The sequence below is a fragment of the Megascapheus bottae genome, chromosome 2 (assembly GCF_031878675.1).
Source record: "Megascapheus bottae isolate mThoBot1 chromosome 2, mThoBot2.hap1, whole genome shotgun sequence".
NCBI lineage: Eukaryota > Metazoa > Chordata > Mammalia > Rodentia > Geomyidae > Megascapheus > Megascapheus bottae.
Genome location: NC_143510.1, coordinates 46,963,597 through 47,104,925, shown reverse-complemented (window position 1 = coordinate 47,104,925; position 141,329 = coordinate 46,963,597). Strand labels below are relative to the sequence as shown.

Here is a 141,329-nt window from a genome sequence, read left to right as displayed (position 1 = left end):
AAAGAAAAGATCAGTTAAGGTCAGGCACCAGTGGCTCACGCCTATAATCCTCGCTGCTCAGGAGGCTGAAAACTGAGGATTGTGGTTCAAAGCCAGCCCAGGTACAAAAGTCCATGAGATTCTTATCTCCACCAGAAACTGGAAGTGGTACTGTGGCTCAAGTGTGAGAGCCTTTTGGATCAAGAGATAACCTTGAGCGAAGAGCTCAGGGACAGTGCCCAGGCCCAGAGTTCAAGCCCCACGACCAACACACACACAGAAGAAAAGAAAAGAAAAGATTACTTGATTCTCGTTGGGTTGGAACATTTCATAGCTCACTTTACAACACGTGTTTGCAGAATCAAGTGACCTCATTATTTTCTCTGAGAACAATGGGTGAATATTTGCCTTAGTATTGTGCAGGACCTTTGCTGTTGCATTTCCCAAACAAAGGAATCTCAAGCTGCCAGACACAGCCCATCCACCCAAAAGGCATCAAGAAATCTGAAAAACAGCCAGGAGTTTGGCCTAGTGGTACAGTGCTTGCCTAGCATGCACGAAGACCCAGGTTCAATTCCTCGATACCACATACATAGGAAAAAAAAATAGAAGTGGTGCTGAGGCTCAAGTGGTAGAGCTCTAGCCTTGAGAAAATCCAAGGACAGTGCTCAAGCCATGAGCTCAAACCCACGACTGGCAAAAAAAAAAAAAAAAGAAAGAAATCTGAAACCATGCAGCTTTATTTGATTGGACACTTTGCCCAATCAGGTTGCAGAAAATGCCCCAAAAATTTTAGCTCCGATTTTCTGGGTTGCCAGTAGTTTAATCTTTTTATGTACTGAATTTATTTTGTGTATTCTGGTACTAGTGCTTGAATTCAGGGCCTGGGCATTGTCCATTAGCTTCTGTGCTCAAGTCTAGCGCTCTACCATAGTACCACTTCCAGTTTTCTGGAGGTTAATTGAAAATAAAAAGCTCACAGACTTTCCTGCCCCAGCTGTTTCCAGCCATGATCATCAGATCTCAGCCTCCAGAGTAGGATTACAAGAGTGAGCCACTGGCGCCTGGCAGTTTAATTTTATTTATCTATTTATTTTTGTCTGTAGTGGTGCTTTCACTCAGGACTTAGGTGCTGCCCCTAAATTCTTTTTGCTCAAGGCTAGCACTCAAGGGGGTAGGGGAACACTGTGGGGGAGGGAGGGCAGGAGGAGGCTGAGAATATGGCTTAGTGGTAGAGTGCTTACCTAGCATGCATGAAGCCCTGGGTTTGATTCCTCAGTACCACAAAAACAGACAAAGCTGGAAGTGATGCTGTGGCTCAAGTGGTAGAGTGCTAGCCTTGAACCAAAAAGAAGCTCAGGGACAATGCCCAGGCCCTGAGTTTAAGTTCCAGGACCAGCACCAAAATACTACTACTACTAGTAATAATAATAATAATAATAGTAATAATAATAATAATTTATACTCTTACCAATAATTTATGAGTGGAACTATCTAGTACATAAGTGAGAATGACCAACCTTTTCTTCTCAGCCTATTTGGTGAGGAATAAGAGATCACACGGGGTATTGTAGCTCAATGTAGGAACCCACGGTTTTACTGGGAACTGAATGGAGATGGCTGCTGCAGAGTGTTGAGAATGTGGAGGGCGAGGGTGGCAAGGTGCCTCTTAACCCCAGAGAGAGGTGGAGAGAATCTGGACCAGCAGACACAATAGGACTCGCTCATATGACTGATGTGAGAGAAAGAGGCAGGAAGACTAACTTCCAGGGTGGTGGAGCAACTAGAAAACAGATACAGCAAAGACTAACCAGAGTGGCCTCAGGCCCAAGAAAATCAGCAGTTAAATGTTGGATGCGTTAAGCTGAAGCTGCCACTTGGATAACATCCAAGGGAAATGAGGAGTCAGCAGTTATAGTAGTCTAGAGTTTAGAAAAGAGGCCTGGGCTGAAGATATAAATTAGTAAGCCATCAGCATATGGCTGGTATTTAAAGCCAGGGACTAGATGAGATCACCAAAGGAGTAAGAAAAGGAAATATGTGAGTCATGAACCCTCCATTCTTTAGAGGTCAGAGGAAATGAGGAGGAAATGGCAGCAAAGACTAGAAAGATGGCACTCGGAGAATGTGGGATTCCAAGCATAAGGCAAAGAAAAGTTTTCAGAGAGGATAAACAACCAGTAGTTACATTCAGCTGAGGTATCTGGCAAAATGAGGATTAAAAGGCTCATACTATGTACCTAGCTACTAAGGAGGCTGAGCTCACAGGTCTAAGTCAACATGGACAGGAAAGGCCATGAGATTTTTTTTTTTCATTTTTCCCCCAGGTCATGGGGCTTGAACTGGGCACTGTCCCTGAGCTCTTCAGTTTGAGCCACAGCCCCACTTCCCATTTTCTAGTGAATAATTGGAGATGAGAGTCTCTCCTTCTTTAGTGCCTGGGCTGGATTAGAACCATGATCCTCAGATCTCAACCTCCTGAGTAGCTAGGATTACAGACATGAACCACCCACCGTGCTCAATTCCTCTTCTTCTTTCTTTGGTGTCTCTTTCTTGGGAACTGTGGAGAGAAATGTAAATACAGATATCTATGTTTTCTTCCTCCTCCTTCTCCTCCTCATTTTCTTTTTTTTCTTTCTTTCTCTTTTTGTTTTTTGTTTTGTTTTGTTTTGTTTTTGCTGGTTGTGGGGCTTGGTCTCTGGGTCTGGGTGCTGTCCCTGAGCTCTTCAGCTCAAGGCTACCACCCTACCGCTTGAGGCACAGCCCCACTTCTGGTTTTCTGGTGGTTAATTGGAGATTAGAGTCTCACAGTCTTTAGTGCCTGGGCTGACTTTGAACCATGATCCTCAAATCTCAGCCTCCTGAGAGCCACCACACCAACCTGTCCAAGAGATTCTTATCTCCAATGAACCACCAAAAAAACAAAGGTAGAACTGTATCTCAAGTGATATAGCAGTAGTATTGAGCAAAAAAGCTCAAGGACATTGCCCAGACCTTGAGTTCAAGCCCCAAGACTGGCGCGCGTGCGCGCGCGCGCACACACACACACACACACACACACACACACTCATGTGTGTACTTAGATTCTGTCATGATAATGTATACCTGTAATCCAGGGACAGCAAGGCTGAAGCAGGAGGATGATAAATTTGAAGCCAGCCTAGGCTACATTTTGTTTAAACAAAACAAAAATTTGGCTTTAGCATGGAAGTTACTGGTTACTTGAACAACAACAGTAGAACGAAAGCTTTTTGTAGGGGGCTGGGAGTTTGGTTTGGCCCAGTGGTAGAGTGCTTGCCTAGCATGCATGAAGACCCGGGTTCAATCCCTCGGTACCATATACATAGAAAAAACAAGTAGTGTTGTGGCTCAAGTGGTAGAGCTCTAACATTGAGAAAGCCCAAGGACAGTGCTCAGGCCTTGAGTTGAAGTCCCAAGACTGGCAAAAAAGAAAGGAGAGAGAGACAGAGAGACAGAGAGACAGAGACAGAGACAGAGAGAAAGAGGCAGACAGGGGGGGAGAAGGAGAGAAAGAAAGAAAGAAAGAAAGAAAGAAAGAAAGAAAGAAAGAAAGAAAGAAAGAAAGAAAAAGAAAGAAAGAAAGAAAGGAAGGAAGGAAGGAAGGAAGGAAGGAAGGAAGGGAGAAGGAAAAAAAGAAAGAAAGAAAGGAAGAAAGAAAAGAAAAGGAAGGAAGAAAGAAAAGAAAAGAAAGAAAGCTTTTTTAGAGGGGTTAAAAAACATCGGGCCGGGAGTTTGGCCTAGTGGTAGAGTGCTTGCCTAGCTAGCATGCACAAAGACTCAGGTTCGATTTCTCGGTACCACATACATAGAAAAAAGCCAGAAGTGGTGCTGAGGCTCAAGTGGTAGAGCTCTAGCCTTGAGGAAAAAAAAAAATAAAAAACAAAAAACAAGGACAGTGCACAGGCCCTGAGCTCAAGCCCAGGACTGGCAAAAACAAAAACAAAAAACATGAGAGCCTGGCACCAGTGGCTAATGCCTATAATCCTAGCTACTCAGGAGGCTGAGATCTGAGGATCACCATTCAAAGCCAGCCCAGCCACAAAAATCCACGAGACTCTTTTTTTTTTTTTTTTTGCCAGTCCTGGGCTTGAGCTCAGGGCCTGAGCACTGTCCTTGGACTTTCTCAAGGCTAGAGCTCTACCACTTGAGCCTCAGCACCACTTCCAGCTTTTTCTATATATGTGGTACCAAGGAATCGAACCCGGGTCTTCGTGCTTGCTAGGCAAGCACTTTAACCACTAGGCCAAGTTCCTGGCCTCCCTGAGACTCTTATCTCCAATTAACCACCAGAAAACCAAAAGTGGTTTTGGGGCTCAAGTGGTAGAGTGGATAGCCTTGAGCTGAAGAGCTCAAGGACAGTGCCCAGGGCCAGAGTTCAAGCCCCACAATCGAAAAGAAAAAAAAAAAAAAAAGACATAAGAAGCCAGGTGCCAGTGGCTCACACCTGTAATCCTAACTACTCTGGAGGCTGAGATTTGAGGATCACACTTTAAAGCTAGTTCAGGTAGGAAAATCTCTTAAGACTCATCTCCACCAAAAAGGCAGAAGTATGGCCACAGTGTTAGAGGACCAGCCTTGAGTGGAAAAAGCTAAGCACCTAGGCCCAGAGTTCAAGCCCAAGTACTGAAGAAAAAAAAGAGTAGGGGCCCGGGAGTTTGGCCTAGCGGTTAAAGTGCTTGACTAGCATGCACAAAGACCCGGGTTCGATTCCTCGGTATCCCACATACACAACCAAGCCGGAAGTGGCAGAGACGAGACTGCGACGGCGACAGAGAGCGAAAGAAGCGAGCTGAGCTGAAGTGAACAGAGCCCAACCGAGTGGTGGCCGGAGCGAGCGGGGCCGGAGCGAACAGGACCGGAGCGTGCGGGAGCGAGCCGAGCCAGAGCCAGCGAGGCCAGAGCGAGCGAGGCCAGAGCGAGCGGGGCCAGAGCGAGCGGGGCCAGAGCGAGAAGGGGCGCAAGCGAGAGCTGGCCGGGCCGGAGCGAGCGGGGCCAGAGCAAGCCAGGAGCAGGGCCGGAGCGAGCGGGGCCAAGAGCAAGCTGGAGCGAGCGGGGCCAGAAAGAGAAAGGGGCCAAAAAAAAAAAAAAAGAAAAAAGAAAAAAAAGAGTAGGACAGGAAAAACAGGAGTATAGATAGCTCTTTCAAGATGGAAAAAGAGTGACATATGTGAAAACTAGACCTAAAAGATATACATATTCATAGACATGTACATACCTATATATATCCATTTACATAATTTTATATATGAATATAGACAGAACATGAATCTAACTAAGGGACTAGTTAGGAGGAAACAGGAAAGGGGGAAAGGTAGAAAAAGAAGGTGAATAATTTGGTTTTTTGTTGTGTTTTTTACTTACATTAGTTATGTAAAGCAGAATGTCACTGTTACATTTCCCCACACATTTACATTGCATCTTGGTCCATCTCACCCTGCCCTCCTTTCTCCAAAAACAATTTCAACAGAGTTTATTGTTCTTTTTTTTATTGAGTTGCAAGTATTCTATTTCACCAGTATTCAACCACATCAGTCTGGTTAGCCTTGCCCCTCCCCCACTGCAGGTCTCCTCACCCCCAGGCAGAATCTGTTTCTCTTTCCCACCTCTCCTCTTCCCACTGATCAACAGCTTTCATTGAGGTTCTTATATATCTTTGTGAAGATGAATAATTTTGATATGCATTTCTAGAAAATGAAGATGGTCAAAATATATCGTGTGCAACTATAAAAATAGAACGATGAGAGCCGGGTGGTGGTGGCTCACACCTGTAATCCTAGCTATCCTAGCTACTCAGGAGGCTGAGATCTAAAGATCACAGTTCAAAGCAAGCCTGAGCACAAAAGTCTTTGAGACTCTTATCTCCAACAAATCACCAGAAAACTGAAGTGCTGCTGTTGCTCAAAGTGGTAGAGCACTAGCCTTGAGCTGAAGAGCTCAGGGACAGTGTCCAGGCCCAGAGTTCAAGCCCCATGAATGAAAAAAAGGCCGGGTGTTTGGAGTTTGGTGTAGTGGTAGAGATGTCTAGCATGTGTGAAGCCCTGGATTTGATTCCTTGGTACCACATACATAGAAATAAGCTGGCAGTGGTGCTGTAGCTCAAGTGGTAAAGCTCTAGCCTTGAGAAAGTCCAAGGGACAGTGCATAGGCCTTCAATTCAAGACCCAGGACTGGCACAAAAAAAGTAGTGGGGGGGGGGACTAGGAATGTGGTCTAATGGTAGAGTGCTTGCCTAGCATGCATGAGTCTCTAGGTTTGATTCCTCAATAGCACATACACAGAAAAAACTGGAAATGGCACTGTGGCTCAAGTGGCAGAGCACTAGCTTTTAGCAAAAGTGTCCAAGGACAGTGCCCAGGCCCTGAGTTCAAGCCCCAGGACTGACACAGGCACAAAAAATAGAGCAATGAAAACTGTTGGAACTATTTTAGGAAGAGGGGAAAGGCAGAAGGAAGAATGATAGAGGGAATGAGATGGAGTGGAATATTAAAACTGCAGAAATGTAACAATGAAATGTCCCTTTGTAATAATCATAATAATTTATAATTTTTTATTGTTTTTATTTGTATCCCTGAGCTTTTGTGCTCAAAGACTTGTACACTTTGAGCCACAGCTCCACTTCCTAAATGGTTCAGAACTACCCGGGCAGATAATTCTGTGAAACTCTTAAGTCCAATTAGGCACCAAAAATGCTGGAAGTGGAGCTATGGCTCAAGTGGCAGATCACTAGCTTTGAGTAAAAAAGGCTAGTGCCCAAGCCCTGAGTTCAAATCCCAGGACTGGTGTGCACACACATGCACGCATACACCCCCCCACACACACAGGAAGTGAATGCCTTCATTATGTATAGAGTCTAAAATGCATAAAGAGAGAACAATGCAGGAGAGGGTAGGAAAGAGGCAGGCCCTGCTGGAACAAGTGGTAGTAGATTTGAACTGGAAAGATGTTGGGGTAAAAAATCAGGTGGTGCTCAGAGGGTGGGAAGCATGAAACTGAGAGTTTAGGAATATTGTAAGTTAGAATTTTGTTCACCTCCCCAAAAGATGTTGCAATTTTAACCCCAACAATCTGAAAAAATCTTATCAGGAAATAGGGAATTTAAGAGGACAATCAGGTTAAAAATGCAATTATTACAGTCATTAGTTCCCTACCTCAATTTGACAGGCATCTGTGTGCGTGTGTGTGTGCGTGTGTGTGTGCGTGTGTGTGTGTGTTGATACTAGAGCTTGAACTCAGGGCCTTAGGTTTTTCACTCAAGGCTACTGTGCTGCCACTTGTGCCACTGCTCCATTCTTGACTTTTTGTGGCTAATTGAAGATCAGAGTCTCACAGACTTTTCTACCTCAGCTCAGCTGGCTTCAAACCACAATACTCAGATCTCAGCCTCCTGAGTAGCTAGGATTATAGTCATAAGCCACTGGCCTGGATCACAGCAACATTTTAGGTAGGATTATTGTTAATCGACATTTAATTTAGCAGAGGAAGCAGCATAGCGCTTCAGTGACTTATCCCAGGTCAAAGCCTGTCTATGCATTGCAATTCAAGCCCTGGCAGTTTGGCTCAGAGCATATTCAAAATCCCTGGACAGAGAGAGGCAGGGCTGGGCTCTCAAAGCAAAACACAGATTAACTACCCATTTAACAAAGCCAAGTACAGACTAAAAAAAAAAAAAAAAAAAGCAAACACAGAACAGGTATAGAGCCAGGAGAATGTAAGAGTTAGAAGGGCATGGTTGTGGTCCAAGAGTAGAGAGGAGCCAATCACAGGGGCTCACTGCTCAAGAGGCTGAGATCTGAGGATAACAGTTCAAAGTCAACCTGGGCAGAAAAGTTCATGAGACTCTTAGTTCCAATTTACCACCAACAAAACCAGAAGTAGAGCTTGCCTCAAATGGTAAAGCACTAGCTTTGAGCAAAAAGTAACTCTGGGACAGTGCTCAAATCCTGAATTCAAGCTGCAGGAACAGTACAAAATAAAGCAGAGAGACTTTCATGCAGCTGGCTGAAGAGCTGAGGGGAAAAAGCTAAGAGAGACAACATCCAGGCCCTGAATTCAAGCCTCAGAAGAAAGGAAGGAAGGAAGGAAGGAAGGAAGGAAAGAAGGAAGGAAGGGAGGGAGGGAGGGAGGGAGGGAGGGAGGGAGGGAGGGAAGAAGGCAGCCTGCAGGCAGTCAGGCCAGGTTTGAGGTTTCTCTTTCCTTCTTTTTTTTGATTGGTTGTGGGGCTTGGACTCTGGACCTGGGTGCTGTCCCTGAGGTCTTCAGCTCAAGGCTCTACTACTTGAGCCATTTCCTGTTTTCTAGTAGTTAATTGGAGACAAGAGTCTCATGGTCTTTAGTACCCCAGCTGGCTTTGAACCTTGAGTCTCAGATCTCAGCCTTCTGAGTAGCTAGGATTACAAGCATGAGCCACCGTGACCACCTGGCTTGCTTGCTTTTCTTTCTTTCTTTCTTTCTTTCTTTCTTTCTTTCTTTCTTTCTTTCTTTCTTTCTCTTTCTTTCTCTTTCTTTCTTTCTTTCTTTCTTTCATTCTTTCTTTTCTTTCCTCAGTCCCGGGTCTTGAACTCGGGGCCTGGGCTCTGTCCTTGAGCCTCTCAGTGCTCAAGGCTAGAGCTCTAACACATGAGCCACCACTTCTGGTCTTTTCTGTGTATATAGTACTGGGGACTCGAACCTGGTTCTTTGTGCATGCTAGGCAAGCACTCTACCACTAAACCACATTCCCAGCCCCCAGGTTTCTGTTTTTGACTTCTGGGAGCCAATCAGGAAGCAGCAGGAACCTCCTAGAGGACAGGAGAACTCCTAGAAATTATTATTATTATTATTATTTTGCCAGTCCTGGGCTTGAACTCAGGGCCTGAGTGCTGTCCTTGGCTTTCTCAAGGCTAGAACTCTACCACTTGAGCCACAGCACCACTTCCGGCTTTTTTCTATTATGTGGTACCAAGGAATCGAACCCAGGTCTTTGTGCATGCTAGGCAAGCACACCACTACTAGGCCAAATTCCCGGCCTCCCTAGAAATTATTATTATTATTATTATTATTATTATTTTTGGTGCCAGTCCTGGGCTTGAGCTCAGGGCCTGAGCACTGTCCTTGGACTTTCTCAAGGCTAGAGCTCTACCACTTGAGCCTCAGCACCGCTTACAGCTTTTTTCTATGTATGTGGGGTACCAAGGAATCGAACCCAGGTCTTCGTGCATGCTAGGCAAACACTCTACCACTAGGTCAAACTCCCAGCCCATAGAAATTATTTTTAAACAGCAAATACAAGTAATTAGTTAGGTCCCATTTTACATTGTTTAAGTAACAAAAATTTTGTTATCAAGCAATTGGGAAACCATTGCCACTGGGTGCTGCAATGGAGATCACGCCCATCTGCAAGGTTTGCAGGGATACACTGCCACCCTGTGATGGGTAGAAGAAATACAGGTGACCAAGCACTAAACACAGGGCCCAAACTTCTCAGGCTTTGGAGACCTTGGGAACATGCTTCCAACACCCAACCTCAATGGTATTTTCCAGGTAGGACCAGCTCTGGACTTTGTTTACCTTTCACTCCTTTTTTGCTACCACTGGTGTTTGAATTAGGGCCTCATGCTCTTGCTTGGCTTCTTTGCCCAAAGCTAGCGCTCTCCCACAGACTTGCCAGGTGCAGTGGCTCACTCCTGTAATCATAGCTACGCAGGAGGCTGATATCTAAGGATCGTGGTTCAAAGCCAGCCCAGGAACTAAAGGCTGTGAGACTCTTATCTCCAATTAACCACTAGAAAACCAGAAGTGGCACAGTGGCTCAAGGGGTAGGGCAAAGCTCAGGAACAGTACACAGGCCCAGAGTTTAATCCCATGACCAAATAAAATAAAATAGAGTCACAGACTTTCCTTCCCTGGGTGGGTTTCACCTCAGTCCTCAGACTTCAGCCTATTGGGTAGCTAAGAATCGTCAATGCCACCCGGCTTCTCTTTTCTTTTTGAGATGGGGCTTACTGTGTAGTGTAGCCTAGGCTGGTGTGAAACTCAGTCTACCTCTCCTTCCTGAGTGCTGAGATTACAGGTATGTGCCACTATGACCAGGGTTAAAAGATACCTTTTGAAGACATAATCCTAAGAACATTATTAGTGTTATGCAATAACAATTTCTAAATATTATCAAGTATCTAGTGAGTATGTCTATTATATGTTGCTGCCTTAAACAATGTCCGTCGTCTTTAAAACAATAACCAGCATCTGTTCATTTTTGTAGTGTTAGGGATGGAATCTAGGGCCTAGTACATGCTGGCTAAATGTGCTACTACTCTCTTGGCTTCAACTCCTCCTCCTCCTTATGTTTTTCTTCTTTCATTATTAATAGCTGTTACTTAACAATATTGTGGATCAGGAATTCAGGAGCAGATTAGCTGCATAGTTCTGGCTCAGTGTCTCATAAAACTTGGTGTCCTCCGGGAAGTTAGGCTGTGGAAAATCTGTTTCCCAGCTGGTTCTTTCTTCTTGAGTAACCATTGGCAGAGTGCTTTAATCCTCCCATACTTGCTTGATTTGCTTGCTCTACCACTTGAGCCACACCTCCAGCCTAGATTTTTGCTAGATATTGTGGAGATGAAATCTCGATTTTTCTGCCGGGACTGGCCTTGAATCATAACCCTCCTAATGGCCTCAACCTCCTAAGTAGCATGATCAACCACAAGTATTTTTGTTGTTGTTTTGTTTTTTTTTGCCAGTCCTGGGGCTTGAACTTAGGGCCTGGATATTGTCCTTGGACACTTTTGCTCAAGGCTAGTGCTCTACCCCTTGAGCCACAGCACCACTTCCAGCTTTTTTCTAGGTACGTGGTACTGAGGAATCAAATCAGGGTCTTCCTGCATGCCAGGCAAGCACTCTACCACTAAACCTAACTCCTGGCCTCTTACCACAAGATTCTTATCCTCTCTTGAAGTCTCTCCACAGAGTGCCTTAAAACCCCCAGAACATGAGCTTGTTTCTCCACAGCCACGGATCCTGGGAGCCCAGAAGAAAGCTATACGGTTTCTGCAGGAGTCCAGCATGCTTCAGTAAACAGGAACCTACAAGCTCATGTATATGAGATGCTTGGGATTTGGGTGTTCCACCTGCCACAACTGTCTATCTTGGCTCCCTGGTTATAGATAAATTTCTCTTGTTCTCAGTTGATTTATTTGGGTCAAGACCCAAAGTTCAAATCATTGCATTTTGTTTATTTGGCTCCTAAGTGTCTTTTAATCTCTGATTCTTGTTCTTTGATTTTGCAATCCTCCTAGCTGAGGCTCCTAAGTCTAGGGTTCCAGACATATACTACCATACCTGATGTTCTCTCGTCTTTTAGTGTATGTATACCTTCATTACTTCTTGTTTCATTTGGTGCCAGTCCTGGAGTTTGAACACAGGGACTAGGCCACCGTCCCTGAGCTATTTTGCTCAGGCTAATGCTCTACCACTTGAGCCACAGCTCCGATTTGGCTTTTTGGTGTCTGCCCAAGCTGACTTCCAACTGTGGTCCTCAGATCTGAGCCTCCCCAGGAGTGCCACCTGGCTCCACTGCTCCCCCCGCTCCCCAGCTAGTCCTGGGCTTGAGCTCAAGGTCTGAGCACTGTCCTTGGACTTTCTCAAGGCTAGAGCTCTACTACTTGAGCCTCAGTACCACTTCCAGCTTTTTTCTATGTATGTGGTACTGAGGAATCAAACCCAGGTCTTCATGTATGCTAGGCAAGCACTCTACCAACTAGGCCAAACTCCAGGCCCTCCACTTCCTTTCTTAATGTCTTCTTCCTTTTTGGTGATATCACCTTTGAGATTGTTCAGGTGTCAACGTCTTTTTCCTGACCCACTAGGCCAGGCTGCATCTATGGCTGAGTCTGCCACCCATCCACTTACTCCATTCAAACGTTTATGGACTACAAGCAGCTTTTCCACTTTGCTAGCAGAGAATGACTCATGAGCAAGCAAGTATGGCTCAGCCACTTTGTCCATGAGCCCATGGACACCCCATGTGTGATCACTCCATGTGACCACCGCTGGGGAGCATGCGCCTTTCTTCCATTGTGCCCATGTCCCAGCTGTGCAGTCCAGCACTTTTCCTCCCCATGGTGCAGGCTTGCAGATCCATCAGCTCTGGATGTAGCAGTTGTTCATGGTCTGCAGTTTCATTGATAATTGGTAAGAAACCAGATCACAACTGTGTTCACTCTTATGTACTGGTTAAGGATTTGGGTCAAGGTATTTGCTAAAACCGCTTCATTTTTTCCTTCCCACCTCCTAGCCAGCATGCAGGTCAGGAATGGAAATGATAATAGCTACCCCGGAGGCCTTTCAGCAATCCCCACATAGTTAACAGTGAACACAGGCCCAGAGACATAGACCTGGCTTCTTGCATACACAATAACCATGTTTTCTTAGGCTATTGAGGATGTTAGAACTGTCTAGATAAAACAAGTGCTTGTCATATACACACTTGAAAGTGTGCGCCCTGTGGTCAACTCAAGAAGATTGAAATCTTTAGCCTTTTCTGAAAGTCCGTGACAGGAAAGGGGGAAACATACTTTGTAAGTTGGGGAAAGTAGCTATGTTTATCAGGGATGAACAGGGCTATGTATGGAGCCCTGACAGGTTGCCCAACAGCAACCTGAAACAGGTCTGTGTCCAATGATACAGGCATTTGAAGGGCAATGTGCCAAAGCTGAATGAGCCCTGTGTAGTGCAGGCTGGTTTATCCTATGTAAACTTACAAGGACAAAGGGTTTTTCACCAGGCACGTGGTACAGTGCCTGGTCATAGCTGAACACAAGTATTTGCAAGTGACTAAAACTGCCTCTCCCATCCCTGCCCTCATCATTCATATTACCCAATTCCAAAGCTGACCACAACGAAGCTATCACAGGCTACCTTCAGTAAAGCAGGGGCAGGGAAAGGACAGAGCATATTGGGCTCCAGAGATGGATGCCTAACTGGGATCTTGTTTCTGTCCACATCAAGAGCAAGCAATTCCACCTCACACCTAGCCTCCCACCAGCAAACCAGTCCCCAGGCTCTAAGTCCTGCATTTCATGCCCTTGATTTCACACACACACACCGAGAGAGGTTAAGTAATTTTCTTTATTTTTTACAAATTAAGACTATGTAGATATATATATTTGAATCAAAAACACCTTTGTCTTCACAGTATGAGTTAAAGAGAATGCAGCCTGAGCTGAAAAACCAAGAACTAGAAAAGAAAGTGGAAATTACAGATAACTGTATTAAAAACCGGTTAGGCATTTTCTTTAAAAGTATATATATATTTTAATATTCTCATCATTCTTGGCACTGTTTCTAAAGAAAAACTCCTTTATCCCAAGCAAAAAAGCACAAGAGGTGGAGTTTGGCTTCAACAGGTGAGGTCTAGCAGAGAATTGCCGTTTTTAACGAGAGTTGCTGATGAGACCTTTTAACAAGGAACAAAGTCCCGTTAGTAAGTTCTCAAGCCAGAGGCTGGAGGCAGTAGCTAAATCAGAGGGCATCATCCTCAGCAGGGAAAGCCATTTTGGGTGGCATGTCACTCTGGAAGGTTCATGAGATGGCATAGTGACACAGAGCACTGCAAACCAGCACAGCCCACAGTAATATCCTGATGATGAGTTTCCCATAGCACTCGGCCTTGTGCCAGAACCACGTAGCCAGGCCTTGAGTGTGCCCGGTGCCACCCCTCTGTGCCACCTGACTGTGGCAGCCCACAGGGAGGATCTGGTAATGGCTATGTTTTCAACAGAGTTGCATCTTGCAGGACTGGTCGCCTGACTTCTGCCTAGAAGACCACAGACTCAACACTAAAGTGCATCTGTAAAATGAACATTTATCTACTGCCCCGAGTCTCTGGCCTGACAACGCCCTCACAGTACCCAGGTGGTTAGACAGAAGTACACCGAATGGCTACGAAGGCTGTCTTCCAAATCCCCAGGGCCCCAGTTCACCATCCTACAAGGAACCCCTTGGGTTGGTGGAGATTTGTCCCCCATGACACCAAGGGTCCTTACGTAGGCTCATCTGGCAGGATTTATAACAATTAACCTGATAGAGGCTCAACTGCTCCCCTTCCCTAGCATTTCTCTTTGGGGCCTTTAATCAGAGTCACCTGAGGGAGGCCACTCAATAACTAAGGTGATAACCAATTTTAAAAAGCAATACAAACACTAGGGAAACTCTAGGCTACATCTACCTTGCCATCCATGCTTAGTCTTTTCCTAAATACCTAACAAGAATTCCCCTTGATGCTCCACTCCTCCCACCCCGCGGATGGAAAGCTGGCAGAGTCCCTGAGGGCCAGGCAGGGGTGAGAAAGGGAATACACACAAGTCCACATTCCCTTCACAATGACAAGGCAGAAATGCTTGCCAGACCAGCTTGGACAACGCAGAGGACGCAAAGCACCCAACCAGACTTTCTACTTTCTCTGCAGGTTCACAGATCAGATATGATGAATCTGGGTTAGCCATGGGAGCAGTGACCTTCTTCCCAATGGGAAACACACTGGCCAGTCCCAGAGCAAGCAATGCGGAGGAAGGGTGGGTGGAGGCATCGCTATCAACCAGTCTACTCCACTCGCCGAGGCTCGGTGGGATGGCGGACTTCTGCAGTTTGTTTCCTTGGCTGGCCCCTCTCCTCATCTTGGTGGCCTGGCTGCCTGGGCAGAGCAAAGAGGCTACAGATGGGCTGACAAAGGGAATAAGGAAGAACCCCAGGAATAGGAAGCCAAACTCCAAACTAGATTCTGCTAATCAGTTTTTTGATAAAAAAAAAAAAAACAAAAAAAACCCTTAAAATAGAGAAACCACAAAGTACAAAAGCTTTTCTGATGCTTTTCATTATCATAGAACACGCCACCTGTGATGTGTGCAAAGAGGAAATGAGGGGGAAAGGGAGAGGAGATCAAACTGGGAAAGGCTGGATGGTCATCTCACTTCTTCTCTTTCTTCTTGTCCTACAAGGGCAAAAATCACGCTATTAATTTTTGGCATCCAACATCCAATCTCAAATTCAAGTGGCCTTTGGTCAGGGGCTAGAAGAGATCTGGGCAACAATAAGGAGCGAGAAATGTTCCTGCAGCTCTGCAAAACCAGAATCTCAAACCACCTGCGCCTGGCCCTGCCTGATCACAGGGCTTCTCCTCCTGCTCACCACAGCCCGGATACCAGCCAGGAGGGCTGCTGGGACTGGTGGTTTGTCCCAAACAAGGCAAACTGAGGCCACCAACAAAGTGAAGACTAGGAGTGGTCCACCTTGGAGGGTATCAATTCTCTGTTAAACACAGAAGAGATAATCTAGTCCCCGTTCTCCAAAAAAATTAAAATGAAAACTAAAACCAAGCTGTTTGCCAAGCTGTGGCTTAAGTGGTAGAACACTAGCCTTCAGCAAAAGGGGAGAGGGGGGAAGCAGCTCAGTAACCGGGCCCAGGCCCTGAGTTCAAGCCCCTAGTTTACTTCTGACATTATAAAAAATACCATTTTACATTATCTTTTCCAAGTCATAGCTACCTTATTACCACTGAAGCTCTTTTCCTTTTAATACTGATTTCTGAGATGGTGGGGGGAGGGAGAGGAAGATAGAGGAGCTTTTACTTGTTCCTTTTTCTCCATCAGCTGAAGCTCCCCGTTTACCTCTTGCTCATTGGCCTGCATTACACTATAGTGAGTATGTGCAGTGTACACAGATTCGGACCAGAGAAGCCATCCTTCCCTGTTAGATGTGGGCTGACTGACCTTCTCATTCATAGCCAAGATCATCATGAGTTTTCGGAAGAGAGTAACAAAATCTAAGAAGAGATCAACGCAGTGCCTGAAAGAGAAGAACCAGGTTACCAGTGACACTCTCTGCTTTCCTTATCTACAAGCCCAAGTCAGCTTCTTCAATACTACTGCAACTCAGGAAGTAAACTGAGGGGAAAGGGGTGACCGGGGATCCTATTCCAACCCAATAAACCACAGGGCACAAAAGAGATTAGGGTTTGGATTGTGCAGAGACCCAAGTTTGAATCTTGAACTACCATTATTATTTATGGAGACAAAAACCATGCCCACTTCTCACTATTAAAGGTTTAGAGAATACAAAATAAAAAGTATACATTTAGGTGCCATTAGCTGATGCCTGTGGTTTGAAGCTAGCCAGGACAGGAAAATCCATGTGATTCTTTTTTTTTTTTTTTTTTGGTGGGTCGGGGCTTGAACTCGGCCTAGATGTCATCCCTGAGCTCTTCTCAGGGACCTACTTCTTGTTTTCTAGAGGTTAACTAGAGGTAAGAGTCTCAGATCCTTTTGTGCCCGGGCTGGCTTTGAACCTCGATCCTCAGATCTCAGCCTCCTGAGTAGCTAGGATTATAGTTGTGAACCACCACACCCAGCAAATCCAAGAGATTCTTATCTCCAATTAACCACCAGAGATTTAAAAAGCTGGAAGTGGAGCTGTTGTAGCTCAAGTGATAGGAGAGTGCTAACCTTGAGAAAAAAAAGCTCAAAGTCTTAGGACTGGTGCTTGCATACATGCAAACACACATATATAGAGTAAAAGGAGAAAGACTTGTTTCCCTTGCTCCTGCCTAGAGTGGCTACTATTAAAACTACAAAGGGTGACCCAGGAGAATGGCCTAGTGGTAGAGTGCTTGCCTAGGTACATAAAACCCTGGGTTGGATTCCTCAGAATGACATACACAGCAAAAGCCAGAAGTGGTGCTGTGGCTCAAGTGGTACAGCGCTAGCCTTGAGAAAGCCCAATGACAGTGCGTAGGCCCCGAGTCCAGACTCCAGGACTGGCAAAACAAGAACAAGAACAAAAGCAAAAACTACTCTAGTCTTGCTACTCAAGAAGCTGAAAGCTGAGGGTCATGGTTCAAAACAATAGGTAAGACAGAGCTCAAGTCCTTGAGATCAAATCCTAGTAGTGGTGCGCACACACATTTAACCACTACAAAGGGCTGGGGATGAAGTTCAGTGGTATGGTACTTGCCTAGCATACATGAGGTCTGGACTTGATCCCAAGCACCATCAAAAATAAAAATAAAAATAAAGAAAATGTATATAAAGGTAGTTTTTTTAAAAAAATTAAGAGGGCCAGGAGTTTGGCCTAGTGGTAGAGTGCTTGCCTAGCATACATGAAGACCCAGGTTCAATTCCTCATTACCACATACACAGAAAAAGTCAGAAGTAGTGCTGTGGCTCAAGTAGTAGAGCTAGCCTTGAGAAAACCGAAGGACAGCGCTCATGCCCTGGGCTCAAGCCCAAGACTGGCAAAAAAAAAAAAAAAAAATTAAGACTATGCTATTAGATAAAAAGCTCCAAAACCATACAGCTGCATGCATTCTTGAAGCTTGGCTGCCTAAATTCAGCTGTGGATTGGAATAGGGTGTTGCACTCTTTATTCTCAGTGCAGACCAGTCTCCACACTCACCAGATGTAATCCTTATCTCCATTTTCAGCCTTTTCAATAATGAGCTGAGTATCAAAAAGGACAAAGCCACACATGACCACCAGTCCCATATACAGGTTTGCCTAATGAAAGAAGAATGAGATAAAGTTATCATGGAGTAATTAAAGTAGAGGAAACAAGCAGCCCTATTTTCTGGCTCCTGGTCATCAAAAATGCTAACCTAAGGCACAATTCTGCTGTCATTCATTTAGGTACTGGAAAAGCTTAGCTATTATACCAAGCCTCTGCTGGGAGGCCTTAGATAAATGGTCTCTAAGTAAAACCCTTCTTAGCAAAGTCCAATCACCACATATGTAAGGGTTTGGAGGGATGGCCTATCTTGGAAGAGGCTTTCATTAGCCTGTTGCTTGAGGGTTCAGTGAGAAAAGAAGTATGAATCATGTTTAAAGAATAAAAAAAGCAAAACCATACCTGGAAAAGCCAAACAGATCCAAAGAAAAGATTCCCCAGGGAAGACAAAAGCATCAGGCTCATGGCTGACATCAAAATACCTAGATTAAGACAGGGCAAAAAGTTATCTCCAGAGAAGACCAACCTACTAATCAGTCCCATTGAGGTCATTTCTTCACTTCCTCCAAGATGAAGGCTTTTAACAGTCCACCAGGGAGCTGAGGTGGAGGAGTCCTGGTGAGAATTCTGGGCAGAGCAGGGCCCTATGCCGCCTATGACCCTCTCCATACTTACCTCCTAGAAAGAGGTAGCTCCGGCGCCTCGCGTAGAGCGCGCTCAGGGAGAAGCAGGTGAAGATCATCGCGGTGCCCACAAAGGCAGTAGGAAGGATGCTGTTCAGAAAACACTCAGTGAGCTCCAGGGCTCCAAGGGCCTGGCCCACACTTAGAGGTAAAATTCATCAAAAATCAAAAGGCCATAAAGCCTAACTAAAACAGTTACCTGGGATTAATAGCAATGCACAACTCCAGAGCAGGGCCCAGGCCGACTCCTAGAAAAAGAAAAACCCAGAACACAGTATTATCCATGGTATGACACTTCCGGAAGAGGGCCTCACACCCAAAAGCTGACCATGCCTCGCACTGGCATTCACGCTCCCAAAACGGGTAAGGAAACTAAGTCTCACTCCTCCCTTCCTTATTGTCAAAAGCAGATATACTCTCGTTACCTACAGACACATCCATAAAATTGTCCTTTTGGTTAAAATCGTGACCAAAAACAAACAAAAAAAAGCAAGGCAGGCAGGTGGAATGAGTAATGGAGACTGGAGCAGATCAGGAATGGGAGCACCAGGCAGAACAGGGCCTGGCCACCGGCGGCCTTGGAGTCCTGTGGACTGATTTTCTTGGGAGCAAAGAAAGGTCAGACTGGTTCTACAGGTGGAACAGGAGAGCAACTTGCTATACAGCCCAGCGTTTCTTCAGTCCTGGTTCTTTACTCTCCTGCTAATTCACCTCTTAACGCCTTGGAAAACTTAACTCGTATTCTATAAATCCCTTCCTTTCTAAAAGTCCCTCAATACGTTATAGATTACAGCTTGTCACTCAGAACAAGTTGTACATCAGTAGGTTCCTTTGCAATTCTTTTTATTATGTGGCTTCAGTCCTGTTGCCTGTAATGATGATTCCAGAAAAGCTACACTTTGAATTCTTTCCTGAGAATCAGCGAACTGTCCTGGGTGGCAGATGTCATTGTGTGTTTAACCACTGGCCAGGCTCAGAACAGATGCCTGTGGGAGCAGAGGGACCAACGTGGGTCCACCTCAGCCAGGCAGACCCTAGGCCTGACCCTCATATCTACCATTCAGCAAGTCATAAACCTCAGTCATTTGAGCACATGATGACTATTTTTAGATCTAAAAGTAGGAGTCACAGCTCCAGTACAATGCAAAGATGCTCAAATACAAGTATGACTGGATCCTGCGGCCCTAGAGGAGCCCAGAAGGAAGAAATCACAACCGAGTAAGAATATACTTCAGAGAAGACTCTACAAAGAAGTCTTCTAAATAACAGGCAGACAAGGAAGTACACAAACTACAGTAACTAGAAAACAAATCACAAGTTTTAGTTTCAGAAACACTGATAGCCCTATCCACCCCTCTACTCACAATTAAACCAGTTCTTTAGCATACCTGTGAGGAAAGCAAATCCAGCAAGAAGTCCCAGTCTTTTCTGCTCAGTTTCACGGCTCTGAGGTGTTGCCATCAGCCAAATCATCAAGCCCAGAGAGCCCAAGGCAGAGAGCAGCCCAGCCTGTTGGTGCCAGTCAACAAATCAGTATTCAGGGTTTTACATGATGGTAGAAGACTTCACAAGGCTAAATCCTTATCTAAAATTTCTAATATTTGTGTCCAATCTGGAGGCAAGGAAAAAGGTACTGAGGGAGGAGAAACAAAGGTTTAAAGATGAGGCAAAGGAGCACCACACTGGATGCTAAAAGTTCTACTGCATAACTGCTCAAGTCAAATTTTGACTGTCTTGCCCAAGAAACAGAAATGAGCCAAAATGACATGTGCTTAAAAAGCACATTCATCTGTAGTATAAGAAAGAAAAAGAAAAATGTGTGCGCACACATAACAAGAGGTTAGTAAGTACCAAATGTTAACAGTATAGCAATTATTTTTGAATGATGGATATGGAGGGTTTAGGGAGGGTTTTTGTTTTGTTTTTATCAGTCATGGGGCTTGAACTCTAGGCCTAGGCGCTGTCCCTGAGCTCTTCAACTCAAGGCCATTTGAGCCACAATGCCACTTCCGATTTTCTAGTGGTGAAGTAGAGATAATTGTGCCCGGGATGGCTTTGAACCATGATGCTCAGATCTCAGCCTCCTGAGTAGCGGATTACAGGTGTGAGAGCCACCGGTGCCCAGCTTTTTGAGGAGTTTTTTTTGTTGTTGTTGGTTTTTCCTTCTTCAGACAGGGTCTTGCTTATGTAGCCCAGGCTGGTCTAGAACTTCAGATCCTCCTGCCTCTGTCTCCCAAATACTAGTGCACCACCCCACCCAGCTTCTGGGTCATGTATTTGATTTTTTTTTTTTAACAACAGACATGTATTAATTTTGTCTCTTTCTCTTCTTTTTTTAAAGGGAGAAGCTACAGGCATTAGAAAAAGAGGGAAATAATCAAGAATGGATATACACACTAGAGTTCCTGTCTTCCTTTAAAGATACAGTTAATTTCCAGGTGGCACTGGTAGCTAATGCCTGTAATACTAGCTACTCAGCTGAGATCTGAGGATTGTAGTTTGAAGCCAGTTTGGAATAGAAAGTCCATGAGACTCTTACCTCCAATTAACCATCAAAAAATGGCTCAAATGGCAGAGCACTAACCTTGAACACAAAAGCTCAGGAACAGCAGCACCCAAGCTGAGTTCAACCCCAGGACAAGCAAAAATAAACAAACAAACAAAGATACAGTCATTCAAAGTAATCATGTGAAAATGTCACAATGGAACTACTAAATATGAGGGAAATACAGGGTTAGTTTCCTACAAGCTTCTGGTAACATTTTCATGAAACAATACAAAAATCTTATTTCATGTGGTTCTGTTTAAGGATACCTTAACATCGTTGACTTATATTAATATTAAACTCACAGCCAACAGCACTACAGCTGATATCTGAACAAACATTATCTATTTTCTAAGACAGTGCAATTAGTAGTTTAATGGACAAGCACTTCCCCCTATGCTCTTTGAATTTCAAACAGCAAAATCAATAACAAATGCACCAAAAAAGGCTAAGGAGTTGGACACTGGTGGCTCATGTCTGTAATCCTAACCAGTCAGGAGGCTGAGATTTGAGGGTCTCAGCTCAAAGCCAGCCAAGGAAGGAAAGTCTATGAGACTCATCCCCAAAGAACCACTAGAAAACCAGGGAAGTGGCACTCTGACTCAAAGTGGTAGAGTGCTGAAGCTCAAGGCCCTGTGTTAAAGCTCCATGATTGATCAAAAATTGAAAACAAAAAAAAATGGCTGAGAGTATAGTTCAGTGGAAGAAAATAGGTAACAAAGCCTTTAATTGTTCAATCTCTGGAAACCTACCAAAGAGACATTTGAGTAAAGTATTAAGACAGAAGTTGTTCGTATCTGCAAAAAGTGATTTCTGATTTTGCAATTGCAATTCTACTACATTACTTTCAAAACTAGAACATAACAAAACAACACAACCAGGGAAAACCATGCCTTTAACTCAAGGATCAAAGCCCTGTTTTAAATATGCAATTATTATTTTTTTTTTTGTGCCAGTCCTAGGCTTTGGCTCAGAGCCTGAGCTTTGTCCTTGGGTTTTCTCAAGGCCAGAGCTCTACCTCTCGAGCCACAATATCACTTCTGGCATTTTTTCTACGTATGTGGTACCAAGAAATCGAACCCGAGTCTTTGTGCATGCTAGGCAAGCACTCTACCACTAGGCCAAACCCCTAGCCCTAAATATGCAATTTTTAATACAACCCTTAGCAGGAGATGCCTAAAGGATAGTTCTCTGCCATAGCAAATGCCAGGTACAAATACAGTCTCATATTTATGATTTTTTTTATGAGAAAATGACACTTTAAGAAGGGACAGAGCTTGGTTAGTGAAACCATCAAACTTTTTTTTTTTTTTTTTTTTTTTTTTTTTTTATCAAACTCTGCCTTCTACTGATGGCCTGCACTAATAATAAGTCTCCCTCGGGACAGAACAATAAGTCATTGAAGGTTTCTCTCAACCATTCAGAGAACAATAGATCAGGGAGTAAAACAGGTCAAATTTGTAAAGGTCTCAATCTTGCCTCTCACAGTAATTAACTGTACAATTGGCGTTTTGTTCCCATTTGTCACTGTGTTCCATTTAGGCAACAAAGAAGAACAAGAAAAAGACAGGAAGGTCACCAATGCAGAGAATGGCAGCACAAAATGGTGTCTTTCCTAGGCTGTGTGTGTCTTGTAAGTGAGCAGCACATCCGCCAATGCCAAGGTTAACATAATATGTTTTCAGCATGCATGGAAGCAGTTGCCAGAAAACTTAACCAGTTTCATATATCTTGACTTAATGGCTGGCTGAGCTCCGCTTTCAGATTACTGGAAAGGATTAAGAAGGGGCTCAGGAATGGACCATCCTGTTGAGCTGGTTTCCTTCTATGCAGTCAAGTGTTATAGCAACCAGATGGAAACCTGTTCTTACCTGGATGAAATGAGTGACCACATGGACATAGGCCCCTGCAGCCGCCACAAACATACAGAGGGCAAAACTGGCATAGACCTTCTTCAGGTGCTGCTGTGTCGAGGGAGTTCTAGGAAAGAAGTTCATAACAGCCATCATTCTGGATCAATCTCTTCTCCTCAGTAAGTCATTTCTTTCCCCTTCTCAGGGGGATGTGTGATAGCTATATTATGGGTAGTCTGAGATATGTTGGGGAAAGCATTATTTTTTTATTTTTATTTTTGCCAGTCCTGGGCTTGAGCTCAGGGCCTGAGCACTGTCCTTGGATTTTCTCAAGGCTAGAGCTCTACCACTTCAGCCTCAGCACTGCTTTCAGCTTTTTTCTATATATATGGTACCAAGGAATCGAACCTGGGTCTTCGTGCATGCTAGGCAAGCACTCTACCACTAGGCCAAACTCCTGGCCCCCAGGGAAAGCATTATTATAGTAAGAATGCTTTAGAAATAGATTAATAGAAGGCCAGAAGCGTAGCCTAGTGGTAAAGTGCTTGCCTAGCAAGCATGAAGACCCAGGTTTAATTTCTCATTACCACATACACACAAAAAGCCCAAACTGGTACTGTGGCTCAACGGATAGAGCACTAGCCTTGAGAAAGCCCAAGAACAGTGCCCAGGCCCTGAGTTCAAGGCCCAGGACTGAAAAAAAAAATGTTAGGTGTCAGTAGCTCAAGCCTGTAATCCTAGCTACTTAGGAGGCTGAGATCTGAGGATCACGGTTCAAAGCCAGCCCAAGCACTAAAGTCTGTGAGACTCCTGTCTCCAAAAACGAAATGGTGCTGTGGCTCAAGGGTATAGTGGTAGCCTTGAGCCAAAGAGCTCAGGGACAGCACCCAGACCCAGAGTTCAAGCCCCATGACGGAAGGAAGGAAGGAAGGAAGGACAGACAGACAGTTAAGACTCTCTAATACTTAGAAAACATAAGAGCCCAATGTCTTGTACTCACATTAGTACCTACATTAGGATAAAAGACTTTCCAGTGACCATACAGGTTTATCTGGAGTCCAGCCAATTTGTTAACTTATATAAAAATTAATGATGTGGGGGGGGGAGAAGCCAAGAGAGGAAATGAAGGAACCACAGTCAAGGTTAATACACTTACATGTGGGAGAATTTTAAGAGTGCATCAAAGTTGATCTTCCGATCAAATACGTTCATGGTTCCAGAGTCCGTGTGACGCAGTCTCCTCTCTATCCAATCAAGAATAAAAAAAGTGTCAAGATACATAAAAAGTGAAAATGACAACATTCTTACAATACTGGAATTGCTCATGGGGAAAAATGAAGCTACCACCAGCTGGTGGATGTGAGCTAGTGGTTCACATCTATAATCCTAGCTATTTAGGAGGCTAAGATCTGAAGATTGAGGTTCAAAGTCAACCTGGGAAGAAAAATTCATGAGACTTTTATTTCCATTAAAGTAGCCAGAAGTGGTGCTATAATTCAAGTGGTAAAGCATTAGCCCTAATCAAAAAGCAGCTCAGACACATTGCCCAGGCCCAGAGTTCAAGCCCCAAACTGGTGCGGATGCACACACACATACATATACATATACATACACACACACCCCCCTATAATTTATTTCACTACCCCTCTCCAAATATTTTCATATATGTACTTTTAGAATGTTTGTGATAACTGTAATAACTGTCAACTGTTTTAAAAAGAACTAGAAAATAAACCAATCTTCCCCCCCCCAAACAATTGTTACTAGCATTTGACATCTATTCTTTTTTATTTTTGCCAGTCCTGGGGCTTGAACTCAGGAGCTGAGCACTGTCCTTGGGGCTTTCTCAAGGCTAGAACTCTACCACTTGAGCCACAGAATCACTTCCAGTTTTTTTTTCTATGTATGTGGTACCAAGGAATTGAATCTGGGTTGTCACACATGCTAGGCAAGCACTCTACCATTAGGCCCAACTCCCGGCCCTTTGACATCTATTCTTTTGGAAAATAATTTGTCCTTTAAAAGACAAGTTTGTAAGAGAAATTCTCAATTAGCAGTCTGGTTAAAGGGATCCAGTCGGGAACTGGTGGCTCACACCTATAATCCTAGATACTCAAGAGGCAAGATCTGAGGACTGCAGTTTGAAGTCAGTCCAGGCAGGAAAGACCAATTAACTACCAAAAATTTGGAAGTGGAGCTGTGGCTCAAGTGGCAGAGAGCCAGCCATGAGCAAAAAAGCTAAGGATCAGAGTTCTGACCCAGAGTTCAAGCCCTAGCATATAGACAAAAACAAAAAATGATGTGATACCATTTCCTTTCTTTCTTTGTAGTGATTTTAGGAAGCTTGCACTTGCTCAGTTGGTAACCTACCACCCAAGCCATGCTTCTAGCTCTGTTTTTTGTTATTTTAGAGATGGAGTCTAGCAAACTTTTCTGTCCTGGCTGGCCCTGAACTGCAATCCACCAGGACTCAGCCTTCTGGGTAGCTAGAATTATAGGTATTTTCTTTTCTTTTTTTCCGGTTGTGGGGCTTGACCTCAGGGCCTGAGCACTGTCCTTGGACTTTTCTCAAGGCTAGAGCTCTACCCTTGAGCCACAGCACCACTTCCAGCTTTTTTCTATGTATGTGGTGCCGAGAAATCGAACCCAGGTCTTTGTGCATGCTAGGCAAGCACTCTACCACTTGGCCAAACTCCCAGCCTAGGCATTTTCTTTTTTCAGACTTTTCCCAACAATTTTAATATGTCAGAAAGGACTTTTAAACCTTATCTATAATAAGGTTACATTACACCAACACCATAAAGTCACCTTTAGTTTTACTTCCACTCCTATCATACATGCTGTCCTACACACATTCAATCCGCAGAACTAAAGATCTGATCAAGAGCATCCTCCTTTCCTAAATAAAAATCCTCCAAATTCTTATTTGATAGACGTTCATCTCTTTCAAGGCTACCAAAAAGGAAAGGGGAGATGGAGGGAGGATGGGCTTCAAACACAGAAGATAGTCCAACTACTCATGCCCATTTGAATCAGTAACCACCCCCAATGCTCAACACAATTAAACTAGACAATGGAAATTACTGTCCTCAAGTCAACTTCCTGAAGAACCCTGTGTGGCTGGAAAGAGGAAACGCTTAAGCGTCACTGCCAGTAGTTTCTTGAGGCTCTCCTCCCTCAAATGAAATAGTCACAACAGCTAGCTGGCTGACTTTCTGAGTTCCTCCTTCCCCTCACCAACAATCATACTCACCTTACTTCTTTTAGTTGTGTTTAAGATCGGATACAGTGAGAAGCTGCAGAACCTACTGAGGTTGCACTGCCCCGTTCTGAGTCACAGGGCTCTGGGCCCTCTTGATCTAGATGGTGCAATTATTGCAGGCTGTTGCAAGGCTTAGCACAGCCTTCCATAACCATGATGAATGATCCTCTAGGGAGCACACTTACAGGATGGCAGAATTCAGCACCTGGAAAGTGTCTTTGTTTAAGGCTTCCATTAACAGCCTTAATGACATCCCTAGACAGAACTTGCAACAATACTGAAGCAACCTGCAGAGCCAAGTTTCTCAGTGTTCACAAAAGCAATGCTAAAGTGCCTCTTGCTTCCAATTTCAAGCATAAAAAGGAAGAGGGGCCTCAAATGCCCAGGGGATTGTTAGTCAGAAAGGGGTAATATGCATGTAACCAACCATTCTGAATGGAAACTATAGGGCAGGACAAAGGCAGAAACTCCTCTTTCGCAGTGGTTTTACTAACTGCCTCTTTCTGGGGCTGCTCTCTTGGATGGGGGAAAAAAAGAACTATCAAAGGCTGTGTCTGTGTGGATGAGGGGATATCAAAGTAGCTTGAGATTTGAACTACTTTAAAACAACTTTTTTTTTTCTCGACACAGGGTCCTACTGTGTACACCAGGCAGGCCTTAAACTCATGATCCTCCTGCCACAGCCTCCTGAGTGTGTAATTTTACAGGCATATGCCACTATGCCAGACTAAAAGCTTTTCCATTTTTTGCTATCTCTACCTATTTCAAAGTTTAAGTAAACTGTGAACTAAGTTTAAGCGAATTACTAAATTTTAGAGATGCAAAAGTGTACAATTTTAATAGTATAGTAAAATATAATAAATCATTCATTCAATATTCATGATATAATGATTCAATTTTAGAAATGATAAAATGGGAAGGGGTTGGGGGCAGGTCTTGGAATCAGGAAATATTTGCCTACTGTTCCAAAGAAACAAGAACTAATGTAGAGGGCTTACCTAACTCAAATGAAGCCCTTCAGTATCACATAAAAAAGAGAAGGCCAAAAGTGTACTATGGCTCAAGTGGTAGAATACTAGCCTTAAGCACAGAGAAGCTCAGGGACAGAGCCCAGGCCATGAGTTCAAGCACCAGGACTGGCAAAACAACACAGAAGTACTGAGTGTTCCTCAAGTTTGCCAGATAGAATAAATTTACCCAGTTTCTGCCTTAGCCTCATCAAGCTGTACTCAGAAGCTGAACAAAAGCGATACCTTCACCTCCAATTTTCAAACGTCAGTATGCAAAACTCAGTAGGAACAAGCTTCAATTACACTTATAACTCAAAAATAAAAGTTCTCTCCCATACCAAAAGCTTTTCAATCCCAGGAACAGCTGGCTCTTACCATGGCTTGAAGTATTCAAAATGATTAACCAAGTTAACTCAGCTTACATATCAGAAAACCCCACAACTAAATGACAAACTTTGCTTTAAAAAAAAAAAAATTGCTGTGTGCCAGAGATTCACACCTGTAATCCTAGCCTCTTAGGAAGTTGAAGTCTGAGGATTATGGTTCAAAGCCAGGCCAGACAGGAGAGTCTGTGAGACTCTTAACCACCAGCAAACCACAAGTGGTGCTATAGCTAGCCTTGAGCTTGCTCAGGGACAGCATCCAGGCCCTGAGGCGAAGCCCTATCACCAACAAAAACAGAACAAAACATTTAGTCAAAAAAAAATATTTATATAATAAATTACAGGAAAAAAGAATTGGGTCCAGTGGCCCAAGATTGTAATTCCAAATACTTGGGAGGTAGAAGATCAGAGAACTGTGGTTCTAGACCAGCCTGGCAGAAAAGTTTGAAAGACTTAATCAATAGCTGGTAGCTACCAGTCATCCTAAGCTATAGAGAAAGAATGATGACTGGGCACAGTGGCACACACCTGTCATCTAAGCAAAAAAGGAAAAAGCATAAATAGGAAGATCATAGTCCAGGTCACCTAGGCATAAATCAAGACCCTATATGACAAAAATCAGCACAAAAAGGGATTATTAAAATGGGGCAAGTGGTAGAGCTCCTGCCTGGCAAATACAAAGGCTTGAGTTCAAACCCCAGTACTGCCCACCTTCAAAAGACAAGTTGTAAATTTATCACACATCTAAGTCTATTATAAAATGACTAACAGCACTAGTCTAGCTAATCTCAAATTTATATAGAAATATAGAAATGGATCCCCTTCCAGTTCTATAAATAACTCAGAAACAAGACGACCTCAATGTAGACAGTAGCTGTAGGAGTCATGCCAAGCAGAATCTGTCAAAATTTGTCACACATTCTGCTAAGGTTTTGTTGAAATAACACACATACTTTAACAGTCTTCTCTTATAATAGCCATCCCAAATTACAAAACAAATAGCTAGACAACCACACGTTAATAGTGGGAGGGGAGAGGGAAGAGAAACAAACCTATAATCTTAGCACTCAGGATGTTGAAACAGGAGAATTTTTAGTTCAAGTCCAACCTAGCCTACAAAGCAAAACAAAGGAATGAACAAACAAAAACCAGTTTGTGGGTGTGTAGCTCAGTGGTAGAGTGCTTGCCTAGCATTCACAAGACCCTGGATTCAATCCTGAATATAGGGAAAAAAACAAAGCATCTACACAAAACAGAAAGTTAACAGCTTATTGCACAACTTTGCCAAGTAAAATAAAAACCAGGTAAACATGTTTTATTGGGGCTTACTATGTAGCTCAGGCTGGCCTGAAACTGGGTATGAAGTCCAGGCTTTGAACTCAAAATTCTCTTTCCTCAGCCTTCAAAAAGCTGAGATTACAAGTACAAGCAACCACAGTAGGCTGGTTTATCCACTTTGAGTTAAACATTTCTATAGTGATTTTTACTTAGGAACACACCAGGGTCTAGAAGTAAGAAACTTATTATTAATGGGTATATCTATCATGTTAAATCTCTCGATGTTTTTGTTCTAGGTATTTGCTTGCTTTTGTCCTAAAATGAAATATTATCAAGAGTGGAGGACTAGAGGCTCAAATGGTAGAATGCCAACTAATTCAACTCAACCCCTAAGTTCAAATTCCAGTACTGCTTAAAAAAAGGAAGGACGGGGGCAAGTGCGGTGGCTCATGCCAAAGCAGATCTCAGGAGGCTGAGATCTGAGGATCAAGGTTCAAAGCCAGCCAGGGCATAAAAGGACCCAGACTCTTATCTCCAATTAACCTCCAGAAAACAGGAAGTGGGGCTTGGCTTGAGGGTAGGGCAGTAGCCTTGAGCTAAAGAGCTCAGGGACAAAGCCCAGGCTGAGTTCAAGTCCTATGATCCACAAAAAAGTAAAAAAGGAAGGAAGGAGAGACAAGGGAAGGGAGAAAAGGGGAGAAAGAGATAAGAGAGGGGGAGAGGGAAAGGAGAAAGGACAAGGGAGAAAGAGGGCAAGGGGGGCGGGGAAGAGAACTGGGAATGTGGCTTAGTGGTAGAGGGCTTATCTAGCATGCACATAAACAGAAAAAGCCACATGTGGTGTTATGGCTCAGTTGATAGAGTGCTAGCTAGCCCTGAACAAAAGAAGCTCTGAGAGCGTGGCCAGCCCCCAGGTTCAAGCTCCAGGACTAACAAGGGAAAAAAAAAAAAAGGCTGAGCACTGGTAGTTCATACCATAATCCTAGCTACTCACAGGCTGAGATCTGAGAAAAAGCCAGCCCAGGCAGAAAAGTCTGTGCAACTCATCTCCAATTAACTACCCCAAAACCAGAAATGAAGCTGTGGCTCAAAGTGGTAGAGCTAGGCCAGGGTGTGGCCTAGTGGAAGAGTGCTCGCCTAACACGCATGAAGACCGGGGTTCAATTCCTTGGTACCACATACACAGAAAAAGTTAGAAGTGGGGCCAGGAGCCTGGCCTAATGGTAGAGTGCATGGCTAGCATGCAAAGCCCTGGGTTAGGTTCCTCAAGTACCACATACACAGAAAAGGCCAGAAATGGCACTATGACTCAAGTGGTGAAGCACTAGCCTTGAGAAAACCCAACAGCAGTGCTCAGGACCTGAGTTCAAGCCTCAGGACTGACAAAAAAAAAAAAATTCCTCCAAAAAAAAAGTTGGGTGTAGTGCTCAAGTGGTAGAGCTCTTGTCCTGAGAAAGCCCAAGGGCAGTGCTCAGTACCCAATACCAGGCTGAGTTCCACCCAAACAATGGTGGAGGGGGCATTGGAGAGTTGATCCTTTAAAACAAAAACTCTATGATTCAATTTCAACACAATCCAGTAAATTCAGTACAAATAAAATATCGTGGTATTCAAATCCATGTCAAACACTGTCACATAGGTAGTGAGCATTTTGAATAAATGGTGGCCTTTGAAAGATAGCCTATTAAATACTAAAGCCAGAACAGAAGTTGCCTCTGAGTAAACTAACAAAAACCCCACAAATCAAAGAAACACTGCTCATATTGAAATATTAGATTGAGATAGGGCACTGATAACACATGCCTATATTCTTAGCCACGCAGCAGGCAGAGATCTGAGGATCTCGGGTCATAGCCAGCCCAAGCAAACAAATCCAAAAGACTCCTCTCTAATTAACCAGCAAAAAGCTAATCAATAGTAAAAAGGCACGGCTCAAGTGGTAGAACACTATCTGTGAGTGAAAAAGCCAAGTGAGTGCATGAGGCTCTGAGCGCAAGACCCAGTTATAAGTGCAAAAATAGTAAATTTTAGATTAAGGGAGAAAAAACGGTTAGATTGTGGATTGCTTATATTAACCCTCTTATTGTAGTTAATTCATCCTGAACCCTGTCCCCGCACATCAGAAGGAACCAAACTGATATTTAAAAAAAAAAATCTGGGCCTCGAGTGTGGGCAAGTGGTAGAGTGGTCTAGCATGCATGAAGCCCTGGGTTCAGCTCTATATGGGTTCCACATATATAGAAAAAGCTGGAAGTGGTGCTATGGCTCAAGTGGTAAAGTGTTAGCCTGGAGAAAGCTCAAGGACAGTGCCCAGGCCCTGAGTTCAAAACTCCAGAAGTGGCAAAAAAAAGAAAAAAAATCTCGGGTGGGTGCTGGTGGCCCACACCAAAAGCCAGAACTGGAGCTGTGATTCCAAGTGGTAGAGCACTGGCCTTGCGCACAGAGGCAGTGTCCAGACCCTGTGTTCAAGCCCCAGGACCAGCACAAAAATAAAATAAAATCCATATGGTTTTAAAAGAGAAAATATTGTGATTTTTCCCTTTTTTGCTTTGTTGGTTTTGTTTTTTGGGCGGTCCTAGGCACCACCCCTGAGCTTCTTTTGTTCAAGGCTAGCATTCTACCACTTGAGCTACAGCGTCACTTCTGGCCTTTTCTGTTTATGTGGTAGTGAGGAATCAAACTGAGGGCTTCATGCATGGTAGGCAAGCACTCTACCACTAAGCCACATTCCCAGCCCAGATTTCTCAGTTATTTATTATTAAATAGTTTCAGCCACTGTTAATGTTCACACTGGTCAAGAGTATGACTTAGCATTCACTAGACATTATGGAAAATGAACCATGCAACTTGTGGGCGGGGACAAGAGGGAAATGACTTATGAAGTGGTAATCCCTCTGTACACCACCTTTATAGTAACACTAGAAAACATTTAATACAAAAAGCCTATGTCGGGGCCGGGAGTTTGGCCTAGTGGTTAAAGTGCTTGCCTAGCATGCATGAAGACCAGGGTTCGATTCCTCGGTACCACATACATAGAAAAAAGCCGGAAGTGGTGCTGAGGCTCAAGTAGTAGAGCTCTAGCCTTGAGAAAGTCCAAGGACAGTGCTCAGGCCCTGAGCTCAAACCCAGGACTGGCAAAAAAAAAAAAAAAAAAAAAGACTATGACTTAGGGCTAGGTGTTGCTCTATTCTATCCCCAGTAGTGGAGGGAGGGAAGGAGGGAACTGACTGCATGCTTTGAGTCTTGGGTGTCGTTTTCTTAGTAGTGTGACATGACAAAGTAAACTTCTGTCAGTGTTCAGTTTCATCACTGTAAAACAGTACTACAGAATATTCCAAATGTCATAGGGTTGAATATTAAGGCAATACCAATACAGGGCTTAAAATACTGCGTTACACATAGAATAATGTGAATGTGAACCAGAAAGTCTGGTTTTAGAAAACATTTTTCATAGGCCTTACTTACATATACCATGTAAATTATCATTAAAAACAAAAACAAGGGGCTGGGAGTTTGGCCTAGCGGTTGAGTGCTTGTCTAGCATGCACAAAGATCTGGGTTCGATTCCTTGGTACCACATACATAGAAAAAAGCCGGAAGTGGTGCTGAGGCTCAAGTGGTAGAGCTCTAGCCTTGAGAAAATCCAAGGACAGTGCTCAGGCCCTGAGCTCAAGCCCAGAACTGGCAAAAACAAAACAAAACAAAACAAATACCATATAACTCATAGCCAGCTCTGGGATCTGAACTCAGAACCTTCAGCTTGCTTGGTGGGCCCTCAAGCTACATAGTCACATTATATATATATATATATATATATATATATATATATATATATATAATTTTTTTTTTTTGCCAGTCCTGGGCTTGAGCTCAGGGCCTGAGCACTGTCCTTTGTCCTTGAACTTTCTCAAGGCCAGAGCTCTACCACTTGTGCCTCAGCACCACTTCTGGCTTTTTTTCTATGTATGTGGTACTGAGGAATGAAACCCGGGTCTTTGTGCATGCTAGGCAAGCACTCTACCACTAGGCCAAATCTCCCGGCCCTACATAGCTATATTTTGAAGGCTTAATATTTCCCTAGATGAAAGAATAAAATCAACAGAGAGGAGACTAAGAAAACAATATACAGTGGAGGTAGAGTGCCAACTTTAAGCAGAAGAAGCCAAACAAGAGCACGAGGCCCCAAGTTCTAGCCTGAGTACTGGGACAAACATCATAACAATCAACAAAAAGATACAGAAATTTTAAAAACTTTAATAAATTTTTCTTTTTTTTTCTTTTTTGTCTATTCTGGTCCTTGAACTCAGGGCCCGTAGACTATCCCTAAGCCTCTTTGTGCTCAAACCTAGCATTCTACCACTTGGAGATACAGTACTTTTTATTTGATTTATTGCCAGTCCCAGAGCTTGAACTCAGAGCCTGAGCACTGTTCATGGGCTTTCTCAAAGCTAGAGCTCTACCACTTGAGCTACAGCACCACTTCTGGCTTATTATATGTATATGGTACCAAGGACTCAATCCAGGTCTTCGTGCATGCTAGGCAAGCACTCTACCACCAGGCCACACTCTGGGCTGCTTCTAGTTTTTGAGAGCTTAACTGGAGATAAGAGTCTCACAGGGACTTTTCTTACCAGGCTGGACTATGATCCTCAGATCTCAGCCTCTTGAACTAAGATTACAGCCATGAATCACCACTGATGCCTGGTATCTTATTGACTAAAACTTTCATTTCGGTGGCACACCTCTCGTCTGACATTTATTCTGTACTTCTTATCCCACAGGCATACAAGGTGTTTGAGAAAATCTCATAATTATGTGATCATCTGATAAGATAGAGTTTGAAGTTAAATGGTCAGTAGCTTCATGTTTTTCTTGCCATCTAAGATGTAGGTCAGCTCAGCTTCAGGACAATCCAGGCCAAACTAAGGCTGGGGTTTAATATTTCTAGATCAACATGCCAAGTTATTTCAGTCTCTTCTCAACCAAAATCCTTGAGTTAGCTAACACTGCATGCATCTCTGGAGGATGGAATGTCCACTACTTCTAAAAACATTTACTTTTTGCACCAAACTCATACTACTGCACCCCCCCATAACCACAACTGTTTGAAAAAACTGAATATCCCCAGTATCCTAAATACATAATCTGCCAGTAATCCTTCCCATTATCACCATTTAGCCCACTGAGAGCAAGCATAAATTAGGAAAACAGCACACCCAATTCACATTTCACCCTTGGAGCTTTTTTTTTTTTTTTTAAGTGTTTTGAATTCTAATTCTGTAGGAACATCTTGAGAACAGGGCTTGCATCCAGTTCAGCCAGGATATACCCCAGATTTAAGCATAACAGAAAATCTCAGGAGCAAGCCGGATATCGGTAGGTCTGAAGATCACAGTTCAAAGCCAGCCAGGCTCAGAAAAGTCCATGAAACTCTTATCCCCAATTAACCACCAGAAAATCAGGAGTGGAGCTGTAGCTCAAAGAGGTAAGAGTGCTATACCTCAAGCAGAAAAGCTCCCAGCACCCAGTCCTTGTTTCAGCTCCACAATAGACACAGACACAAAACAATCTCTGAAGCAAATCTAGACCCCATTAATCAGAACAAGAGTGCTGAAACCTGAAGCCAACATTTTGTGTGTGTTGTGTGTGTGTGTGTGTTTATACGCATGCACATGCATGAATACTGGTCCTGGAGCTTTTGTGTTCAAAGTGCTCTACTACTTTGAGCTTCACTTCTGGCTTTTTTTTTTTTTTTTTTTTTTTGCCAGTCCTGGGCTTGAGCTCAGGGCCTGAGCACTGTCCTTGGACTTTCTCAAGGCTAGAGCTCTACCACTTGAGCCTCAACACCACTTAAGGCTTTTTTCATGTATATAGTATCAAGGAATCGAACCCGGGTCTTCATGGCTAGGCAAGCACTTTAACCACTAGGCCAAACCCCCGGCCCCACTTCTGGCTTTTTGATAGTGAATTATAGGTTTAAAACTCTTACAGACTTTCCCGCCTCAGCTAGCTTTAAATAGTGATCTTCAGATCTCAGCCTCCTGAGCAGCGAGGATTATGGACATAAGCCACCCAGTGCTTGGCTAAAGCCAATGTTCTTTACCTGACTCAGAATGAAATCTTTTTTTTTTGTTGTTTTGCCAGTCCTGGGCTTTGAGCTCAGGGCCTGAGCACTGTCCTTGGGCTTTCTAAAGGCAAGAACTATCACTTGAGCCACATCACCACTTCTGGCTTTTTTCTATGTAGGTGGTACTGAGGAATCGAACCCAGGTTTTCATGTATGCTAGGTAAGCACTCTACCAACTAGGCTAAACTCCTGGCCTCAGAATGAAATCTTGCGAGCCAGCTCAGGCACAAAAGGACCCGAGACTCTTATCTCCAATGAACCTCTAGAACGTGGGAAGTGGGGCCTGGCTCAAGGGTAGGTCCGGTAGCCTTGACTTGAAGAGCTCAGGGACAGCGCCCAGACTGAGTTCAAGCCCCATGACCCACAAAAAAAAAAAAAAAAAAAAAAAAAATCTTGAAATCTACCTTATCTACTTTTTTGTGGGTGGATGGGTGGGGGAGGGGAAGGAGTGTTACTGGTCATGGGGCTTGAACTCTGGACATTGTCCCTAAGCTTTCCTGTTCCAGACTAACACTCATTTAAGCCACAAATCCACTTCTGGCTTTTTGGTAGTTAACTGGCAGTCTCCTGCCTAGGCTGGCTTCAAATCTCAATTCTTAGATCTCAGCCTGAGTAGCTAAGATTTTAACCGTGAGCCACTGGTGTCTGGCTGAACCAAATTCTTTACCTACCTAGACAGGCCAAAGATCAAACTAAAGATAGATGAGTAAGTAGAAAGGTCCCCTTGCCAAGTGATTTGCACCAGATTCTACAGCCACATCAAAGTAGTAAAGGAAAATCTATATGATAGGACATGAAACTATTCAGTGGTTTCCCCAGAGGAAAGTAATACCCTGGGGTAGTTTATGAAATAAAATGAAACTCTTAAGGCCAACAGTAATACCTTCTATAATACCACTGTACATTTATATAAAATTTTACAACTCTCAAAAAGTTGTTTTTACAAATGTTACCCCTTTTTTATCTACAAGAGATGGCACAAAGAATGATTATGTACACACACGCACAAAATATAGATGGGCACCCCTGGCTCATGCCTATAATCCTACCCCATTCAATAGGCTGAGATCTGAGGATCTTGGTTTGCCCGATAGGCAAAACTAAAAGACTCTTTATCTTCAATTAACCAGCAAGGGGCTGGGAACATAGCCTACTGGTAGAGTGCTTGCCTAGCATGCACGAAGCTCTGGGTTCAATTCCTCGGTACCATATACTAAGAAAAAAAAAAGTCAGAAGTGGCACTGTGACTCAAGTGGCAGAGTGCTAGCCTTAAGCAAAAACTGTCCAAGGACAGTGCTCAGGCCCTGAGTTCAGACCCCAGGACTGGCAAAAATAATAATAATAACCAACAAAATGCTGCAAAAGTGGAGGTATGGCTTAAGCAGCAGAGCACCAACCAAAAGCAGAAGAGGCCAAGTAAGTATGTGAGGCTCTGTGTTCAAGCCCCAACACAAAATAAACAATCATATGGACAGTGTAAAGTAATAAGTGAACTGGATTTAGAGAACGGTAGTCTAGTTTTTAACTTCAGGAAAAACTATTATGCCCTATCATCCTGGTAAAGATAATCATACAGGTTCTACTGAGTCTAGGAAAAAAAATGTATGAGACCCTATTTTAAAGTGCTAAACAAAATAGACGTTAGTACTAACTTGACCAACATTAGAAAGTCAAATAGAGCCAGAACCACACTCAAGGTTTTTTGTTGTTGTTGTTTGGGCTTGAGCTCCAGGCCTGAGCACTGGCCTTGGGTTTTCTCAAGACTAGAGCTCTACCACTTGAGCCTCAGCACCACTTCCAGCTTTTTTGTTTGTATGTGGTATCGAGGAATCGAACCCGGGTCTTGGTGCATGCTACGCAAAGCACTCTACCACTAGGCCAAACTCCTGGCCCCACTTTTCTATTCTTCAGGAGAATAAAACTACACATTATCAGCTGCCAGAGGCTCATGCTTATTCAGGAGGCTAAAATCCAATTAACCACCAAAAAGCCAGAAGAGGATGACATGTGTCTCAAGTAGCTCCACCACTGGTGGTCCACATCAGCCTCGAGTTAAAAGGCTAAGGGGATCAATGCCCAGTACTGGCCATAAAAACAAACAAACCCATTCAGATCAACAAGGGAAAAGGGAGAGAAAGGAGACAGCATATTTCTAAAAGATGAATATTGGAAGAAGGAAAATCTGGATCCAAATTAAAGATTACATTTCTCAAGGATTCAACTTTTCTACTGGAGGAAAATAGAAAATCCAAATGTCCATGTTTTAGGCAAATAAAGCACAAAAAAAGTAAATCTAATAGTCACAGCAATGTGGTTATGGAACTTGGGTAATCTTTCTTGAATTAAATTCTTACACTCCCTATATAGCCCAAAAATAAACTATAAATAAATATCAGTAAGTAACTACAAAAGATTCTTTGCTGTTAACCTTTAGCCTTTGAGTCCTTGTCAGTGTTTTGGGCATAGTCAGCTTTTCTACTGGGTTACACATTCACAAGTTAACTATTAGTTCAAGGGAGTGTCAAGTTCAAGGTAGTTTTTGTTCACTCAATACAAGCCTGATTGGATGAATGTGCAATGCAACTTGAGCTGGCACAGGCTAGCATTTTATTATTATTTTTTTTTTTTGGTTAAAAACACCAAAGTCTGTTTGCTCCAGCAGGTAGGTCCAAGTTTGTTTGTTTTTTTTTTTTTAAGGGTAGGGGGTGGGGAGGAAAGTGAAGGCGCACCCACCCAATGACGCCCTTTCAGACCAGTCTTAGGACGCCCAGAGTTGAGGACCAAGCAATCAAGGCCACCTCACCTGTCCAAAGGTAACCAATCAGACCAGAGCGGGCTGCCCTGTGGGGCTGGGAAGCCAGGCCAAGCCCGTCTCTTCTCACCTTCAGCCTCTGCCGTTGGCTTCCAAGTAACTAAAGAACCTCGCGTGTCACAGAGGAGTGTGACATCAGCCGGCCCGCCGTGACAGGGCAGTCTGCCGGACCAGGCCCCAGCTCAAGTCCAGACCCCGGCCGCTCGGCCGAGCGCAAGCGCTGGAGCAGAGAAGCGCGAGCAGGCCAGCCCTCGGCTGGGTGTGGCCTGTCGTCCCCCCACCACAATCCCCCTGGCTCTTCCGCTTTCCTTCACCTCGGAAGGAAGAGGCAGGGGACGTGTCCAGATTTCAAGTGATCGAGACTGAGCCAACTGGGCCTAGCGTCGGCACTTATCGGAGTATGGGGGGGGGCAGGAAAGCAAGCGAGGGAGGGGAGGAAAAGAGGGAGGGAGGGGGAGGGAGGAGGAGGGAGAAGGGGAGAAGGGAAGAAAGGGAGGGGGGAAGGGGAGGGGGAGGGAGGAGGAGGGAGGAGGAGGGAGGGGGAGAGGGAGAGGACTTTGCTAGCAATCCGGGATAGAATTCGGGTAACGACGTCCCCAAAGACCCCGCAGACTTCCCCCGCACCCCCCTCCACGACTCGGCTGCGGCCCGATAAAGTGCGCATGCGCAACACTAGTTTCCTCCTCCCCCCCACCGCCCCCCCCGCCAGCCTCCCCACCCAGCTTTCTCCAGTCTCAACGACAAAGCGCGGCCCGGTTCCCTCTGACAACGGAAGCTACCGACAACGGGAGCTGCCCCCACTCTTATTCTTGCTCCTTTTCCATCTCTCACTCTTGGTTTGCCTAGTTCTGGTTCCAGACGTACCTTCTTAATACACCTTAGGAGCCTACCCAGCTCTTCCAACACCGGATGTGCTCTGACCAGCTAGGGGTTGGCTCTAGATCTTAACCCAGCGTCCCATACCACGCCTGCTAAAGACACGTTTTCATTGGTCGTCGGGTTGTACTCTCATAAACAGCGCCAGCTTACTTCAGGGTCATTAGCTAGTGACCTTGTCGATCAAGACTCTTCCCACCAACCGGCGTCGTAGAAATAGGTTTCCGCCTTCCCCCCCGGCCCCGCCCCCCGTACACTGTACGGAATGATAGCTAGCCACCGCGCCCTCTAGTGGAGAAAGCGAAGAGAAGCCGGCTCCGCCCAAGAGATAGCTGGAGACCCTCACCAAGCTTAACAGGACAGCGTCTGCAAAGTCTAGGAATTCTGGAAGTGTTAAACGGGGAAAAGAATAATGAGAACACATAAGAAAGATCCCTCAGAAGAATCTTGAATCTCGTGGAGCATAAGCTTCAGAGTTACCCTTAGTTAATTCTACAGGAATTCAAGGAGAAAATACAAGGCCCAGCTCTAGTGCAACTCACTCGCTAAAACCACATGGTGGTCCTGAGGCCACAGGCTGGACTAAAAACCAAAACAGTCTGCAAGGGTCATCTTTTCATGCACCTGCCTGAGGGAGATGGTGTCTTTTTTTCTTTTCTTTTTTTTTTTTTTGGCCAGTCCTGGGTCTTTTAACTCAGGGCCCTGAGCACTGTCCTTGGACTTTCTCAAGGCTAGAGCTCTACCACTTGAGCCACAGCACCACTTCTGGCTTTTTTTCTATGTATGTGGTACCGAGGAATCAAACCTGGGCCTTCATAGATACTAGGCGAGCACTCTACCACCAACCAAACTCCCATTCTGAGACGGTGTCTTTTTTTGTGTGTATGCAGGACTGGAGCTTGAACTCAGAGCCTGGGTACTGTCCCTAAGCTGCTTTTTGCTCAGGGCTAGCACCCTACTGCTTGAGCCATAGTTCCACTCCTGGCTTTAAATATATAGATATACATATATATAATTTTTTGTTTTACAATTAGGTGTTGCACAGAGGGGCTGCCATTTCATAAGTCAGGTAATGAGTACGTTTCTTTTTTTGCAAGAGGTCACCCCTTCCTTTATTTTCCCCCAGTTTTCCTCTCCCACCCCTTCCCACAAGTTATGTAGCTCATTTTCCATATAGTATATACTGAATGGCATAATTGCATTTGTTCATTCTTCCTTTTTTCCTTTCTATGCCTCACTTCTGACTTTTTGTTGGTTAATTAAAGATAAGAGTCTCACAGGTTTTTCTTCCTGGGTTGGCTTTAAACTGTGATTCTCAGATATCAGCCTCCTGAGTAGCTAGGATTCCAGGTGTGAGCCACAGCTTCAGAAATTGAGCCTTCTCCTTTCAAGAAGGGGAGCCTAATTCTCCTTCCCTGAAACACAGAGTGGATGTAGTGAGTTTCTTCTAATAACTAGAGTAAATGGGAGTGATGGTGTGTGATTTTGGAACTTGGATGATCTGAGGCACTGCAGCTTTCTCTGCATCCTCTCTCGGATTACTCATTGCCAGTTGCCATATCAGGTGGACACTCTAGTCATCCTGTAGAAAGGACCATGTTGTAAGATCTGTGTTGTTGTTGGCCAACAACACGTAATAATAACAATAACAGACAAAGAACTGAGGCATTCTGCCAATAGCCATATGAATGAGGCTTTTGTGTGTGTGTGTGTGTGTGTGTGTGTGTGTGTGTGTGTGTGCTGGTCCTCCACTTTCAGCTTTATGCTAGTTAATTGGATATAAGAGTCTGGAGAATTTGTCTGCCTGAACTGGCTTTGAACTGTGATCTCAGCTTCTTGAGAATTTAAGATTACAGACATGAGCCACAAGTACCTGGCTAAATGAGACATCTTTTGGGGGGAAGGGGGGCTTAAATTTAGGGCCTTGTGCTCTTGCTTGGCTTTTTTATTTATTTATTTATTTTGCCAGTCCTGGGCTTAGGCTCAGAGCCTGAGCACTGTCCCTGGATTTTCTCAAGGCTAGTGCTCTACCACTTGAGCCTCAGCATCACTTCCGGCTTTTTTCTATGTATGTGGTACCGAGGAATTGAACCCAGGTCTTCATGCATGCTAGGCAAGCACTCTACCACTAGGCCAAACTCCTGGCCCTCGCTTGGCTTTTTTATTCAAAACTGACCCTCTACCAGTTGAACCAACTGTATCTCTCCTTTTGACTTTTCACCGGTTAATTAGAGATAAGAGTCGAATGACTTTCCTGCCTAGGCTGGCTTAGGACCATGATCCTCAGATCTCAGCTGCCTGAGTGGCTAGGATTACAGATGTAAGTCACTGGCACCTGGTGCCAGGTGTAAACAAGGCATCTTAAAGGCAGTCATTGCTTCAGATGAATGGACCCCAGTAATACCTCTGTTATAGCCAAAGACTCTGAGCCAGAAGCTCCAAGCTAGGCTTCTCCCAGTTCCCAGCTCTCAGAAACTATGTAAGAGAAGAAATATTTCATGTTCTCCAAGGTTTGGAATAATTTGCTAGGTGGAAATAGGTAAGTTATACCTTTACTCCATTTCCTTTCCTAATCCCAGCTGGTAATGTGACAAAGCTTGAGGGTTTCACAGTTTGAGCACATTACAAGTGACAGCATTGGTACAAAGATAAAGACAAGAAGCTGATGTGGAATATGTAGGTGTGTGACCTGATTGGTGTTCTGAAACAACTCAAGCTTCCACTGTGACAAATGAGAACAAGAAAAAGAAGTCAAGCTATTGGGGATGCATAATGAGGACTTGGACTTCTCGTACTTATGGAGTCAGTGAATGGATGCCATGTATGGGGCAGGGTAAAGACAGGAAAACAAACTGGCTTCAGTCTAAATCAGGTTTTTGCTTAAATCCAATGGCCTTTTTTTATACCAGTCCTGTGACTTAAACTCATGGCTTATATGCAGTCTCTGAGCTTTTTTCTTTCTTTCCTTCCTTCTTTCTTTTTCTTTTTTTTTTTTTTTTTTTTTTTGCTACTACTTGAGCCACAGCTCCAGTTCCAGTTTTTTTTTTTTATTTGCTAGTTAATTAGGGATAAGAGTTTCACAGATTTTCCTGCTTGGCTGGCTTCAAATCTCAGTCTTCAGAGCTCAACCTTCTGAGAAGCTGGGATTACAGACATGAGCCACTGGTGCTTGGGTCCAATAGCTTCCCTCTCCTTCTCCCCCCTCCTTCCTTTCTTTGAAACTATTTCTTTTGCAGGCTTCTCCAGCACAACACTATCTGGCTCTCCTTCCGTCTTTGTCTTGATTGCTTAATAGCTACCGAGAGCCACACATTCTCCCTTTCATCCAGGGTTAAAGCTGAGTTGTAGTTGGCATTGGTGACTCATGCCTATAATCCTAGAGGGCTTGAGCAGAAAAGTCCAAGAGACTCCATCTTCAAAATAACCAGAAAACTTTTAGATGAAGGGGCCAGGAGTTTGGCCTAGTCGTAGAGTGCTTGCCTAGCATGCACAAAGACCTGGGTTTGATTCCTCGGTACCACATACGTAGAACAAAAGCTGGAAATGGTGCTGTGGCTCAGGTGGTAGAGCGTTAGCCTTGAGAAAGCCCAAGGACAGGGCTCAGGCCCTGAGTTCAAGCCCCAGGACTGGCAGAAGGAAAACAATATAGATGGAGGGTATAGCTCAAGTGTTAAAGTACAAACTATACCATGAGACCTACAGTTCAAGCCCCAGTACCAGTGTATACACACACACACACACACACACACACACACACACACACACACACACACACACACACAAAACGAGGAAACATGAATTGCTCTCATTTTCTTCTTTTGCTTTTCTTTAAAAAAGTATGTATTGGGGCAGGGAGTTTGGTCTAGTGGTAGAGTGCTTGCCTACCATGCATAAAGACCTGGGTTCGATTCCCAGTACCACATACATAGAAAAAGCCAAAAGTGTTTCTGTGGCTCAAGTGGTAGAGCTCTAGCCTTGAGAAAGCCCAAGGAAAGTGCTCAGGCCCTGAGTTCAAGGCCCAGGACTGGCAAAAAAAAAAAGTATGTATCAGGAGCTGGGAGTTTGGCCTAGTGGTAGAGTGCTTGCCTAGAATGCACGAAGATCTGGGTTCAATTCTTTGGAACACCATGTATAGAAGAAGCCAAAATGGTGCTGTGGTTCAAGTGGCAGAGTTCTAACCTTGAGAAAGCTCAAGGACAGTGCTCAGGCCACGAATTCAAGCCCTGGAACTGGCAAGGGGGAAAAGAAAGTATGTATCATTGGGCTGAAAATGTGGCTTAATGGTAGAGTGTTTGCTTAGCATGCACAAAGCCCTGGGTTTGATTGCTCAGTACCACATAAACAGAAAAGTCAGAAGCAGCGCTGTGGCATAAGTGGTAGAGTGATAGCCTTGAACAAAAGAATCTCAGGAACAGTGCCCAGCCCTGAGTTCAAGCCTTAGGAGATATATATATTGTATATCACATCCCTGCTAAGCACCAAATTTTAAATATTTGACATTTGTGCAAATACACATAAACCTGGTAGACCAGGTGTTCAGCATGTGTGAAGCCTTGGATTCAATCCTCCCCTGCATTAAAGAAAAATAACTTAGTATTTGTGACTAAGAGTAATGTATCCATTTTCTGTGTTATACATTGTGCTTTGAAACCATAGCTAAAACATTTTCTTTAATCCGGGTCCCAGCAAAGGACTTGCTAGTTTGAAAGGTCTATCTAAGGGCCAGAACCAGCCATTAAACCAGCTATGTGTGTAATGGAAACAAGGCAAAAGGACTAGGTATAGAGGAAGAGGCCCAGTTGCAGATGGTAAGTTGGGGTGGATTTTCAAACCAGCAGTATAGTGAATATGGTTGGTTAGCATTTAGCATCTATTCTCATTTTCTGGTATGCTTTCCTAGGCTAAAGAATCTGGAAAGCTAAGGCTTTTGTTTCTCAGAATAAATTGAAGGCAGTCATAGCTACTTAAATCAGACCCAGAGTGCAGAAGTGAGACAAAGGCTATCATGCTGCTACTTGACTTTTGCAAGCAAGGTTATGAAATAGTTCTTTCCTAGCAACCCCATGATATTAAGAGCTGGCTGTTGCCAGGTGATGGTGAGTTATGCCTATAATCCTAGCTACTTAGGAGGCTAAAATCGGAGGATCACAGTTCATAGGCAGTCTGGGTATCAAAATCCATGAGATCCCTTTTCACCAATTAACCACCAAAAGACGGTAAATGGAACTATGGCTCAAGAAAGCTCAGGGACAGATGAGCACAGTGGCTCATGCCTGTAATCCTAACTACACAGGAGAGTGAGATCTGAGGATCTCAGTTCAAAGCCAGCTCAGGCACTAAAGACCAGGAGATTCTTATTTACAATTAACCATTACAAAACCAAAAGTGGCTCTTGACTCAAGGGGTAAGGTGGTAGCCTTGAGCTGAAGAGCTCAGGGACAGTTCCCAGGCCGAGTTCAAGCCCATGACAAAAAAAAAAAAATTCACGGATAATACCCAGGTTCTGAGTTCAATCCCTCGTACACATACACACATACACATACACACATACACATACACACACACACACACACACACACACACACACACACGCACGCGCGCGCGCGCGCTGCATCAAAGTGTAGTGGGATCAAGGCTGCAGCCTATATCTAGTCATTAGTAAAGATCTCTAGGTGCCATACCCTCCCTACTTTAGCAGAAATCAAGTATCCTAAAAACACCTGGAAGAGCTGCTGTCCTGCACTAACATCTGAATAATACAAGCAGTCAGGATGTATCTTGGAGGCATAAAGAACAGAAGATACCCTATCATATGGAATGGATGTGACAAGGAAATTACTCCACAAGCATATAAACACACATGCATTGGTGTCAATAACCAGACCACAGGGCCATCTACCAGTCCCCAAAAAGCTTGTGCAATCTGATGATTTTATAGTTTGTGATAATACAGACATGTTAAGATACTATGTGCTCACAAGGGTATTCTTAACCAGACACAGAGAAGTCATGAAAAAAGTGACCTTTAAACCATGGACTGATGATACTGGGGCTTGAATTCAGGGCTTACCACTCTGACTTGCCTTTTTCCCCTTCAAGGATGATGTGCTACCATTTGAATCATACTTCCACATCCTAAATTTGATTTGATTTCGTTATCTGATGTGAAGAGGGGCTTGAACTCAAGTCCTGGACACTGTCCCTTATTTTTTTCTCAAGACAAATTATTACTTAAGCCACAGCTCCATTTTTTGCCTTTTTGCTGGTTAATTGGAGATGAGTTGAGTGGACTTTTCTTTCAATGACTGGCTTCAAGCCATAATCCTCAGATTTCAGTCTCCCGAGTAGCTAGGATTATAGGTGTGAGCCACCAGCACATGGCTTTAAGCTTGATTTTAATGGTTAGCCATCAGTGAAGAACAGTTCATCTGGAATAAAGTACATTATAGAGAAAAAATATGTAAGGCTGGGAATGTGGCTTAGTGGTAGAGTGTTTGCCTAGCATGAATGAAGCCCTACGTTTGATTCCTCAGTACTACATACACAGAAAAAGCTGGAAGTTGTACTGTGGCTCAAGTGGTAGAGTGCTAATGTTGAGCAAAAGAAGCTCAGGGGCAGTGCCCAGGCCCTGAGTTCAGGCCTGGCAAAAAAGAAGGAAGAGGAGGATAGAAGGAGGAGGAGGAGGGGAACATAAATATCTGTATTTACATTTCTCTACAGTTCCCAAGAAAGAGGCAAGAAGAAAGAAGAGATTATCTAAAGGCCAAGGGGAAGGAAGAAGGAGGCAGGAAGATGGCAGGAGCTCCCTTGATGGGAGAGTGCAGAAATGAGGCAAGCGTAACAGCTGCTTTTAACAAGGGAATGGAAGCAGTTGTCCTAAGAGAACTAGGTTTCCCCAGAGACTAAGAATAGGGCATCCTTAAATGATGTCCTACAATTGTCCTAATTTTCTCACTTCTTTTCCTTTTTTTTTTTCTTTTTGCCAATCTTGGGACTTGAACTTAGGGTCTGGGTATTGTCCCTGAGCTTCTTTTGTTCAAGACTAGTACTCTACCACTTGAGCCACAGTGCCACTTCTGCCTTTTTCCATTTATGTGGTACTGAGGAATCAAACCCAGGGCTTCATGCATGCTACTAAGCAAGCACTCTACTACCAAACCACATTCACAGCCCACATTCCCTCATTTCTTGAGAGAGAATCAGAATGACATGAAATTCTGAAACCAGAGCCTGGGGTCAATGCCAGGTAAACCACTTAATCACTTTCTTGTTAGATAGCTTTGGTTACATTAATTTCTTTCTAGTCTGCTTACTCATTTATGAAGTTAGGATAATATCTCCCTTGTATAATTTTGTAAAGATCAAATCAGATAATGGATATGAAAAAATAAATAAGAAAATGATAAAACATTGTAAAAATATTCACTATTATCTAAAAGGTAACTATGGCTAATTCTGTCTTAGTTATGTGTTTTCTTCATCTGTTCATCCTCCTGACCTGATTCAGAACCAGCTCCTTCCTATCTTCTCCAGATGATCTCTGAGGACTGGATTATTGCCAAAAAATATTACTTAAGTTTTTTCTAAGACTGAGAACTTGTGGCTCACACCTGTAATCCTAGCTACTTAGGAGGCTGAGGTGGGAGGAATCAAGGCTCAGAACCAGTCCAGGCAGACAAATTAATTCCAGCAAACTTGAACCCCAGAAAAAAAGAAAGAAAAAAGCTGAAACCTCACTCTGAGACCTTGAGCTCTCACTTGACTTTTTACTTGAGGCTGGTACTCCACCACTTTAGTCGTAACTCCACTTTAATTAGAGATTATCTGATAGCATTTTCTGCTCTGGCTGGCTTCAAATCAGGATCTTCAGATCTCAGTCTTCTGAGTATCTCAGATTATAGTCAGAAGCCACCAGCACCTGGCTTAGAGTGCCTTTTCCTCTTCCTGTCACTCTTCCTTGCATCGCCTTTTCCACATTGTTCTGATTTTTCCATGGGGTTCCTCTATCATCTCTTCAGTTTGTTTCAAGTGTCACCTCCCCAAAGCCATCCTTCCCAGTTTTGTTCTTCATTCTCTCAATAGTACTTTGTACACCCTTCTATTACAACACATTACACTGTTTTGTAAATAGTAGTTTGCAATCCTCCTAGATTTCTACAGATTGTGAGTACCTGGAAGAAAGACATCTATTCACTGCTGACTCTTCCTTACTACTTGCAACAAATTGACCTTTCCAGCTGAAGAAAAGGGTTCCTTTGAAAGATTAGCGTTAGGTAAAGTAGGAAAAGTAGATTGAAGAGGTTGCAAGCTTTGGTGATGACATAGTTTTGTTTTCCATAGTTAAGTGTTTGAACTTGGATCTTCAAACATGCTAGACAGGTGCTCTACCTGAATTCACTGGCAAGTTTTCCTTTTCCTTCATCTCCATAAACATGACTCCAACTCTTCTCTTGAACTGGTTATTTGGAGATAGTCTGGTGTTATCCCTTTGTTTCTCCTCCTCCCATATACTTTACTTTTTCCGCCATACCCTGGGATGACAGATGTATGTCACCATACGCAACTCTTCCATTGAGATATAGTCTCACAACTTTTTATACAGTTTGGTCTCTAACCAAGAGTAACATGTATAGAACTCAAGCAATAAGAGATTGTTGTACCTCGTACCTCACTTTCACTTCATTGCTTTGCAGCTGAATGACTTCATGTAGTAGGTTATCAGGCATATCAGTTGGTTCCATACTGAATGGTGTAGCAAAGATGTCCAAATTTGTTTAGTTTCCACATCTTTGAATCTTTCATTAAATGTCTCACATATGATTCACATATTTATCAGCATATCCAAGCATTATAGAAGGCTTTTTGTCTTTTCAGTGTAGGAAAGTACACCATGCTAGTCCTTTTGAGTGACATTCTCTACAGCCTTAATTTAGCCTCAGACGATTTCTGCATTCTACTTAAACAAGAGTCGAGATTCACTAACTCAAAGTGACAGCAGTCAGATCCTTGCTTTTGACAAATTGATGCATGGCATTGTTGAAACAATTGCGCAATGAGACTTTCTTGGTGTATGATGCAGTGGTATATAATTAAATCAGTTGGATAAAGAGTGAGATGATTGAGTCAGTTCTTTTTTTCCTTTTTAATTTTTTTTTTCTGGTACTGGGGTTTGAACTCTTGTACTCATTCAGCTTGCTTTCTGGGCTTTCTGTTCTATCACCTAAGCCATACTTGCCTGAGGCATTTCGCAGATTATTTTGGAAGCCATTTGGACTTTCCTGGCCAGGCAGCCTCAGACTTTGATCTTGCAACTCTCATTTTCCTTAGGAGCTAGGATTGGAGACACGAACCAGCCACACTTGTTTGATTCAGTTTTTTTTTTTTTTTGGTTATTGTTGGTGTTATTATTGTTGTTGTTGTTTTGCCAGTCCCAGAGCTTGAAATCAGGGCCTGAACACTGTCCTTGGGCTTTCTTAAGGTTAGAGCTCTACCACTTGAGCCACAGTACCACTTCCAGCTTTTTCTATGTATGTGGTATCAAGGAATAGAACCTGGGTTTTCATGCATGCTGACAAGCACTCTTACCACTAGGCCATACTCAGCCCTGGTTTGTTTTTTTTTTTCTTTGCTCAAAACTAGCACTCAACCACTTCCAGCCACAGTGCCTTCCAGTTTTCTGGTGGCTAATTGGAGATAAGAATCTGCCTATCGCCAGGCGCAGTGCTCACTTCTGTAATCCTAGCTACTCAGGAGGCTGAGATCCTAGGATTGAAGTTCAAAGCCAGCCTGGTTCTGAAAGTCCATGAGACTCTTATTTCCAATTCACCACCAGAAAACTAGAAGTGGTGCTGTGGCTCAAGAGGTAGGGCAGTAGCCTTGAGCTGAAGAACTCCAGGACAAAGCCCAGGCCCAGAGTTCAAGTCCCACGACTGGAAACAAAACAAAACAGAATCTGCCTGTGGATGCCAGTGGCTCACGCCTGTAATCCTAGCTATTCAGGAGGCTGAGATCTGAGGATTGAGGTTCAAAGCCAGGCTGGTGACTAAAGTCTGTGCAATTCTTATCTCCAGTTAATCACCAGAAAACCAGAAGTGACATGGTGGCTCAAGTGGTAGAGCTTTAGTCTTGAGCTGAAGGACTCAGGTACAGTACCCACACCCAGAGTTCAAGCTCCACAAATGGCCAAAAAAAAAAAAATAATCTGCCTGAGCTAGCTTTGAACCTCAATCCTTAGATCTCAGTCCCCTGAGTAGGTAGGATTACAGGCTTGAGCTACCTGAGTCCAGCTTCAGTTCTTTACAAATGCAATGAACTCATTCCTTTTTCAAGCCAACCATAGCTGGAGCTCCATCTGTAGTAAGAACATTTTTCATATGTTAGGTTCTCATTAATAAAACGAGTCAAGACCTCATCTTCCAGTGACAGCAGTTTCTCTCAAGTGTCAAACTGCCATTATCCTGTAAACAAAAACAGCCAGTGAGGGGAAGGGTTGGAGGCAGGCATGGCTCAGTTGATAGAGTGTTAGCCAATGAGCAAAAGCATCAGGTATTGAGTTTGAGTTCCGATCTTGAACCAAAAATAAAATAAAATAAATAAAGCAGCCAATTGGGCTGTTATTGTATCTGTTGTCTCATCACAAGACAGAAAAATTTGAAATCTGCAGAATCCTTTAGTGTTTTTCCAATATCTTGGGCTAAGTCAGTAATCTAACCGGAGACAGTTTTCTTTTTCTCTTTCTTTCTTTCTCTCTCTCTCTCTCTCTCTCTCTCTCTCTCTCTCTCTCTCTCTCTCTCTTTCTCTCTCTCCCTCTCTCTCTCTTTCTCTCTCTCCCTCTTTCTCTCTTTCTCTTTCTCTCTCTGTAGGTCGTGGGACTTGAACTCAGCCTGGGCTCTGTCCCTGAGCAATTCAGCTCAAGGCTACTACCCTACCACCCTTGAGCCAAGCCCCACTTCCCATTTTCTGGAGGTTAATTGGAGATGAGTCTTAGGTTCTTTTGTGCCTGGGCTTATCCTCAGAGCTCAGCCTCCAGAGTAGCTAAGATTACAAGCGTGAGCCACCACGCCAGGCTTTCTGAGACAGTTTTCTAAGAAACCTGAGTTTGTCTTTCTGAGACAAACTAATAATTCTCTGAAACAATTTGACTTGGATGCTAACAACTCCACAGCAGCCTATGCACTCTTCTACAACTTTTCCTTCTGCAGGGCTTCAGCTTCCTTGTAATTATCTCATCCAGAAAATAATTTGTATGAATGCCATGAGCAGTGATAATATAATCCCAAACTCTGCTGAAGTATATAAATTTTCTTGGCCAGTCCTGGGGCTTTGAACTCAGGTCCTGGGTACAGTTCTTCAGCTTTATCAAGGCTAGCACTCTACCTTTGTGCCACCGCACCACTTCTTTTTCTATGTATGTGATACAGAAGAATCAAATCTGAGGCTTCATTCATGCTAGGTAAGCACTCTACTGACCACATTTCCAGCCCTGAAGTATAAAATTTTATCCAGATGCATTTGTACTCCTAATTCATTAAGTCTAGTATGTTTTATGCTATAACGACATGTTAGGCGGCACTTTAGATTTTGTTTTCATTGTTGCTGAGACATCTCCACAAACTAGGCACACAGGTTTGTATTTGACCTAATAAAAAAACTTCTCTGTCCATTTCTCTCAGAAAGAACAATATTTTGCATCACCTTTTTTTGTTGATGGTAGGGCTTGAATTTGGGACCTGGCTGTTGTCCCTGAGCACTTTTGCTCAAGGCTAGCACTCTACCACTCTAGTGGCTTATTAAGGATAAAAATCTTGCAGATTTTCCTGCCCAGACTGGCTATGAAACTGCGACTCTCAGATCTCAGCCTGCTCAGTAGCAAAGATTTCAGGTATGAGCCACCATCCCCAGGCTTGCATCAACATTTTTTTGGGAATCACCACTTACAGTTTGAATAATTATTCAGCAATGTTACCAGTGATGCAATTATTTTTGCTTTGATCATTAGTCTAATACTGCATCTTTGATTTAAGACAACTCTAACTTCCTAATCACTTGAAGGCTTTTCTTTACTGAATTTCCTTAATCATCTGAGATCTAGTTTTTGCAAGAATTACAGATCACGGACCTGGGAATAGAGTTTGGACTGGAGTTGTCTATTGACAAAGAAGTCAAGATCATCCTCCATTACTAGAGACAAGGTCTTTCATTAACATCCTGATTGCATCTGGTCTCATTGTCACTGGATCTCTGTAGTTTCAACACATTGTTATCACTTTCGCAGTGTGGACACTCCCAGTCTTCCTGGTGCTGACTGTCCCCTGAGTAATCACACTACAGGCAGACAGGCCACAGGCAGTGAACGTGGGAAGTGTACGTGTCCTCGTACTTGTATGTGTCCTGCCTATCTCATAATGGATATTTCTTACTTGTTCCTCAAATTTTATATTAGTAGTATAGTTTACTTCCTGTTGTTATAAAGAATGCTCCTAGATTCAATAAGTTTCAAGTCTTGCCTGTGATTGTCTTGGCAGGGCTAAACCAAATGATTTTATAGGCCTAATACAGCTCAGAGGCCGGATGTTCCCTACGTTGGCTCTAATACAAAGGGCATAAAATGCTCTGGCTGTTCTTTTTGTCAGGGTGATTCTCGTTGGATAGCCTCATGACTTGTAGATCTTTACCCAGTGTAATTGTATTAGCAAGGCCTTCCTTAATCATCATCCTGCTTAACATATTTAACGTCTCTTTCCTCCATTCCTTCAGTTTTATTTTTACTAAGTCATTAATCACATATGTTTTCCTCCATTAAATTATTACCTATCTTTCCTATACAAATTCCAACGGGGACAAATGAATGCTTTTGTTCACAGATTTATCTTCAATGGCCAGAACAGTGGCGGATGGATACATAACAGCTTTGTGTGTGTGTGTGTTGGTTGGTTCTGAGCTTTGATCTCAGGGCTTGAGCACTGTCCTGAGCACTTCTTTTTTTTTTTTTTTTTTTTTTTTGCCCAAGGCTAGCACTCTACTACTGAGCCACAGCTTAGTTTCTGTCTTTTTTTTCTTTTTCTTTTTCTTTTTGGTGCTTAATTGGAGATATGAATCTTGTAGATTTTCATGTCTGGGTTGGCTTCAAACAATGATCCTGAGATCTCAGCCTCCTGAGTAATTAGGACTATAGTCATGCTCCACTAGTGCCTCGTTTGAGTTTTGAATAAATGTTTGTTAAATAAATGAATAAAAATGTCAAAGTATAGCTTCTGGCATGGTTAGATTTTTTTTTTTAGCATGTTGTCACAATTGTTTCTAGCTAGGCGTGGTGATTCATGTTTATAATAGCTACTTACAATAGAGATTGAGAGGAGAGAGGTTGAAGGCCAACCCGAGCAAAAGTTACAGCATTTAGTCATGATCTCAATAAGTTCGGGTGGTCCTTGTAATATCCCAGCCATTTTGGGGTCCCTGAGCCCACCAACAATAGAGTCACCAGCACAGAGTTATGAGTCAGTTTAATAGCAGCACAGCGGCTACTCTCCACCTTTGAGTTTAGATAGAGAACAGCCCCAACCTGTTATGGGGATGAGCTTTTAAAGGAGAGCACCACACACGGTGGTCCTGTTCACCAGGAAAACACCACATGCACAAGGAAAGCACCGCATGCAGGTGGTCAAGCAGTTTAAGTATTTTTACAAAAAATAAAAATAAAAACAGAATTAAACAGCTAATCCTGACAGATTACTACAGTCCTAGCCATGGGTAGGGGCTACAGTAATTTGAGGCCAGTTAGGCAGTACCTATTTAAAAAACTGTCAGGGCCAGAAGTGTGGCTTAGTGCTAGAGTGCTTGCCTAGCATGCATAAAGCCTTGGGTTCAATTGCTTGATACCACATCCACATACATAAAGTCCGGAAGTGGTGCTGTAGCTCAAGTGTTAGAATGCTATCTTTGAGAAAAAGAAGCTCAGAGACAGTGTCCAGTCCTTGAGCTCAAACCCGAGGACTGACCAAAACAAACAACCCTCCCAAAACACTCAAGTTGTAGAGTGCTTGCTAGCAAGTGAGAGACCCTGAATTCAAACTGCAGTGTGTGGGTGGGTGGGGGAGACTATCTCTACTCCTCTCCCACATTGGCTTCATTCTCCAGTAGGCTTGAGATATGATGAGTAATGATAAGAGGCTATTAAAGGCTGAAGGTGTCCATTGTAACAACTTAGCACCTCTGATCATTCTCATTATACCCTTATACATAAATCTTATAGTCTATTTAGGTCAAATGACAATCTCTAAAACCAAGCAGGTCTGGGTCATTGGGTTCCTGGAATGGAGATAAAGTCTAGCTCAACTTGAATTGAGAACAGGGAAAAAGTAATTCCCTAAAAGAAAATGGGGTACTATCACTAGAAGAAAAGGATTGAATGTCACCTGGGCAGAAACAACAGATGTCCATCACATCATCAATGGTGGTCCACCAAAAAGTGAGCCAAAATGTTCTCCCGCCTCTTATTCATATCAGCCTCATGAGCTTCTGAACTTTGATAAGATCCTTTCCTAAATGCTTTAATCTGTTTCAGCCCTGTCTGAGGAGGGTCTTCCTCCTCCTTTGATGGTAGTTCAAATACATCTCCTTCATGATTGTTTTTATTTTTTAGTGCAAACCCAACCCAACTCCTAATGCCAAGCCCAGGGAGCCCAGAGTGAGTGAAGGGCACCGAAGTTCTGAGATTTGATGTACACTCAATCCCCAGTCCTGCAAATAATATTCACTGCATACTGTCCATGGAGGGCTAGGTAAGCAGCCACTAGTCCTCAGTTCTAGGAGAACCTGGGGATGGTGGTGAAAGGAGTAGCTACTTATGCCAAGTACTTTCCATAATCTAACCCTTCAAGGCACCCTTGGGAGCGGGTATTTATAGTCGGTATCGTTTAAGGAATAAAGCTGGGGAAAAAATAGGTAACCCAAGGCTCTGTGAGTTCACGGGTGGAAGTAAACCCAGATTTTCCTAATCCATTCAATGAGCTACGCCCCCAAAAGACATCAGGTCACATGATCATTTCAACCACATTTTCCAGGTATTTTTTTTTATCTCTATTAGACAGAAGCTGTAAAGGTGACATGACTTCTCTAAGGTCACATACAAAGCCTCACATGGTTACTCTTCAAGAGTAATCAGGGCTTGAGCTCGAGATCTCGACTCTGACTCAACTTTTTCTTGCGTAAGAGAGAGATTAATGGAGTCAATTGAGTCTTTTGGACTTTTCTGTCTAGACTGGCTTCAAACTTCAGTCCTTCAGATTTTAGCCTCCTGAGTAGACTTACAGGCATGTCTGGCCTTACAATTACTCTTAATAGATGTGGTCTCCCATCTGAGCCCTTGCACTTGTTTCGTAGCTAGCCTCACACCCTTTACACACATTTTCCCCTACAGGCCCTCCAGCAACAATGGTGACTGCGTGCTCAGTGGGACCGCCAGGGCGCGCTCCGCTCTAGGCACGAGGTTGCCGAGGGCGGGAGGTTCTGTGATTGGCAGTCGCAGCTGTCAATCGAACGTGAGTGGGGCGGGACGCTCAGAAAGCCCGTAGGTGGAGGGCGTGGCCTGCACGAACCCGGCGCGCGTCTCGCGGGCTGCAGTCGGCGCTCGCTAGCGGGGCTGCCTACGTCCCGGCGGGGAGTGGGTGGGAGGAAGCGAGGCAGGGGGGAGGGGAGGGGGAAGTGAGAGCGTGGGGGGGGGCGGGGAGGGACCGCGCCGGGGCGGCTCGCCGGGAGCGGCGAGGCAGCGTGGGGAGCCAGAGCCGGCCGCCGTTGTCCCCGACGCTGAGGTGCTGCTGTCTGCTGCGCTGCCTCCGCCCTCCCCGCGCGCTGCCGCCCGTGGGACTCTTGAAGGGGTCACCGGCGCCCCCCGAAGGGGCAGCGCAGTCAGGACTGGAAAAGTCGGCGTTGAGGGAGGAGCCAGGTCTACCCCGCCGAGTCCCAGACCCCCGCCCGCGCGTGGAAGCGGGGGGCTGAGGCCCCCCTCGGGGGCCCCCGCCGCGATGGGCAACCTGGAGAGTGCCGAGGGGGGCCCGGGCGAGCCGCCCCCCGTCCCGCTGCTGCTGCCGCCCGGCAAGATGCCGATGCCAGAGCCCTGTGAGCTGGAGGAGAGGTTCGCCCTGGTGCTGGTAAGAACCGAGCCCAGCCTCTCCCCTCCCTCCCACCTCCCCCCTGGCTCCCGCTCCCACCTCCTTCAGCCGAGATCCCCCGACAGACCCCGGCCTCCCAAATGCCTGTTCCCGGGGAACCTCCGAGCAGCCTCTGGCGGCGCGGGACAGCCCCGTCGGGGACCTAGGGACAACGCCTGAAGGAACCACGGAGCATTTAGGAGAAACAAGAGTTCCCCAGTCCTGGACACCCCCCCCCCCAAGATCCAGACTTCTCTCCTCCCTCCCTCCTCCGTTTCTGCCCTCTTCATTTCTCCCCACTCTCTCCTTCCCCCTCCCCCGGCAGTCTACCGGGGCCGAGAATTCTATTCCCGATTCTCGCTGGTGGGACGAATTCAGAAGCTGGGGCCGGCTCGCTCTGGAGCCTCTCAAGTCTGGCTTTCCTGTTGTTAACATGGAGGCTTCCCAGGGAGTGAGTAGGTCCCGCGCCCAGCCCAGACCAGATGTTTGGGGGGGAAGCTGGAGAACGGAGAGGGGGTTGGCAGTACTGGTAGCGAGTAGAATAGAGATGCCATTCTACTTATTTTCAGAACGCCCTGAAGGCATCCTGTTAAGTTATAGTGGATTTGCCTAAAAGGCTGAACATGTGGATAAGCCATTTCACCAGGTTTTTTTTTTTGTTTTTTGTTCCCCTTTCCCCAATTGAAACAATACACAAACCATCCCTCCCCCGCTTCTTTTTTTCATGGTAAGTTCTACTGACTACTTTGTCTTGCTTTGCCTGTGTTTCTTTGTAATCTTTCTGTAAGCTCCAAAATAGTCTTCATGGATAAGATTTTGTAACTTTGGGAATTCTGCTTTGCTGTGGGAATTGGACATTAAAGTCAGTGATTATGAGTTGGTTACAGAGCTGAAGTATCTGTTGAAGCTCTAAACATGAAATTTTGGAGAAAGAAACATTTGTGAGCAGAAATAAGTCTTTGAGAAACTTGGTGAAATAGTTGTTTTTCAAAGACCTCTTAAGAAGCAGTAATAATTCTGGCATTATTGTTGGTATAGCTGAAGGGCTGCCTTTGCCTTTGCCTGTGAGGAGGGATAAGTTGTAGACTTAGCAGCCTTATTGGATTTCATCTGCCTTGGAAGAAGGAGATTAGATCTGTTGGCAGCCTTGGAACTGTCTAGAGATCCTAGCCTCTCCCATAGTGGAGAGCCTGACATCAGCCCACTGGCATCAGAGCCAACTCAGAGAGGGTCCACCACGTTCCAAGAAGATGTTCCAAGGGGAAACTGTGTCACTGGCACCTCACTGCCTGCCAGCTCTGAAAAGGGCCAAAGGGATCTGGACCACACATCCTGTGGTCTTCTGTTTCCTCCAGCCTCATCTGAGGGATGGAGTGAGTCAGTGATTACTAATGTATTGTGACCATCTCAGGAGCTGAGGAGGGACTGGGACTTAGTGCCCTTGAGAACAAGAGCTTGCCTGTTAGGAGAAAGAGTAGGAGGGAATCTGCACTCCAGTGGGGGTGTGGAAACCCCCAGCAAGCTGATACCACTTAGCTATAAAATTAGAGAAAGGGATGGTCTGAGATAGATGGGAGGCTTCCTGAGGTCAGGACTGCCAGGCTTTTGTGAGAACTCAGACCCAGAGTCCATCATGTCTTCTTTGGAGCTCTGGCTTATTTGTTTAGGAAACTGATGAATTGATATTCACAAGCATACTTAGTATGGTAGTTACTAATCAGAGTGCCCAGAGATTCTCAGATTAAATAGGGGACTGGACCACCCACTTGCAATCCTTCTGTATAAAATTTTGATTTGGTGTTTCCTCATACTTTTGTTTTGGTTTTGTATCTGTATCCCTGAGCTGCTACTGATTGAGGGTTAGAACAGAACAGGGCAGGCTAGGGCTAGTTGTCTCAGGAAAGGAAGAGATTTAACCTATCTCTCCCCGCCCCCATCCCACATCCTAGGGCTTGAACTCTGGCCCTTGGTGCCATTTTGCTGATAAATTAGAGCAGGCTTTCCTACCCCAGCTGGCTTTGAACTGTGATCCTCAGCTCTCAGCCTCCTGAGTAGCTAGGATTACAGGTATGAGCCACTGGAACCCAGTTTAACCTTAGTTTCCTGATAGAAATATCATTTTTTTCATGGTGACTTGAACTCTTCTTAGAGATCCCCTAAAGGTATTTCTACAGCATCTGAAAGGTATCATTTCTACCATCCTTTGGGAATAGGTAGTGAGTTAGGTATTTGCCCATGGACAGGCTCCAGGGTGTTTCTTGAGCAGTTAGATGCAAAAGCAAGGACTCTCTTAGCAGATGTTTTGTTTTTTTTTTTGTCCTGGGGCTTGAACTCAGGGACTAAGCACTGTTCTTGGGCTTTCTCAAGGCTAGCGCTGTACCATTTGAGCTACAGTACCACTTTTCCACTTTTTCTGTGTATGTGGTACCAAGGTATGGAACCCAAGCACTCTACCACTAGGCCATGCTGCGGGCCCCCAGCAGATGTCTCCTCTCCCTACCCCCTGGCCACTACTGGGCCTTAGCTCAGAGCCTGAGCACTGTCCTTGAGCTTTCTCAAGGCTAGCATTCTATCAGTTGAGCCACAACACCACTTCTGGCTTTTTTTCTATGTATGTGGTACCAAGGAATCAAACCCTGGCCTTCCTGCATGCTAGGCAAGCACTCTACCACTAAGCCAAACTCCCAGCCCTCAAATGTCTTTTTTGAGCCTAGTTTTTTCCCATCTATAAAATGGGCCAATAATTCTTGCTGTGATAAGATTGTGTGTAATATACTTGGCACTCAGTAGGTGTTCAGTGTAGTAACTTTTCTTTTTATTTTTTCTCTTTTTTGTGGCTCAGGGGGCTTCAACTTGGCTTGGGTACTGTTCCTGAGCTCTTTAGCTCAAGGCTACCACTCTACTCTTGAGCCAAGCCCCACTTCCCATTTTCTAGAGTTTAATTGGAGATAAGAGTCTCAGATCCTTTTGTCCCCTGGCCGGCTTTGAACTTTGATTCTCAGATTTCAGCCTCCTGAGTAGCTAGGATTACGGCATGAGCCATCGCATCTGGCTTTCTTTTCTTGATAATAATCAGACAAATTATATTTTTCTTACCTTGTCCTTTCTCAGTTTGCCATCTGTAATTGGTTGGGTTTATGCAAATACTATTTGGGAGGATTACTAGTGTCCTGGTTAAGTAGGACTGTCAAGCCAATGTGGATTCAAATACTGCCTCCTCCACAGTTTCCCCTTAGTAAAACATTTGAGGGGTTAGTAGCATGGCTCATGGTAGAGTGCTTGCCAGTGAGCAAAAGAGGCAGGTACTGAGTTCGAGTCCCTGCCTCAGACTTAATAAACAAGTTATTAGTTAACTCATTTGAGTTCTATTTTTCTCTTATAAATAGGGGTAATAAAAACATTTTGGGGGCTAGGAGCGTGGCCTGGTGGTAGAGTGCTTGCCCAGCATGCACGAAGATCTGCGTTTCATTCCTTGGTACCATATACATAGAAAAAGCCGGAAGTGGTACTGTGGCTCAAGTGGTAGAGCCAGCCTTGAGGAGAGCCCAAGGACAGTGCTCAGCCCTGAGTTCAAGCCCCAGGACTGGAAAAAAAAACAAGGGCTCACGCCTATAATCCTAACTGCTCAGGAGGTTGAGATGCGAGGATCATGGTTTAAAGCCAGCCCGGGCAGAAAAGTCCATGAGATTCTTCATTAGCTACCAAAAGGCTAGAAGTAGAGCTGTGGCTCAAATGGCAGACTACTAAACTTGAGCAAAAAAAAGCCAAGGTACAGCACCCAGGCCATGAGTTCAAGCTCCAAAATTGGCGCGCACGCAAACATGCGCACGCACTCACGTGCACGCTCACACACATATAATTGTCATTTGAGATTGTTGTGGATTTAATGGTATTTAACAGCTAGTAAATGAAGTTTGTATCTCAGCAGTGATTGAGATCATTTATTCTCCAAAAGGGAGTTTAGATGTAGAAATCTGATGAAACTGTGGATATGCTATAGATAATTGCAGGATATGCCTGCTATTGTTAGCTACAGAACATCCCCAGCCCCAGTGTATCTATGGAAGCCTCCCCGAAAAAGCACCCTGGTTGGGGAAGTTGTATCAGTGCTGAGTCAAGACCACAGGCTCCTGGCATTGTGGTATAGACACATGATCTGACCCAGGACTTGTAAGCAGAGATTGGAAAGCTAGAGGCATGAGGCCATAGGTGATTTTTTTTCAGGATATTGAGCACAGGATTCTTAACCTAGCCTAGTGCCTCAAACTAGGGCTTCCTGACTGGTGGGCTGTAAATAGATCATAAATATGGTGGGGTACTGATCTTAGTCCTGGTGGCAGCAGAAGTTCTTGATTGGTTATTTTTAGATGGCCCTTGGTGTTAAAGAAAAAGAAGTGGAAAAATATTATAATACTTTCAGGATCCTTCTTTGTCTCTTTGTCTGAATAGCAATTCCCATTATATTGAATATTGAGAAAGTTAGACTTTATTAGAGTTCTGCTCTGTTAGTTCTAGAGTGAAAGACAATGTTTAGTCTGATAAAACCCCAGTCAGTGTCTTGGTCCCAACTAGATTAAACCCAGGCTCAATTGTTTAAATGTTTATATTCTGGCTGATTCTCCTTAGGTAAAGAAGGGTGGTAGAGGACTCTAAGGGCTTTGAAAGGGTAACAGTCTGCCTTTGGTGTGTGCTAACTTATTATGGAATTGAAACTGATTCTGAAAGTTTGTTCTCAAGCCAGAAAACTCCCTGTCATTTAGGAGGAGGTTCTCAGGCAAGAGGAAGGGGCTCTGTGACAGCATTGTCCCTGCTCTAGCCCCTCCTCATATTTCTGTGGTGATGACTGACAATGTGGGCCTGACCATAAGTGGTTTAGCTAGCCTGGGTGCCAGCTATCTGAGAGGCTTTGAGGAGCCTCCTTTGACACAGAAAGGGGCTGGGAAAAACTTGGAGTAAATATCAGGTTCCAAATCACTATGGTGGAATTTTTTTTTCCCCCAGCCCTGGGGATTTTGGTGAATTAGTTCAGGCTGGAATAGATCTTGGGGGAGGGAAAGAGCCCTGGAGATCAGCTGGTCAGAGGAACCTCCTTGTTCAGAGACTCCACTGAGAAGACCCCAGACCACAGAGAGGACCTTCATCCCCTTGACCTTCCAGTAACTAAGTCTTAGTCTGGGGAAGGTATATATAGGGATAGACTAGAGTGTGTTCTTTGTCATTTAAGAATGCTCTCCTTATTATCTAGAGAGAGATTTGGCTTCCCTTTCCTTCTCTTTTATGGTACTGTTCATTCTCTAAAGAAAATACAAGATAACCAGGTGCTGGTGGCTCATACCTATAATCCTAGCTATTCCTGTGGCTGAGATCTGAGGATCACAGTTCAGAACCCGCCTAGGCAGGGAAGTCTTTGAATCTGTCTCCATTTGCTCACCAAAAAGCCAGAAGTGAAGCAGTGCTCAAGGGGTAGAGTGCCAGCATTGTAAAGCTAGAGGACAGAGGCCGGGAGTGTGGCCTAGTGGCAGAGTGCTTGCATAGCATGCACAAATTCCTGGGTTCAATTTCCTCCGTACCACATATATAGAAAAAGCTGGAAGTGGCACTATGGCTCAGGTGGTAGAGCGTTAGCCTTGCTCAAGGAAAGTGCCCATGTCCTGAGTTCAAGCCCCAGTACACACACACACACACACACACACACGCACTTGAATAAGAAAATATAGAACAATTCATAAAGAAAAGATTGAAGATTTAAATATATAAAAGCAATAACATTTTCTGTGGTTACTTTATCAAATGTAGCCAGTGTACTTTAAAATTTTTCATGTTCCCCCCCAATAGTTATATACAATGTTGATATTCAGTATGTATAATTTTATCCACTTTTTGCCGTTTTGTGTTTGTTTCATTAGTTTTCTTTCTCTTTTTTTTTCTTTTTTTTTTTTTTTTTTGTGGGTCATGGGGCTTGAACTTGGCCTGCGCGTTGTCCCTGAGCTCTTCAGCTCAGGCTACCAGACCTACCCTTGAGCGAGGCCCCACTTCCCATTTTCTTGAGGTTAATTGGAGATAAGAGTCCTTTTGTGCCTGGGCTGGCTTTGAACTGTGATCCTCAGATCTCAGCCTCAGTTTTCCTTACGATAGGAACCTAAAACTGAACATGTTAGATTGAAGTACATAACGTTGTTTTGGAGCTTCTATCATATTTCAAATTGGTCTTTTGGAAAAATGAAACAAACATGTGAATGTCCTCAAAGAGGGGAAGAGGATTGATATTATTTCTTTTCTTACTGTTATGGAAATAATACAAATTTATTTAACAGTTTTGGAAACAGCTGTGTGTGTGTGTGTGTGTGTGTGTGTGTGTGTGTGTGAGAGAGAGAGAGAGAGAGAGAGAGGGAGGGAGGGAGGGAGGGAGGGAGGGAGGGAGGGAGGGAAGATGAGAGTGAGTCAGAGAGTTGTCAGAGAGTGTCTTGGGCTTTAACTCCTGTCTTAGGTGCTCCTTTGAACAAGGCCCTACCACTTAAACCGTACCTTCACTTCTAACTTTTTGGTGGTTAATTGGAGATAAGTCTCACAGACTTTCCTAATCCAGCTGGCTTTGAACCTGATCCTCAGGATTACAGGTGTGGCCATCAATACCTGGCCTCTCTTTACAATTTTAAATATTTTTCTCATTTGTCTGAATGTTCTTCAGCATCATGAGTATTTATGACTACATAGTACTCTAAAATGTAGTATTTTATTACTGTATTATCTTGCCCCCTCCCCCCTTTTTTTAGTTCATCATGGGACTTGAACTAGGGGCCTGGGAACTATCCCTGAATTTTTCCATTCAAGGCTAGTGATCTACCACTTTGAACCACAGCACTACTTACGGTTTTCTGATGGGTAAGTGGAGATGAGAATCTCAGACTTCTGTGCCTGGGCTGGCTTTGAACCGCAGTCCTCAGATCTCAGCTTCCTGAGTAGGATTACAGGTGTGAACCACTGGTGCCCGCCTATACTTTTTAAGACCATTGAGACATATACCTTCTAAAAAATTTGTATCAGTTACCTTTTCTATTGATAGTAAATTAGATACCTTGTCCTTGTTCCCCCTCCCCCTTTCTTGTTGCTAGGTATCAAAACTAAGTCTAGGTAAGTGTTCTGTCTCCTCAGCTCCTTTCTCTGTTTCTAGATGGTTTAGCTTTGTTGTTATTGGTGTGGGCCTTGAACTCAGGGCCTGGGCACTGTTCCTAAACCTCTTTTGCTCAAGGCTAGCCTTCTATCAATTGAGCCACAGCAGCACTAGCATCTTTCTCTGTTTTTTTTTTGGTACTGGGGAACTGAACCTAGGGCTTCATGCATGGTAGGCAAGCACTCTACCACTAAGCCACATTTAGCTTTTTGTAAACCTTTGCTGCCGGGTATTGATGGCTTACCTCTATAATACTGGCTTAGGGAGCTGAGATCTGAAGATCATGGTTTGAAGACAGCCCAGGAAGGAAAGTCCATGAGATTTGTGTGTGTGTGTGCGTGTGTGTGCGCCAGTCTTGGGCTTGAACCCAAGGTCTGGGTACTATCCCTGAGCTTTTTTTAAAAAAACTTTATTTTTTTGCCAGTTCTGGGGCTTCAGCTCAGGGCCTGGCACTATCCTTGAGCTCTTGAGCTTTCTCAGTTCAAGCACTCTAACACTTGCACCACAACACCACTTCCCATTTTCTTTATGTTATAGTACCACTAATAGCTTTTTTCTTTATGTGGTACCAAAGAATCCAACCCAGGGCTTCATGCACTCTACCACTAGGCCACTCTCCCAGTTCTCCGTGAGCTTTTTGTTTAAGGCTAGCACTCTATATCACATGAGCCACAGCTCCAGTACTGACTTTCTGAAAGTTTATGGGAGATAAGAGTCTCATAGACTAAGATCGTCAGATCTCTGTCTCTGGTCTGTTACCTCTAATTAACCACCAAAAAGCTGTGAGTGGAACTGTGGCTCAAGTGGCAGAGTGCTAGCTATTCTTGAGCAAAAAAAAAAAAACCCCAGGATTGGGGGGTGGGGGGGGAGGGAAATGGGTACCAAGACATGTGAAAGGGTATCAATGTATGTGAATTAATGCACCTTCTATCTGGCAAATATCATGTAACCCTTTTACTAATTACAATAAAAAAAAAACAAAACCCAGGGACAGTGCCCACGCCCTGAGTTCTGAGTTCAAGTCCCAGGACCAACACATACACACGCCACCTTTCCAATGTGATTAATAAGAAATGATAAATTTAAGCTAGGTCTGATAATGCATGACTATAGTTCTAGTACTAAGGAAGCTGAGCTATAGGATCCTGAATTCCAGGCTAGTACCCACTAACCCTGTTCCATAAGGCTTTCCCCTCCAAATTATTTTATTTTGCATTTTCCTGAATATATTTCATGTATTTAGGCCATCTTTTGTGTACTTTGTTCTCTATTGGGGATTTATTATATATCCATATATCTTTGTAATATGTTTTTCACAGTTTTAACATTATATTTTTCACATATGAAAACATAATTTTATTCTTATAATTATTTTACAAGAATAAAACACTTGACATTGTCCAAAAAGAAATGTACTTATTACCTAGTTTATGTACTATAACCCATCTGTGCATCACCTTTATAATAACAATAAAAATAAAACTTAATTTAAAAAGAATAAAATACTAACATTGTCAGGTACCAGCAGCTCACACCTATTATCCTAGCTACTCAGCAGGCAGAGATCTGAGGATGCAGTTCAAAGTTAGCCTGGGCAGGAAACTCCTTGAAATTCTTTATCTCCAGTTAGCCACCAAAAGGCAGAAATAGAACTGTGGCTCAATTGGTACAGTGCTGGGCTTGAGCAAAAGTGTTCAGGGACGATGATCGGTCCCTGAGTTCAAGTCCTTGGACTGACACACACACACACAAAATACTAAAATGAACATTAGTATGTCCACTGTGGAGTTTGTGGAATTGCTTCCTGTCTCTTAACATTCTTCTTCCTGCCACCTTATCTGGAATGAAAAACTCTTTGGCTGGAGACTTGTTGGGCCTGTGTTCTGCAGCTGGAATAGTCCAGGTGGCAGTCATAATGCTTCCTAACTGTCTCTGGGGAAACAAATGCTACATCTGGTAAGAAACAGGAACTGCTTGTGGTGGAAATAACTGATCTTCAGTGAGGTGAAAAAAAAGCTATGGTGGAAAGGAAATATGACCACAGATTCTCCTCTGCTCCTGAAGTTGCCTAGGAAGGCTAGACAGAGCCAAGACCCTGTTCTGTGGTCAAGACCAAAATACTCACTGCAGAGGTGACTGTAATGAGCCTGGGGTACAGCAGTACCAGTTGCCTGAGATCAGCATGTTATCTAGTGTGCCAGGCGGGTCACCTCTGTTCTGGGAAAAATTTCTCCGAAGTCCAAGCTGAGTTGTACGAGTGCCAAGGAAAGGCCGAGGGTTCATTCCAGTTCGGAAATGACTTTAGAAAAAGGGAAGGACCTTTTTCTTTAAAGATAAGAGAGTGTGCTGTCGTCACATTGCATCCCTTTCTCCTGCTCCTCACTGGGTATGTCAGGACTCCTCTGAATAGCCACAGATGGTTCCGGAACTGAGGGTTTTAAGGTGGTCTTCTGTGAAGAAGAGAAGAGCTCCCATGAGAAAGCTGAACTCTGCAGCTTGAATCCCTGAGTTTCTGCTTCCTATCCCTGCCACCCTTGGCAAAGCTAAATTTTTTTGTAGTTTTTTATTTTTATTATGTTTTCCTTCTATAGGAGAATGAATTCTCTAATAAGAAATGTACTGAGGTCTCTAGCTACCCCTCTCTCTGAAGATACTGCTTCTTTCCTTTTTTTTTTTTCCGGTGCCAGTCCTGGGGCTTGAACTTTGGGCCTGGGCTTTGTCCCTGGGCTTTCGTGCTCAAGGCCAGCACTCTACAGCTTGAGTCACAGCTCCACTCTCAGCTTTTTGTTGTTAGAGATAAGAGTTTCAGGGATTTTCCTGCCCAGGCTGGCTTTGAACCGTGATCCACTGAATTCAGGCTCCTGAATAGATTTACAGGCATGAGCCACAAGTACCCGGCTCTGCTTCTCTCCTTTACACAATCCTTTTCTTTCCTTCTGTCCCTTTCCCTTTCTCTCCCTTCCTCTCTCTTTCCTTCTCTCCTTCTGCATTTAACTTTCCACATTTTTTTTTTGTCAGTTCTGGGGCTTGAACTCCCTACTTGGTTCTGCCCCTGAGCCTCTCTGTGCTCAAGACTAGTGCTCTACCACTTGAGCCATATGGCTTGGGGATGTGGCTCAAGTGAAAGAAACCATCTTAGCAAGTGTGAGGCCCTAAATTCACATCCTAGTACTCCCTCCCCCCACTTGAGCCACAGTACCACTTTGGCCTTTTCTGTTTATGTACCCAGGGTGCATGCTGGGCAAGCACTCTACCACTAACACATATTCCCAATCCCTTTTCCACATTCTTTGACCCTTTTCTTCCTTCACCTTATAGCAAAAATATAGATTGGGAGTTTGTATATTGGACAGGTGAGAGACACTTGGAGAGATTTTTTTGTTGTTGTTTTTTTGTTTGTTTGTTTGTTTTGCCAGTCCTGTGCTTGAGCTCAGGGCCTGAGCACTGTCCTTGGACTTTCTCAAGGCTAGAGCTCTACCACTTGAGCCTCAGCACCACTTCCGGCTTTTTTCTATGTATGTGGTACCGAGGAATCGAACCCAGGTCTTCATGCATGCTAGGCAAGCACTTTAACCACTAGGCCAAACTCCCGGCCCCACTTGGAGAGATTTTTGTTTGTTTTTATAGGTAGTCTCTTGTAGTCCCAACTTCATTAATCTGCAGCTTTTATTAGTTTCTAAAATTGTTTGAAGTCATTTGAGAGGTGTTCTAAACAATGTCTCCAACAATGAAGGGCTAATAGAATTGTTCACATGGTAGGTTTTGTTAATAAAGGAATGGGTTAGTTTTTGTTCTCTTTTCTTCCCCCATCTGTTCACCTAGCTTCTCACTCTCCCCCAGGATTGTGGCAGGGATGGGGTTGCTATGCTTTGGCAATCTAGCCACTGATCCCAAATACCCAATAGATGCTTTTTTCCTTCCCAACTTACTCATCTCTCCTTAGATCTAGAATGGAGAATATCACATCCTTTTCCAGTTACCTAGTCCCAGTATAAGTAAGAGTGGAGTTTGTGAACTTTGAGAGGAGGTTGCACTGTTTTAAGAACTGCTTAGTTTATAGCACAGTTTCTGCCTTTTTTTTTTTTCCAGCTTCCCTTGCAGGGAGCTGTAGAGTTAGTCACTAAATTGCCTCAGAGTTTCCCATGAAACCTTTAAAAAACAACAACAACAACAACCTGGCTTTGACTTGGTTTTAAAAATATTATTGGTTTTGGAATCAGAAACTTAGGTTCAGATCCAGTTTGTAGTCTGCTTTCTAAATGAATTACTGTGGGCAAATATTGTAACTTTTCTGAAGCACATTCATTCTTCATAAAGTGGGTGAGATAATGCCTACTCCATAGTCTTGGAAATTAAATGAGACAACATAGTGAAAGGATGTTGGTATGTGTGTATACACACACAGACAGACAAGGTGATATATACATATGGCCTCTGTTCCTATAGTTAGTGGTCTTCAAATGAGAGAGATACTGTCCCAGAAAGGGACTTGTGGGAACAAGTAAAGTTGTTTTGGTTATCACACCTACCATACTACTATACTTGGTGACTGTGGGCCGTGGATATTAAACATCTTACAGTGTAAGAATTCTATACAGTTGACGTGGTAGAATATTCTTCTGGTCCTAGCACTTAGGGAGATCGGGAGTTTAAGGCCAGATCAGCCTGGGCTAAAATTGAAATTGTCTCAGTGAGGTGAGACTATCTATCTATCTAGTGTCCTGGGGCCTGAATTCAGGACCTACGTGATATCCCTCCGTGTTTTTGCTAAGGTTATTGTTCTACTACTTGAGCTATAGCTCTACACTCTTCAACTCAAGGCTATACCCTATCCCTTGAGCCACAGCGCCACTTCTGGTTTTTTAGTGGTTAATTGGAGATAAGAGTCTCATGGACTTTAGTGCCCGGGCTGGCTTTGAACCTTGATCCTCAAATCTCAGCCTCCAGAGTAGCTAGGATTACAGGCATGAGCCACAGTGCCCAGGTAAGGCTCAGCTTTCTAATGGAAAAAAAAATAAATAAAGCTTCTCTCTTGAGTATTAAACAGAACAATACCAATACGAGCGTCTATAGAGCTGGATGCTAGTTTTCACAGAGGAAGGGATCCTGAAAAATACTGCCTTGAGGCTGTATTTTTAAATTCTTTTTAATGTTTTTTTTAAAACTTGTTATGATAAAGGTGATATAAGAATGATTACAGTTACATAAGTGACATACTACATTTCTTTCTGGACAGTGTCACCCTTTCCCTCTCTCCCTGTTTTCCCCTCCCATCCCACCCCCAATGTATTTCTAATTCTTTTTTTTTTTTTTTTTTTTTTTTTGCCAGTCCTGGGCTTGAGCTCAGGGCCTGAGCACTGTCCTTGGACTTTCTCAAGGCTAGAGCTCTACCACTAGAGCCTCAGCACCATTTCCGGCTTTTTTCTATGTATGTGGTACCGAGGAATCGAACCCGGGTCTTCGTGCATGCTAGGCAAGCACTTTAACCACTAGGCCAAACTCCCGGCCCTGTATTTCTAATTCTTAAGGGTAGTTATGATCCTGGTCCCCAAAACAAATTTGTGTATTTTTAGCTTCTTTCATTTCTAGGCTAGCAAAAGTGGTACTTTAGCCTTGGCAGAGACAGAACATTGTTACTGGTAGAAGGAGCAAGTCTGAGTTTTGGAGTTCACCTTTGCTATAGAGCCACCTCAGCAGCCTGACCCCCATAGAAATCATTTTCTCTAGACTGTTGTTCCTTCAGTAGCTAACAATTGCTGGATAGTAATGGTATGCCCAATAACAGACAAAGCACTTTATTCATAGAGCCCAGAGAGCTTTTGAGATGATGGGGTGCTACACAGCTGTAAGTGCAGAGGGATTAGAGAGGTAGGGTACAGAGGATCAGCCTAATAGAGGATCAGGCAATGTTCTAAGATCTTGAAGGTGACCAGGGTAGGTCAAGAGAGAGTAGGTTGTCCCATACAAAGCAGGATGGGAGGAACTACAGAGGAGGAATGAGCTAGCCTGCTTGCTGGTATGAAGGAACCTAGTTCAGAGAGGTGAGCACACATCAAGACAGATGATCAGTCCACAGAAGATTTTAGCTGAAGATTTCCTAATGTTAAAATAAGCTGGGGAGGCTTTGCTGCCAAGACTTTCATCAGGGAATAGAGATTAGCTGGTAAGTGGTCCCTGGCCATTCATGAGTTTGCTCATTGCAAGTCATATGATTGAAATATATGAGAAGTAAGTGTTTAATCCTCAGAGGTTAGAGATTCAGAATAATTGAAGAAAAAATGGATAGGAAATGGTCTCATGTTACCCTTGAACTATAGAAGCTCCCAAATGCAGAAATTTTGTTTTTCTTATAGTTATGAAGGTGACATACAGAGGGGTTACAGTTTCATAAGTCAGGTAATGAGTACATATTTCTTTTTAGACAGTGTCACCCTTCCTTTGCTCTCTCCCAGTTTTTCCATCTTGTCCCCACCTGTAAGTTGTACAGTTCTTTTTGAACAGTGTCTTGTGAGTACCACTGCTGCATTTGTTCACTTTTTTTTTGTTTTTGTGGGTCATGGGGCTTGAACTCTGGGCCTGGGTGCTGTTCCTGAGCTCTTCAGCTCAAGTCTACCACCCTACCCCTGAGCCACAGCTCCACTTCCCATTTTCTAGTGATTAATTGGAGATAAGAGTCTCATGTTCTTTAGTTCTTTAGTGCCCGGGCTGGCTTTGAACCGTGAACCCCAGTTCTCAGCCTCTTGAGTAGCTAGGATTACAGGCATGAGCCACCATGCCTGGCTTTGTTCATCTTTTGTCCTCCATTTTTGTACAGAATTTCCATTTATACTCAACTATGTTTTGAGCAATGTTTTATTCATGGTAAATGCTCAATACATATTGGACTGTAACAGTGACAAATATTGCTTTCCATTTGCTGTTGTTTTTTTATACACTGTATCTTGGGGGCAAATAACACCCTCTGTCAGGTAATCACCCAGGCCCAGTACCTAGTAGTCACTCTATGCTACACTATCTCTTCCTTTTCCTTTCTTTGTAAGGCTGATTCTATAGTTGGTCCTAAGTTCTTACCTGCTTTGTTGTAATAGGCTCTCATAGTCTCTACGCTCCAGTCTTACAGGATCTATCCTTGCCTCCCATCCATTATCACAGTCACATTCAAAGATTTGGGGGTGGTAGGAACCAGTGGCTCACTCCTGTAATCCTAGGTACTCAGGAGGCGCAGATCTGAGATCTGAAGCTGAGGTTTAAAGTCAACCTGGGTAGGAAAGCCTATGAGACTCTTAATCTCCACTTAACCACCAGATAACTCAAAGTGGAAGTGAGGCTCCAGTGGTAAGGCTCTTAAGTTCAAGTCCCAGTACCTGAACGAACACACACACACACACACACAATCTGAGGGCAGACTTTCTTCTTGTGTTTTTATTAGCATATATTAGTTGTGGGGAGGTTTAATTATGAATTCATATGTGTATGCAATGTAACTATTGATGTTGCCCACTATCAGTCTTCTTTCCCTTAAAATAATTTGAACTGGTTTCATTGTTCTATTTTCATACATGCATATAAAGTACTTACCCCTATTCACCATCTTCATTCTGATATATACCCCCCCAACAGAACCTGTTTTACTTTTTTATCATTTTTGTACTATATATTAATTATACCAAGAAGTTTCATCATGGTTGGGGAGGATTTTTCTAGAAAACAAAACAACTTGTGCCAAGCCTTGGGAAAGGAGAAAACCTACACATTCAGTGCATTGAAAGGACAAACTGGTTGATGAGGATGTTGGAGAGAAAGCCGGGAAGGCATAAAAGTTGAGTAGGTTGTAGAGGACCTTGCCTTATGGTGAGAGTTTTAGACATGTTGAGTTCACTTTGGCCTTTGCAGACTCGTGAAATCTAGCTCTTCTGATATAGTTTGCCTGAGTGAGGGCTGGCTGCTCAGCTTCTTACTAGCCTCTACCAGCAAGGTGATGGCACCCTGTGCCTTTTCATGTTTGACTGGTGCTCCGCTCTCATTCCCGTCCTCAGGCAGAAAGGGCAGCGCCTCTGGTAACCTGGCCTCAGTGTTTGGCATGCCTACCAGTGGCCTGAGCCTATAATTTGGTGGGCTGATTGGTTACAAAAATAAAAAGTGTGACCTATAAATAAAGACAAGTGCCTTCACTGAAGAGGGAGTTTTTAATTTGCAGAGGTCCTGGTCTGTACTTAGCTGGAGGAGAAACTGATCTCCTCCCCACGCACAGCTCCATGTTCTGCTTTAGTACTTGTTCTGAGGTGGATGAGGGTTTGAGGAGTGGAGGATATGATGTGGAGAGCTTTGAGAATGTATTTGGAGGAGACAATAGAGTGCAACAACAGTTTTGATAGGACTTCTTGAGAAGTAGGTATTATTCAATCTTGTTTCTCATGTTTTCATTTTTCTGGGGTAGGAATACTTTAAAAATGTTTGATTGCATGATCATGTTTTCATTTAACAACTATTGAGTGTTCTGAATTTCAGACGTGAGGGATGTTATGTAAATCACTGGTCTTTTAGAACTCAAATATATAGGCATATTAAATAATATTAAGTAGTAATCAGTGTCTCACAAAAAAAGGAAGTAAGACAAGGGGATGGAAAGTAGTGGTGGTGGTGTTTTACATAACAATGTTGGGCCATTTGGGGGGGGGTTGAGGTATAGGAGAAAGATGAGATAGTGTACTTACCTGGTTTGTTTGTTTGTTTGTTTTGTGGTATTAGAGTTTAAATTTAGAGACTTGAACTTACTAGTAGGTAAGCATTCCATTATTTTAGTAAAGGGCTTCTCTCCTACGGGCTGGTTCCTTGCCCCAGCTAGGCTCCAGTCAGAACCTGTGGTTGCTTCTTCTGGTTCCAATTATCAAAACTGTCTGTAGGGATGGCATAGTGCTGATTAACTGTAAATAGATGCTTGTCTTTCCAGGACTGTCAGGCCTGATTCACCCAAGATTTCTTGACATCATTTTGCTCTGGGGTAGAGTCGGAAAATGAAGCTGGGTTCAGGAAACCACTTTAGGGAATATACAGATGTTTTGCAGCAGTTTTGGAGCTCAGTGCATTTGGATTTGAATCCTGATGTTGCTGTTTATTAGCTTCGTGACCTTGAACTAGTCCTTAACTTCTCTATATAAAGAACTTTGAGGGCTGGGAGTTTAGCCTAATGGTAAGAATGCTTGCCTAGCATTCTTGAAGACCCAGGTTTGATTCCTTGGAACCACATACATAGAAAAAGCCAGAAGTGGTGCTGTGGCTTTAGTAGTAGAGGAGCACTAGGCCTTAAGAAAGCCCAAGGACAGTGCTCAGGCCCTGAGTTCAAGACCTGGGACTGGCCAAAAAAAAAGAACGAAAGAACTATGGCCAGGTTCTAGTGGCTCATAACTGTAATCCTAACTACTCATGAGGCTGAGATCTTGATGATCACGGTTCAAAGCCTAGGCATGAAAGCCCCAAGAGACTCTTATCTCTAATTAACCATCAGAAAACTGGAAGTGGTACTGTGCCTCAAGTGGTATAGAGGTAGCCTTGAGTTGAAGAACTCAGGGGCAGTGCCCAGGCCCAGAGTTCAAGCCCTACGACTGACATAAAAAACAGAAGCTCAGTTTCTTTTTATAGTCAGGATAGTAGTACTTGCCATCTAGGGAGTTTGTGAGGGTCAAATGACATATGTAAAAGATCCAAGACAGTGTGTAGGATAGTAAGTGCCCAGTAAACAATAAATTGAAATATTCTAAGGGCATTAGCCTCCTGAATCAGGGATCTAGTATTGAGGAGTCAATAAGAATATTCAAGAAAGATGAATTGTTGTTAATGGATAAAGACTGGCTTTCTGTCCCTTCATTTACACGTTCCCATGCTTTCCTATCTGATGGTGTTGCTTTGTCATATATGACCTTTTCATATGCTTTAGTGACCTCCCCCCCAGGAAGTAGGATATCTTTTTTGTTTGGTTAGCCTGCTCCTTAGCACATTTTGTCTTTAGTACAGCCATGGAAGATCCATTAAGAGAGTTCTGAAGTAGGGGGATTTTACCAAGGCTACCATAACAACCATCACAGACCTAACAAGGCCTAGACCTCTTAGTGAGCTCCTGTTAGGCAAGTTCATTTTGTACATTGGAGTCAGCACATTCTCCTCAATGCCATCCTTAGGTAAAGCCCCAAAGTGGATGGACCAAAAATATCTAAATAGGAGAGACAGGAGAGAGCATCTTTATTTAGACTTTCTGTATCCAGAGTTTGTCTGTTTTGTGCCAGTACTGAGGCTTGAAGTTAAGAACTTCTGTTCTTGTTCATGTTGCTCATTGCTGGTGCTTTACCACTTGAGTCATGCCTTCCAATTCTGTGTTTGCTTGGGCCATTTACTTAAGACAGACCTCCCTCCCTACCCCTATCGCTATTGCTGTCTCTGTCTGTCTCCCTCCCCCCCACCTCTCTCTCTTGCAGAGTTTGATCTCAGGGCCTGAGCACTATCCTTAGGCTTTCTCTATCATTTGAGCCATAGCACCACTTCTGGCCTTTTCTACTTATGTAGTATCAAGGAATCGAACCCAGTTCTTCAGGCATGCTAGACAGGTTTAGGTCAAACTTCCAGCACTCCTCCTCCTCCCTTCTATTTATTTGTTTGTTTGTTTTTGTGGGGGATGCCAGTTCTGGGGCTTGAACTCAGAGCTTGGTGCTATTTTTGCTCAAGGCTAACACTTTACCACTTGAGCTGCAGCTCCACATCTGGATTTTTGCTGACTGTTTGGAGATAAGACTCACAGATTTTTGTGCCGAGGCTGGCTGTGATCCTCAGATCTCAGCCTCCTGAGAAGCTAGGATTACAGCCATCAGCCACCAGACCGTGGCTTAGGATAGACTTTGTGGTTGTGGTTGTGGTTACTTTGTTTTTACTTGCTACTCAGCAGAATCAGCATCACACGAGCACTCATTATCATCTGGCCCCTGGCAAACAGGGCACTTGGAGATCCTGTTCCCTTGTGGAGTACTCACTTCCCTTGTGAAGTGCTTCTGGTATGTGTTCCAGATTAATAGTTCAATCGTGGCCATTAATTGCTCCCTTTGGATTTTCTTAATTACAGCTGGCATGGTGGATAACTGGGGATTAAGAATTAAGAATCTCTTGTGAATTTATGGGGCAACAGATTCTGATGGGCTCTTAAAGCATTTATCTGTCATTTTCTCAGAATATCCTTGTTGAAACTGGTGAGCATAACCTTAGGACTTGAGGGATAGCTAGATAAAGTGTCATGTGGCATTTGGCCTCTTAGTTTATTTCTTCCAAGAATTTTGTAAAGAAACTATCTAAGACTTGTAGTCTCCAGATGCCCAGAGAAATGTCAAAATGGTGTCATAACAGCGTCACAGCACTCCCAGCTGTTTCTGATGTCTTGCAGGTACAGAGCTTACTCTGGCTTCTTTTCTATGGCAAGACTGATAAAACTTTCCCTTAGTTTCCTCTAGGAAACTGAACCAGTCAACAAAGAACGACTAAGATGTCATCTTCCCTGCCATGAGACAGGGACAGGGACAAGACACAGCCTTCAAAAACTTACTAGGAGGGTTTGAAATGTGATTTAGTGGTAGAGTGCTTGCCTAGCATGCATGAAGCCTTTTGTTCAATTCCTTAGTCCCATATAAACAGAAAAAAGCCAGAAGTGACACTGTGGCTCAAGTGGTAGAGTGCTAGCCTTGAGCAAAAGGAGCTCAGAGGCAGTCAGTGCCCAGGCCCTGACTTCAAGTCCCAGGGCTGGCAAAAAAACAAAACAAAACTAACATACTAGGTGCAACCTGGTGTGCATTCACTCAGCAAATACTGTTGAATGCTAAGAATTGTGTTGTTAAGTAGCTGAGAGTTAAAGATGACTAAGACAGTGTCTACACCTATGAGTTCAGACTGGAGGGAGAGACAAGCTCATTGAGCATATAATTATAATATGTAGCTGAGTGCAATGGTGTATACTAGGAACCATGGGACACACAGAGGAGGGGTGGAGCTTGAAGCATACTTTTATAGGAGGAAATCTCTGCTGGCTAAAGGGTTACTTAGGAGTTACACAGAAGTGTGGGAGTGAAAGCTTTCTAAGTAGAGAAGACAGTTGGGCATTGGTAGCTCATAATCCTAGCTTCTCAGGAGGCTAAAATCTGAGGATCACAGTCTGAAGCCAACCCAGGCAGAAACCAAAAAGGCAGAAATGGAGCTATGGCTCAAGTGGCAGAATGCTAACCTTGAATGAAAGAAACTCAGGACAGGGCCTCGACCCTGAGTTCAAACCCCAGGACACACAAAGAAAACAAACAACAAAGAAGACAGTATGAGCAGAGGTATCAAGGGAGAATGTATAGTTTGAGCCAGGTACACACATCAGTGCCCAGGCCCTGAGTTCAAGCCCTACAACTGACCAAAAAAAAAAAAAAAAAAGGAGGAGCGAGAGTGAGGTCAGAAAGGGAAAAACTGGGAGAAAATCAAGGAGGAGGTAACACTGTTTAAAAAGAAATTTACTCATTACCTTACTTATGTAACTGTAAACCCTCTGTACATCACCTTTACAATAAAATTTAAATAAAATGAAATGGAGAGAGAAACAAAATGTACAATTTGAGAATCCTCACAAAGCTACTAGTGCTGTTGAACTGTGATATATCCAGTAGGGTGTGGTGGTGGTGTGTGTGGGGGAGGGGGGACTGGAGACTAAAAGTCACCCAAAAGAGTCTGTCATACTTTTCCTAAGAGTGTCATGATCAGGCTTTGAGTTGTCCCATGGAGGGGATTGGAATGGAGATGGCCAGTTGCGTCATGTGTGATGATGATGGGTTAATGGGATGATGATGGATAAATAGCCATTGGAGATCATGTGAAAAAGCCAATAAATAGTTAAAAAGATTAAATCTTCAGGACTGATTAGATTTGACCTTGGGTGTGTAGAAGGGAGGAATTCAGGATGACATGCACATGTCTAGCTTGCTAAATAAGTTACATAGAGATACTATCAGCTAAGGGAACACAGAGAACCAGATAAGTGCTGAGTTTGAGACAGTCAAGGTTACAAGTGCCTACGAACACAGAATATCTCCTGGACTGTTGGATATTTTAAGCTGCAGCTTGAAGGAGAAGTCTTAGGTAAGAATGCACATTTGAGAGTCATCAGTCAAATTGGAGGTCTTTATATTCCCACAGACAGCATAGGCTTTCAGCAGTGGGAGGGACAGCTTCTTAGGTAACGTCTCAAGGAATGCAGCAGAGTTGTTGAGAAAAGTAGTTGAGGATGATGAAAACAGATTTGTGCAGAATCAGGTTTGGAGACCGCAGGTTTAATCTGGGGAACTCAGAAACAGTTAGGGAAGTAAGGGATTTGAGGTAAGCCAGAAACATTAGAGATAATCTGGTAAAAATCTCTTCCAAATCTCTTCAGAGATAACAAAACTGTGGCCCCAAAAGTTTAGTGGGATTGTCTCAGATCAGCCAACCACCTGCACAAATAGCTGAGCAGCTTAATCAGTAACTATTGTATTTCTCTGAGTTCTGGATCCAGTGAATCTCCTATGTGGCTGGTGTTATGTCTTATCTTTTGAAGGGGTAACTACTCTAACATAGAGGATTATTGGATTTCACGAGTTAATGGTTTTAATGGTTAATATTGTTAACTTGTACTGTTCCGCTTTGCATATATGAAGATATGTCATATCACTGTGAGATTGCATATGCCTTGAGAAACTAATGAGTCTGATGAAAATCCTGGGGTATTATTTCATAGGATCATTCATAGAGTTCTTCTTGTATGCCAAGCTCCATGAGAAGTTCTTCATTTTCACTGATCCCTTCACTTAATAGTTATAAAAAAGAAATAAGAGCCAGGCACTAGGTGGCTCGCACCTGTAATCATAGCTACTCAGGAGGCTGAGATCTGAGAATTGAGGTTCAAAGCCATCCCAGGCACAAAAGTCGTGAGTCAGAGTGTCTCTGTCTGTCTGTCTGTCTGTCTCTGTGTCTCTCTGTGCACCAATGTATGTGGTACCGAGGAATCAAGCCCGGGTCTTTGTGCATGCTAGGCTAGCACTCTACCACTAGGCCGAACTCTTATCTCCAGTTAATCACCAGAAGACTGGATTGTGCTGTGGCTCAAGTGGTAGAGTGCTACCCTTGAGCTCAGAGACAATGCCCAGGCCCAGAGTTCAAGCCCCAGGACTGTCAAAAAAAATAGAGAAATAAATATAATCTATATTTTAAAATGGATAAACTAAAGTTTAGAGGGGTTTGTCTCATGAAAAATACTCAAGGATGGATGACCAGGATTCATGATCTTGATCATGGACTTCTGAACAGGATTTTAAATCCAGGTCCTCCCTTGGTTCCATAACCCATGCTGTTACTTCTTTATTTTTTATGTGCCAATGCTGGGCTTGAACTCAGGGCCTAGGTGATGTCCCTGAGATGTTTTGCTCTAGGCTAGCCCTCTGTTACTTGAGCTACACTTATGGGATTTTTGGTGGTTAAATGGAAATAGGAGTCTCATGGGCTTTCCTGTCCCAGACTGGCTTTGAACCACAATCCTTAGTTCAGTCTTCCAAGTAGCTAGGATTACAGATGTGACCCACTAGTGCCTGACCATGCTATTATTTATTACCAGTTGGGATTTGTCGACATATGCTTGCCAAGAGTATAATTCATTGACCAGTGCTCTACACACTTTAGGTGTCTGCATATATGCTTTAATCAGTTGGCTTCACCCAATCCTGCAGGACAGGGAACTGTTGCTCAGTGATAACCAAAGCTGTCTGAAAAATCCAATTAAACCTTCCCCAGGTTAGAAAGGTTTTTGTTTTTGTTCTTCTGGTTTTTTTTTTTTAATTTTTTTATTTTTTGGTGGGGTTTTTTGAACTGGCCTACTTGGCCTGGGCGCTATCTCTGAGCTCTTCAGCTCCAGGCTACTGCCCTATCCTGGAGTCAAGCCCCACTTCCCACCTTCTTGAGGTTGATTGGAATAAGAGTCTCCTTTTGTGCCTGGGCTGGCTTTGAACCTGGATCCTCAGATCTCAGCTTCCTGAGTAGTTAGGATTACAGGCATGAGCTACTGCACCCAGCTAGAAAGGTGTTGTTTTTTTTTTTTTAAGATTCTTTTTAATATTCCTTTGTAAGAACACATGACATTAAATCCAAAGAGTACAAGAGCGAGGACTCAATAACTGCATACCCAAAGCTATGGACATGGTAATGGAAATATAAACATAACTATATAGACATAGAAACCTATGACTCTATAGACATAATGTTTTATTTCATAAATTAATATGTTTCTATTACATACAAACCCTTAGCCTAATTGTGATTAAGTTCTCAATACTAAGTCCCAGTGATTGTAAATAGAGATTCCCTCCTCGAACACTTGTATGTTAAACTTGTCATTTAAAATATGATGTAAAAATCAACGTTAATAAATTCTTTAAAAAAAACACATGACATGATGGAAGCTACATGACTGGGCTTAAATCTGTGTTCTACTTTCGGTGTGACCTTGAGACCACTGAAAATCAGATTCAGAATTCTCTCACTAGTTAAACAGATATAAAATAACATTCACTTCCAGTGGTTACTGAGGGCAACCACTTTTGAGAAAAGTGTCTGGCCTATAAAAGCTATCCACTAACATTTTATTCCTCATCTGTGGCCCTGAGTGAACATGGCACTTAGGATGCCAGATACTTCAAGAAGCAGAGAGAATTCTGGGTTTCTTTGGGTCTTGGGGAGGGAACTCTCCAAAGGCTAACTGCAAGAATGTATTCTTTTCTAGCCAGAGAGTTAAAGGAAATATAAAATATTAAAAAGGTAAGACGAACTGAAAAATGATATTCAAGTATGGGTAGTCATGGCCTCTGTCAATCTCTAGTCTTAAAAACATGGCAGGATAATAGTCCTGAGGGACAACCCAGATGTCAAGAACACACTGAAGTCATCATGATTCCTCCCAAAAGAGCTGAGTACTGAGGACATACCCATTTGAGATCTAGTATAAAAGCAAGGCCAGTGCTAGAGACTTGGTTCTGTGGAAGTCCCTGAGTTCAAGCTCCACAAACAAAACAAATTTTGTATATGAATATAGCTGGGCTTAGATGTGTGACAGATGTATTCCTGGGATGGGCCTCAGTTTACCTTTCCATAAAGCAGGAGTCATGCTCCTCCTACATGTGTTTGGAGGTAGGAAAGGGATTCATTAAGTTTTATTGTCAGTTATAAGATCCTGGATTTATGATGAGACTTTTGAAAAGTCTGATCTGGTTCCAGGCAGGGCACTGGGTGAGATGGAATGCTGCCTCAACAGCTTCTGCTGTGTACTTGGGCAGCCACTTTCTATTAAGCTACTTCTGTGTGCAAGTCATCCTTGCCCAAGAACAATTGTGTTCTAGGCTAAGTCTGTACCCTTATGGAGTGTCTAGGCTCATTCAGGAATATACAAAAAGTGAACAGCGTAAAACTTATGAGAGAATTCAGTGACCCATAAAACCTTACAATTAGGGGCCAGGAGTTTGGCCTAGTGGTTAAAGTGCTTGCCTAGCATGCATGAAGACCCGGATTCGATTCCTCGGTACCACATACATAGAAAAAAGCCAGAAGTGGTGCTGAGGCTCAAGTGGTAGAGCTCTAGCCTTGAGAAAGTCCAAGAACAGTGCTCAGGCCCTGAGCTCAAGCCCAGGACTGGCAAAAAAAAAAAAACAACCTTACAATTAAATGATTTTTAAGGGGGCTGGGAAAGTGGCTTAGTGGTAGAATGCGTACCTAACATGCATGAAGCTCTGGGTTCAATTCCTCAGTACCACATAAGCAGAAAAAGCCAGAAATGGCACTGTGGCTCAAGTGGTAGAGTGCTAACCTTGAGCAAAAGAAGCTCAGGGACTATGCCCAGGCCCTGCGTTTAGGCCTCAGGACTGGCAAAAAATAACTTACAATTGAAGGATTTAGAGCCGGGCTCAAATGATAGAGCACTTGCCTAGCAAAAATAAGGCCTTGCTTTCAGACCCTAGTACCAGAATGAGTGAATGAATAAATGGATAAATAACATAAATAAATAAGTAAATGGTCTGGCTCAAATACGTACATACCTATTATAATTCTAGCACTCAGGAGACTGGGGTATATGGATAAGAAATTTGAGGCCAGGGGCCGGGAGTTCGGCCTAGTGGTAGAGTGCTTGCCTAGCATACACGAAGACCCGGGTTCAATTCCTCGGTACCACATACATAGAAAAAAGTCAGAAGTGGTGCTGAGGCTCAAGTGGTAGAGCTCTAGCCTTGAGAAAGTCCAAGGACAGTGCTCAGGCCCAGAGCCCAAGCGCAGGACTGGCAAAAAAAAAAAAAAAAAGAAAGAAAAAAAAAAGAAATTTGAGGCCAGCCCAAGCTACATAGCTAGTTCGAGGTCAGCCTGGGCTGGAAGATCCTTCCACAAACAAAAAAGGGAGGTGAGGATGTTTAACATAGTACCTGGCCTAAAGTAGATGTTTATAAACTTAAGCTTCCTCTTTCTTTTAGGGCATAGTATGTAGTATGTAGAAAACACTAAATAAAGGTCTTGGTTGATTGCATGTAAAATAAAATAATATTAGCTCCTACTTTATAGGTTTGTTATACGAATGAAATAAGTCTTATCAAATATTTGTCCATTTTATTAATGTTAGCTGTTATTTTAATTTTTAATAACGTTATTAAATCCACCTATGTAACATAGCTTATAAGTCCCTTTGTCATCTGTGTCTTGTTTCTCATATATACTTTCATCCTGTTAAACCTCTTACAAAATCCTGGATTTGTTACAGTGTTTTGTGGTCCCATATATTTGCAAACACTCTAGTCTCTCACTGTCTTTCTTCCTTTGTTGCTTGACTCCCTTCTGCTTAATGTTTTAAGATTGGATCCTAAAATATTTCTTTCAGGAAGCCTTATACTTGGTATGATTAGATGTTGCCTCACTGGGCTCTACAGTGTCATCGCTGCCTCTTTGATAGCAGTGCTATCTTTGCTCACCCCTGTTTTGCTGGCTTACCTTGCCTCAGGATGTAAATTTTCCAAAGATAATGATCATACCTTGTTTATTTTGATAACTACCAGATTCTAGGTTGGTGAACAGTTGTGTCCCAGCTAAGTGTTGGATAAAAAGCCTAAACATAGTTCATAATAATGTGCCACATTTATGAACACAGCAACCCTATGTGGTGAATACAGTTTCTTCCTTCCTCTTACAGATAAGGAAGCAGGCTTATAGGCATTAAACCACCCTTCCAAAGGAGTAAGTGATGCAGCCAGGATTCCACCGTAGGCAGGGTGGACCCATGTGTCTATAGGACCATTGCTGTAATTGATTGTAGGGATCTCGACTAAATGTCCAATAAAATGTGAAGAAATATTAGCTGTAAGTTTAATAATTAGTACATGCATGGAGACTTTGACTTACGAGAGAAGATGGGGTTTCACCTATTGTGAACTAGAGCAGGGTATGGCTAGCAGTTGTAAAGGAGGTAATCTCAGAGACTCATGGAGTAGAAAACTGAAGGACAGGAGGAACAAGAGTATGTAGTAGAGAAATTAAATTTGTAGGCTTTACTGAGTCCATACTCTGGTGATAAACAGGCTCACGGGATCCCTGTGCTCAAGAGCCTATAGTCTAGCAGGCTGTAAAAGGATGAATCTGATGAAAGGACCAAGAAGTAGCTTAAATTACAACATGAACTATGTAGTGTTAAGACTAAGAATGGGAAATAGGAGTTTGTTGAGGAAAAAGCAGCATATGAAGAAAGTTACTTGAGCTGTAGTTTATAAAGCAGTTTATAGGTGAGAGTCCAGAAATAGCAAAAACTAGTGAGATTAGCCATTGCTTGCAAATAATCAGGACAAAACAAGGACTTGGTGGTGGAATAGATCAGTTGATTATTTATTGAGCACTTGCACATGATTCAAAGGATGCGGTATGCCCCCTACTCTTTGGTAGTTCAAGTTCTGAACAGAGAGATTTTCCCTAAATAAAAGACACTGTGCCTCATGCCTATATTCCTAGCTACTCAGGAGGCTGAGATCTGAAGATCAGGGTTCAAAGCCAGCCAAGGCAGAAAAGGACCGGAGACTCTTATCTCCAGAAAACAGAAAGTGGGTCTTGGCTCAAGGGTAGGGTGATAGCCTTGAGCTGAAGAGCTCAGGGACTGTGTCCAGGCTGAGTTCAAGCCCCATGACCCACAAAACAAGAAGGCTATACTCATTCCATTTTATGATACTTCTGGGAGGTTATACATACTCCTTCTGATATATTCCATAGCCATATCAAAATACAAGGCTCTTAAACATTCTACTGAACATGGCTAAGGAAGATGAAGATAAGAGTTTGAGGATAACAAGCAGGTTTTTGGCATGTCATTTGTTCTTCTCATGATTATGCTTAATACTTAGAAGTGTTTTTAGATTGGGTAGTCACAAAGCTATTAGATTTGAATCCTATTAATAGGTAAGGATTCAGAAGTCTGGGCAAACAGTCATGAGTAACTCCTAGGGTCAGAGAATGGGAAGACACGCTATCTATCTGAGGAGAATCCAAAGTAGGAAGGAGAGGATGAGTTACTCAAGATGATGGAGCCAAGTCTTAGCTTAGAAGTGAAGTATTTTCCATAAGATTTTTTTTTTTGCCAGTCCTGGGGCTTGAACTCAGGGCCTAGGCACAGTCCTTGGGTTTTCTCAAGGCTAGTACTCACAGCCACTTCTGCCTTTTTCTGTGTATGTGGCACCCGGGGCTTCATGCAAACTAGGCAAGCACTCTACCACTAGGCCACACCCCTAGCCCTAACTGCAGCTGGGCATGCCTCTTACCCCATTTATTTAGGAAATAGAGATCAGGAGGTCACAGTTCAAGGCCAGCTTTGGCAATAAAAAAAGTTAGCAATACCCTATCTCAGACAAGCTCTATGTGGTGGCACACACCTGTAATCCCAGCTACACAGAACATAGAAGTAGGATCAAAATGAAGGCAAAAATTGCAAGAACCTATCTGAAAAATAAAAGGATTGGGGACTTGACCAAGTGGTAAAGCACCTGCCTAGCAAGTATAAAGCACTAAATTCAAACCCCAGCACTGCAGATACTATTAAGAGTATGCTAATGCTGGGTGCTGGTGGCTCACATCTATAATCTTAGTTACTCAGGAGGCTGAGATCTGAGGATGTGATTCAAGGCCATCCTGGGTAGGAAAGTCCATGAGACTTTTATCTCCAATAAACTATTCAGAAAAAGCTGAATGAAAATAGTGCTGTAGCTTAAGGGGTGTATGTAGAGTGCTAGCGTTAAACACAAAGAGGCTCAGGGACAATGCCCAGGCGCTGAGATCAAGCAGCAAGACCTGAGGGAGAAAAGAACATGCTAAGATTGTGGGGTACTGGTGGCTCCTGCCTGTAATCCTAGCTACTCAGGAGGCTAAGATCTGAGGACCCAAAGATCATGATTTGAAGAAAGTCCCTGACACTTTTATCTCCACTAACTGCCAGAACGCCCAAAGTAAAGCTATGGCCCAAGTAATAGAATGCTCACCTTGAGTACATAGAGCTCTGGGACAGCACTCAGGCCCTGAGTTCAAGCCCTACGAATGCTACAAAAATAAAAAAAATGAAACAAAAAAAATGCTAAGAATAAGCAATTTTGTTTTTTATGCAAATGATTCAATTCAGAGCCTATTTTTAAATGGAGAAGCGGAGTTTATCTTCCCTGCTTAGAAGTTTGGAAGATTTTTCTCTGTGTAGGGCATAGAGGGAGGAGGTACCTAAAGCAGAGATGATAGCTAGAGGAGTAGCACAGAGGGTCTGGCTGTTCCCATCCAGTTGGTGACAGTGGGAGAAATGAGAGACTTGGGGGAGACTCAGTGCCACAATGAGAGATGGACTATGGGATTCAGGGGAGAAAGGAAAGCGTCCTTTGAAATGCTAAGACTGCCTGTTGGGCTCCTTAGGCTGGAAGACAGCCTTGTGGAGAGAGGGAAGACCCCATTGGCTGAGGGAGAATGGGAGGCTCTGCCCCAAGACTCCTTGGCTTTGGAAAACCAGCTGCCCCCAGCGGAATAGTTTCCATTGTGCGTAACTGAGGAGTGTGTGGGTCTGGCTAACCACGAGCAGAGGCTGAGGAGCCAGAAGGCAGATCAAGTTGCTGTGATGGTGGCTGTTGAGCTAGGCCTGGGGCCTCCATTGGGAAATGCTCACAGCAGTTCTCCCATCTCCCAACAGTGTGTACTCCTAGGCTGGTTAGCTGGAGAGGTTGGCCACAGGCAGAATGTGGAGACCAGGCTCTCTGCAGTAGGTTACTTGTTATCAAGTGTGAAGCCAGTGATAAGACAGGAGAGGGTGGAGATAAATGCCTTGTGGCATTGGGGACCTAACCATTTTCCTTTTCCTCCTCAGAATCTAATGCTTAGAACCCTCCAGAGTGAAGTGGAGGCCTCAAGGCTGTAATTTTACTGGGAAAGAAAACATCTCTTTGTTTCACTGATACTGGCCTTCTAAGGGCTTCTCCTTCATTTGATTTGTCTAGTGGGAATCTCAGAGCTCAGCCAGAGACATCTGGTGAATTCATTTCTTTTTCCTTTCAGACTGCTGAAGGACTTGGCCCATAACTGTTCAGTAAGGCATTTCTGGTTATAGAGTCGTCAGTGACCACAGTACCATGCTCTCCAGATATAGTTCTGAGCCTGGCAGCTTGTCCCCAAAATGGTGGCTTCAATTAAGCAGAAACAGAAAAGCAGCTGGGTGCCAGCACCTCATGTCTATAATCCTAACTACTTAGGAGGTTGAGATCTGAAAATTGTAGTTCAAAGTCAATTGGAGTAAATAAATCCATGAGAATCTTTATCTCCAATTAACCAGCCAAAAAAAGGTTGGAAAGTGGAGGCATAATTCAAGTGATGGAGCACCAGCCACCACTTGAAACCCCAGAGCAGGCATAAAACAAAACACAGAAAGGCAGATGATTTGAGATATTATCGACACTTCAGGCAATGAATACTTACTTTTCTGATGCTCAGCAAATTTTCTGACCTCAGCAAATTTCTCGAAAACTTTGTGCTGTCAGACTTGAACTCGACCCTTGTGCTCCTGTGCAGTGGCTGGGGGTCTTATTTGATGGGGGATAAGGAGCAGTGAGGAACAGTACTTTTTTTTTTTTTGCCAGTCCTGGGCTTGGGCTCAGGGCCTGAGCACTGTCCTTGGGTTTTCTCAAGGCTAGAGCTCTACCACTTGAGCCTCAGCACCACTTCTGGCTTTTTTCTATGTATGTGGTACTGAGGAATGAAACCCGGATTTTCATGCATGCTAGGCAAGCACTCTACCACTAGGTCAAACTCCTAGCCCCAGAACCGTACTTTTATTTATTTATTTTTTGCCAGACCTGGGCTTGAGTTCAGGGCACTGTCCTTGGACTTTCTCAGGGCTAGAGCTCTACCACTTGAGCCTCAGCACCACTTCCGGCTTTTTTCTATGTACGTGGTACCAAGGAATCGAACCCGGGTCTTCGTGCATGCTAGGCAAGCACTTTAACCACTAGGCCAAACTCCCGGCCCCCAGAACCGTACTTTTAAAGCTCTGGAGTTTGGCAATCCCATGCCTAAACTCTTAAGGGGTAGCTGCTGCCTTCCATCGCTTCCTGTGTTGTGTAGCAGGCGGTTGGAGTGTTTACCTCTGCTGCATGAAAGAGGGCATAGGGCTGCCTATACTTCCAGCATGATGTCATTGACTGTTCTGTGATTTCCCCTTCTGCCACAGGGCAGTTCTTCACTCCAGAACCTTTTGTCATTGACTTAGGCCTATTCTAGACTCCCTCTCTCAGGTTATCTCCAAATCCACCCCTACATTGCTCTAGCCAGTCAGGCGCTTGGGGAAAAGTGTGGGTGTTTGGAGAGGCTTCTGTGCTTCACATGTCTAGACTTTTTAAAATTTCAGCTCTTGGACCTTTGATCAGACTCTGACTTTTTTTGTTTTCTTGGACAGGATTGCAGGTTTTTTTTTTTTTTAATGGGGGGGGCATTGGGAGCTGTGCTGAAATAATGAGATAAACAAACAGTGATGTGGAGGTGGCAGCAGCATAGGCTGTGGGCTGGGCTGGGCTGGGCTGGCCAGCCCAGCCTGCCTGCTGTCTGGGCGGGCTGGGTGGAGGAGGACTCCCGCCCTGTGCATTGGCCAGCTGGCTTGTGTTAAAGCACTAGCTGAAAATAACTCATTGTCTGGGAGCTGCTACTGCAGTAGGGCTGGTTGTGGCCACCAAGGGGCCAGGGCAGCAAGGGTGGTGTCTACTACCTCTTTAAGCTCTCAGCCTTTGGAGATGGGCCCAGCTGGCCACAGCTATGCCCAGTGCCCACCTATAGAGACACATGACAGGCAGGCTGGGCTGTTCCTGATGTTTTTCTGCCCTTTTGGAGACTAAAAATGGTCCTTTGTGCATTATGTTGCTGCTTTGTTACTGACATGGGAGCAGGCTTTTGGTTGGTGAAGGGGATCCTCATAGGAACACAGAGTGGGTAGTATTAGAAGTCTTCCTACAGCTGCCTCTTGGAGATACATGTTTTATTAAGAAAGAGTATGAAAAGTGGGGCTTGGCTCAAGGGGTAGGATGGTAGCCTTGAGCTGAAGAGCTCAGGGACAGTGTCCAGGCCCAGAGTTCAAGTCCCATGACTGACCAAAAACAAAACAAAACAACAACAACAAAAAAAACAACAAAAAAAAGAAACTCTGAGTTCAAGCTCCAGTATTGGCACCGGGTATGTGTATGGGCTGTGTGTGTGTGTGTGTGTGTGTGTGTGTGTGTGTGTGTGTGTGTGTATCATTTTTTGCTCAAGGCTGGTACTCATCACTTGAACCACACCTCCACTTCTGGCCTTTTTCCAATTAATTGAAGATCAGTCTCTTGCCCTTTTTGTCCAGGCTAGATTTGAACCATGATCCTCAGATCTCAGCTTCCTGAGTAGCTAGGAGTGCAGGCGTGGCCACCAGCACCCAGCTGGACTTCCAAGTTTTGTGCCCTCTCACCATTTCCTACCTGTGTTTCTTTGCCTACTAGGCTAATCTACGGATGCCAGGAAGGACTTGGTGGCAGCAGGTTCCCAAAAGTGTGTTAAGGAAGTATGTGGTGACCAGGAAAATACATCAGTTCACTTGTGGAACAGTTCTTGTCTCAGTTCCCCAGGGTTCCCCAGGCCCAGGGCCTGAGGACAGGGATTGAGGCTTCTGTGTTGGAAGGTGGGTCCAACCATCAGAAGCTCTGAGAAAAGAAAACTTTACTAAAGTCAACAGTGCACTTTCTGTATTTTGCTCAAAGTCAGCAACCTCTGCCGGCCTTCCCACAGCCCTTTTCCCAGGGATGTTTTAGATTTCTCTATGCCTGATTCTCAGAATCTATGCCATTTTTTTTCTTTAGTTCTTTCTTTTTTTAGCTATGCCATTTTTATTTTTATTTCTAAGTAAGATTTATTCTCATCTACTGGGACCAACAGAAACAGTAAAGTAGGGAATTTTTGGTAGTTCCTATTTCTGTGTGTTGGGTTTTCCCCAGGCCTGGCCCAAGAATACTGGCAAAATGAATATTAAGCCCCAGAGCAAGGCTTGCAGCTTTAAAGGAAACTCCAGAGCTACCAGCATTTCCCCTCCTTTACAGTGGGAAGGAAATGGGGAGGGGCTAAGTGGGCTGGGGGTTTAGAGCAGGAAGGGAAAGAAAACTCTGTAAGCAGAGCCATCTCCTCATCCCTTTACTGCAATCAACAGAGGTCTGGTGAGAAATCCACTTAGCAGGCAATCTGCCTGACCCCTCACATGAGCCAGAGTAGCCTTGCTGGAAGGGTGTCAGATCCATGCCTTTCACCTTCCTCCACTGTGTCTTCATTCTGAGACTTTTTGTTGGTTTTGAGTTAGAAGCCAGTTTCACTGTTGCTTTCAGTTTTAGTTCATGTCTGTTTCTCCTATTTCCTTTTGTGAATGTTATGTCTATAACTTGTCTCCTTTTCTCCCTACCAAGGGGTGGTGGTGGTGGTGGCTCTCTCATAACCCCAAGGATGATAGTATGTCAGTTGCCTCCTAGTCTCAGAGGAAACTAGAAAGAGATCAAAGAAGGGGATAAAGGACTGCTTTGTATTCAGTATTGAGAAGCAACTGCTAAAGAAGATCAGGGATCAGATATAGACAACCCCAAAGCAAGGGGGCAGACACTACATAGGCTTTTCAGGAGAAAGAAGGAAACTGAAGAGACCCACAGTGTTCCAGATACATATAGACATAAACTGTTTATCATTTGATCCTCATAAAACCCTGTGAAATTGTGAGATTATCTCCAATTTATGGGTGAGTTCACCAAAGTTCGAAAACTCTGAAGAACCCAAAATTAATCATGGACCCTCTGGCGCTGTGTTCAGTAGCCTGGACCTCTGCCTTTTTTCTGTTCACGGATTGCACTGAGGAGTTAGCAAGAAGAGCTCAGCTTAGCTCAGCTTCAGTCCCACTGAAGGAAAATACCAGAGTAGCAACCTTTGGCTGAGACAGGAGCTGTGTCAGGTTTGCGTGCTGGCTGTCCCCAGAACTCAGGAAGTTGTCCTTCCTAAGGGCAGAGCAGCTTCCTCTGGACATTGGAGTTCTACCGTATTCATGCACATCTTCAGGTAGAGGAGGGGCCTTAATGATCCTGTCTGACAGGAAGAGGACTTTCCTGGTCCTGCTGCCTTGGCTGATGGCTCTCACTGTTGCCCTGCTTCATGTGAGAATGCTGTAGGCTGAGCGCTTTCCCTTAGCCTCCTCCTTCCTAACACACTTCAGAAAGGCCTACCTGAAGCTCTACCTCTAGGATGTGGGCCAAATAGTCAGGGCTGCTTTGTGCTTGTTTCTGTATTCCATAGGTCCATCTTCTCTGAGGATTCAGAGTTTGACTGGGTCTCTGGTATGTCCCTTCCATACTCCTAGGGTAGGTCCCAAAGAAGGTGACTAGACAACCACTCGTGTTCTCAAGTCCACCTGGGTGAGGAGGTGCGAAACCTCAGCAGTGACAGTGGTTAGCCATGGAGAAAGCTGGTGTAGACTTTGCCACAATAACAAACTTCCCCCTCCTCTGAGCAGCTCCCTTCCAGGGGAGACAGCAGCAATCTATTTTCATGGCTCAGATTTGGAAGAAACAACCAGATGATAGCAGTTTACTTGGAAAGTGCAAAGCCAGGACTGGTCCTAGAGACTATTTCTTGGGTTCACTGGGCAGCAGCCCATGCCTAGTTTGAGTGGAGACTGCTCTGTGCCCGGGGCTGGCTTTAGAGCCCCTGTTGGTTAAGACCTCCTGTTCTCATCTTGTTGTTCTCACAGACATGCTGAGCTTGGCCTCTAGTGCTAGAGAAGAACTGGGGTAAGATGAGAGGTATGTGTGAATACTGCATGATACCTTATGTGACAAATGAATTATATTTAAAGATTTCTCAGCAGAAAAACCAGAAGTAGTGCTGTTGCTCAAGGGATAGGGCTGTAGCCTTGAGCTGAAGAGCTCAGGGACAACGCCCAGGCTCAGAGTTCAAGCCTAGGACTGGCAAAAAAAAAAAAATTCTTCTCAGTCCCTTAGACAGTGGAGGAACACCTCCCAGTATTCTTCCTTGGGGATCCTGGGTACATAGTTCACTCCCTGGATGAGGATGTGAAGGGGGATTAGGCAGAGCTAAACCATGCTTGGGTTGCCAGAGAGTGAGAGTTGCACTCAGAGCAGTAGAGAGAGAGATGAGAGGAAGTTCCTCCAGGAGGAGAGTGGGAAGTCCTGTGCATTGTCAGGCCCTTGTGACATTTCAGGTGGGGATCATGTTTGATTTAGGAGTTCGGGTGTGCAGATAGGATAATCTGATGAAAATGTCCAACTGTTTAGAGGTAAAGAGCTGTGAACAAAGACAGTCACACTGTGGAGAGAAATGTAATTGCAGGACACATAGGAGGGGATGTCATCCCCTAGCATGGTGCCATGCATGGGTCCCTTCAACCTTCCTCTCTCACAGTGTCATCTATCCATTTAGCAATTGATAGTGAACAAAATAGAATGATTCTTAGGCTGTTCTTCAGTGTTCAACATTAGCGTGTTCTAGTGAGGGGTCAGGATGCTGCTGTGTCTAGGTTTATTAGGAAAAGTGTCATAAATAGTTTAACACTAATACTTAAAGTCCTAAACTTTTTTTAAAACCAGTCCTGGGGCTTGAACTCAGGGCCTGGGCACTGTCCTTGGACACACGTTTTGCTCAAGGCTACAGCTCTGCCCTATAGGCCACAGCACCACTTCTGGTTTTTTCTGTGTATGTAGTACTGAGGAATCCAATCTAGGGTTTCATGCATGCTAGCCGAGAACTCTACCACCAGGCTATGCTTCTGGCCAAGTCCTAAACTTATTTTTGTTTCCAGTTGTAGGGCTTGAACTCAGAGCCTGGGCACTGTCCCTGAGCCTTTTGGTGCTCAAGGCTAGCGCTCTAACAATTATGCCACAGCACCACTTCCAGTTTTAGTCTCACAGGCACTTTTCTGCCCAGATAGGCTTTGAACTGCAGTCCTTAGATTGCAGCCTCGTGAGTAGCTAGGATAACAGGCTTGAGCCGCCAGCCACGGCACTTGGCAAGTCTTAAATTTACTTAGGTAAACATTTTTCTAAAAGTATTTGAGCAGCTCTCTTTGTCATGCTTTTACAATGCCCTTCTCATTATTTGCATCTGACTTGTGCAAGAGAGAGAGTGAAGGTGGTGGCACTTAGATAGTTGGTGGAGAGTCAGAGCTCACTCATTCATGCATGTATGCAGCACAGTAATGGCACCTGTCTTAGACAGTGGTAGAAAAATGTATTCTACTTCTCTTCTTAGAATTGGTGGCTCTCAAAGTTTTGAACCATCTCATGTTTTTTTTTGTTTTGTTTTGTTTTTTTGGTCGTGGGATTTGAACTCTGGGCCTGGGTGCTGTCCCTGAGCACTTAAGCTCAAGGCTACCACCCTACCCCTTGAGCCACTGGTTTTCTGGTGATTAATTGGAGATAAGAGTCTTAGGGACTTTTTAGTGCCCAGATTGGCTTTGAACCATGATCCTCAGACCTCAGCATCCTGAGTAGCTAGGATTACAGGCATGAGCCACCGTGCCCTGCTTCGTCTCATCTTAAAAAGTACATTTTACAGGCCAGGAGTTTGGCCTAGTGGTTAAAGTGCTTGCCTAGCATGCATGAAGACCCGGGTTCGATTCCTCGGTACCACATACATAGAAAAAAGCCAGAAGTGGTGCTGAGGCTCAAGTGGTAGAGCTCTAGCCTTGAGAAAGTCCATGGACATTGCTCAGGCCCTGAGCTTAATTCCAAGACTGGCAAAAAAAAAAAAAAAAAAAAAGAAGTACATTTTACATACATGTGCATATATACATGGAATGTAAGAAATGAAAGCTTGATGAAGCATTTATGAAATTTACTTGCAATAACTTCTGGTATATTCTACTCTATGTAAATCTCCTCATTTCCATTTTAAAAAGGTTAATTTGTCTTCATTACCATCTGTCAGGTCCACCTGGAAGCAATGGCCCCTTCCCTTGGCTCTATCCCCCCACCCCCGCACCCTAGAAATCCCCACCCAGCACCCCTAGCCCTGGCAACTGGCATCCCTGGGGGTGAGGGGGACCCCAGACTGAGGTATTTCCCTATTCTCTGAGGTCACCTCCACTTCTGTTGTGGCCACACCCCTGCCCCTACATAATCTCTCTCCTCCCACTATACTGTCTCTTGCTCCGCCCCATTCTATCTTGGGTGACTGGAGGTCTGCTTTCTTCCTTTCACAATAAACCCTCTTCTCTTGAACTGCATGGAGTTTCCTCTCGGCAGACCTTACACCATCTATTTTATCATCTATGGTTTAGAAGACATTGTTCACCAAATCTATTACAGTAGGAAGACAGGAGAGCAATGTTACCATTTTAGGCTGTGTTAGCAGCATCAGAGTCAAGGTGGAGTCTGGTAGCCTAGAAGGGGGAGGCAGGTACAGTCTAGCCTTCCTGCTCTTCAGGCACATGCTTGTGTGTGTTTACATGCTTGTGTGTATGCATGTGCACATGTAGGCAGGGATTCAGTCTGTTCGTTTGTATTCTTCAGAGCTCTATGAACCTGCCTCCTGACAAGGCCCGGCTCCTGCGGCAGTATGACAACGAGAAGAAGTGGGATCTGATCTGTGATCAGGTATGTTCTTGGGAAGAGCAGGGAGGTGGGGGGATTGCGTTGGACTATACAAGATAGGAACATCAAAGGCATCAACTGCAGCCCTGGCAGGAACCCAGCCTAGTTAAGGGGATAGCTCATGACAGACAGCACTGTTAGGCCAAACTCCAGCAAGGGCTGTTTTGATTGTTTCCAGTAGGCAGTGGTGCTGAGGTATTTTGTGTTAGGCTGCCTTTGGAGGAGGTGGGTAGTTTTCTCAGCAAGCGTGCTCCTACTTTTGCAGGACTGGGATTCAAGGACCTGACTTATATCTCTCACTTTGCTCCAGGCAAATAGCATGGTGCTTCTCACTGGTGCTTCTCATCATCTGCAGACTTGTAGGAATGAGAAATCCCTGTCCTCTAGTCTTCTCTTTCCAAATCTTGGAATAGTAAAGAAACCTGGTTTTTCTTGCATAGTTTCAAGAGCTAAATGAGAAGAGGGAGCATTAGTTCACTCAGAATCAGGGTTTTGGGTTTTTTTTTTGTTTTTGTTTTTGTTTTAGTTCTTGTTCCTGCTGCTGCTCTTGGTCCTGGAAGTTGAGACCAGGGTCTGGGTGCTGTCCCAAGCTTTTTGTTTGCGTGTTTGTTTGCTTAAGGCTAGCACTCTTTCACTTGAACTACAGCTCTACTTATTGCTTTCTGGTGGTTAATTAGTAGTGAGACTTCCCTGTTCTGGTTGGCTTCAAACCACAATCCTCAGATCTCAGCCTCCTAAGTAGTTAGGATTACAGGTATGAGTGACTAGCACCTGGCCAGAACCACGATCTTAGCTCTTTACCTGCATATATTGAAACTCATGGGTGGGTCGAGAGGAGTTGAATTTAAACAGGTTTATCTGCAAGGCTTTAACTTCCTCTTTCATATTTCTTTGTAGATATGGATAGACCCTACCCATTGCTAGCACCTTTGCCATGGAGCTTTGTCATGAAAAAAAATGATCTATTTGTTTCAAGCTCCAAATAAATAAAAATAATAGCTAGCATTTATTGAATGCTGGTTATGTATGAAAGACTACACTCTGAAATACCTCATTCAGTACTCATAAAAATCCTCTGAGGGGCTGGGAATATGACCTAGTGGTAGAGTGCTTCCCTACATGCACAAAGCCCTGGGTTCAATTCCTTGGTCCCACATACACAGAAAAATCCAGAACTGGTGCAGTGGCTCAAGTGGTAGTGCTAGCTTTGAGAAAGCTCAGGGACAGTGCCCAGGCCCTGAGTTCAAGCCCCAGGACTGGCAAAATAAATAAGTAAACCTCTGAAGAAGACACATCTGAAGAACCCATAGTTCATGAACCTGCCTAGTGCTAGAAAGTGATAGAGCCCAGTTGGGCTTGGGCAAGCTAGTGCCAGTTTTGTGCCAAATTGTCAACTGTGCCATCTGATTCAGAGGTCCTAATCCAAGCTTCTTTTTCTCTAATGGAGACCTATCCCCTTGGCTCTGCATTAAGAAGAGTTGGTTGGCACCTGCTTGGGTTTGACAAGCAGTGCTTTGGCACTGATGATACTTCAATAATACCCTGGCCTTTTCTAGGTCATTTAAGCATTCTCAAGCTTTGTTTTTTCCTTTAATTTGTTTTCAAGTCTTACTTCCTAACATTTTGTTTTGGGGACCCATCTCAGGGCTTCTCTGTCATCCATAAGTCGTTTTGTTTCTTTTTTTTTTTGCCAGTCCTGGGCTTGAGCTCAGGGCCTGAGCACTGTCCTTGGACTTTCTCAAGGCTAGAGCTCTACCACTTGAGCCTCAGCACCGCTTCCAGCTTTTTTCTGTATGTGGTACTGAGGAATCGAACCCGGGTCTTCATGCATGCTAGGCAAGCACTTTAACCACTAGGCCAAACTCCCGGCCCCCTTTTTTTTTCTTTTTATTTTTTTTTGCCGTCCTGGGGCCTGAACTTAAGGCAGCCTGAGCACTGTCCTTGGGCTTTCTCAAGGCTAGTACCTACCACTTAAGCCACAGTACCTCTTCCAACTTTTTTCTGTGTATGTGGTATGGAGGAATCGAGCTCAGGTCTTCATGCATGCTAGGCAAGCACTCTACCATTAGGCCACACTTCCAGCCCCCATTCTCAAGTTTTTTAGATTTTTTTGTTTGTGAAGTTTTCCAAATTTCTTCTTGGCTAGAAGAGGGAGTTGGACCAAAGTAGAGAGGGTATATTCCCATGTGCCCTGTGGAGGGGATTGGGAGGTGACCTGGCTTAAAGCAGCAGGATTTGGTGCTTGAGGCTTCGGCAAAGAGCGTGACTGTCGTCCTGAGCTGTGTTAACACTCTTAGCCAGTTTCGTTCTAGTTACAGGGTTTGGAGTTATAAAAGCTGGATGTGGGGCCGGGAGTTTGGCCTAGTGGTTAAAGTGCTTGTCTAGCATGCACGAAGACCCATGTTCAATTCCCCGGCACCACATACATAGAAAAAAGCCGGAAGTGGGGCTGAGGCTCAAGTGGTAGAGTTCTAGCCTTGAGAAAAATCCAAGGACAGTGCTCAGGCCCTGAGCTCAAGCCCAGTACTGGCAAAAATAAATAAATAAATAAAAGCTGGATGTGCAGGGCCACGCTCCCCTTTGCTTAGTCTTCCTAAACCCAAAGAACAGCATTCTCTAGTCATAGCTTTGTTTTAGGTACTGGTCATAGCGCTATAATCCCTGCATTTTAGTAACCAGAAGACTTAAAATAATTGACATAGAAAAGCATTTTTAGGCCCAGGGATCACTTACTGGAGAAAGAAAAGATTGCAAAAGATGGAAAATGCCTAGGGATAACTTCTGGAAATCTAGGATTGCGTGATGCTAAGGGCCAAGTGGCATCTGGGAGGCCGAGCCCCCTTCCTCAGGCTCTGTGTTTCTCCATGTACATGTATTTGTACATGTGTACATGTTCCCTTTATAGGAACGGTTCCAGGTGAAGAATCCCCCCCACACTTACATCCAGAAACTCCAGAGCTTCTTGGACCCCAGTGTAACTCGGAAGGTGAAGTATGAAGCAGACAGGCCTCCTGCTGCTGCCTGTATGGGTCCTGTATTTGGGCACAACCCCTTTGGGGACTGGAACATCTGCTTTTGAGCTAATAAGGGATGAATTTCTAAGCTCTAAGACCAGGGATTTGGAGTGGCTATTCAGGCTGGAGGTCTCTTTATCCTTACATTCTTTTTCTGAACATTTTGTTTATACTGTAAAGTTGGTGATACAAGCTTGTAATTTTAGCTCTTGGGAGGATGAGGCAGGAGAATTTCAAGTTTTGTGCCAGCCCGGGCTACATGGCAAGACTATCTCGAAAAGTTGGAGTGGGTCTGTATCGGTGACAGAAGATTCTGTGTTCACAGAAGTTCAGGAGAAGAGTGCAGGAGTCAACTAAAGTCCTGCGGGAGCTGGAGATCTCTCTTCGTACCAATCACATTGGGTGAGTAAAATTTGGCCATCCTAGCCTCTCTACTTGGTCCAGGTGTTGCTGCTACACAGGATCTGGTGTCCTTTGAGGATGATTTGCTGTTTATTCTTCCTGTCACAGAGTTGCCCTGGAATGGATTCTGGCTCCCCAGAGCTTCAAACTCTGTGCCTTCCCCCCCCTCCCCTTTCTGCTGACTGGATACTTCTGGCAAACTTGGGGCCTCTCCTGAGGGCCTCATCCTGTGGCTTTGGGTGGAAGACATTCCCACAGCAGCTGAGACTAGAGTCTGTTTGTGGCCTGGTGCAGAGCCAAGTGAGGCCCAGAGAAGGCTTGAGGGTGGGAGGTTACTGAGAGCTCCTTCCTATGTGATGACTGTTTGGACTTTTTGGTGCCCATTTTATTTACTTTTTTTTTTTTTTTGGTAGGTTGTGGGGCTTGAACTCAGGGCCTGGGTACTGTCCTTGAACTTCTTCCCCATCCCCATCCCCCCAAAAATACAACTAGTACTGTATCACTTGGAGCCAAAGCACCATTTCCGATTTTGTTATGAATTGGAAATAAGAGCCTCATGGACTTTTTCTTGCCTAGGCTGGCTTCCAACTGCAGTCCTCAGATCTCAGCCTCCCAAGTAGCTAAGATTATAGGCATGAGCCATCAGTACCAGGCTACCCCCCCCCCCCACACACACACACTAGTCATGGGGCTTGAACTATGGGCCTATTGTTCTTATTTGGCTGCTTTTGCTCAGGCTGACATTCTACTAGGTGAGCCACACACAGCTGTACTTCTGGCTTTTTGGTGATTAATTGGAGATAAGAGTCTCAACAAACTTTCTTGCCAAGTCTGACTTTGAACCACAATCCTCAGTTCTCTGCCTCCTAAATAGTTAGGATTAATCATGAATTACCAGTTCCTGGCATTATTTACTTTAAGAGAAAACAATTTTAAATTTTAGTTCATAAGCCAAAGAAGCTTCCTGAAGCAACACAAAAGATGTAAGGCAGGAGTTGATCATTTCCTGTATTTATAGATCTTGATGCTATTAAGCGATGGACAGAGCTCCCATGAACTATGACTTCCCATTCACTAAGAAGTGCCTAGCATGATGGCGAGTACCTCAGTGAATGAATAGGGGAGCCAGGAAGGAGGGTGAGGTTACTGGGTCCAGTCCCAGGTCCCTAAGCTTCCTGAGAGTGGAGTGGGAAAAGCTAAATGATACCATCAGCCTTTCCTCTCCTGTCACAATAGTGGCCTGCTTGCCTGCCCCAAGCAGAGCCTGCCTGGGACTCTACAGGGAAAGTCATCTTGGTGTATTCAGCTGCTGCAGCAGTCACAAAGGAAACAAGCACAGGAGAGGACAGGAAAGGGACAATTCCTGGCCTCAGAGCTATGCGGTGTAGCCAGAACATGGCTTCTGCAGTCATCTGAACAGAATGGAAAGCCAAGCCAATGGGAAAGGTGTGGCTATGGCTTCACCCTTGGTGAATCTTTCACAGAAAGAAAACTGGCTCCTCAGTTTGCCAATGAGATTGAGGGCAAGAATGACTGTAGTGACCCAGTACAGTCCCGACCACCCATGCTACTCCACAGGTCCTTCCTCTCTGGTCCTCTTTACGTCCTACTGTAGTTGGTGTGGTCATGAAGGGGTCTAGGTAGATAGAAGACCATAGCAGTGTGTAACAGTCCCTTCTGCCTTCCCACTTTACAGGGTCCTATACTCCCCCCGCACCCCCTTTCTGGCTTAGAGGACCCAGACTAACATGGGTTCTGGGCTCCAGGGCCTGGGACACACAGAGCAGTTGACAGTTGACTCCAGGACAGTTGACACACACAGGTCTAAACTTTGTCCTTAATTCCCAGGTACTTAGTGATAGTGCTGGCACTTAAGGAGTTTGTGCCATCTGACCTAAGACTTTCCTGGGTAGTTACTGGGATAGCTAAGATCCTAGTGTGAGTGTGCTCAAACATACTGCAAGCTGGGAGGAGATTAGGGCAAGATGAAGAAGAGTAGGGTCTTTCTTGGTCATGGCTGGAGTGGCAGGGGCCTGCAGAAGCTCATATGCAAGCAAAACCTGGAGTGGGGCCTGCTGGGAAGTTGGATTCCAGAGTCCCTGCAATTCCTTCTCCCTCCCTGGTTTGTATTGGTTTCTCTGCCTTGCCTAAGTGACCTTTAACCTTTCCTCAAAGTGTCAAGATCCCGAAAATAGCAGTGTAGATTCAGACAGGAAATGAGAAGGGGGTGGGGAACTGGAGAGCAGACAGACAGGAAATGGGAGGCCTGTAGGCCTCCAGAGAGGAAGCTAACTTCAGGCAGCTCCTGTGTCAGTCAGCTTTCAGCCAGAGCCTGCTGCCAAATCTCAGCCTGGCCTGTTGCTCCAGCCCTAGCCTCTCTCCTTTTTCGGGTGTGGCTAGCCAACCTCGCACGTCAGTTGTGTGTAAAAAGTGGCCTTGTAGAGCATTTGAATATAGCTGGCTTATACAGAACAGAGTACTCGTGAAAGTAAGGATTTTTTTTTATCTTGAGAGTTTATATCTTTGTGCAGTAGAATGAGTTTGTAATATAATGTTCCTTCCATAATTTGCTCTTGGTTTTTGTCCTAAATGGAGTGAAGGCAGTAGGCAAAAATGCCCTATACATTGTCCGTGTTTCTTGTTTTCGATGTACCTGTCTTCCATCCTCATCTGACCCCAAATGGTCATAGGGTTGTGGAGTTCTTTGTGTCCTGGTCATCCCCAGCCTTTTCTGGCTCTACCAGACTTACTGTGACTAAATATATAACCCTCATGAACCATTTTGCTCACTGCTTCCTCAAGCTGTCATCCTTGAAAGAAGTGTAAAGCCCCTTCAGATCTTTCTTTGCCCCTTCTGCCAGTATCTTGACCACACCTTAAGTTAACTGGGAACTTGCTGTCATGGTCAAAGCGTGGCTCTGCACACAGAGGTAAATACTCTGGAAATCTACTTAATTTCTTTCAAAAAATAATTTTTATTTGTGTATTAATTATACAAAGTGAAGGGTTTCATTGTGTTCTGGTTTGTTTGCCAGTCCTCAGGTTTGAATTCAAGGCCTAGGAAATATTCCTGAGCTTCTTTTGTTTAAGGCTAGTGCTCTACCACTGGAGCCATGGTCCCATTTCTGACCTTTTCTGAATAGTTTGTTGGAAATAAGAGTTACATGGACTCTTCTGCCCTGGCTGGCTTCAAAACTTTGATTGTTGGGGAGTTTGGCCTACTGGTAGAGTGCTTGCCTAACATGCACAAGGACCCAGGTTGGAGTCCAGCACAGCCAGAAGTGGTGCTGTGGCTCAAGTAGTAGAACTCTAGCCTTGAGAAAGCCTAAGGACAGTGGTCAGGCCCTGAGTTTAAGGCCCAGGACTGGCAAAAAAAACAAAAAAAACAAAAAACCTCCTCAGATTTCAGCCTCCTGAGTAGGATAAGGCACGTGAACCACCAGCGCCCAACTATTTGTGGTATTTGAAAAAAATATACAGGGCCAGGAGTTTGGCATGTTGGTAAGAGTGCCTGCCTAGCATGCATGAAGGCCAGGGTTCACTTCCTCAGTACCACATACATAGTGGGGACCAAGACATGAGAAAAGGACTGAAGCATGTTCACACAAAAACAAGTACTACTGAATGGGCCTGTGCTTATAAGACATGACCATGAAGGGATATTGGAGGTTTTGATTTTGAGGGCTTTCCCAGCCAGACTCCAGTATGTTCCAAAAAGGGTACTGCTGGTTCAGAGGACCCCTTTACCAACTTGAGCAGACCCCATTGCCATTGTGTTTCTTCTGTCTTGCAGGTGGGTTCGGGAGTTTCTTAATGATGAAAACAAAGGGTTGGATGTGCTGGTGGATTACCTGTCCTTTGCTCAGTGTTCTGTCATGTGAGTATCACCCCTGGGTAAGGTTGGAGACCCACTGGGAATATATAGACTCATTTTACTTAGAGGAAGAAGGAGGAGATTCTAGCAGTAAAGGTGGGAAGGGCATCCCAGCACAAGAGAAAGTAGTCCATAGGATGTGGAAGGGAACAGGCAGGCCAAGAGCATGTATAAGAATCAGTCAAGAATGGCCAGATGGGTAGAGGAGAAAGTATGTTTTGGGGTGTAGGAAGGCTATAATCCAAACGATAACATGCCAGGCAGGAAACAATCCAAGGAAATGTCTGCGATTCCTTGGTGAGCTGCATCGTCTCTGTAGAATTGAATCTTTCTGAAGGTGTTCTGGGTCCCCAGAGGAGATACTTACTTCAGACTATTGTTGAAGAATCTAGGAGCAATGAGCATGACTTTTGACTTGGACAGACAGATGAAGCATGTGGGAGCCTTTTTTACGTATCCCTTTTAGCTTTGAGGCAGCCAGAAATGAGTTAGCATAGAAAACACAGCACAGAGTAGTGCAAGGAGTCAGGCATTTTTTGAGTCAAATGAAACTGGCATTGAGTCTCAGTTGTGTCCTGTACTCTCTGTGGCCTCAAGCATGTTTATCCTCTTTAAAGAAAGGGTTGTAAGGATTAAATGGGAATGTGTACAAAGCACTAGTATTATTTGAAACATTCTAGGTCTTCACTGTGTATCTGCTTTACTGTTAAGTGTATTCCTACTCAGGGTAGCATGACCTACCACAATTACCTGACTATGGAAGGAAAAGGACAGTGATATTAAACGAGGTGGCTAATACCTGCAGATCTATGCCCTAAATGAATTAGCTCTGGAAAGAGCAGTGTACCTGACCGCTCCTGACTTTATGACGTCTTTTGTGTAGTTCACTAATACTGAAAGTCCCTAGTCCTAAAAAGCCCTAGTCCTAGGCCTAGGCCTAGACTTTTCCCTTTTTTACCATCCTACCCTTGAGCCAAGCCCTACTTCCCCATTTTCTTGAGGTTAATTAGAGATAAGAGTCTTAGGTCTCTTGTGCCTGGGTTGGTTTTGAACCTTGAGCCTTAGATCGTAGCCTCTTGAGAGGCTAGGGTTACAGAGTGAGCCACTGGGCCCAGCTACAGACTTTTAGTTTTCTGCTGTCCCTGTCCCTGTGTCTGTTGTCATTTATCAAACACATCTCACTTCCTCTGGGATACACACTAGTGTCTCTCCCAGATTTGATCTCCCTATAACTTTACTCAGGTCATCCTCTACTAAAACAGAGTGGCCTTTGTCCCATTCCTAGCCCTGTGGAAAGCATACTGTGTGATTTTCCCATCCCTTTTGGGGGGGGGGTGTTGGTTGGGGGGTTTGAACTTGGGGCCTGGGCACTGTCCCTGAGCTCTTTTGCTCAAGGCTAACGTTCTATCACTTTGAGCCACAGCATCACTTCCAGTTTTCTATGGTTAATTTAAGATAAGAGTCTCATGGATTCTTCCTTCCCAGGCTGCTTTGAACTATAATCCTCAGATCTCAGCCTCCTGAGTAGGTAGAATTACAGGCATGAGCCACCAGCACCTGGCTGGCCTTCCTATCCTTTTAAGTATTTTTTTTTGGGGGGGGGGAAGAGGGGTAGTACTGGATTTGAACTTAGTGCCTAGAGCTTACTAACATGTGTTATACCCCTGGAGCCGTTCTTCCAATTCCCAAATGCTCTTTTTATAGAAAGAAGTGAAAATCATTTGTTGAAATTACTTTTTTTTAAATTCAGAACTTTCATAGTAAAAAGATGTAGATCATTTTTCCAAATAAGCCTATTGTATTTGAAAAGTAAACAAATCCCAGCTGCTCTAAACCAAGAACACACTGGACCCCAGTGCTCTGTGTCCATGGCAGTGCCTCTGACTATTTTAAAAGGAAAGACTTGGAGGGAGAAAAGTATGGTCTGGGAAAGCATGAGAGAAAAAGAGTGAGGCCATATAGAGTTGAAGTGAAGTCAGTTATTAGTGTTTAGGAATGCCATGACTGATAAGAGAGCCAGGGATCAGAGGGAGAAAAGCCACCAGCAAGCTTTCTCCCTATCAGGGAGTTTCCTTTGATAGCTACTAGAGCCCCATTAACCGTTTCTTTTATTTATTTATTTATTTATTTATTTATTTGGCCAGTCCTGGGGCTTGAACTCGGGGCCTGGGCACTGTCCTTGGGCTTTCTCAAGGCTAGCACTCTACCAGTTGAGCAACAGCACCACTTCTGTCTTTTTCTGTGTATGTGGTACCGAGGAATTGAACCCAAAGGGCTACATGCGTGCTAAGCAACACTCTACCCCATTAACCATTTCTTGATGACCAGGTGTCAAGCACCTGCTTCTGCTTTCTTTGGCATATTCAGGCATTTGTAGATACCATTTACCGTCCCAGGAAGCCCCAGTCCATGCCTTGACTTGGGACATGTTTGCAGAATAGGATGTCCTGTGGGGAGAAGATACTGTGGGAGATTCTCCCTGGTCTTTAGTGCCCTTTAGGGGGTAGTGGACAGGAAGGAAGTGTAGGTCTGGTTCTCAGGGGGGTGTGCCTCCGTGGCTGTGTTAAGAGAAAGCCCTGTGGGTTTGTGCTCTTGGCTGTTCTCTTTTCCCCGGACACACTCACAAACTGCAGGACCTCAGAAAAAAGAAACAGAGAAGCCACCCTAACTCATGCAGGTTTCCTGTCCCCAGTCACAATCTCAGCCTGCTTATTTCTTCCCCTGGGAAGCTGAAGCCAAGGAATCTCTATATTAGAAAAATGTAGATGCTTCAGAAATTTTAGCCTTTATGAAAATTCAGTGATGAGGCTGGAGACGTAACTTAGGTGGTGGAATGCCTACCTGGCATTCTGGCCTTGCCATACCGTTCAGGTTTCATCAACCCCTAACACTGTGAAATGAAAAGACAAAGCCAGTGCTGGGATGGCACAGTGGTACACTTCCTAAATATAAAGGGTTTGGCTGTTCTGGAATCCCCTATCTTCATTTTAACAAAATTACACAATCCAGAACAAATGAGGCCTCTCCCAAGGCACTCAAGGGCACTTTAGCCACTACCACTGACTAATGAGTAAGACCTGCAGTGGATCTAGTCACCTACTTCCTCCTGAGGCTTCATTCTCCATATGAAACCACAGCTTCTTCAAGATACCCCTTAAATGAGAGGCATATAGAGTACAGGGAGACAGCTAGCCCCATGATCCTTGGTCCATGGGGAGACCACTCCTGGAATTCCTGGCTAGTTTGGAGCAGAGAAACCAGATTCTAAGCATTCCCTCCCCTCCTCTCCTGAAGCTGCTTCGGCCTCTCTGCTCTTGTTCCATATTGGTGGCTCCTAACCAGAATGGAGTCTTTGCTGCCCAATTCTGCTTTCCTTTTGCTGCCCTTGCTTCTTGTTGCCCTAGAGGCTTGGTGAGTGGGATGTGGGACTGCCAGGGGCTTAGCATAAAATTTCTCTCTTGTGTATGTGCCTGTGTGTGCGCATGTGTGTCCTTTCATGCTCCAGGTTTGACTTTGAGGGTCTGGAAAGTGGTGATGATGGTGCATTTGACAAACTCCGGTCCTGGAGCAGGTCAATCGAGGACCTGCAGCCGCCCAGCATCCTGTCGGCCCCCTTCACCAACAGCCTCGCTCGCTCTGCGCGCCAGTCTGTGCTCCGGTATGTGTGTGCTCGCTCTGCCCGCCTGCCTCCCACCCCAGCCCCAGTCCTGGTCTCAGTAACTGCGGTGAGTGCTCATGCTCCTCCCTCCACTCTTGCTTCTAGGCTCAGCTCTCTTGCCCTCTGCCTGCCCGTCTGTCTCTGGTCTGTTCTCTCTGTCTCCCTGACTGCCCAGCGATCTGTCCTGGGTAAGTACATCGTCCTTTGCTGTGCTGTCCCACCTGGGGTTCCAGCTTTCCCCTCCTCCACTCCTCACTCTCAGCCATTTCTCCCCATATTCTCAGGCAGGGCCAAGGCGTTACTGGCTGATCCAGTTCCAGCCCTCATTGCTGTTATCTCTTATTCTCACTCTGCCCACCCAGTTCTCAGAGACCATCTAGAACCTACCTGCCTGTTCCTTTCCTTCCCTATTCTTCCTGACCTTTTTTCTCCAGAGTTGCTGTGCCCTCATTTGTCTGTGGTGTTTTGAGAGCATCTGCCAGTAGACTGGATGGCTTTTCAGAGCCTCTCCCACCACAGGAGGCTCTGGCTTGTCTCTCTTAGAGCTCTGTTTCTCTCCTTTGGTTTTGTCCCTCAGAGTGCTCATTTTTCTTGCCTTGGCAGAGCGGATTCCATACTTGCTTCCTGTTTTTTTTGTTTTTTTTTTTTAAATTCACCAAACATGGTTGAGGCTGAAGAGGGGTGGTACAAAGCCAGGTATAGCTGCTCTGTTTCCCTTACATCCGTGGGGATCTGCCCTGCCTTTTGGAGACATAGAATGGAATGAGAACCAAAATTTTTCTACTCTATGAAAAGTGCAGCTCAGATGAATGTCTTTTTGGAAATACCTTGAGAACTACAAAGACCCAAGTTCTTTGTATTTCAAGAGGTGTCAGGTGTTAGCATGGTTTAAATACCGAAGATAAAGCTTGGATCCTAGGAAGATGCTAACAAAGGCCTCTTCCAGAGAGCTGAGCACAGGCTGATGCCTGGCTTCCTGTGTTCTCTTGGTTGTTGTTACAAAGTCCTCCTTCTCCCATTTCTGCCACTGCCAAGGGACAACCTGCTATCTGAGTGATGATGAGTGTTTTTAGCTCCTTCAGCAGCCTTGACACCCACCTGACTGCCTGGCCCTCTCCTCCAGATACAGCACTCTTCCTGGTCGCAGGGCCCTGAAGAACTCCCGCCTGGTGAGCCAGAAGGATGATGTTCACGTCTGTATCCTTTGTCTCAGAGCCATCATGAACTATCAGGTAAGGGACAGCTCTAGCTATGAGTGCTCTGCTTCTCCTGTCTCATTTGTTGAACTACAACAGCTAGCAAGACACCGGCTTGTAAAAGACAGGTTGGTCAGTAGGCTTGTGGCCAAGGAGATCAGTTGGGCTCTCCTGCTCTTACTATTAAGGTCCTTCTTATTCCTTTGCCTACAGTATGGCTTCAATCTGGTCATGTCCCATCCCCACGCTGTCAATGAGATTGCACTCAGCCTCAACAACAAGAATCCAAGGTGAGTTCTTTCCTTTTCCATTCTGCCAACGACTGCCAAAGATGTGGGTCATACTTACCCTGGACAAGTCTTGCCTGGCTTTGAGGTCCTGTAGCCAGAGTCAGAACCTTGATTCCCCCCCCCCCCCACATCTTGTTGAAGAAGTATTCCTGGCTTCCTTCTGGTTTGTGGGAGCAAGTTTTCCTCTTACCTTCTTTTTGGTTTTGGTCAGTTGTAGGGCTTGAACTCAGGGCCTGGGGTCTGTCCATGAGCCTCCTTATGCTTAAGGCTAGTGCTCTACCACTTGAACCACAGCACCACTTCTAGTTTTTAAGTGGTTAATTGGAGATAAGAATCTTCTGGGGAGGAGCCGGGAGTGTAGCCTAGTAGTAGAGTGCTTGCCTAGCATGCATGAAGCCCTGGGTTCTATTCCTTGGTATCACATATACAGAAAAAAGCCAAAAGTGGTACTGTGGCTCAAGGGGTAGAGTGCTAGCCTTGAGAAAACCCAATGACAGTGTCCAGGACCTGAGTTCAAGCCCCAGGACTAGTAAAAAAAGGGGAAAGAGTCTCATGGGGACTTTTCTGCCCAGGCTTGATTTGAACCATGATCCTCAGATCTCAGCCTCCTGAGTAGCTAGGCTTATAGGTGTGAGCCACCAGTGTGTGGCTTCTTTCACCTTTGTAAAACCCGCCCCTTCCCTTCCCTCACCACTAGACTAGCTCCACCTTACAGAACAACTCCAGTTGTGGACATGAACTGTGTGCTGACCAGATTAAGGTGCTAATCTTCCTTCCTTAGGACCAAAGCTCTGGTCTTGGAACTTCTGGCAGCTGTGTGTTTGGTGCGAGGAGGTCATGAAATTATTCTTGCTGCTTTTGACAATTTCAAAGAGGTCAGTTTCCTGCTGGCATGTTTCAGTATATTGGGGGAGAAAGCAGGGAGCCAGATAGGTAAGCACCATTTCTTAGGATTTCCAGTGATTTTGCCTGCCTCCCAAAGCAGGAACAGAAGTAAAGCAAAATTAGAACTTCAATCCTGTTAGGTCTGATGGCAGGAATCCTGTCAGCTGGCTAAGGATGTTCTGAACTATAGTGCAGTGATCATCATAATTACCAGAAGAGTTTGTTAACAGTGTAGAACCCTTTGCCCCTTTCCTGACCCACTGGAGCCTGGGCATCTGCTCTTCACAAGACTCCCCAGGCAGTTCTCCTACCATAAACCCATCGGAAGTTTACGTAGGAAAAGGATGTCTCCTGGGCTGATAGCCATTGGTGAGGGAAGAGAGAACTTCGTATGGAATTTCCCCAGCTCTGGACCTATCTACCTTTGAAACTGCAGTGCTTCAAGAGACCATGGAATTCCTCGACATCCAGCCACAGCTGTTGTCCCACCCCTTCCTCCACTCTGGACCTCTTTCCTAGCATCCATTGTTCAATCCAGGAAACAGCTCTTCCTCCTTGAAAGCTCAGGGGCTCGGAGGAGCCCTTGGACCCCTTTCGGGAGAGGGCTTTCCTGTACTAGCCCCACCCTGTGGATCCCTGGGACCTCGGCCTCTTGCTTCAGTCATGGCGGAATTCCTTCTTTTAACTTGACACATCAGACCCCTGTGTTTCTTCTTAGCCTGGCACCAGAGGCACTAATACCAACCTCAGGGCACAGGCTTTACTTGGTTCCCTTAGTGGGTTGATAGGAGACCCAGGGCCAGAGTCCAAGTCCCAAGTCTTCTTTTATAGTGTTCAAAAAGGCCCAGACCCTAGATAGAGTCATGGTTAAACAGTCTGAACCAGTGCTTTTGCCATAATGCTGCTAGAAGCCATGGGTTTGGGTTCTGTGAGGAGCAGATCCTTTCCCTAAGAAAGTTTGCTCATTTAGGTGTGCAAGGAGCTGCATCGATTCGAGAAGCTGATGGAATACTTCCGGAATGAGGACAGCAACATTGACTTCATGGTGAGGAACTGGGCCAGTGCATACCCATCAGAGCTAGCTACTCCTTACAGCTGGAGCCATATTGACTGCATTTTGATCTTCTGCCCCTCCCCAGGTGGCCTGTATGCAGTTCATCAACATAGTGGTGCACTCAGTAGAAGACATGAACTTCCGGGTCCACCTGCAGTATGAGTTTACCAAGCTGGGGCTAGAGGAATTCCTGCAGGTGAGCTGGGCAGGGTCCTGATCAGAAAGCATTTGGGGATAGAGAATCTTAGACCCAGCACAAGGAATGTTTATAAGAACCTCATCCTAGATGCTTCTAGTGTCTACCTATCTTCTCTAGGGGTGGGACTCGGGACCTCCTGCAGACGTCTCTCCAGTCTGGCAACTCCATTGGAACCAGACTCTGACATGAAGCTGATTGTATGCTCTAGGCAGTGGTAGTGGGAGACGACGACGAGGACTAAGATTTCCCAGGAGCAGCCCCTTCAGTCCCCTGCTAGTGCCCTCAACTACTACTCTCTTTGCTTTTCCCCAGAAGTCAAGACACACGGAGAGCGAGAAGCTGCAGGTGCAGATTCAGGCTTATCTGGACAACGTGTTTGATGTAGGGGGTTTGTTGGAAGATGCTGAAACAAAGAACGTAGCCCTGGAGAAGGTGGAAGAGCTAGAGGAGCATGTGTCTCATGTAGGTGGTCTCTTTTGCCTTTCAGGCTGCTTTTGAGGGTGAGGGTGAGGGTGAGCTGACCCTCTTGCCTCCATAAGAAGCCACAGGAAGGCTTTAGAACCAGCAAGGTTCTGGCCTGATTCATTGAACTCATACTTACTGAAACACATATGCACTGACCTTCATTCTGGGCATTAGGTGGCCTCAGGCTGAAGACAGACTACCACCAATTTCCTTTTAATCCATCCTTTGCTGTCTCTTTGGGTTTTGTTTTGTTTTGTTGTTGTGTTGTTGTTTTTGCCAGTCCTAGGGCTTGAACTCGGGGTCTGGGCAGTGTTCCTACGCTTCTTTTGCTCAAGGCTGGCACTCTACCACTTAAGCCACAGTACCACTTCCAGCCTTTTCTGTTTATATGGTACTGAGGAATCAAACCTGGGGTTTCATTCATGCTAGGCAAGCATTCTACCACTAAGCCACTTTATCAGCCTCTCTTCATTTCTTTTTTCTTTTTTGCTGGTACTGGAGATTGAACTCAGGGCTTTTCCTCGGTTTTTTTGTTTGTTCACAGTTGGCCATCTACTACTGATCCACATCTCAAGTCAGGCTTTTTGGTAGTTAATTGAAAATGGATTCTTTTAGACTTTTCTACTTACATTGACTTTCAAACCACAATCCTTCAGTTCTCAGCCTCTTCTGTAGCTAGACTTGCAAGTGAGCCACTGGTGCTAAGCTCCATTGCTACTTCATGTATTTGGCCCTGGGCCCAAGAGAGTTCTGTGAAGGGAAGCCACTTGCCCTGGGAGCACTGTGGTGGGAGTGCCTGGGTCCTGACTGGGAGTCAGGCTATCCTGAGTGCCCAGATTTTAACATAATCCTGCCTTCCCTATCTTGCAGCTCACAGAGAAGCTTTTGGACCTGGAGAATGAGAACATGATGCGGGTGGCTGAGTTGGAGAAGCAGCTGTTGCAGCGAGAGAAAGAGCTGGAGAGCATCAAGGTACAGTAATCTGGGGAAGTGAGGACCTGGGCTCCCTGCGCTGGGGCCTTATTTCTTCTTCCCTGTGTCACCTTAAAGAAAGGTATTTCTTCACTCTTGAGGCACTAACCCAAGGTTGGGCTGATGATTTTTGAACCCCTCCCTTTCTTTGTACCAGTCCTAGGGCTTGAACTCGGCCTAAACACTGTCCCTGAGCTTTTCTGCTCAAAGATAGTGCTCTACCACTTGACCCACAGCTCTATTTCTGACTTTCTTGTGGTTAATTGAAGAGTGTCATGGACTTTCCTGCCCAAGGTTAGCTTTGAACTGCAATCCTAAGATCTCAGCCTTCTGAATAGGAGTACAGGTGTGAACTGTTGCCAGAAAATAACCCTCTCCCCTCTTCTTCTTTTTGGCCAGTCTTGGGGCTTGAACTCAGGGCCTGAGTGGTAAACTAGAGCTCTACCCACACTTGACCCACAGCACCACTTTTGGCTTTTTCTATGTATGTGGTACCAAGGAATCGAACCTGCGTCTTGGTGCATGCTAGGCAAGCACTCTACCACTAGGCCAAACTCCTGGCCCAAAACCCATTTTTTTAGTCTAAGAGGGAAACTGGGCCAGACATACTGGGTGGGAACATGTGGCACCCACAAGCACTCCTGGAAACCCAGGCCAGACTGCCTTCTCCTCCATGTGCTCTGCATCCCTGATTAAAGAACCAGGATCAGAGTAGCCCATTACTCTGGCTTTTTATTAGGTTCTACCAGGCATCCTAGGTTAGAATGGCAGAGGCTCATTGTAGTTCTCTCTTCTTGGTCTCCTTACCTGGTTAGAATGTTATACTTCTGCCTTTGTTTTCTTCTGGAGGAATATGATTATACTGGCTCTGTTGTTATATGCATACATAATACATACATACATATATGTATATATGTATGTGCATACACATGTGTTTGCGTGTGTGTGTATGTGTATGTGTATGCATAGCCCCTGTTAAATACAGTATTGGGAGCTATGAGGGTCTAGAAATGGCTAAGACAAGGCCTGTCCATGGAGCTTCCAAATGAATGAGAAACCCACAGCCAAATGAAATAAAAGCAGTAATGAGAAGCAAAAGGTTACAGAGAGAGCAGCTGTGTCAGACTGGCAGTGGTCCAGAGGGGACATTTCCCAGGGGAATCCTTTTCCCTGGGGGCTTGAGTGGCCTTAGCAGTGAGAATAGGCTGGAGCAGAGGGAAGGGCTCATCCAGGTGTCAGTGGAGGCAGGCCACTTTTTCTTCTTACCTCTTCTATTATGCTGCACCCTAGTCTTCCCCTGCTCCCCACATGCATTTGTGCCTTTCTGAGCACTTTCACACATCCCTTAGTCCCTTGGCTAGGACTCTTAATTCCTTGGTAGCAACAACTGTTGTGACTCCTTAATTCCCCCTGCTTCCTCAATGACTGATAGGAGACATATGAGAACACAAACCACCAGGTGCATACCCTTCGGAGACTCATTAAGGAGAAGGAGGAGGCCTTCCAACGCCGATGCCTCTTGGAGCCAAGTGCCCGGGGCCTCGAGTCTGTGGGTGGAGAGGTTCAGGCCAGGCTAGGCCCTGCAGAGCTGAGTGAAGGCCTGCCACCCTCTGACCTGGACCTGCTGGCTTCAGCCCCACTACCTGAGGAAGCCCTGCCTCTGCCCCCTCCACCAGCTCCACCCTTGCCTCCACCCCCTCCTCCACTACCAGGTAACCAAGACTTCTGGGCTGTAAGGGATGATGTTTTTGTGGTGCCAAACTTCTAGTCAGTAGTGTCTTCCTGGAGGAGTATCTGGGAGATTGCATCATGGGAGGGCTAGAAGGATAGGCAGTCAGGATGAGAAGGCTCAGCCAGGACCCAACGTGGAAAAGCACAGGTTACTAGTGGAGTGCCAGGAGCAGAAGCTGCTTCAAAGATCATCAAGATGCTGCTGTTCCTGATTACTCTGAAGATAGCCAAGCAGAAGCTTAACTGAAATGGTTAGAGACTAGCTTGAAAGGTTTGTCATTTAGGACTCAGGAGTAGCTTGAGCAAATCCCACACGGCCTCATTATCTGCGGGTGTCTAAGGCAGGTAGGGAGGGTGGTGTGAGAAGAGGCTCATGACCCATTGGGTCACTATACCATTCCTTCCTCCTCCAGATAAGTGTCCCCCAGCCCCGCCTCTCCCCGGTGCTTCTCCCTCCGTGGTGCTGACAGTGGGCCTGTCAGGTGAGTCTCCAGGGTGCTGGGCAGGCTGGTGAAACAAGGAAAGTATGTCCTTGGACTCTGTCTTACTGATCATCTTTCTAAACTAGCCATTCGCATTAAGAAACCTATCAAGACCAAGTTCCGGCTACCAGTCTTCAACTGGACGGCACTGAAGCCCAATCAGATTAGTGGCACTGTCTTCAGTGAACTTGACGATGAGAAGATCTTGGAGGTGAACAGGATTTAAGGCCTAGAGGGCTGGGAGTTGGGAGACGGGCAGCCCTTTTAGCCAGATCTCCTAGACTTGGCAAAGCTCTCAAGCCACAGTGGGGTCAGGGTCAGTTCCAACTCTGTCCTGCAGGATCTAGAACTGGGCCCATGCTGGGCATGCTGCCTGTGCTCTCGTAGTGTGAGACTGAGTGTTGTCCCTTCTCACCTACTTCTGCCAGGACCTGGACCTGGACAAGTTTGAAGATTTGTTTAAGACAAAAGCCCAGGGTCCTGCTCTTGACCTCATCTGCTCCAAAAATAAGACAGCACAAAAGGCTGCCAGTAAGGTGACCCTCTTGGAAGCCAATCGTGCCAAGAACCTGGCTATCACTCTGCGCAAGGCTGGCCGCTCGGCTGAGGAGATCTGCAGGGCCATCCACACGTGAGGCTCTCGTTGACTTGGCCCTAGGGCCCCAGACAATCAGCAACCCACCCAAGAGTCTGGCTTTCCCTAGTTTCTACTTTCTCACACACTTCAGTCATCCACTAGCCTGTGCCAGACACAGAATAAGGAGCTGCAGACTCAGCCCAGACTTCCACCCCAAGAATGCTTATCTGGCGGGCACAGTGCAGTAATACCAAGCAGATAGCACCAGGCTGGTAGGATAGAGGTAGGAAGTGGACGTGTGGCTGTTTGGTCAGGGTGGGGTAGGCCTTCCTAGAAGAGGTGCCGTGTCACCCGGGACTGAAGGAAGTGTACAGGTTAGTGCAGTTCAGGCCTGGAGGAGCCTGGCTCCCGCCTAGTGCTCTGGGTACAAAAAGCAGATTGTGACGGGGAGTAGTAGACAGGGCAGCCAGCAGACAGAAGTCATCCAGGTGTTAATACTTGACCATCGGTACAGAGGGAAGATACGGAGAGGCTTTTAAACAGAAAGCGATTGATTCCCCAGGATCATTGCTGGTGCTGTGTCCTGAACATGGCTTCCCCATCCCTAACTAGACTTGAGGTGGTCCTTCCTTCCACACAGGTTTGACCTGCAGACACTACCGGTGGACTTCGTCGAGTGCCTGATGCGCTTCCTGCCCACGGAGGCTGAGGTGAAGCTGCTGCGGCAGTACGAGCGTGAGCGGCAGCCTCTGGAGGAGCTGGCGGCAGAGGACCGCTTCATGCTGCTCTTCAGCAAGGTGGAGCGGCTCACCCAGCGAATGGCCGGCATGGCGTTCTTGGGCAACTTCCAAGACAACCTGCAGATGCTCACACCGGTATAGCCCCGCCCAAATCACAGGCCCCTCCTGCTACCTCCCCATGCCACCTCACCCCTGCTAGTCACTTTCCCTGCTAGTCTTTGTAGCCACTCCCTGCCTTTACCTCCCTCCCAGCCTGGGGTGACTGTGTTCATCTCCTCTTCTAGCAACTGAATGCCATCATCGCGGCTTCGGCTTCAGTGAAGTCCTCACAGAAACTGAAGCAGATGCTGGAGGTGGGGAGAGGGGATAAAGGGTGCTGGCGGGGGCCTGGGGTTGTATGGAGAAGAGAAAGGAGCCCTCGGAGCTGGGTGTGAGCTGCTCACCCCTCTCATTTTATGGACAGATTATACTTGCACTGGGGAACTACATGAACAGCAGCAAGCGAGGAGCTGTGTATGGCTTCAAACTCCAAAGTCTGGATCTGGTAAGATGGTGGTACAGCGTGGGCAGGAAGCATGGTGAGCTCTGGCGAAGCCAGCATGTTGAGCTTTCTGATCCTTCCCTCACAGCTGCTGGACACCAAGTCCACTGACCGCAAGATGACGTTGCTACATTTCATCGCCTTGACAGTGAAGGAGAAGTACCCAGACCTAGCTAACTTCTGGCACGAGCTCCACTTCGTGGAGAAGGCTGCAGCAGGTGAGAGGGGCCTGGTTGGGTGGCCCTGCCCTCTCACCCAGCCTAGGACAATCCCAGGAAGCTGTGAGGAGAGGGAACCCTTGGTTCCATTTGTTTCTGGCTTTTGTTATCTTCTTTCTGACAACTTCAAAGCTTTCCGAGGGAGCCACCCAGAGTTTTCCTCTAGACAGCAAGCCCAGCCTGCCTGCCTGGGAGCAAGAACAGGAAGGGGAGCCAGGGCTCTGCTGCCAGGTCCAGAGACAGCGTTTGTCTTTAACATTGCAGTGTGATTGTGAGAACTATAAAGCCCACCTGTAGACATAGAGCACTTGTTTCTACCACACCTGCAAAAACAGATACAAGTCTAAAGCAGCTGCACTGTGAAGAATGTAGTCCCGTTTAACTTTTTTGGGGGTCCTGAGCTCGGCCTCCATTTGTTTCTGCTGCCTCTTAAGAGCTCATCCTGCTTGATACACAGCACTCCATGCCCACATGGGTAGGAGAACCCAAGTGATCCTGTGTCTGGGGGAGGGCAAGACTGTGGAAGCCTTGGGCTGGTTTCAGCCAGGTCTCTGGTGACCACAGTGTCCCTGGAGAACGTGCTGCTAGATGTGAAGGAGCTGGGTCGGGGTATGGAGCTGATTCGGCGCGAGTGCAGCCTTCATGACAACAGCGTCCTTCGGAGCTTCCTCAATACCAATGAAGGCAAACTGGACAAGCTCCAGCGAGATGCCAAGACAGCGGAGGTGAACAGAGGGCGGAGTGGGTGGGACAACTAGAGCCTTCCAGGTGGCTCTGTGTAAGAGGGAGACAGTGCTTTAAGGGTGGTCGTTGTGTTTAGAGATTGAGAGCTTTGGGGAACTGGCATTTTTTCTACTTCAGAAGCTTAGGTGGTTGATTTTCCAACTTTTGGCTCCAAGCTCTGCCTTCGAGTCCCGTGTTAGCTGAGCTCTCCCACCAGCCTGACCGCCCCCATCCTTTCCTTAGGAGGCCTACAATGCTGTGGTGCGCTATTTTGGTGAGAGTCCCAAGACCACACCTCCTTCTGTATTTTTCCCAGTGTTTGTCAGATTCATTCGTTCTTACAAGGTAAGTTGTAGAGTTTTTAATGAGCTTGGCTAAGACAAAATTCAGTGGGAGGCAGCACCACTTGGGCTTCAAGTCTGGGCCTTTTGTGACTCCACCTCTGAGTTCTGGGGAGGGAGCAATGGAGGACAGGGAGGGGCAGGGGGCTGGCGACAGGCCTCTTAGCTGTGAACTAGTGGGCAGGGTGGGGGCCCAGGCCCTTCCTGTCATTGTTTAGGGCAGGAAATGCCCCTCCAGAGTGTGGCCACCTGGGGTTAGCTGGTCCCACTGCCACCTACTCTCCACCCTCAAAGTAAGGTTTGAGACCCTCCCCTCCCAGCCTGTGTGAACCTCACCCCCCCCCCCCCCGTGGGTCTTAGGAAGCAGAGCAAGAGAATGATGCCCGGAAGAAGCAGGAGGAGGTAATGCGAGAGAAGCAGCTGGCTCAGGAAGCCAAGAAGCTGGATGCCAAGGTGGGTGGAACTAAGAGTTGGCCTGGGGGAAGTCAGGACAAAGAACGGGGGCTGAGGAGGACTGGAGAGCTAGAAAAGAGATGGAAAATTGGAACAGACTCCCAGAGGGTCTGAGGACTGAAGGCCAAAGGGACCGAGATAGGGATGTGAAAGGGGGATTCCCAGCAGTGCACAGGCAGAGGCATTCTCAAACTGAATCTTGGGACAGGAACCAGTCCCTTGTCAAATGAATGATTTCCTTCCCCCTCTAATGCTTGGCCCTAGACTCCATCCCAGAGGAACAAGTGGCAACAACAGGAGCTAATTGCAGAGTTGAGGCGGCGCCAGGCTAAGGAACACCGGCCTGTTTACGAGGGAAAGGACGGTACCATTGAGGACATCATCACAGGTGGGGCCTTGCTCTTCCCAGGACCTGCCCATTGGGCCCAGCTCCCAGAGCCCAACCTAACCCCTCGGGGCTTCCTCCCACTCCCCCACCACCCCCACCCCACGAGGCCTGACTGCTGTGTCTCTCTCCTGGGCCACAGTGCTGAAGAGTGTCCCCTTCACGGCCCGTACTGCCAAGCGGGGCTCACGCTTCTTCTGTGATGCAGCCCACCATGACGAATCAAACTGTTAACCCCCAAGCCTGGGGCCCCTGACAGGTACGGGGCACCACAGCTGTCCCCTCTGCATGCCCTGGAACCACCTTGTCAGCCTCCCAGGAATGGGAACACTGACTTCTTGCATGCCCCATGCTCTGAGAAGCATGGCTTATTTCCTGCATGTGCCCTTGGGGAAATGGTATGTCTCCTACTAATGCTGTCCTGGCTTCTACTAAGACACAGACTCGAGGGATAGTGAACTGCCAGGCCGGGGTTGGGAGCTGTGCCAGACCAGGCAGGACCAGGCCTGTGGTTATGGACTGCTAAAGCTCCATTCCTAGCCCAGGGAGCCTCAGGTTTCTCCAAAGGGTTCAGCAGTAGCTACTGCCAGATATCACTTGAGCTCGGCTTCTCGATGCCTGGTTGGCCTGGGGTCTCTTCCTGAATCAACCTTGTCTCTGTACCACAGCCTCTTTCACCCCACCTGAGACCTGCCAATCTCTCCATCAGGCCAAGTCTGGTTTCCAAGCGCCTCCTGATCTCCATGCTTGCTGCTCCCCTGCCCTGCTCCTTCACAGGCCTCTTTCTCCTCCCCGCAGGCCTCCACTACCAACCTGTTGTTCACCACCAAGCCAGGAGTGCTGTGCCAGTCAGTGGCCACCCTCGGGCCCCGGGCCCCCACTGAGAGCCTCTGGGAAGCAGAAGCACTTCAGCTCTTGAGTTCTCCAAGTCTAGACAAGAACCTAACCTGAAGCAATGGGCCTGACAGAAGCTATGCTGTGCCATTATAGACATGAAGTCTCTAGGGTCCTGGCACTTGATTAGTGCCTCTCATGCTGCACTTTGCCCCCATAGTCTTTGTTCCCTGAAGGGTCAGTTCCAAGCTGGGAAAGCCACTTCCAGCCCGTTAGTCCACCCGGGGTTCCCACTACAGCTCCATGGGATAGAACTGTATTATTATTACTATTATTATTATTTTTATTTTTATTATTCTTTAGTTTAGAAGTATCCAGGGTTAGGACTCCTGGGACTGACTCTGCCAATCTCAGATCATCTCTTACCATGCTGTGCCTGGACCCTGCCACACACACCCAAGCTGTCCCCTTGAGATAAGGATAGAGGAGCCATATCAGACCCACTGCCCTTCCAGGTGAGGCAGACAGCTGTCCATGTGCAGTAGGCTGAAGAGTGGAGGTCTCCCTGCACTACAGCCAGAGCATGCCAACTTCATCTTTCTACAGCTAGGTGGTTTTGGCAGGGGATAACGAAGCATCTTCACAGACTTCTACTCGGTTCACTATCAACTTCTTCTGAGCCCTTGGAGGGAATGCGGGGCCATCTCTTTTTGTATATGTACCAATCCCTTCTCTCTTGTACATAAACCCCAGACTTTCCCTCTGAACAAAAGCTTGAAGCACCAGGCTGACCATGTCTCTTCTTTCTGAGCTTGGAGGGGTCTAAGGATTGAAAGGAGACTAGAGGTGAGCTGGGAAGCCTAGAGAAAGGAGAACCAGGATGGGTGGGCTCCAGCCACACAAAGAGATGGAGGCCTAGTAAAGACTCTAGTGCCATCTGCTGGTCATATGTATACCACCAGTGTAGGAAGCACATGGAGAGGACAAGAGTCACTGGCCATGTTATAAATATTGTTATTTAAAAAACAAAAACAAAACACGTACACTGGGTCCCAGGGCTGAATGAAGCAGTGGTAGAACCCCAGGGCTGGGGCAGGCAGGAGCAGGCACTGATGCTAGAGGGTGAGAACCCTGCCCTCTGCCACTTAGGCTGTGTCCACCAGCCAATCTCTTCCCTGGCGGCCCCTTCTCTCAAACACTTTATGTACTGGCATCACCCATCCCACATGGCACAGGCCACTCATGTCTGCTCTGGGGCACTAGTTGTCTGGGAACCGGGGGACCCTTAAACGTCAAGAGCAGCCTTGGTAGGTGCCAAAAGTGTTTTGTTGAGGGTGGAGTTACTTTTAAGAAAAGTGGACATGGACCAGACAGATGAAAAAAGTAGTCTGAGGGTGGCCTTGGAGCCACTGCCTCATGTAGACCAGAGGCAGAGAGAAGCCCATCAGGTCACTGGTGGTCATCTAGCTGCTGCAGGAGTGTCCGCCGGCGCCTCTCCAGCTCCCCCTCACTCAGCTCACTTTCTGATGTGTCCCAGCCTGTCTGTTGGAGCAAAGGCACTGCTCACCTGAGCCCCTAGACAGAGACAGAGTACCACTGGGGCCTTGGGCTGGGCCTCCCATTCACCTTCTCCTTCTTGACTCCGAAGCCTGGGGAGCGGTTAGGGAGTTCTGCCTGCCGTAGCTCCCTGTCCTTATCCTGTTCTTGTTCTTTTTCTTCACTCTCCTTGCCAGGTTTCTCCTCGGGGTCTGTCTCACTCTCAGGACTGTTCTGTAAGAGTCCAGAGCCTCCCTCAGCAACTGGAGGACTGCTGGGAGCCAGATGGAGGCTTACAAATTAGATGAGCTCCTCTACTCACCGACTTGTGTCTTCTCTTCTTAGTTTTCTTTTTTGGTTTCTTGGCTTTCCGAAGGCCATGCTCTGGAGGCAGAAGGATCCCATCAGAGAAAAGGAGGGCTAGCTGAGTCCCCAGTGGCTTACACCTGTAACCCTAGCTACTCAGGAGGCCGAGATCTGAGGATCACAATTCAAAGGCAGCCTGGGCAGGAAAGTCCTTTTCTATAGCTCTGCCCTCCAAACCCACTCTGGCCTCTATGGAGCTGCTGGGGGCTTCTGCCCAGTCAGGACCATAATACACAGGCTACCGTGTTCCTAGCAACTGCTTACCTGATCCAAGGAGGTGGGAGGATGGGGATCCCCGTCCTCCAAGGGTAGCACCCCCACTTTCAACTGAATCAAGTGACGATGAGGGCTCAGAGCCTGACTCTGAGGGGTTCTGCCGCCTCCGCTTGGGTGGCCGGAGGGATGGTGGGGGCAGCTCCTCCTCTTCTGACTCAGAGCCCTGGGCATATCAGCAGTTACAGGTCAGAATAGAGGAGGTTTGCCACCAGACACCCTCACCCAGGAAGTGGGGGCAGAGAGTACACATCTAAAGGAATCCTTAAGCCTCCCTCTTAAGTGTTGTAGTTGTTATTTCTTCAAATCAGTCCAACCTCATCCTACATCCCTCTAGCTGTCAACTCACTGAAGGCGAGTGGGAACGCTTCCGATGGTGCTTCTTGCCCTTCCTGCTGTGCTTTCGGCCTTTGGTGTGGAGGTGCTGGCATTCGGTCTGCTAGAGGCAGAGGAGAGGTAAGGCCTTGTCTCTGTCTCAGGCTAGGCCTTCTGCCTACCCCAGAATCCCTTCACAGTCCCCTCCCTTAGCTGGCCTGGGAAAGGAGAGCCCTAGTAGAGGCCACTGGAACATTCAAGGACCTAGGACAGACCAGAAGACCAACAGCCTGCCTCACCTCCAGCACCTGCAGGAACTCCCGGAAGAGCCGGATCCGCTCCGACTCCAGGGTGATCTGCTCAAAGGCTGAGTCGCACACAAAGCGCTCACGGACCTTGAACGGGGAGAGCACTGCTGATCAGACCAGGCTCTGCCTGGCCTGGCTTGGACACCGCCACGAGCTCTGGGCAGGGCTGGGGCAGAGGAAGGAAGGGAACTGGAGCTGTCCCAGGGCTTGGCTGTGACTGGGGTGGGCCCTCAGTGGTGGAGAAGCTTCGCTGCCCTCAGGCTTGAGAGCGATTGGGGCCAAGCTGCACTCCTGACCTCTTCCCACGCAGTGCCCAGCTCCAGAGCAGGCACGGCCTGCCTCAGCATGCTTCGAAAGGCAGCCTCCCTGCGCCGCATCCTCCGTGCCTCCTCCTTTTCCCGCTCCCTCTCCCGGGCCTCTGCCTTCTCCAGCAGCTGAGGGCAGAAGAGAGCACAGGGTCACCCAGAAGGGTGGATGCCTTGGGCCCACTCAGGTGTCACCTAAGAGGTAGGAAAGTAGGGTGTGGGCTTCTGCCACCATCCCTCAAACCCAAGATACGGTGAGAAGGAACAGTGAGCCCACCCCTCTCTACCCAGCCCCTCACACTATTGAAGGTCAGCTTGATGTTGCCTGCGTCCAGCGCAGCAGCCCTCTTGTCAAAGCTTATGACGTGGGCGAAGTCCTCAAAGGCTGTGTTCACCTCCACACAGAAGCCCCGGTCCTGTGGGCACAGCAGTATGTGAAGCAAGGGGCACCACAGGCTGAGGCCCAAGGCCAATAGGCAGAGGCGTCAGACTACAGGACGCCCAAGAAACCTCTGCCCTAAAAAACAGGGTCCATAAGACTAACACTCCTGAGAGTCCATTGTCCTAATCCCCATTGTCTGCCAGGGCCCCGTGCACAGCTGTGGCTGAGGTGTGGAACCAGAGGGATCAGGCAGTACCTCCAAAGTGCAAGAGTCTCATGGTTGCGTCTTTCTGCCTTTGTCTGCAACCAGAACTTCGGCCGCTCATGGAAGCTTCCATGTATTCTCAACATCTCCTAGTCCCCAGCATCTGGCTTTACTTACTGAATACTTACTATGCATCAGACACCCAGCTGATTGCTTCATACCCATTCTCACTTAATCCTCCCAGTTCTTTTAGGTTGTCCTTTCCTAATTTTATGCAGAAAAAATGAGAACACTGCCCCAAGGTCTCATAGCCAAACCTAAGGTCAAATTCAAGCCTGAAACCTGGGCTTGCAATCACTACATCCATCCACAATGGTTATTTAGTCCCTGGGAGAAACAGAGGACATTAGGTGTACAACTTCCCAGAAATATTGAAAACATGCCCCATTCTCTTAAGCACTTGACTCCATGCTTCACAGCAGTGCAGTGAAGAGAAGGCTCAGGAGCGTGATCTCACTTATTGGCCCAAGATGACACAAGTGATAAGCATAGTCACTAGGCACGGCCAACGCCCTCTGTCCCTTCAAAGCTCCAGTTCCTCTGACCTTCCTACTGATGGCAGGGACATTATTCTTGCTTCTCTTCAAGTCTCTCCTCAACCTCCAGCTCGCTCCAAACACATTTCCTTTCTTGTAGGCTTAATCTCACCCTCTTCACTGGCTCCTTGCAAGGAACATACATCTCATGCATTTAGCTCAAGCTAAATGCCTGTTACTTTTTTTTGGGGGGGGGGCAGTCCTGGGCTTGAGCTCAGGGCCTGAGCACTGTCCTTGGACTTTCTCAAGGCTAGAGCTCTACCACTTGAGCCTCAGAACCACTTCTGGCTTTTTTCTATGCATGTGGTACCTAGGAATTGAACCCGGGTCTTTGTGCATGCTAGGTTAGCAATCTACCACTAGGCCAAACTCCCGGCCCAATACCTGTGGCTCTGATACTGCTGCAAGTTACATAGTGCAGCCTCTCATAGCAGTCTCATTCCTCACCTGTCTAATTTTTTTCACTCATACTAAAGAGGTTAATTTAAACATCGCCACATTTCTCACAAATACCCCCACAGCATCATTGATCTTCTATGCCCAGATCTCTCTTCCACCTTCTCTAAGTCTAGGGCCCTGTATAATCCTTTGAGATGAGAGGTACCGCCACAGTCCACATGGCTGTGGACAGCCATAAGGGCTCATAAGATCATGTCTTCCAAAGCCAACAGCACGAACGAACAAGAAAGACCAATTTCAAAACAGTTCTAAGGCAGTGTGGAGAGACCAGATTCAAGGAGGTCAAGAGCCCACAGGCCTGTTGGCAGAACTAGCCACTCCATGGCTAAAAGTTAATTGACAAATAAAATATAGCTATCTTGGAATCAAGTATGAAATTATCCTACTTAAACCAACCTGCCCAGGTTGACTTTGAAAGCAATTCTCAAATGGAAATTTTGTTTTTTACAACCTGCGCTTTCTGCTTAATTCTTACCAATGATGATGCCATTGACTGCCCACCTCTGCGCCTCTCTCAGCTTAACAAAATAATCTGGTAATTCTACTTGTTAGTAATGCTGTCTTACTGATTTCAATTTTTCATTTTTTAACCAACTTTTCAATGAAAATCTTATGTAGAATCTCAATGTGAGCGTCACAAACTGCTCTACTTGAAAATAGGAGAAGCCAGGTGCCAGTGGCTCACACCTATAATCCTAGCTCCTCCGGAGGCTGAGATCTGAGGATCAAGGTTCAAAGCCAGCCCGGGCACAAAAGTCCATGAAATTCATGTCCAATGAACCACCAGAAAACTGGAAGTGGCATTGTGGCTCAACTAGTGAGCCCTAGCCTTGAGTCAAGAGCTCAGGGACAGTGCCCAGGTCCAGAGTTCAAGTCCCACAACTGACAAAAAAAAAAAGATAGAAAAACAGGTAAAGCACACAAATCCCTCTCTCCCAGCCCCACTCAACCCCTGGTCTCAGGACATCTGTGGTGTCTCACCCTCCTCATTCCCCATCCCCACTGCCCCTCAGGTTACTGACTGCCCCAGATTCTGCAGCAGCTGCCTGATTTCCCTGCTCACCATCTTCCATCCCTCTAACCCAGCCTTTGCTTTTTCAGCTTTGCAGCTAGAAGTCCCGATAACGCAAGAAGTTAGGGATGAATCCATAGAGGATGGTTAAACCCAAAATGCTTTTGAATCACTTTAGCACTGTAGTCCTCAGAACTGTCCTGATACCACCTCTGCCATCTTCTCCTGATGTCATGAACTCAAACTTGGGAAGAGCTACCACACACTATTGCACAAATAGCTTTATCTAAGGCACTGCTTGATTTGATCATTAATTTCAGGATAAAAATCCCAATTTCTAGGGCCAGGAGTTTGGCCTAGTGGTAGAATGCTTGCCTAGCATGCATGACGTGGATTTGATTCCTCTATACAGCATACACTAAAAAAAGCCAGAAGTGGGGCTATGGCTCAAGTGGTAGAGCACCGGCCTTGAGGAAAGCTAGTGTTTAGGCCCTGAGTTCAAGCCCCAGGACTGGCAAAAAAAAAAAAAAAAATCCCAACTTATTTCAATGTTCAAGGTACGTCCACACAGGCAAGAAGCCGTAGAACGATATACATCTCACAAAATGTCTACTTAAAAACATTAAGTTCTTTGGTACTACAGTTTAAACTCAAGGTTGTTAGGCAGATACACTACCACCAGAGCCAGATCTCCAATCTTTTTTTCTTTCTTGTTTGAGTGTTTCACTATGCATATATGTAACTCAGGTTGCCCTAAAATTCAACAATTCTCCTGCCTCAACCTCTTGAATGCAGGGACTAAAGGCATGATTACTAAACTCATCTTACTATATTTATATTAAAGTAAAGGAGATATGGGGGGCTGGGAATGTAGCTTACTGGTAGAGTGCTTGCCTAGCATGCATGAGGCCCTGGGTTTGATTCCTCAGTACCACATAGACAAAAAAATAATTTTTTTTAAAAAATCAAAAGATATGGTATTAAAATGCAGCATATAACTTTGGAAGCCAAAGCAAAATAATTTCTGAAAAACATTGCATACAATGAGATCTCCCCAACTTTACTGATCTCTCTCTCAACTCAAGTATGAAGTTAAATCTCTGAAATTAGGTGTCCTTTGGAGAAACACTATTTCTCACTTGGAAATGTGGATTCAGAAAAGTTACACTGCCTGCTCAAGGTCATGCAATTAGTTAAGACTTAATCTGAACTTTTACCCTAGGTATTCTGTCTCAAGTTCTATTTCTAAGGACAACACCAAGATGCCTTCTCAAATGCCATTAGAATGTTCTTCCCTTTTCTATATATAAAGTATTCTGTCTTTTGGGAGGACAAAAGGCTCTCTTTACCTATTTGTCCACTTTTATAACTTTGCTAAACATGGACATTAAGAAAAACAACAAAGTATGTGAGATGGTAAATGATGGCCAACCCCTGTTACCATACTTGGCCCTCTTCCTATTCTAAAGACAATGGCATCTCAACCTGAAACCAGGAAATAAATGCCCTCTGGAACCAGCATTGCCAGACCATCCAATTGACCAAAGACCCAGATTTTTATGTGAAATCTTATTTTAAAATGTTAGCAGTGAATTCCAAATCTTTCCAAAACAAGGCATGTATAGACCAAAAAGCTATCTGTGGGACGTCAGCTCACACCTTAGCTACATTTCTTGCTCCTAAGGCCTGCCATACCCTTTCCATCCACATGCCTTTGCACCTGTACTATTTTTATACCTAGACTATTCTACTCTGTACTCTCTGAGACACTCTAAAGGTACAATTCAGATATCAATTCTTCTGATTCCTGACTCTCTAATAACATCTACCCCTCTGACTAATCGTTCTATCTTCATATTGGGCCATAAGTTTGGTGTTTATTTTGTTTTTGTGTGTGTTTTTTTGGAGGGGGGTTGGGTTTTTGTTTGTTTGTTTTTTTGGTGGGTCATGGGTCTTGAACTCAGCCTGGGCGTTGTCCCAGAGCTCTTCAGCTCCAGGCTACTGCCCTACCCTTGATTCAAGCCCTACTTCCCATTTTCTAGAGATTAATTGGAGGTAAGACTCTCAGGTCCTTTTGTGCCTGGGATGGCTTTGAACCTTGATCCTCAGATCTCTGCCTCCTGAGTAGCTAGGATTACAGGTGTGAGCCACCACGCCTGGCTAGGCCACACGTTTCTAGGAACAGAAAAAAAAACTAGTAAGACAAGGTGTAGTGGTGGAGTCCTATAATCCTGGCTACTAGACAGTAGAGGCAGGATGATTTCTAGTCTGAAGCTAACCTGAGCAAAGTTAGTGAGAACCCATCTCCAAAACAAAACAAAGGGTGACATGATGCCAGGATTTGGGAGGCAGAATCCATGAGAGTTGTGAATTCAAAGCCAGCCTGGGCCACACAGCAAGTTCAAAGCTACTCTGGGCTACAAGGTAAGACCTATCTCAAATAAAATATTAAAATAAAAACAAGCTGGCTGAGGGCATAGCTCAAGTGATAAGAGTCGTTGCCTAGCTAGTATAATATGGGAGGTTCAATCCCCTATTAAGAAACTGTGTCTAGTTTGTTACTGTTATCTCAGTGCACGGTTGATTTCCACTGAGCTGTCATGCTAATACAAAATGGGACTTATCAAGAAGTCTTGTTCAGGGAGCTTGGCTTACAATGGCTGTATTCATCGGTAACTCCAGGCCCCTCTCACCTTAAGAATATCTTTAATGATCTTCTTCTCATCATGGAATCGTGCCTTCAACTCCTCCACATAGAACTTGAATAAGTCCAGAGGGGTGGAGCCTGCAGGGAGGGAGGGAGGGGGGCCTGGCGGGCGGCAGCTTCCCAAGGCCTAGGGTGGGGTCGAGGACAGGACCAGGGAGTGGGGATGCAGAGAGGCTGATGGGGTAGGAAGCCAGACCAGAGAAGGGGGAGCCTGGCTGCCTTACCCGGCTGGCCCAGCATGTTGGCAAAGCGGACATCAGTGCTGACTGCTGGGTACAACTCCATCCAGGTGGACATGGAGTGTAGCTGCCCTGTCTCGTGCAGCTCGTCCAGGAAGGTCTGAGCAGGGAGAAGCCAGTGACAAAGCAGTGAGACAGGAGAGAAGCAGGGACTCCGGGGCAATGGGGGAGGGGAGGCAGGGGGCAGGGATGATCCAGACTGAGGAAATCCAGGCATGGAGACCAAGATGAAGAGATACAGATGTAGAGGAAAGAGAGCCTTACAATAGGAGAGACTGTAAATACACCAGGGGAGACAGAGCAAAAAATGAGAACAAAAAATCAGAAACCTGCCAGCAGCACAGTCTTCCATGACTTGGCTTCAACGTCTTGACGTGATCCAGCTAAGTCACCCACACCACTGCCACCACCACTGCTACCTCAACCAGAGTTTATCCTCTGTCTGGCTGCTGCCCAAAGGAAATGCACATAGCCTAGCTGTCACCTGTGCCTAAGGGTGCTCTGTGCTGATAGCTTCTGCATGGCATATAGCTGGCCTCCCTAGAGACCAAAGCTAGAGCCAAGGGGACAAAGCAGGAGCAGAGGTGCAGGACAGAGATCTGGTGGAGTTTTCTTTGAACAGCATTAGGCACAAAGCAGGCAGCCTAAGGCCAGAGAAGGCAGAGCACAGAGGAAGAGGCTGTGGTTTGGGACAGAGCAAAGCAGGAAGATACCTGAAAGGCCTCCCGGTTCTTGCGCTGCTGGCGCCGCTCCCGAAGCCGAGCCCGCTCCCGCTCTTCCTCCTCCTCCCTCTCCAAAGCTCGGATGTGCTCCTCAAAGCAGACCAGGGCATCTTCCTTGTCCATATCTACAGGCAGGGTGAAGGTTCCATAGGCTCGAGAGCAGGAGGGCAGCTTCTCTGATCCCAGCACCCCCCCATGTCTCAAGGATGCTGTCCCTGCTGCTGCCCCACCCAGGGCAGGGGGGAAAATGGAAGAGAAGGCTCTGTGGGACCAGCTACCGGAGGAGTGATTAACTATACTAGAAAAAAGCAGCAAGTATTCAAAAGCCCAGTGAATTCAGTCACTGAAAGCCATCGCATGAAAACAGCTATCTGAAGTTTCATATCTCGGAACTGAGTCTATCAGGCTTTTTTAGTGTGCAGAGGGTATAAAGGCTTGAAATCAGGCTCTCATGCTCACTAGGCAGATATACTATGATTTAAGTCATGCTTCTAGTCTTTTTTTTTTTTTTTTTTCCAGTCTTGGGGCTTAAAGTCAGGGCCTGGGCACTGTCCTTGAGCTTTCTCAAGGCTAGTGTTCTAATACTTGAGCCACAGCACCATTTCCAGCTTTTCTGTGTATGTGGTACCAAGTAATCAAACCCCAGTCTTGGTGCATGCTAGGCATGCACTCTACCACTAGGCCAAACTCCCAGCCCCCAATCCTTTTTTTCCACTTCGTTTTTCAAGCAAGGCCTCACCTCATGCTATGATGCTCCTACCTTTGCCCTCTCACATAGCTGAGATCACATATTAGTATACCACATCCAACTGCTTGGTTGAGATAGGGTTATCAGGAACCTTTTGTCTAGGCTGGCTTTGAACCACAATCCTCATGATCATTGCCTCCTCAATAGCTAGGGTTACAGACATGAGCCATCAATCTGGCTTTGATACAACTGCAGATGCCGAGTTTTTCCTTTTGTCACTGATTACAGTCTTAAGAGTTTCTTACTGTAGCAGTTAAGGTCCAAAGTGCTAAGACTTAAGACTATGTTCTCTGAGCTATAAATACTTCCATGATCATCTCCAGGACTTCTGATTCTATGTCCATAGAATCTATGTCAACATAGTCTAGTAGGTCCCAGGGCTGAGTGTTTATTTCAGTAACAAAGCATCTGTCTAATATGTGTGAGGTCTTGAGTTCAATCCACAGTGCACTCCACGCACACAAAGCTGGGTGTCGGCTCACTCCTGTAATCCTAACTACTAAGGCTGAGATCTCGGAATCATCATTCAAAGTGAACCAGGATGGGCTGGGATTGTGGCTTAGTGGTAGAGTGCTTACCTAACATGCATGAAGCCCTGGGTTCAATTCCTCAGTATCACATAAATGGAAAAAGCTGAAGTGCTGCTGTGACTCAAGTGGGAGAGTACTAGCTAGCCTTGAACAAAAAGAAGCTTAGGGCCAGGAGTTTGGCCTAGAAAAAGTTGGAAGTAGTGCTGTGGCTCAACTGGTACAGCTCTAGCTTTGACAAAGTCCAAGGATAGTGCTCAAGCTCTGAGTTCAAGCCAGAACTGGCAAAAAAAGCAGCAGCAGCTCAGACCCAGAGTTCAATTGGTGGGGAGGCAGGGAGGAGTCAGAAAAGGAAGTCTGTGAGACTTCTATGTTCGATGAACCACAAAAACACTGGAACACTGGAAATGGAGCTGTGGTTCAAGTGGTAGAGTGCTACCCTTGAATACAAAAAAACTCAGCCAGGCACCAGTTGCTTACACCTATAAATCCTAGCTACTCAGGAGGCTGAGATCTGAAGATCAAGGTTTAAAGCCAGCCCAGGCACTAAAGTCCAGACTCTTATCTCCAATTAACCACCAAAAAAACTGGAAGTGACGCTATGGCTCAAAGTAGCTGAAGAGCTCAGGTACAGCGCCCAGGCCCAGAGTTCAAGCCCTATGACCACCACCACCACTACCAACAACAACAAAAAAAAAGCTCAAGGACAGCACCCAGGCTCTGAGTTCAAGTCTCTAAACTGGCATAAAAACAAAACAAAACACTGGATCCCAGGAGGGATAATAATCTGAATGGTTCTGGGATTCTCAGATTGCAGAGGAGGATAGGTGAGGACTTCCAAGGCAGGCAGGAGGGGAGGGGTGTAAGGGAATGGTATGAGGCAGGTGAAGGTCAGTAAGGAAAGGGGAAGAGACAGTGGAGGTAAGACTCAGGCTTACTCTGCAGCTGCTGGTCCTGAGCGAAGCTGGGGTTATCCATGAGGTACTGCTGGGCCTGGGACCATGTGGTTTGGAAGTTGACACTACTCATCCCATCCAAGATGCTCTTCAGGGCCTGGATGTTGCGACGCCGGAGCTGCTTGGCCTGTTCCTGGGGAGCAACACAATCAGAGTGAGGTAGGGCCTCAGAGTAGCTCTGGAGAAAAGGACATATCTAGAGAAGCTTAGGAGCACAGGACTAAGATTTTCTTATCCTGGGGAAAGAAAGGACAGGTCATAGACTAACTTCCCTAAGATTCTTCCTGGTCCTCCCACACCCAGCGCTCCAGGCCCAGCGTAGAATGGAAGGAAGCGCAAGTGCTGCATCAACTTCCAAAACAGAAGCCAGGACACTAGGGGAGTAAAACAAATGGCTGGGGGGGGGGGGGGGGGGTCCAGAAGAAAGAACAAGGAGGTCCTGGCCCAGTGATCATTACCTTCTCCTTCTTGGCCAGGAAGAAGAGGACATCATCATAAACCTCTTTTCGATCCCTTTCGGGGACCACAGCCCAGACCTCCAGCTCCCCAAAGGTCTGTTCTGCCCGCCTGTGAAGCACATGGGCTGTGAGTAGGCAGACAGAGAACAGACCCCTGGGCCTCTGTGTTCTCTGGGTTCCCCAGATCTGGCCCAGCCCAGCACAACCCCCTGACCGGTAGCGTGTGGTGGAGGTCATGCGTTCGTGTTGTTCCAGGAAGTGCTGCAGAGTCTGCTTGGCTTCCTTGGCCCTTAGCCGAGCCTCCTCCTTCTCCTCCTTTTCACGCTGTGCCTTGTAGGCATTGAACGCCTGCTTTTTCTCACTCAGTTTAGGCAAGGCACTGGGGTAGAGAGGGTAGGAATGGGGTGGGGACAGGGAAGGAATCAGCCTGAACCACCTTGCATGACCCAGTTTGGTCAGAGACAAGTGGCAGATCTACACATAGACCCAGCACACAGATGTCTCAGATATGGGAAGGGGTGAGGAGGGGAGGGGGAAGGGGGGAAGTCCCAAGACACTGCCGAGACTGAGCTCATTTGCAATGGGGTTTCAAGTCACTGTCAGACCTCTCCTCTATTCACAACCTTCTTCACAATGAATTCAACCCAATCCAGCAGCATTCACTGATGTCCTATGTCAGTACCATTCCCTTTCCTTGTCATGTAGGCCTTCCAGCTTTTCTTCCCCTTGTACCCTACCCTAGTCTATCACCTTTCTAATGCCAATCCCTCAAGCCTGAGTGGTGAATAGAGGCTTTGCTCAGTTCGTGGCGTCTCTGCTCTCATGAACAGGCGCTGGCTCCCTCCGCCGAGGCCTACCTGTAGCGAGGATCAGTGACCACCATCTTCATGGCCTGTTCCCACGAGGCATTCGAGGGGACAGCCTGGAACAGAGCAGGCATAGATCTTGGGGTTTGCCCACCTCCAATCCCTTCAGGCCTTCCCTAGCAGCCCCATTCTTGGCACCTTGTCCCTCAGCAGCTCTTTGAATGCCTGTTTTGCCTTCTCTCGGTTGCTCCAACTGAGGCCAGACCTCTCTGGTTCTGGCTTGGATTCTTCTTCCTCAGGCTGTGGTAACTGATGCTGTCCAGTAGAACTGGGGGATGGAAACAATGGGGTTCTCAGCCCTCCCTGCTTTCAGCGCCTTGCACTCTCAATAACACATGGCTCTCTCCTTGCTCCCCAGGACAACCTTTTTTACCCTTCAATTGTGCAACAGAATACCCCTCTGAAGCCTAGTGCTGAGCAAGGCTAAGCGGGTGAAGAGTCTGAGGGTGAAATCTGGAAAGCTTCGGGTTCGAGGGGAAGCCCTCACCTGCTGGGACCCTCGTCTGGCTGCTGCAGGAAGCCCTGCTCCAGCGGCTGGACAGCCTCTGCTACACCACAGTCTTCACTCCCACCTGGCTCAGGTTCCAGGAAGCCTGTGGACACTGCGGTGGGACCCGGAGGTACAGGTGGGGGATCAGGCTGTGGCTGGAGTGTCTGTGACTGCTGCTGTTTCCTGAAGGCAAGCCAGAGGGCGGTATTGGAGTACAGCAGGGATAGGAGGGCAGAGGCTGACTGATTTCTGCAGCTTGGGAAGAACTAGGGCCAAGAGCAGATAACTCACAAGGAGACTGAGAGCCGACTTCTTCTCCCATAGATTAGAAATAATGGAGAACGTCCACCTGTACTCTCACATGCCCCCAGTAGGGATGGAGATGTGGGCAAGTCACTTACCCAGCAGCCTCTTGATTGACTAGAGCTGCAATGAGAAGAGTACAGTCACAGGGTAGCAAAGGACTGCCACGCCCAGCATCCCCATCCAGGCATCAACCCCCAGGACCCCTCACCCTCCAGGTCATCCAGGTCCTTAGGGCGGGTCCAGCGGGACTCCTGGCTCTGGTTGTTATAGTAGTAAGGCTTGCCAGTGTCTGACTTGTACTCTTTCCAGGGGCACTGGGAGAGCAGCAGCTGCAAGAGAATGACCCAGAGATATCAGTGGGCTGGGAAGCTCTCTAGAGACAGGGGAGCCAAGGCAACACAGTGAACGGAGGACATAGTAGTCTTTAGCTACTCCTGGTCTGGCTTGAATCAGGGAAGGTGGACTTCCTAAAGACCCAGGGAGATGTTTCCAGGGAATGTGGAGGGCTAGGGACCACAATGGCTAGGAAAAGGGACTCAGGGGAGGTCAGGGACTTGGAAGGGTCAAGAGAGCTGAAAGGAGGAGCCAGAAAGCCCCACTCAAGACCTCTGCCTTGGACTTGAGCACGCTGGGCTTCTCCCACACGGACTGCTTGTCGTCAGCATTGTAGTAGTAGATGCGCCCATCGGGGGCCACATGCTCACTCCACAGGGCCCTCTGTGGGAGGGGTTACAGAATGGTGGCAAAGCCCCTTTCCCAGAGTCTCCTCCTCACCCCAGTGATTTAACCATCAATCCACCTGTGTTCAGCCTTTCTACAGACACCCAAACCAGAAGGACTCACCAGAGGGCCTGTTCCAGTCACAGCAGCTAGAAAAAGAAGACAAATGAAAGCTACTTTGGAACCTTTTTCCAATCCCCATCATACCCCCACCTAGTCCTCCCTTACTCCAGTCCCAGTAAATATACCCCTGGTCCCATCAACATCCCAGGCTCCCTGGCATCCCAACAGGCATGATCCAGGATGGGCTCCAGTCCATGGCCCCCTCTCCCCTGTAGCCCCCCCAACCTCCGAGCCTGGGGGGAGGAGATCCCCCAGAAGACTCACAGCTGGCGGTGTCCGCACCCGGAGCCGTCTGCCGAAGAAAGAGGAGGGGGAAGGGTTGGGGCCAAGCCCAGTGGCCCCCCAGGACCCAGGCCATGGGGGATGGATAAGCAAGCTAGGCCAGGATCCGTGTAGCCTGTTCCCAAGGATCTCTGCTCACTCCCTAATAGTCCCATTCTCCCTGCTAGCCACTCCCATCCAGCTGCAGTTCTCAGATCCCAGGGGGAATCACGCAGCAGCTCCATTCTTCGTTTTCCACAGGTGAGAATGTTTTGTTGAGTTAACACTTGAAGCCCATCTCTTCACAATAATCATCAAGTTCTACATCCCACTCAGACTCTACTACACTGTACAACAGCACAAGAAGGTACATCGAGATCCCTGGGTGCCACTGCCTCCTCCAGAGGCATAAAGGATGTGGAGAAAAAAAAAAAAGGTCTTTATTAGTGTGTCCGCCATGTGTGGTTCCATGAGGGGAATGTGTCTCTGACACAGGCCTGTCTCTAAGAGGCAGCCTGGGAAATAACAAAACACACATGCCTTTGGGGATGAGCAGGAAACCAGAACGGGACCAGGGTGAATATAAGAGGGAAAGAATGGAGTCCATATCAGACCCAGAGGACTGCAGGACGCAGCCTGCTTCCTGCCAGCCCTTAGCACTTACCGCAGCGGTGACGGGCACAGCTGGCATCAGCATTCCGGGCATCATTGGAGGTACCATTCCTGGTATCTACAGATACAAAAACAAGCCACCAATGTGAAGGCATGTATGAGCTGGGTGGGGGCCCTTGGAGTTGGGATGTCCCAAGAGATCCCACTGGGACCTGAGACCCTCACCTGGGCACCCTCTCTTACAACCTTTGGACTCTAGGTGCTCACCCTGTCTGGGAGTTGTCTCTGTCATTCAGCAAATCCATATAGGCCTGGCCCAATGCCCCCCTCTCCTCCCCACGTTCTGAAGCCCAGATGCCCACTTTCACCTCTGCCTCAGCTTAAACAAGGTTTCCTGAGAGCCTCCCCCGCCCCGCCATGGAGAGGATTACCTGTGTGAGTGGTGGTGGTGCCCCCATCGGTGGCAGCATTGGGGGCAGGATGCCGGGTGGCATGGGGGGGATCGCTGGTGGCCTCTGGCTCATAGGAGGGAGCCCCATCGGAGGAAAGGGAGGGGGAATCCCTGGAGGGGGCATCTGGAAGTGAGGAAAGGAGATCTGCCTTGTCAGGGTCCCAAGACCCTCAGGAAACATCCACAGGTTCCCCTCCCCCTGCCTTCCCCTGTGGCTTGGAGGCCACCCCAAGGCTTTCATTGAGAAGCACAATGCATGAAACCGCCTCTCTCCTCACCACTGAGAAAATCCAGAACTGAGGAGTTCTCTGAGCCTAACTGGCAAGTATATGGTGCCTGAACAGGGAAGGGAGCAGGAAAAGGAGCAGCACCAGACTTCGGGGAGGCTGCACCCTTTCACAACTCCCTCCACAAGCACGCTCTCTCAGGTGAAAGGAGAAGGCAGGCGTCCCCCAGTCCCCTGCTTCCCATCCCTTTCTCTCCAACTTATAAGCACCAATGCCACTCCAGTCCAAATTCTGTGGCTTTTTTAAAGAGCACAGGTAAGGAATGGTGAAAGAGAAAGACAGAAACCCCCCCTCCCGCCCTCATTCTAAGGGGGTTGGGAATGTCCCTTCCAATTCTCCTACCTCAAGCCCCAGTGCGTCCAACAAACAAAACGACAAAGGGAGAACTGTCAGCTTATGGGCTACAGCTTTAATAATAGCAGTTTTCCCCACCCCTGCGCCCGACAAAACTACCCATGTTCCAAGGGCAGCAAAAAGGCTCATTCTAGAACCGTGCTGGCAACAGTGCAGCAGTGAGGGGTGGGGAGTTTGGGATGCAGGCTGGAAAAGCCAGGCCCAGGGAAACACATAAAACTTACGAAGGGTGGTGGCATCATGGGGGGCCCCGGTGGGAAGGGGGCAGGCGCTGCTGGGGGCCGGGGACCAGAATCGGGAACCGACTGTTGAGGGAGAGAAAAGTCATAGGACCCAGGATGGGCACAGAGGTGGGCTTTTGCGGAAGGGAAGCAGAGGGATGAGGATGAAAAAGGAGCACAAAGTTCAGGAGAGAAGCTCCAAGCCCAATTTCCTGCCCATCCCAAGTTCTGAGCCCTGGGAAACTCTGCTCTCTCTGTGCCAGCCCAGAGCCAGTTGGCTGAACCCTTCAATGTCACTTTATTTTGGGAATTTCCATTTTGCCAAACACACAAAGATGGCCTGTACTACAGGATTCCAGTGCTTTCCATGATGTCTGTTTCACAAGCATTCACTGCAGTGCCTCAAGCTCTAGTTTGATTTGCCTGTTCATGGCTGGCATTCTACCACTTCCGCCATGCTTCCAGCCCAGCTTTTTGCTAGTCAGCTGTGGATGGAGTTTCACAGACTTTTTTGCCTAGGCTAGCTTTGAACCTCAATCCTCTAATCTCAGTCTCCTCAATAGCTAGGATTACAGGCGTGGGTCACCAGCACCTGGGTCACCTCCTCCATTTCTAGTTGACTCTCCAGTCAGTGGGAAGGCTGTACCTCCCTCAAGCCAGTTGAGAAGTGGCCCTGATACCTGTTCAACTAGCCTGGTATGCGGGAGATTCAACCCCAAATTCTAAACCAAAGAGCTGTGACCCTTTACATCCTACTCTTATCTCAATGACTAGTTTCCTCCCCTAACCAGCCCCATCCTTAGTTACTCACTTCAACATCTCCAACTCCCAATCAACTTCATCTCCTCTACTACCCTCACCTCTTTTTTACAAAACCTGAACTGATTTCCCTGTGGATGTAGCTTTACACAACCTAAGTGTCTCTGTCCTCCAGCAAACGCGATCACACTCCCTCCTCTAGTGCTCACTTAAGTACTAGTCCTCTAAGAAGCCTTTCTGGCTCTAAAGTAACTCATTCCAATTTGTCCCCCAATTTTCCTACACTTGGTCCTCTTTTTAGTTTCCTTATATTCACATTTCATTCTTGTGTGTGAATGTGTATCTTCCCCCACAAAAGGGTATTGGCAGGGATCATACCTGACTTGTTGAAAAGTAGATTCCTGGTACCTGCCACAGTGTCTGACACATAATAGGTACTCAATAAATACTGAATAAAAGTACAAATCTCTCCACAGAACCTTCCAAGTTTAAAGAGTCATCCTATAGGTACAACTCCACATGATCAAATGAGTATATGGAATGATGCTTTCATTCTACTTCTAAAATGACAACAGGACTGAACTTACTCTAAATAAATACTCATTAGGAACTATGAGATTATACACAAATGTAAAATCGAATATTATAAAATCACAAATAAGAATAACAAAGCTCACTCTGAAGATATGAACCAAGCTCTAAGATATATTGACAAGTAGAAAAGAGGCAAGGTACAGCAAAGTTGTTTTGTCATATGTGTAAATGCCGGTGATTAAAGATGGCATAAAATATCAGTGAAAGAGGGTGAGAGGAGAGACAAGAATTATAGTGGAAGATTTCACCGATGTCCTTTGGCATCATATGAATATGCGACCATATGACTCTATTACCTGTTAATAAAAACACTAAGTGCATTGGGGCTTAGAGAGGGAGCTACACGGCTGTCCTCTGCTGAAAGTTGGTAGGTGGCAAAGGAATTCTAAGGAAAGTTGGTAGCTGGCTGAGGCCAAATTACCTCACCTCTACTATGTTAAGAAGGCTCAGCATTTAAAAATGCTTTCTTGCCAAGTGGTGATGGCTCACGCCTACAAACTTATCTACTTAGGAGTTGAGACCTGGAGGATCGTGATTTGAAGGCCTCTCAAGCAGAAAAGCCTGTGCAACTCCACCCCCAATTAATCAGCAAAATGCCAATCTGGAGATGTGTCTTAAGTGGTAGAGAGCCAGCCAAGTGAAAGTGTAAGATCCTGAGTTCAAGCTCTGGTACGAGCATACACATACACCCATACATATATACATGCATACACATATATACTTTCTAATATCTACCTTTAGAAATATATTTTATCTCTACCTCATCCTAACAAGAGAAGGTAGAGCTAAACTACTACAATCTAAGACCTTTTCTCAGTGTTCAATTACTTTTATTCAGATCTGTTCCTGTCCCCTGACACTTTCATGGGATGTCAGAAACTAATCACGGGAGGACATCTTCAGAGTAGAACTCTCCCACTTCAAGCTGCCAGATAATTATCTTTGGGTCTTACCAGGACACCAGGCTGCCCATTTCCAGGTGGACATCGCCACATCATCCACTCAGCTGTCCAAGATGAAAACCTAAAAGTCACTCTTCTCAGAGCCAATATATCACTGGGTCCTCTTAACTAACTTCTCAGATTTCTTGGATTTACTTCTCTCCATTTTCTCTTTCACCTCTTTTTTTTTTTTTTTTTGCCAGTCATGGGCTTGAGCTCAGGGCCTGAGCACTGTCCTTGGACTTTCTCAAGGTTAGAGCTCTACCACTTGAGCCTCAGCACCACTTCCGGCTTTTTTCTATGTATGTGGTACCAAGGAATCGAACCCGGGTCTTCATGCATGCTAGGCAAGCACTTTAACCACTAGGCCAAACTCCCGGCCTCTCTTTCACCTCTTAACTCCACTTTTTCTCATCTGACTATTACATGGCCTCCCAACATTCTCTTCACATTAACTCCAATCTATAGCCATGACAAGCTCATCAAAATGTGCCACTGACTGAAGCAGGATAAATGCTTATAACTCTCCAATGGCTTCCCACTGCTCTTAGGATAAGAACCAAAGTCCTGCCCAGAGGGCACAATACTATGCAAAGTCTGCTGTCAGAAACCCCAACAGTCTGACCCATAACCTGACGCTGATCTGCGCTCACCTCATTCTCCCACCTCAGATACCCACCTGTGCTACATACTATATATGTGTATATATGACTGATATACATTTTTTGTGCCAGTCCTGGGGCTTGAACTGAGGGCCTGGGCACTGTCCTTGGACAGTGTTGCTCAAGGCTAATTGCTCTGCCACTTGAGCCACAGAGCCACTTCTAGATTTTTCTGAGTATGTCCTACCAAGGAATTGAACCCAGGTCTTCATGCATGCTAGGCAAGCACTCTGCCACAAGGCTATGCTCCTGGCCCCTGATACACACACACACACTTATATATACATACACATACACAATAGAATTTTACTCATTTCTCACAAAGAATAATTTTATGTCATTTGTAGGGAAATGGATGGACCTGGAAAAAAAATGAAGTAATACACGTTTAGAGAGTCAAAGATGCATGATTTCTCCCATTTGGAAGTCAGAATTAAATTATAAACGCATATAAAAACATATACAGGGTAATATACATATATACAAACAAACTGACTAAAAGATGGTATATTTAGGGAAGGATTACAACAGCCTAACTCCTCTGAGCAACTAATGAGCAGTTTAACACAATGAATACCAGGAAGCTAAAACGTGTTTTATTGGGGGAACAAGTGGAGGGTACAGATGGGGTAGGCAAATACAGTGATATATTCAATGTGCATTATGTAAAAATGGAACCATGGAACTTGAGGGTATGGAAAGGACTGGGAGAGAACAACAAAAAGGGAGCATTGGTCAAGACTGCACTCATAATCTAACTTGTTGGACGGAAACTGCTTTGTACTACTACTTAAAAGGAAATTTAGCCCATGGCACACGCTTGTAATCTTAGCTACAAAGGAGACTGAGATCTGAGGATCAAAGTTCAAAGCCAGCCAGGGAACAAAAGGACCTGAGACTCTTATCTCCAATTAACTTCTAGAAAATGGGAAGTGAGGCTTGGCTCAAAGGTAAGGCAGTAGCCTTGAGTTGAAAAGCCCAGGAACAATGCCCAGGTCCGAGTTCAAGCCACATGATCCACAAAGAAGAAAAAAAAAATAATTAAGCCAGGTGCTGGTGATTCACACTAAAATCCTAGTTACTCAGGAGGCAGAGACCTGAGGATCACTGTTCAAAGCCAGCCTGAACAGGAAAGCCCATGAGACTTATCTCCAATTGACTAGAAAATGCCAGAAGTAGAACTGTGGTTCAATTGGTAGAGCACTAGCCTTGAGTAAAAAAGCTCAGAGAGTGCCCATGCCCAAAGTTCAACCCCAAGACTGGCAAATAAATAAGTAAATGTATTTTTTAAGTGATATCCCATTCATTTTAAGATTAATCCAGACTTGAGTCTTAGACTTAATGGAATATAAAACCTGCAATGCCCAGTAAATTAAAAGTTCTACAGGGCAGATAGGTAACAAATATTTGTTCATATAATAAGTGGTTTTGGCAAGTCCCACTAAACAGCAAGTCACTAGTAAAACCTTCTACAGTTATACAGAGGATATGGAATGTCAGAGCTGTAGAGAAGGCTGATAATCATCTAAGATTCTCTCCTCTTTCATGCATGAAAGATAAGAAGAGTAATGTCTGAAGTCCCAAAGCTCACTAGAACAGAGTACTCACGGGATCCACTTTGCCCTCCAGTGCTCCCCACTTAGAAGCACAATGGTTCACTCCCATAATCCTAGCTATTTAAGAAGCTTAACAGAGGACTGAGGTTCAAGGCCAGCCTAGGCAGAAAGTTCTCAATTAATAGCTGGCACACACCTGCAATTCCATGGGGAGAAGAGATGAGTCATCGCTGAGTGTTGGAGGGCCTTCCCAGCAAGGATGAGGCCCTGATTTCAAACTGTAAAAAATAAAAATAAAAATAAAAGCAGCACAGCTCTTGTCACTAGATCTGTTTATATAAACCTCCCTTGGAATGTAAGTGGATTAATCGGCAAGGATTCAACATCCTCTTCCTTGAGAACCAGTGTTGTTTCTTTATTACCTAAAAACTCACGAAAAACAGGGCTGGGAGTTTGGCCTAGTGGTAGAGTGCTTGCCTAGAATGTACGAAGACTGGGTTCGATTCCTTGGTACTACATACATTTAAAAAAAAGCTAGAAGTGGTGCTGTGGCTCAAGTGATAGAGTTCTAGCCTTGAGAAAGCCCAAGGACAGTGCTTAGGCCCTGAGTTTAAACCTCAGGAGTAGCAAAAATGAATAATAAAAATAAATAAATCACCAAAATCCCATCCCTTTATCCTGCTTTGTCTCTTATCTTGTTCAAGAAGACTGAATATTCACTTCTTCAGGTCCTTTTGTGTGCTACCACTGTGCCACCCCACAATGCACTCTTGCCAACTGGACACATGAATAAATGCTATGCCAGGTGCTTGTGGCTCAAGCCTGTAATCCTAGCTACTCAGGAGGCTGCGATCTGAGTTCAAAGCCTACATGGACAGAAGTCTGTGAGACTCTTATTTCCAATGAAGCACCAGAAAACTGGAAGTGTCACTGAGGCTCAAAGTGGTAGAGCATTAGCTTTCAGCTGAAGAGCTAAAAGATAGCGCCCAGGCCCTATGACCAACAACACCACCAACAACAAAAAGCAGAAATCAAACACAGAACTTCATGCTAGGCAAGCACTCTACCACTAGGCCACACTCCTGGCCTACTTCTACATTTCTATCTTCAACTCTGGGTAGAAACTTGTAAGCAGAATTCAGACACTGGCCTGTTTTAGTCAGTTTCCCATAGATAAAGCAATGGAATGGAAAAGAACCAACTCAAAAGAGTCAGAGGCATGGCTCACTTGGTAGAGCGTCCTAGCCAATGAGTGAATGTGTCAGGTACTGAATTCTATTTCCAGTTTTGGAGCTCTTTCCCAGAGCTTCTCCTGTGTTACTTTGATCCTTTCTTTTCTTAAATACCTGCAACAATGCCAGTACAACTTCGGGACTGTTTATATTTCTAGGTAAGAATCTGAAGTAACAAGTGCAATAGAAGAATACAGGAAAGGGAACCAAAAGGGAAGCACCTCTTGTGTCTTTCTCAGTACAAAATACACATTTAGGGACTGAGGGCAGACAACAACAAAAACATTTAAGTATCATGGGTTCTCCTGGGATGGTGGAAGAATGCCTACTTTTGGAAGAATCTCCGAGCCTTTACATCTAAGAGGCAGTCTCAGAACAGAAAGTTCAAAAAAAAAAAAAAGGACAAAAAGAACAAAAGGAGAGAAGAACAGGAATGGAAAGATAAAAGAAAGAGAATGGAAAGAATAATAGGCAAAGTTTACTGAGTACTTATTATGAGTCAGATACTGTACCAAACTCATGGAATCCTCACACCATCTTAGAGATTATCCCCATTTTATAACTCAAGAAGTTGACATTCCATGTAAGTTATTTGATCCAGATTCCAAGAGATTAAATGGAAGAAGCAGGTTTGGAATCCAAACATCCTGACCCAAAGCCTGTGCTTGCAACTGCTCCACAAAGCTACCTCCTAACAGGACAGATAGCGTCACAGATGGCACTTCATTTTTCCCTGTTTTCTTTTCACTCCAATCCTCACACAATCCTGAAATCCTAAGTACGCCAGGTGAGCCTAAAGTCTGCCTAGTCTGATTGACTCCAACTTCCTAAAAAGAGGTGTCTGAAAAATAAAATCTAGAAGACATCTCTCTCAGAAAGTGGTAGCCATCATCAGAAAGAAATAGCTGAAAGCCAGATGCTGGTGGCTTACACGTAGAATCTTAGCTACTAAGGAAGCTGATATCTGAGGATCAGGGTTCCAAGCCAGCCTGGGCAGAAAAGTCCATGAGACTCTTACTTTCAATTAACCACCAAAAGCTAGAAGTGGAGCTGTGGAACAAGTGATAAAGCACCAGCCTTGAGTGAAAAAGCTAAGGGACAGTGCCCAGGCCCTAAGTTCAATTCATAGCAGGGATGTAGCTTGGTGTAAAACGGATTGCCTAGTATGGGGGGGCACCGGAGCAGTAAGTCCAGACAAGAACAGCTGAGAAGCCAGCCCTCTTGTGTTCCATCTCCTGGCTACGCTTCTTCAGCGGCGTCCAAAGGGAAGCAACCCGTCTCCATGTTCCCAAGACCATCCTAGCCCACGCTGCCTGGTACCAGCCCTTCTGTTCCTCAAGAATCCGGGGACCTTTCCAGAAACTATCGTTCTGTCGTTCCTAATTTCCCCATTGCCTCTTCTTTCTGAAGAACAGAATGTTACTCTAGTCCTCATGGCCGTTGAGTCAGGGCTCAACACCCCTTCCCACTTAAAAGAGTTCTCTCATCCCTCCAACAGGATTCCAAAGGCGCTGGCTGGCCACCCCGGGCCTCGAAGCTTTCTGGCTCCCCTCCCCCATCCCTGGGGATTTCCTCCGGCCCGAGCTGAAGGCCTCGCCTCCATCTTCTCTCCATCTTCAGGTTCCCCTGTGTCCTACAGCCCATTTGCCTGAATTTCCTTCTCAAAAGCCATCCTATTTGGGAACAGGGAGAGACGTGATTTATCATGTTCTTCCTTTTTATTTATTTATTTTTTAAATCCATGGGAAATCCAAGGCCCAAAGAAAGGTAGTGACTTGCCCAAGGTCACACCAGAGTTGTGAGTTTGCGGATGGCGAAGCCAAGGCTAGGCTCCTGGGGCCTGCGCTCTTCCATTTTGGGAATATGGAGCTCTGAGGTGCGGCCTGGAGCCTCTCTTTCCTCAAAAGCCCACCCCGCTCCTCAGGTGACAAGGTCTTGCAAATGCGGGGAACAGGAGGAGTGTCCATGTGGTCCTCCGAGGGGCACCCCGGGCTTCCAAAGGGAAGCGCGCTGGGCCTGGGGGCGGGGCATGGGGAACGCCAAGCACCTCCGGAGGGGCAACTGGGGCTCCCTCGTCTCCCGCCGCTCTCTTCGTTCCCGACCTTTCTCTACAAACCCACCCTTTACTTCTGCCCTTCCTCCTCCTCCTCCTCAGCCCCGAAACTCCCGGTCCCCCCTTAGCCCCCCACTCACTCGTCCGCACCCCCACCCCAGCCAGGCTCCATCATGGCCTCCCCCGCCCCCTCTCCAAATCCCCGCCCCCACCCCGCTTCCCGAGCTGCCCTCCCTCACCTTTCCCTCCCCCCACCCCCTTCGGGGTCCCGGGTACCCCGGGTACCTCCTCGCCCCTCCTGGCCCCGGCCCGGGCCACAAGGGGCGCTGTGGAACCGCCCCGGGCCCCTCCACCCCCGCGCGGGGACGTTACCATGCCAGAGCCTCCGTGCAGCTGGGCCGGCTCGGCCCACCCGCCAGTAAAAGCCGCTCTGATTGGCCGGGGCGCAGCCTGGAGGGCGGGGCCCGCGGGGGGTCGCACCCCTTCGTGGCCGGGGCTCCGGTGACTCCCGTCGCCGTGCGGAGCCCCCGACCGGCCCGGTATCCGGGCCGGACCCCGCCCCCGTCCCCCTGGGCGCGGAGAGCCAGGCCCCGCCCCCGCGCCGCGGGCCTGGGCCCGCCCCCGGGGCGGGGCTCGCCTGCCCCGCCTCCGCCCGGCCGCCGGGGCTCGCGGGGCCGCCCCGAGCCCGGTCCCCGCCGCGCGCGCCGCCGCAGCCCGGACGGGGAGCCCGGCCACATGCAAGCACTCACCCTGCACATCGTCTTTGCCTTTCCAGAAGGCGGTGTTAAGTATGCGGCGCAGTTATCTGCAGCACTTTTAAACGAATTAAACCGTTTCAGGCACTGAGCATAAAGCAATTTGAAAAAAAGAAAAAAACACAAGCCTCCTAAATTCCTGCCCCTTTGGAGTGTGCACAGCCCTTCTCAACGCTAAAGCTAATTTTGAAATTTGTTCCCATAAAGAAGTAAACTCATTGGGGCCGGGAGTTTGGCCTAGTGGTAGACTGCTTGCCTAGCATGCACGAAGACCCAGGTTCGATTCCTTGGTACCACATACATAGAGAAAAAAAAAAAAGCCAGAAGTGGTGCTGAGGCTCAAGTGGTAGAGCTCTAGCCTTGAGAAAGTCCAAGGACAGTGCTCAGGCCCTGAGCTCAAGCCTAGGACTGGCAAAAAAAAAAAAAAAATAGTAAACTCAAGCTGGGTGCAAGTGGTTCACACCTGTAATCCTACTACTCTACTCAGGAGGCTGCAATCTGAGGATGTGGTTCAAAGCCAGCCTGAGCAGGAAAGTCTATGAGAGTCTTATCTCCAATTAACCACCATAAAAAGCAAGAAGTGGTGCTGTGATTCAAGCGGTGGAGTACTAGTCTTCAGCAAAAGATCTCAGGAACAGCACCTAGGTCCTGAGTTCAAGCCCAGGCCCAGCACAAAAATAAACTCCAAAGTGAGGATGCAGTCTTTTATAAAGAATTTGAAATGTGAGACTAATGCAATATGGTCAATTGTTTGTAGCAACTCGGCACAAACGAGTGTCACAGGATCCTGTGTGGAGGGTCTCAGTGCAGGGCAGAGCTAGGAACAGAGGAAGAGAGATCAGGCAAGAGTCAGGGGTCTGGTGGCTGCTATTTACTTGTTAGTATAAGAATTCTGGAGACCCCCAAAATTCTAGTTTAGAACCTCACCTTCTTAGTCCATATGAAAGCATATTTTTATAACGTTAGTTGTCTAGATTTATCATTTGTTAGCTAATTTTGCCCTGGTGCTACAGCTTGAACTCTGGGCCGGGGCACTATTTGGTACCCTTAGCTTCTTCACCCAATGCTAGTGCTCTACCACTTGACCCACAGCTCCACTTCTTTTTGCTGGTTAGCTGGAAATAAAAGTCTCATAGACTTTCCAGACCAGACTGGCTTTGAACAGCAATCCTCAAATCTCAAGTCTCCCATGTAGTATTACAGGTCCACACCAACATCTCATCCATTTGTTTTTATTATCACTTACATTGGTACTGGGACATGAACTCAAGGCCTTGCATTTGTGAGGAAAGTACTTCCTAAGTCATGCCTCCAGCTTCTCGGCCCACAGTTTGAGCCCCAGGAATGGCAAAAATAAGTAAATCCAATTTCATTTTGTTTATTGTGGTACCAGATTTGAACTCCAGGCCTGGCTCTTGGCTTGTTTTTCTTACAGCTGGTACTCTATCATTTGAGCTATGCCTTTTACCCAGATTTCTAAGGATTAACTGGAAATGGGGAGTCTCAAGGACGTTTCTGCCAAGGCTAGCTTGTGACTCCAGTCCTCCAAATCTCAGACTCTTGAGGGTTAGAGGTATGGTCTATTTGCTCCCAGCTCTTCCTCTTCTTCCTTCTCTTCTTCTACTTCTTTCTGAACATATCTCACTATGTAGTCAGAGAAAAAAACCTAGAAGTAGAGGGGTGGCTCCAGTGGTAGGTCTCTCCAGCCAAGGAGAGCATGAGACTCTGAGCTTAAACCCCACATGTTACCAATACAAAAAAGAAAGAAAGAAAGAAAGAAAGAAAGAAAGAAAGAAAGAAAGAAAGAAAGAATAAAAAGATGGATAGATAAAGCCGGGCAAGGTGGCTCATTCCTCTAATTCTAGCTACTCAGGAGGCTGAGTTCTGAGGATCGTGGTTCGAAGCCAGTCCATGCACTAAATCTGTGAAACTCTTATCTCCAATTAACCACTAGAAAACGGGAAGTGGTGCTGTGGCTCGAGGGGTAGGACAGTAGCCTTGAGCTGAAGAGCTCAGGGACAACTCCCAGACCCAGAGTTCATGCCCCACAACTGTCAAAAAAAGAAAAGAGGGGGAGGGTGGAGGGGAGGGTAATGGGGACC

At 45.7% G+C, this 141,329-nt stretch overlaps 3 protein-coding genes across 16 annotated transcripts; 1 reads left to right on the top strand and 2 right to left on the bottom strand.

Moving 5' to 3' along the window:
• Positions 1 to 13,079: 13,079 nt before the first annotated feature.
• Positions 13,080 to 38,391, bottom strand: Tmbim6 (transmembrane BAX inhibitor motif containing 6). 3 transcript variants are annotated; one of them, XM_090325430.1, is made up of 10 exons: positions 38,284 to 38,391; positions 23,704 to 23,791; positions 22,566 to 22,674; positions 19,538 to 19,658; positions 18,349 to 18,397; positions 18,142 to 18,239; positions 17,869 to 17,948; positions 17,419 to 17,519; positions 15,738 to 15,813; positions 13,080 to 14,959 (listed from the first exon to the last, which is right to left on the bottom strand). In XM_090325430.1, the coding sequence occupies exons 2-10, from the start codon at positions 23,757 to 23,759 to the stop codon at positions 14,936 to 14,938; spliced, it is 714 nt and encodes a 237-aa protein (XP_090181556.1). In that variant the 5' UTR covers positions 23,760 to 23,791; positions 38,284 to 38,391; the 3' UTR covers positions 13,080 to 14,935. The 3 variants fall into 3 exon arrangements, with proteins under 3 accessions (XP_090181556.1, XP_090181573.1, XP_090181565.1); XM_090325447.1 differs by lacking the exon at positions 38,284 to 38,391 and adding an exon at positions 37,490 to 37,555; XM_090325439.1 differs by lacking the exon at positions 38,284 to 38,391 and adding an exon at positions 37,411 to 37,493.
• A 15,623-nt stretch (positions 38,392 to 54,014) lies between these two features.
• Fmnl3 (formin like 3) lies at positions 54,015 to 114,655 on the top strand. Of its 5 annotated transcripts, none has more exons than XM_090325345.1 (27): positions 54,015 to 54,443; positions 90,756 to 90,839; positions 93,742 to 93,822; positions 94,176 to 94,252; positions 98,046 to 98,129; positions 101,632 to 101,784; positions 102,908 to 103,016; positions 103,194 to 103,270; positions 104,052 to 104,145; positions 105,126 to 105,200; positions 105,295 to 105,405; positions 105,724 to 105,870; positions 106,744 to 106,845; positions 108,278 to 108,557; positions 108,990 to 109,058; positions 109,145 to 109,269; positions 109,487 to 109,689; positions 110,276 to 110,510; positions 110,660 to 110,728; positions 110,839 to 110,919; positions 111,005 to 111,134; positions 111,699 to 111,859; positions 112,101 to 112,202; positions 112,559 to 112,651; positions 112,916 to 113,039; positions 113,179 to 113,295; positions 113,835 to 113,921. In XM_090325345.1, exons 1-26 carry the CDS (start codon positions 54,318 to 54,320, stop codon positions 113,268 to 113,270), a joined length of 3,084 nt encoding a protein of 1,027 aa, XP_090181471.1. In that variant the 5' UTR covers positions 54,015 to 54,317; the 3' UTR covers positions 113,271 to 113,295; positions 113,835 to 113,921. The 5 variants fall into 5 exon arrangements, with proteins under 5 accessions (XP_090181471.1, XP_090181464.1, XP_090181478.1 ...); XM_090325338.1 differs by having other exon boundaries at positions 105,721 to 105,870; XM_090325352.1 differs by lacking the exon at positions 113,179 to 113,295 and having other exon boundaries at positions 105,721 to 105,870; positions 113,835 to 114,655.
• Positions 114,246 to 138,907, bottom strand: Prpf40b (pre-mRNA processing factor 40B). 8 transcript variants are annotated; one of them, XM_090325388.1, is made up of 26 exons: positions 138,845 to 138,907; positions 130,679 to 130,759; positions 129,794 to 129,937; positions 129,415 to 129,480; positions 128,754 to 128,781; positions 128,490 to 128,515; positions 128,253 to 128,363; positions 127,855 to 127,975; positions 127,742 to 127,766; positions 127,338 to 127,523; positions 126,989 to 127,118; positions 126,842 to 126,906; positions 126,199 to 126,363; positions 125,985 to 126,093; positions 125,509 to 125,659; positions 123,287 to 123,420; positions 122,559 to 122,673; positions 122,321 to 122,412; positions 117,273 to 117,389; positions 116,965 to 117,102; positions 116,660 to 116,755; positions 116,395 to 116,484; positions 116,037 to 116,211; positions 115,729 to 115,790; positions 115,497 to 115,640; positions 114,246 to 114,692 (listed from the first exon to the last, which is right to left on the bottom strand). In XM_090325388.1, exons 1-26 carry the CDS (start codon positions 138,845 to 138,847, stop codon positions 114,477 to 114,479), a joined length of 2,790 nt encoding a protein of 929 aa, XP_090181514.1. In that variant the 5' UTR covers positions 138,848 to 138,907; the 3' UTR covers positions 114,246 to 114,476. The 8 variants fall into 8 exon arrangements, with proteins under 8 accessions (XP_090181514.1, XP_090181521.1, XP_090181499.1 ...); XM_090325395.1 differs by lacking the exon at positions 138,845 to 138,907 and adding an exon at positions 138,758 to 138,824; XM_090325373.1 differs by lacking the exon at positions 138,845 to 138,907 and adding an exon at positions 135,384 to 135,465.
• Positions 138,908 to 141,329: the final 2,422 nt, after the last annotated feature.

Coding starts and splice junctions, on each gene's coding strand:
- Fmnl3 (XM_090325338.1), top strand. CDS start 54,318: ATGGGCAACCTGGAGAGTGCCGAGGGGGGCCCGGGCGAGCCGCCCCCC. Junction 105,871..106,743: donor TAGAGGAGCATGTGTCTCAT/GTAGGTGGTCTC, acceptor CCTATCTTGCAG/CTCACAGAGAAGCTTTTGGA. Junction 112,652..112,915: donor CCAAGAAGCTGGATGCCAAG/GTGGGTGGAACT, acceptor GCTTGGCCCTAG/ACTCCATCCCAGAGGAACAA.
- Prpf40b (XM_090325373.1), bottom strand. Junction 127,524..127,741: donor GTCAATCAAGAGGCTGCTGG/GTAAGTGACTTG, acceptor GCTTGCCTTCAG/GAAACAGCAGCAGTCACAGA. Junction 122,413..122,558: donor CAACATGCTGGGCCAGCCGG/GTAAGGCAGCCA, acceptor CCCTCCCTGCAG/GCTCCACCCCTCTGGACTTA.
- Tmbim6 (XM_090325430.1), bottom strand. CDS start 23,759: ATGAACGTATTTGATCGGAAGATCAACTTTGATGCACTCTTAAAATTC. Junction 18,398..19,537: donor TGGATTTGCTTTCCTCACAG/GTATGCTAAAGA, acceptor TTCTTTTTCTAG/GAGTCGGCCTGGGCCCTGCT. Junction 17,520..17,868: donor GATCTGTTTGGCTTTTCCAG/GTATGGTTTTGC, acceptor TTCTTTCATTAG/GCAAACCTGTATATGGGACT.